The sequence below is a fragment of the Leucopleurus acutus genome (assembly GCF_964270905.1).
Source record: "Leucopleurus acutus genome assembly, chromosome: 13".
Lineage (NCBI taxonomy): Eukaryota > Metazoa > Chordata > Mammalia > Artiodactyla > Delphinidae > Leucopleurus > Leucopleurus acutus.
Genome location: NC_139155.1, coordinates 72,378,957 through 72,500,110, shown reverse-complemented (window position 1 = coordinate 72,500,110; position 121,154 = coordinate 72,378,957). Strand labels below are relative to the sequence as shown.

Below are 121,154 nucleotides of genomic sequence, written 5' to 3'. Positions count from 1 at the left end.
CTAGAAAATGCAAATTAATCTATAGTAATAAAAGCAGCTTAGTGGCTGTCTGGAGCCGGAGATGAACTTTTGGGGTGATGGAAACATTCTGTATCTTGATTGCGGTGTTGTTACACTTTTTCTTTGCAAGGGCATATGGGCTATTTATACATCTTCTTTGAAGAAATGTCTATTCATATCCTTTGCCCACGTTTAAATTGGGTTATTTGTCTTTTACTGAGTTGTAAGGGCTCTTTACATATTTTGAATGTAAATCTCTTATTAGTTATACGATTTTCAAATATTTCTCTCATTCGGTGGGTTGTCTTTTCACTTTCTCCATGGTATCATTTGCAGCATAAAGGCATTTAACTTGGATATGGTCCAATATATCTGTTTTGTGATTTTTCTTGTGTCCCTTATGCTTTTTGATGTCATGTCTATGAAAGCACTGCCTAATTCCAAGTCATAAAGACTTATTCCTATGAGTCTTAGAGTTTTATCTAAGAGTTGTGTAGTTTGAAATCTTGCACTTAAAAGTATTCAAAACCTTTTAAGCATCTCTATGTTGGATCTGGCTTTCGGTTTGTATGGAGTTGAGTAACCAACTGTCAAGGTTTGCTTGGAGCCCAGCACTTTCCAGGACATGGAACTTTCAGTGCTATAACTCAAGTCCTGAACAAACCAGGGTGAGTTGGATCCATTACCAATAGACCTCCAACTTGCCAACCCTGATATAAATTATTATCCCTACTCTCTAGGGCTTAAAATAGATACTGAATCTCCTCACTTGAATGAAAGATGTTTGTTTTCAGTTTACCAATCATTTATTGAGTGCTCAAAATGCAAAGCCCTGGGGTTGAGTGTAGCTAGGAATATAAAATTCCAATTTCAGTGTCCATAAATAAATTTTATTGTTCCAGGCCCTTGGGGTACATCAACAAACCTTTATGGAGCTTAAATGCTAAAGAGAGTGGGGGAGACATTCTATTGGAAGGGGGATGGGAGAGCCATTAAACAAGATGAAGAGGATTTTGAAGGCAGGGATTTGGTTTTATTAATCTTTGATTCCCCAGAACTGTAGAAGTCACTCACTAATGCTTGTTGAATGAATGAATGAGTAGCTTTCTCCTACTCAACGTACATTTTTTTGTGTGTGATTCATTTCACAAGACCTCAGCTCTGTGGGACTTCCCTGGTGATCCAGTGGGTAAGACTCTGTGCTTCCAATGCTGGGGGCCTGGATTCCATCCCTGGTCAGGGAAGTAGATCCCGCATGCATGCCGCAACTAAGAGTCCGCATGCCACAACTAAGAAGGCTGTATGCTGCAACTAAGACCCGGTGCAGCCAACATAAATAAATATGTAAAATAAAATAAAAGACCTCAGCTCTGTGATGACAATGTCACTTCTAACTTGTTCTCTGTCATATGCCCGGTGAGTCTTACAGTGCCTGGCACACAGTAGGTGCTCAATAAACAATGCTTCAATGCATGAGTACGTATACAATGTTTTCATTCTCTGCATTTGTTATAGCAGCCTGGGTTGCAAGAATATTATACCAGTAACAACCTTAATGAATCCCTACAAATAAACATTTAGAGGGGCTTCGTCAAGCAAAGAGTGCTCATTGGTACCTAGACAGCCATTTCACAGGCTGGTGTGCCCCACAGGCATCTCAGTAAAACACCACCAGCCACAGACAGCCTGTAAATTCCGCTAACCAGAAGGGCTCTCCCCGCCCCCTCTCCCCGCGCAGCTAGCCCTGCCCTTCACCTCCTCCTCTCCGCCCACTCTCGCCGCGGTCTCCTGGCGGCGGCGGCTTTGTCTCTTGGGCTGGCCCCTGGCGACTCCCTCCCCGGAACAGCTGCCACCGAGGGAGGAAGCCGCGCGGTCCAGAGCCCTAGTGCTGAAGCCCCCGAGCCCTCGTCATCCACCACCACCATGTAAGGGCCATGAAAAGGGCTCGTCCTGGCGCAGCGCGGACATGGAGGAGGACTTATTCCAGCTAAGGCAGCTGCCGTGAGTATCCTGGGGGCGAGTGAGACGCAGACAGGTTTTCCTTTAAAAAAGGAAAACCTGCAGAGGGGCGTCTCAGCGTGGCTTCCTGAATTTAAAGGGAACTGTTTCAGAGGAGAGAATTAGGCCTGGAGGAGACAAGCCATTTTCCTACCCCATCAGCTCAGTATCTGTATCTCTGACTCAGTTCGATTTTTCAGATCCGTCGGAATCTTATGGGGACCTACCCATGTTATGTTTTCCCTTATAATGGCTCTCAATCCTAAAGGCATTTTGAGGTTTGTGTTTTAAGAAAGCATTAGCTGCTGTTTTGAAATGCGGACTGAATTGATGAGTCCATGCAATGACATCGGTCCTTTCCAGTCCTTCTCCTATGCTGTGAAATTCCTAATTTTCCCGCAAGGTCTTTTAGAAGGGAATCATACTGATGTTGCAAACTGGTTTCTAAAAAGCAGGGATTCCTTCCTAGAGAGGAGGCTTCTGCAGTCTTGTTGTTTATGAAGTGTGTGAATGAGAGGGCTGTGCATCGTTGCTGAAACCTCTTGCCTTCTGAATGAACGGCTTTTGTAACAGCTAGCTAGAGTGAGACTCACTGTCGGCTCTCCTTGGGAACTCAGGAATACACTGCTTAGAGGACTGGAATTTTTCAGGGATGCCAAATTTGCTCTGAAAATCTTGGGGGAATACAATCAAGCGTGGCAAGTATAGGGAGCTTGTAAAGGGGCTTCCAAATGTCTCCTACCACAAGCTGATGGTGATTTGTTAAGCAAATTCCAAGAGTATGAGATGGGGCATTAAAAAGAACATTAATGGGGGTTTTGTTTTAATTTTTAGAAGGACTAGCCATTTGGATGGTAAAACTAGACACCATTTGGAATTGTTGGAAAGGATACATTGTTGTTAGTATGTGTGTATTTTCTTGACTTAAATGTTTTTTTCTGTCTAAGCCACTGAGGAATTCTCCCAAGTGAATTTTAGCGTGACTGATACAGCTCTCTGAAGCTATAAGTACTGAAGGGTATTGTGGTGTCTGCTTCTCAATCAGTATAAAATTAATTTTCATTAATATTTTTAATTAATTAAATTTTTACTTTTAAGCTTTTATTAATTGATCCTCAAATAGCATATCTTATGTAACACAGCATTATTTCACAAATGCTAAAGGACACTCAGTTATAATATCCAAAGCTGATGTGTGAATGCATAAAAATGTACATATCTGAGTGCAGATATCTCAAGGAAAACATACCACGTTCATTGAAAATAAATATCATGTTTAATATTATCATATTATCTATGATAATAATATTATCATATTATCTCTAAATAAAAAATAATTCAGAAACTAAAATATGAAATTTGGTACTCAGAATAAGAATACATATTGGAACTGCAGTTTTACTGGGATAAATTTTCAAATGCTGTCAGAGCATGTGAACTTTGCAAATTACTCAAAGATTCATGTATATTTAATCTAATATATAGACATGACACTAGAATGACAATTCCTTCCTTAATTTAAAAAAGTAAAATTAATAAGAATTTTTTACTTCAGCTTTAAATTAATTTAGTTTTTATACTAATATATAATATAATGTACTAATATAATATATAGATAGGGAAAATAAAGTTCAGAAAGAAGCACAAAAATAAAAGTAAGTCTCTCTCTTCCCAAACCCCAGTGTTAAGTTTCTTGATTATTTTTCTGATTTTTATACACATAAATACATATAATATCTATTAGAGAAGCCAAATTGTGTGCTGGTTAAGAGCACTGACTCTTGAGAAGACAGACTTGGCTTCAAATCCTGACTGTGCCACTTCCTGGCTGTGTGACTTCGAGCAAGTGACTTAACCTTTCTGAGACTCAGTTTCCTTAGCCATAAAATGGGAATCATAATAGTACTTGATTCAGAGGGTTATGGGGAAGCTCAAATGAGATAATGTGTGCTAATGCCTGGCAGATACAAAGAAGTCACACATATTAACTATTATTATTATGACATCTGAAAAAGAATTTATAAAAACAAAATCTGTAGACTCCTTATGCTGGACTCCCCCAAAATGTAATCTGCAAACCCCAAAGTACATTTGAACGATGTCAAAATTAGCCCTGAAATATGTTAACCTCCATTTATAAAAAAGAATAGAAGAAAAGGAGCAGCCATGTGAATCTGAGTGGGTTACACATCACGACATAGGTGTTTTTTAAACCACACCCTATATATATTATTCACAGATTGCTGGCAACAGACTGCCTGAGAGCAATATGGATTTTTAAAAAATCAGAGTGCCTTGTAGAGGGGTGGGCAAGAGTGGACCTTGGAACAGGCTCAGTCCCACAGGAGGCCAAGTGTTAATAGATTATAAGCTGCTAAGTAGTTAACAGGGTCAGGGGAGGGGGAAGAGGGATGAGGGTGTCTAAGAAATAGTCCTTTCCTGCAGTTAGAGGCACCTTCACACAGCTCTAGGATGGGTCATTTGAGACCACAAACAACCTCTGCCTTTCACCTGCTGTCCACTCAGGCACAGGAGATTCAGAAAGCTGAGATTTTATATCTAGTTCTGCCTTACTGTGCGATCTTATGCAAGTCAGATTTTCCTGGGTCTCTCCTTTCTAGGATGATTTCTTGAAAGCAAGTTATGCAGACTACATTGATTGATTGATTGATTGACTCATTCGTTCATTCAGTGATTTTCCTGGGTACCATCCTAGGTCAAGGGATTCTACAACCAAATAAGATACATGGTCTTTGCCCTCAAGGAGCTCACAGTCTAGAGCTTCAATGTCCAATACAGTAGCCACTAGCCACATGTGGCTATTTAAATTTAACTTATGTAATTAGTATGTGAAATAATTTTCATATATAATACACAATATAAAATTTGACTTATAAGTAACGTAGGTGATGTTTGAAAAATCCGTTCCTTGGTTGCCTTAGCCACATTTCAAGTGCTCAGTAGCTACATGTGGCCAGTGGCTGCTGTAGTTGCGTTGTGACAGCATGGGTCCAAAACATTTCCGGAACTGCAGAAGGTTCTATTGGACGGCACTGGTTCGATGGGAGAAGCGGATGTAGAACACACAATTGCACAATAATTATGAGAATTGTTTTAAGGGCTACAAAGGACAAGTGCATGATGCAACAAGAGTAGTTCTAGATAGTGGAGGGGAGAATCAGAGAAGGCTTCCTGGAGGAAGTGACCTTGGAGCTGAACCCCCAGACATGTGTAGGAGTCAGCCAGAAAAAGAGCTAGGATGGAGCATTTCAAATAGAGGGAATTGTGTGTGGGAAAAGCTCGCAATCAGGCCAGTGGAGCTTCACGAGCAAGTGGCGTGAGGGAAGGATGCAGAGGATGGCAGGGACCCGGCCACACAGGGCCCTGGAATGAGGACAAGACATTGGAACTTCATCCTGTGTTTGCTCAATCCACTCTCTCTCCTTTCTTACCAACCCCGTCTTTCAAGACTGAGCTTAAGTCCATCACCTCCATGAATCTCCTGGGCTTCAGCAGCAGCAGGGGTAAAAGTGTGGACTCTTGAGTCAGGCAGATCTGGTTTCAAACCCTGGCTCTGCCACTTAGCATCTGGGTGGCCTTGGACTAATGACTTCATCTCCCCAAGGTTGGGTGCTCATCGGTAAAGTTGGGATAATGGCGGTATCTGCATGGCAGGGCTGTTGTGAGAATGAGGGACGTCACCACTGGGAAGCTCCCAGTACAGTGGCTGGCTCTACGTAAGGGCTCAACCAGTTGTGCTGGTGTTTTTTGTCTTCCTGACTCTGGACTTGTTTCCCTTATCCTCCAGCTTATTCAGGTAGCAGAGTACCTAGAAGCCATGGTCTCCTTTTCAGAATACTAAGGAATGTCCTAATGCTAGCTCATGGAAGCACATGTCCAAACTTGAACTCCTGATCTCTCCTGCACTCTGCTCCTCTTTCAGCCTCACCCATACCAGTTGATGGTAACTCTGTCCATCCCATTTGGAGTCAATTTTGACCCCTCTTTCCCTCTCATATTTCACTTCAATCCATCGGGAGATTCTACTGGTCCTGCCTTTGAGCTACATCTAAACTCCTACCACTTCTCTCCACCTCTACTGCTAGTCCTTGGTTCAAGCCTCCATCACCTCTCACCTGGGTTGATTCCAGTGGTCATCTTTCTGGTCCTCCTGTTCCTGCCCTTGTCTCCCTACAGCCCATTCTCAACACAGCACCAGAGGGATTCTTTAAAAGTCAGGTCACATCCCTCCTCTGTTCAAAACCCTCCAGGGCTCTTCTCCTCTCCCACCCCCTCATGCAGCCATTCTGTCTCCTTGTTTTGCCTCAAACACACCATGTAGGCTTCTGCCCCAGGACCCACTGTTCTGTCTACCTAGAAAGCTCTTCTGCAGAGTATCTGCTTCACCTTTGTCAAGTCTCAAATGCCACCATCTCACCAAAGCCTACCCTGACCACCTCCTTAAAATTTGCAGCCCTCTCTCACAGCCATTAGGATGGCAACTACCAAAAGTAAATAAAAATAGCAGGTGTTGGTGAGGATGTGGGGAAATTGGAATTCTTACACACTGACTGTTGGCGAGAGTCACAAATGGTGCAGCCTCCATGGAAAACAGTAGGGTGGTTCCTCAAAAAATTAAAAATAGAATTACCATATGACCCAGCAATTCCACTTCTGGGTATATACCCACAAAGGAATTGAAAGCAGAGTACTGAGGAGATATCTGTACAGCCAATGTCATAGCAGCAGCATTTGCAATAGCCAAAAGGTGGAAGCAGCCCAAGTGTCCCTTCATGGATGAGTGGATAAACAAATGTGGTCTATCCATACAGTGGAATATTGTTTAGTCTGAAAAAGGAAGGAAATGCTGACACGTGCTACAACATGGATAAACCTTGAGGACATTATGCTAAGTGAAATAAGCCAGACACCGAAGGACAGCTGGTGTATGATTCCACTATATGAGGTTCCTAAAGTAATCAAATTCATGGAGACATAAAGTCGACTGGCAGTTGCCAGAGGCTGGCGAAGTGGAGTAGGGGGATCTGCGTAGTGGGTACAGAGTTTCAGTTTTACAAGAGGAAAAGAGTTCTGTGGATGGACAGTGGTAATTGTTGTGCAACATTGTGAATATAGTTAATACCACTGAACTGTACTCTTTAAAAACATGGTTAAAATGATAAATTTTATCTTATGTGTATTTTACCATAATTGAAAAAAACTGCAGCCCGTTTCCCCCATCTTCCAGACCGTGTTCAGCTTTTTCTTTTTTTATAGCGCTTATCACCTACTAACGCACCATGTAATTTGCTTACTTATTGTTTAGTGTCTGTCTTTACTTACTAGTGTGAAAGCTTCACACACGGCGGGGGTCTAATGTATCCCAAGAAGGTGGGGCATTGCCTAGATTCCATCTGATACTGGATTTCAGTATAGACCAGGCCGAAGGATTAAATAAAAACTGTATGAGGGCTTCCCTGGTGGCGCAGTGGTTGAGAGTCCGCCTGCCGATGCAGGCGACGCGGGTTCGTGCCCCGGTCCGGGAGGATCCCACATGCCGCAGAGCGGCTGGGCCCGTGAGCCATGGCCACTGAGCCTGTGCGTCCGGAGCCTGTGCTCTGCAACGGGAGAGGCCACAACAGTGAGAGGCCCGCGTACCGCAAAAACAACAACAACAACAAAAACTATATGAATGAAAAAATCAGAAAAATCTGTCCATCAGCTTAATCATTCTCCTTAACAGTGGGGGCCACCATTATTAAGTTTTAGCAGCTAAAGCACTGAGTCCGCATGGAAAGATCACACATAACCTTGTTTCATCCTATTTGCCATTCTGCCTCCCCATCCCCTACCATTAAATCAGGGAGGTTGAGAGAATGCAGTTTGACTTACTGATTACATGACTACGTTCTTGAAGTTGTCCCAGGCAAGTTCTTTGTGCCCATAAGGATTCATTCTTGGTTCTAGGGAAGGAACTGGAAGCAGGTTTTGTTTCCTCTAAATGAGGAGACTGCTGCACAGAGACAGGACCAGAGTAGGCGGCTAAGGCACACGTGGGGCTTCATGTTGGCTCCCATCCCCCTGAGGCTCATCGGGGCAAAAGGAAAGGATTCCTGGCCAAGGAGGAGAGATGGGAGTTTCATTGTCACCCACCTCAGGCAAAAAGTAGGGAGTTATTGTAATAGCCTAGGAATCCTCAAGGTTAACCCACCACAGGCTTTTAAAAACTCAAGCTCCATACAGCTCAGTAACAAAAAACCAAACAACCCAATCCAAAAATGGGCAGAAGACCTAAACAGACATTCCTCCAAAGAAGACATACAGATGGCCAATAGGCACATGAAAAGATGCTCAGCATTGCTCATTAGTAGAGAAATGCAAATCAAAACTATGATGAGGGGACTTCCCTGGCAGTCCAGTGGTTAAGACTCCGAGCTTCCAATACAGGGGGCATGGGTTCGATCCCTGGTCGGGGAACTAAGATCCGACATGCTGAGCAGCAAAATAAATAAATAAATGAAAATAAAGATAATACTAAGTTTCTTAAAGCAAAACAAAACAAAACAACTACAGTGAGGTATTCACACGGTCAGAATGGCCATCATCAAAAAGTCTACAAATAACAAATGCTGGAGAGGGTGTGGAGAAAAGGGAACCCTCCTACATTGTTGGTAGGACTATACATTGGTGCAGCCACTCTGGAGAACAGTATGGAGGTTCCTTAAAAAACTAAAAATAGAGTTACCGTATGATCCTGCAATCCCACTCCTGGGCATATACACAGAGAAAACCATAATTCGAAAAGATACATGCACCCCAATGTTCATAGCAGCACTATTTACAATAGCCAAGACATGGAAATAACTTAAGTGTCCATCGATAGATGAATGGATAAAGAAGATGTGGTGTATATATACAAATTGGAATATTACTCGGGCATTAAAAAGGAATGAAATAATGCCATTTGCAGCAACGTGGATGGACCTAGAGATTATCATACTAAGCAAAGTAAGTCAGAAGGAGAAAGACAAATACCATATGATATCACTTAGATGTGGAATCTAAAATATGATAGAAATGAACTTATTTGCAAAACAAAAACAGACTCAGACATAGAAAACAAACTTACGGTTACCAAAGGGGAAAGGGAGTGGGGGAGGCATAAATTAGGAGTTTGGCATTAGCAGATACACACTACTGTATATGAAATAGATAAACAAGGTCCTACTGTATAGCACAGGGAACTATATTCAATGTCCTGTAATGAACCGTAATGGAAAAAATATGAAAAAGAATATGTATATATATGTATAACTGAATCACTTTGCTGTACACCAGAAACTAACACAACATTGTAAATCAACTATACTTCAATTTAAAAAAAAAAAAAAACAACTCTCGGGCTCAAAGCTGCTCACACCCCATCATTTCAAACACATGCCAGCCAGCTTCACCTCTAGGGAATATGTGTTTCAGTGACTTAAGTGGAACAGTCTGGAGGCCAAAGAAAGAAAATCTCCTTGCAAAGAGGCCATTGCTTCGGTGGTCTTAGGCCTTAGAGAGGGTTGTTCAAGGGCCTACTGACCCTGACAGTGGCTTTACAGCCCAGCCAAGCTCTTCTCTGGGCTGTCTAAAAGAATAACAGATCTGAATGTGAATCATTATGTGATCTTGGGCAATTCATTTAACTTCCCTGAGACATAAGAGGGTGCCTGGGCCACCTTCAAGGGCATTTTTGGCTTTTTAAGAAAATATTTATTTATTTTATTTTATTTTGGCTGCGCCTCATCTTAGTTGCAGCACACGGGATCTTCGTTGAGGCATGCGGGCTTCTTAGTTGTGGCATGCATGCAGGATCTAGTTCCCCGACCAGGGATCAAACCCAGGCCCCCTGCCTTGGGAGCGTGGAGTCTTACCCACTGGACCACCAGGGAAGTCCCCATTTTTGGCTTTAAAAGACTGTGATCCTAAGCTCTCTAGGTGGATGTGCCTGGTACCATCTGGCTTATGGTGATTATTCTGGTGTCATTATTAAGAGCATCTCTTTCTTTAACAGGGGGTTTTAACCTCAACGCTATTCACATTTTAGACCAGATGACACTTTGTCATGAGGGGCTGTCCTAGACATTATAGGGTGTTTAGCAGCATCCCTGGCCTCTACCCACAGGATGTCACAACCACCAACTGCCCCTCCAAGTTGTGACAATCAAAACTGTCTCCAGACATTGCCGGTGTCTCCTGGGAGACTGAATGACTGCCCCATTGAGAACCACTGCTTGTTGAATGAAGGAGTGGATAAATAAGTTGCCTGGAAAGTTGTCCCCCAGGCTTTCAGTTCCCCCAGTTAGAAGTTACCCATCCCCCCACTGAGGCCACATCACAGAATGATTAAGTGTGTGGCCTCTCTGCTCAAGTAGACCTGGATTTGAATTCTGACTTTCCTACTGACTTGGAAGGTAACCTTGGGCAAGTTACTTTTCTTCTCCGGGCCTCAGTTTCATCATCTGTAAAGTGGGGATAGTAATAGCGTCCACCTCACAGGGCATAAGGCTCATAAAATACTTAGTGGAGCTCCCAGCATGTAGTGAGGGCTTAACAAATTTTAACTATTATTTATTTGTGTTCATTGCCTTTTGTCTAGAATATAAGCCATTGGTCCATTATCCAGGGAACAAGCTCAGTGCTATTCAGGTCAATGGGGGGTGGCAGGAAAATACAGAAAAATAAAATCCACAGAGAACAATATTTTCCATTAATTATAGACTTCTAGACATTCAGGAACGGAAAGGACCTTAAAAGTCATCACTCCAACCCCTTATACCTCATATTCTCAATTCCACGCAAGAGGGGATCCAAGTGGTGGCTTCTAAACATCTGTGGCCACCATCAACATCTCATTAAAATTCAGATTCATGGGTCCTGCTCTGCAGAGATGCAAAAGCTTTAGGTCTGGAGAATGGCCAGGAATCGGCATTGTAATTGGTTCCCTAGGGGGTACTCTTGGCCTCAGAGGAGCATCTGCTACTGGTTAAGATCATGGGTTCTGGAGCTACTCAGGCCAGGAACCTAGGATACTATATACACTCTAGGGGACTTGGACCAGAGCCTCAGTTTACTTGTCTATAAACTGGGGATATTAATAACCCTCCCTCCTAGGGTTGCTGAAGAGATTATATAAGATATACATATGCTAGGGACTTCCCTGGCGGTCCAGTGGTTATGACTCCATGCTTCCAATGGAGGTGGTGTGGGTTTGATCCCTGGTCGGGGGACTGAGGTCCCATATGCCATGCAGCGGCAGCCAAAAAATAAACAACAACAATGTGACTAAACCAGCCAAGATGACTAAATATAATGCCACAAAAACTCAAAAAAAAAGATATATATGCTATCTATATATTTACTGTATATAATTATATATAGCATGTAGGCTTGCCCTCGGCATGCTGAGTGCTATGTATTAAACATCATTACTCCTGAGTCCATACACGTGGACACCTGCCTTTCCTAGACTTTTCATGGAGGGGAGCCCACTACCATCTAAAGCAGCCTTTTTCATCTCTGGACTTCTCTACCCGAGAAGCCTCCTTATATTTTGTTGAAATCTGTTTCCCTCTTTATATCCAGCAGTTCAAGCTCTATCCTCAGGGTCCAACTTGCACAAGCACCTTCTTTCACATGCCAGAAGTTCACATATTGGAAGACAGAGGTTCAGCCCCTGAGAAGACTCTAACCAAATCAGACAGATCAGCGAGTCCCCAGGTCTTATCCTGAAGGAGACAAAGCAAGTCCATTTGTCAGTGACCCTGGCAGTTTCTCTGCTCCAGGCCCACAGCCTCTAACCCCATTTGTCAGTAGGTTTCAGATTCCAAAGAAGTCCCAGTGTGATGTAGCTGAGTACCTGGGACGGAGCTAAGGGGCGCTGGTCATCAGTTTTGTTTTGTTTTGTTTTGTTTTTTTGCGGTACGCGGGCCTCTCACTGCTGTGGCCTCTCCCGTTGCGGAGCACAGGCTCTGGACGCACAGGCTCAGTGGCCATGGCTCACGGGCCCAGCAGCTACACGGCACGTGGGATCCTCCCGGACCGGGGCACGAACCCGTGTCCCCTGCATTGGCAGGCGGACTCTCAACCACTGCGCCACCAGGGAAGCCCTGGTCATCAGTTTTGTTGACTGAGTTCCCCAAATCTGAGGACACTTGTTCTAACTCGGCCCTTTGCTGTTTAGCTTTGCAGATGGGCCTCCCTGTGTGGCTGTTTTCCTCTACTGATTGGAAGAATGGGGGGGTCAGGGTGGGGAGGTGAATAATAAAAGCTTCAGCACCCCACTGCCCACCCACCCACCCTGCTGTACCCCCTGGTCCGAGCCACCATCGCTTCTCACTCAGCTGACCACACAGTCTCCCTGCTTTCTCTCCCCATCTTTGTGTGTTAATCAGGCTTTTTATTTTCTATGTTCTGATGTTTTGACATCTTAGGGCCTCAAAGGTCCTGGAGGGCACCAGGGTTAATTAGTAAATAACTCACCCGCCAGTGTACTTTTCATGTGCAAACCAAGCAATCCAGACCCATTAATCCACCTGCCCTAATCACGCCACAGCCAAATCCCAGACAACCGGAGACAGTCCCTACGCTCAGAGCCTGGAGAAATTACTCAGACGAGCCAGTCCTCAGCCTGGTGACCCTGCGTCACCTTTTCCTTCCTATGGAAACCACAATAAAGACTCTTGCCCACATTTTCCCCTCACTCTTGCCTCGTTATTGACCCTGGTGCTTTCCCATTTGGCTTCCCAGGTGTGGTGTACCCCCTCTTCTTGGAATCTGTGAGTATAACAGAGTCTAATCTTTTCAAAGGCAGTTGTCTCCTGATCTGTTTGCCTTGCCACGCCTAAATAATAATAAAACCTGTATTTTAGGGACTTCCCTGGCAGTGCAGTGGTTAAGACTGTGCCCTTCCAATTCAGGGGGCACGGGTTCGATCACTGGTCAGGGAACTAAGATCCCACATACTGCGGGGCCAATAAATAAATAAAAGTGTGACACACAAAAACATTTTTTTAAACCTATATTTTAAAACAGTCTCCCCAATCTATTCCTCTTCTTGTAGAAAAATGTGCCTGAATGATCTTCCCTAAATCAACTCTGATCATCTTCCACTGTGTCACCCCTACTTGAAACCTTTCAGTGGCATCCCATTGGTCTTAGGATAGCATGAAAAATCCTCCCTGTGGTCTCCAGAGCTCTCTATAATTCAGCCTGTTTCTCTGACCTCTACTCCTTGGTCCTACCTCTGGGCCTTTGCACTGGCTGTTCTCTCTCCTCCCCCCCGTCTGTGTGGGACTCTCCTGGTTCTCAGACCTCAGGGAAGTCTAACCTGACTACTCTTCCCTCCAATCATTCTCTATCCTGACTACTCTTCCCTCCAATCATTCTCTATTCCCTGTCTGTTTCCCTCTCAAGATTCATTGATTTGCAGATGTATAATGATTTCTTGTTACTAGTACATTAACCGTCTTCCCAGCTAGGGCATCTACTTCAGGAGGGCAGGTGTATTTTATCTCCTATTGTATCCCAGCCTTCAGCACATAGTCAGCACTCAATAAACTTATTAAAATACTGAAGAATGATGGGGCCAAGCTCTTTGAGATGTTCTGTTAACTCCTTTAGTCTCCATGGCAACCCCGTGAGATAGGAATTACCATTTCCCTTCTCCCAGCAGGAAACTGAGACCCAGAGAAGTAAAGTAACCTAACCTCATAGCTACTGAATGCGGTGGGCAGGAGATTCACACCCAAATCAGTCTGTCTGCAGAGTGGGGCTCTTCTTTCTATGACAATCCCCCTCTCTTCAGACAGTAAATGCTACCCTGTAATAGTCACACTTAGGTACAAGCTTCCTTTTCAGTCTGATAGATTCACGAACTCAGTGGATAAGTATCCAGAAGCTGAGATGAAAAGAAATCAAGCCTTTACCCTAATCAAGTCTCAGACCCTAACTGAAGGTACGGAGGTGAATTACATCATGGTACAAGCGAGGTCTTTGGGTTCACAGCCATTTCCTCCAGCTCTTATCTTCTTTCAATAGCAAAATTATGTAAAACAAATGTTCCCTGCTATTTTGGTAAACGATATGCTATATATACACAACAAATGCCAAGAAATTAGCCAGCTTGTTTTGAAGCCCTCCTATATTTAACATATGCCACTGCTATTTTCTTTTTCTGTCTTATTACTTTTTTTTTTTCCCTTGGGAAATCTTGGCTCCTGTAGCTGATAACTGCTTTCAGGAACCCAGCCGATTCAAAATGTAGTCTGGCTTTCGGACTATAATTTCATGTCAGAGGTCTCTCTTTACATTCGTCTTAAAACAAGTTGTAGTAAATAAAGGGCCCTGGCTTCTAGTGAACTGCCAGAGAAGGAAGGTGAACACATCCTGGTTTAAAACTCCAGGGAGCTAAGCCATTTTCTCAAAGTCGAATTTCACAAAGGTCAGTGTACTCCACGCTCAAAGCAGAAAGGTGACTTGAACCAAGCTGGGTTGGAGGAAAGCCAATATTGACACCATGCCCCTCAGTTTCCCGTTCATCAATCTCGGTTAATCTTCACGGCCGTCCTGCAAGCCTGTCCTCATCCCATTTCACAGCCGAACGAGTCTGTAACATGCTTGGCTGATGTTACAAGACCAACAAGAGCTCTGTGAATAGTCGCTATTGCGATTTATATTGATTATTTAACTAATAGATGTGCAGGTTAAAAAATTTACATATTGCAGCGGGATCCAAAATGAAAAGTTAAAAAAAAAAATTTCTTTTCCTTAAAACTCCCCATTCCCATCCAATCCTCCTTCCCAGAAGCAACCAGTCTTAGGCTTCTTAAGTATCCTTCCAGAATGTTCGACTGTAGAAGCAAAAATATTCTTGAGCCCACTTGAACATGCACACAGATTCACTAGGGACCTGGTTAAAATGCAGATGCTGATTCAGTAGATCTGGGTCAGGGCCCGAGACTCAGCATTTCTGCCACGTCCCTAGGGGAGGCTGGGGCCTCTGGTTCGAGACCACACTTAAGTCTTAGTACCGAGGACCTAGATCACGGGACCATAGTCTAGCACATTTAATAAGGAGCCCCAGCGGGGATTCCCTGGTGGTCCAGTGATTAGGACTCAGCTCTCTCACTGCCGGAAGCCTAGGTTTGATACCCGGCTGAGGAACTAAGATCCGCAAGCTGCATGGTGCAGCCCCCCCCCAAAAAAAAATGAGCCCCAGCAATCTTTTCCTGTTGGTTCTTGCAACCAACGTGTGTGTGTGTTTAGTGTGTGTGTGTTTAGTGTGTTAAAATATACATAATAAAATTTACCATTTCAACAATTTAACTTGTACAGTTAGCGGTATGAATTACGTTCACAATGTTGTGTTACCTTTCCCGCCATCCATCTCCAGAATTTTCTTATCTTTTGCAACTGAAACTCTGTACCCATTAACCGCTAACTCCCCATTCCCCACCGCACCACCCCCCATCACCTGGTGACCACTGTTGTACTTTCTCTCTCTGTGAATTTGACTATTCTAGGCCCTCTCAGATAGGTGGACTCGTACAGTAATTGTCCTTTCGTGCTGGGCTTATTTCACTTAGCACTATGTCTTCAAAGTACATCCATGTTGTAGCACGGGTCAGAATTTCCATCCTTTTTAAGACTGAATAATATTCCATTGTATGGATAGACCACACTTTGTTTCTCCATTCATCCACTGATGACCACTTAAGTTGTTTCCACCTTCGGCTAATGTGGTACAGATCAATATAAATAAATTTTTTTTTTAACATTTTCTTTAGTGGATGTGCCATCGTCTATCTAATTACTCCTTTCCTGAAGATTGTTTCTGGTTTGGTGTCACCGCAGCAAAGCTGCAGGGAGTGTGCTAGCACCAGAAGAGACTACAGCAGAGTGGCTGGGAGCAGGGACACTGAAATCCAGTGGCTTTGCCAAAGCCTAGACACTTACTGTGTGACCTTGGGCGAGCTCCCAGCCCCTCTGTGCTTGAGTGTCCTCATCTGTAAAAAGGGGACCATGAAAGTGGGAATAAATAAGATAATCGATGCACAGTGCAAACACTAGACTTGACACGCGCAAGCCAGCAATCCATATCTGCCGTTATTTGTAGGGTAAATCGTTGCCTACTGTGCCCGTCCCCACAATGAACTGCCTGCAGAACGCATTCTGGGTGGGAGCTCAAAGCACTGAAAAATTTGAAAGATAACGCGGATTACCTTCCCAAAATGTTGCAGTGGTCGCTGTTAGTCACAGAAGGAAGCACAGAGTCTTGGATGGTCCTGGAGGAGAGGGTGTGATGAGAGGGAGAGTGTCAGGCCACATAGCTATCTCCTTCTGTGACGTTACCTGCAGAGTCAAGGGCGAGCCATGCGCCTTCCCCTCACCCCTGAAAAGGCATTGATAATGCCCATAAATGTTCATTTCCTTACTGCGCTTAATAATTCTCTACATTTCTATCTTCTACAAATACCTTGGGGGACTGTTTATGTTTTTGATTTGGGAGGTTGCTTCCTGGGGACAGGGTGTCCTACTCCTTTGTCGTTCCCTCCCTGGAACCCACTTCGCACCACCCCTTGGTGGCTTGCAGAGTTGAAATGTCACCCCCCGCCCCCGCTAGCCTCTCACTGCATCAGGTTCGTTTTATTTGCAGCTTTTCTCACAATGTGCAGGAATATCTATGTAGTAATATATACATCCACATGTATTATATTTAAATACATATTTATTTATATTTACAAATATATTTAGAAACATTAATTTATATATTGATCTATAAATGTATAAATATTATATATAAATTTATAACTATATACAAATATATATTTATATACGTATGTAATTATTTACATATAAAAATTACAAAATACATGTGGATATATACATAAAATTTTTTATTGAGGTATCGTTGATTTACAATATTATGTTGGTTTCAGGTGTACAACATAGTGATTGACAACTTTTAAAGGTTAGACTCCATTTATATTATTATAAAATATTGGCTGTATTCCCTGTGCTGTATAATATATCCTTGTTGCTTATCTATTTTATACATAGTAGTTTATATCTCAATCCCATACCCCTGTCTTGTCCCTACCCCCTTCCCTCTCCCCACTGGTAACCACTTGTTTGTTCTCTATATCCACAGGTCTGTTTCTTTTTTGTTACATTCACTAGTTTGTTTCATCTTTTAGATGCCACATATAAGTGATAACATACAGTATTTGTCTTTCTCTGTCAGACTTATTTCACTAAGAAGTAATAATATCCATGGCAGTGCTAAGGGTTGAGGGTTTGGGGCTTTTGGGGGGAGGGGGAATGGCAAAATACACATAAGATAAAATTTACCATTTTAACCATTTTTAAGAGGACAGTTCTGTGGCATTAAGTGCTTCACATTGTTGTGCAACCATCCATCTCCGGAAAGTTTTCACCTTCCCAAACTGAAACTGTACCTATTAAACACTAAGTCCCCATTCCTTCCTCTCCCAACCCCTGAAACCACCATTCTACTTTCTGTCTCTGAATTTGACTCCTCTAAGTATCTTATGTAAGTGGAATCATGCAGTATTTGTCTTTTGGGGACTGGCATATTTCACTTATTAGCATGTCTTCAAGGTTCATCCATATTATAGCATGTGTCAGAATTTCCTTCCTTTTTTGTTCCTGTTTTTTGTTTGTTTTTTGGCTGTGCAGCTTGTGGGATCTCAGTTCCCTCACCAGGGATTGAACCTGGGCCCTTGACCGTGAAAGCACGGAGACCTAACCACTGGACCACCGGGGAATTCCCCTTTCCCTTCCTTTTTGAAACTGAATAATATTCCATTTTATGTATAGACTGTATTTCGCTTATCCACTCATCCACTGATGGACACCTGGGTTGTTTTCACCTTTGGGCTGTCGTGAATAGTGCTGCTGGGAACATGGACGTACATTCACAGTGTCGTACAACCTTCACCTCTATCTAATTCCGGAACATTTTCATCACCGCAAAAGGAAATTCTGTACCCATTAGGCAGTCACTCCCCATCCCTCTTTCCCCAGCCCCTGGCAACCACTGATCTGTTTTCTGTCTCTATGAAGTTGCTTCACATAAATGGAATCATACATGTGTGACTCTCTGTGTCTGGCTTCTTTCACTCAGCATCGTGTTTCAAGGTTCATCTGTGTTGTAGCTTGTGACAGCGATCTGAGGACTTTTTACAGTAGTTATGCTGGAGGCTGCTCACAGAAGCTCTAGTGAGCAGATTGTGAAATATTCAGAACATCTCAGAGCCTGTTATTTAACCATTGAGAGCTTAAAATTGGTCACAGTGGGAGTATTTACCCCACAGATATTGGCAAATGCTACACATCAGTATGGTTTGGGGGCTTTGAGACTCAGTTTGTAGGCACTGGCTTCAGAGCATCCCCATAATCCCCATCAGCATCCCTCCAGAGCTACCCCCAAATAAATTTTGGGGTGGCCAAAAAGTTCGTTCGGATTCCCCCATGTTCTGCAAAGAACCCGAACGAACTTTTTGGCCAACACAATACATACTGTGAATAAAATGGTGCTCTTGCTGTAAAAGTGTTGCTTAAATGAAGCCCCAGATTCCAACTTCATGCCGGATATCTAAGCCTAAGGCAGTCTGTCTCCTGGCCTTTGTTCCCAGGTGACACCTGCCTTCCAGCTGCAAAGGAAGCCCCAGCTCTGGACTGCGGGGATGTTTGTCTGAGTCCTGTACCACAGGGGTTCTGGGCCTCTCGGGTGGGGTGAGGAGCGTAAGCTGCAGGCACCCAGCTCAGCCAACAGAGTAGGAGCCTCCGCCCCTCGGCACGGCACTCGGGGTGGGGAAGGTGGGGGGGGGGCAGAATTGTTCGCCTGCCTCTAATGCGCTAATTCGGTCTCTGGATCAGCCAGAGCAGCACCACCTGGGAACGTGTTGGAAATGCAAAATCTCAGTCTCCAGCCTCGACTTTCTGAGTCACACCCTCTTGGAGTGGGGCCCCGACTTCTGTGTTGTGACCAGCTCCGCAGGGATTTCGAAGTTCCATCCAGCTCAAGAGCCCCTGCACGAATGTGACGACCTGAAGAGCTGTCAGCCAGGCTGGAATCGAGCTGTGCCTTTCTGTTCCTGCGCCAGGTCACGTCGTTATCCACTCTCTGGCAAGCCCACCCACACAGGGCAGCTGGGTTCGGGCTTCACATTCATTCCCCAGACACAGGTGAATGCTCGCGAGAGGCGCTGATGCTTAGTGATTAGGACCCAGGGCTCTAATACCAAAGACATCTAGGCTGAAGCCTCAGTTCTTTCAAGCTGTGTGACCTCAGGCAAGTGTCTTAACCTCTCTGAGCATTTGTTTTCTCATCTGTACAATGGGGATAATAACATTAACTCACTCATAGGTTGATCATCAGGGTAACTAACAGGAGATAATGTAAAAGGCATAGCTCTTAGCATTTAGTAAGTGCTCAATAAATAGCTGTATGGTTGGAGGGCTATTATTTGTAGCAGATACCCTTGGTGCCTGTCCAGATTCCCTTTACCAGATTGATCATCCCCCAGCTGCTGCCAATCATGGGTGCTCACAGCTCACAGCTGCAGTCACCTCTGGAGGGTGTCCCTTGACTGAGGGGAGCCACTTCACCTGGGGATACCTGGGAAGTTATGCCTTCCATCCCTGGGGTGGCATGACCAGTGATTGACTGATTCGAGCCAAGCCCCCAGACCTCTGGGTGGGACAATCTCCACGGTACAATTCACACTCCAGAGCTCCCTGTGGATCACATTTCATACAATGGAACATTATCCAGCCTTTAAAAGGATGGAAATTCTGACACATGTAACAACATGAATGAACCTTGAAGATGTTAAGTGAAATAAGCCAATCACGAAAAGACAACTACTGTGTGATTCCACTTATGTGGGGTCCCTAGAGTAGTCAAATTCATAGAGGCAAAAAGTAGAATCGTTCTTGCCAGGGGCTGGTGGGGAAAGGGGATTGGAAGTTAGTGTTTAGTGGGTACGGAGTTTCAGTTTGGGAAGATGAAAAAGTTCTGGAAATGGACAGTGGTGACGGTTGCACGATATGTAAATGTATTTAATGCCACAGAACTCTACACTTAAACAGGGTTACAATGTTGAATTTAATGTTACGTGTATTTTACCACAGGTGAAAAAAAGAGAATCCCAGTTTAGGCTCTGCTTCTAAGGAATTCGACCTATGACAAAACTATTACACCTAATTTATAGCAAGGTAAACTGAGGCTCAGAGTGACTATAGGTATATCTTATGCTGTGGGGATGGAAAAGGTCACCACGTCTCAGGGTTATTGTGAGGGTGAAGTCCAATAACGATGCCTGTAAAGAGTACTGATCAAGGAAGAGTATTAACGATGAAAACGTGAGAGAGAGAGACTGGAAAAGAGACATGGTGGCTTCAACTGACTTATGGTCAAATGTTGGCAATTTCATATGGTTCAGCCTACTAGTAGTGTCTAGTCTTTAAGCTGGACAGCAGAATCAAAGACATTTCTGTCATTGTTATCTATTCAATCTTATATTCTTTAAATATTTCAAAATAAAAGATTTTGGATGGGGGGAATGGAGTAAATGGGGAGTAATGGAAGGGTTTGAATGGTATCCTGTCTTTGGCCAGAAACGCAAGGTTTTGATCAGACAGACCTGGGGGTGAACCCTGGCTCCATGCCTTTTTAGCTCTGTGACCAGGGGTAAGTCCTGTGACTTCTGGGGCCTCAGTTTTCTTATCTGTAAAATGGTGATAATAATACCAACCTAATAGAGCTGTCGTGCAGAGCAAGTGCATGGAAAGCAACACCTAGAACGAGGCACAGGTGCTGCTAGACGGTGGTGGGCGTGGTGGAGAGTGCAGTGGTGGTAGTGGATGGGATGGAGCGTTTGCTCCAAGCTTCAATCCCAGCCGATCCGCCTGCAAACCCTGTGCTCTACGCTCTGCCGCGTATTTCCAACACAAGATGAGATTAACAGCTGGAGCTTTCCAGGCCCAGCCTTGCCATCAAATGGAGTTTCAGGTATTTACAAAACTGCCGTGATTTCATCTGTCTTTTCTCCAAATTCACAAGCAGGGAATGTTCCCCAGCCTTCTGGAATCTGAAGATTTACCCTTTCTATGCCAGAGTACCAGTTATTCTTGGTGAAATGTATGGAATAATGCAATAATTAATTGATGATGATGTTGATAGCAATACTTTTTACTTAGAAATGTCTCCATTTTTACCTTTTAAAAACGTTGCCCAGATTTGCCCTCCAGTCCCTCATCAGCCCTCTGCCCTTCATGCCCATGTCATCGCAGACTCCGTTTTTCAAAGCTCTGGGAGAAATGGGCATTACTCATTCCATATGACTCTCTCCTGGGAGGGTAGGGACTCATCTCTCCTGTTGCTGCTGTCACCCTGAAACTCACCACAGGGCTGGCAGAGAGCAGGAGATTTGTGTTTGGGGGTGAGGAAGTTGGAGGAGACATGTATTTTTGCCTCTGAGTCCCAGATTAAGAAGTTGCTGCTCAGAGAAGTCAAGGCGTTTCCCACAGTAACAAGAAGCAGCACAGTGTGAAGGAATGTATTGTGTAGAGAGTGGAGTCCACGGGGTCTCGAACTCAAATGCCTACAGAGCCAGACAAAGGGGACAAAGTGCCAAGTGAGTGGAACACAGAGCAAGTGTGAAGATAAGTGGCAGGAGACTGTCAGGGCTGGTGGTTATTTGGAGAGGACAAGACTGTGGTCACCTGTGCATCGTGTGTCCCATCTACAGGGGATACACTGCCCTGGTCTAGCCACGTTGGTCCCTTATTAGAATGTGTGCCCCAGGTGGCCAGATATTCTACTTTTGAAAGAGATGTCGGGAATCTGGATTTTTATGTGAATTCTCCTAATTTTAAAACATTGGCATCCAATTTAAATTTAAAAAAAAAATACTGTATGGGCAACTTTTGGTGGGCATAATGTTACCCTTAGGTGACCAAATTGTTACGTCCATTAGATATAGAGGAATGTAAATTCTGAAACACATGTACTTCCAACCAGTTTTTAGGTCTAGCGCAAGGATATCCTCATTCACATAACTTACCATGTGAACAGGGCTCCCCCTGGAGTTGTGCAGTGCCCAACCCATCCAACTGTACTAGGCAGCCCTTAAAGTTGTCACCCTCCCCACAGTCCAACTCAACAGAAATGCCCACCCCCACCTCTCCTCCACCCATTCAACTCTCTAGACCATGAGAGAAAGCTTGTCACCTGTCTTGGACACAACAGCTATACTGCAAGGCCGTTGAGGAGGAGTTCTAGCCATCATGACCAGATTTGCTCTGTCCTCTAGGGTGGTGAAATTCCGTCGCACAGGCGAGAGTGCAAGGTCAGAGGACGACACGGCTTCGGGAGAGCATGAGGTCCAGATTGAAGGGGTCCGTGCAGGCCTAGAGGCCGTCGAGCTGGATGATGGGGCAGCTGTGCCTAAGGAGTTTGCCAATCCCACTGACGGTGAGGGGACCCTGAATTTGGAGCGTTGGCCCAGTCCACAGTCAGGGGCTCTGAGGTACCAGGGTTGCCTCTCCAGGTGGTATGCTCAGAGGGATCTTGTGAAGGGGCAGGTAGGAGGGCCTGGAGGCCAGGGGTGACACTGGAAGTGTGGGGCTGGACCTACATGGCTTTCTTCAGCAGGCAAGGTTATATCATAATCCCTGACAGTCAACAACATTGACTAACACTTCGCTGAGGATGATGATGATGGTGATAGAGATGATAATGATGATGAGGATGAGATGGTGATGATGATGGTGATGGTGACGATGATGATGATGCTAGAGATGATGATGGTGCTGATGATAATGTAATGATGATGGTGGCAATGGTGATTGTGAAACTGACAGTAGTGATTAGAGCAGCAGACACAGGCTGAGGATTTACTCTGTGCCAGGCACTGTTCTAAGCACTTTACACATATTACCCATTTAATCTTCACAACAGTTCCAATTGGAAGTATTACGATTATCTTTCCCATTTTCCAGGAGAGGACACGGAAGTACAGAAGGTTAAGTGTCTTGCCCAGGGTCACACAGCTAGAACTTAGCCAAGCTGGATTTACACCCAGGAAATCTGGCCTCAGAGCCCACATTCCTACCCATGACCCTGTGCTCCCTCTGAATACAGATGGTCAAACAAGAGACTTGAAGCGGTGCTAGGGGACCTGGTCTCCCCTCACCACCTGACGATGCTGATGGATGAAAACATTCTATGCATTCCTGAAAGGGATTCCCAACAAGAGAGAGGATTAATGGCTTGAGCCCAAGGCCTGTTGTTGGCAGATCTAAGGAGGCAATGCCTGGGGAGGAAGGGGAGGCAGAGGTTAGAAGCAGTGGCTTCAGGCTCGGGCTGATCTGGGCTCAGTTCCCAGATCGCAGTGTGCCAGCTACGTTAACAGTGGGCAAGATCGTGTCCTCCTCTGTAAAATGGGGCTAAGACTGAGCCTTAACTAGTAGTTGTGACAGGGAGTAAATGAGATAATGTACATCAAGGTCTTAGGGCAGTGCCTGGCCCACAGGGAGCACTCCATAAAGACACCATTATATTATTACTATTACTGTTCTTATTATTGATGATGTGATAGAACTTACTCTGCTTTCTCCTCAGTATTTTTACTGAAGGAAACCAGACCCTGCTGGGGTGATAAACACCAGCTCATACTTCTAGAGAAAATTATGATTGCTATAAGGGGCCCATGATTGAAATTCTAATAAGATGACAACTCCCAGCAGAGGCTGATGAGATCCTCAGAGGCCCCACAGGAAGGCCACCCAGTATGCTCCTTTAGTATTTTTATTTTTTTATTATTTTTTTATTTTATTTATTTTTTTTTTGCGGTACGCGGGCCTCTCACTGCTGTGGCCTCTCCCGTTGCGGAGCGCAGGCTCAGCGGCCATGGCTCACGGGCCCAGCCGCTCCGCAGCACGTGGGATCCTCCCGGACCGGGGCACAAACCCACGTCCCCTGCATCGGCAAGCGAACTCCCAACCACTGCGCCACCAGGGAAGCCCAGTATTTTTATTTTTTAGTTAACTTTTTATTTTGGACTTTTTTTTTTTTTGGCCTTGCTGTGCAGCATGCGAACCTTGGTTCTCCGACCAGGGATTGAACCTGTGCCCCCTGCATTGGGAGCGCAGAGTCTTAACCACTGGACTGTCAGGGAAGTCCTTGGATTATTTTAAATTTACAGAAAATTTGCAAAGATAGCACAGAGAGTTCTCGTATACTCTTTTTGTCTTTCTCAAAATCTTTTTTGTCTGTTTGTTATTTTTTCATATACTCTTCATGCAGCTTCCCCTAAAGTTAACATCTTACTTAACCATGGCACACTTGTCAAAACTAAGAAATTAACACCGGTGCAATACTATCCAGGAAACTCCAGACTTCATTCAGATTTCACCAGTTTTCCCAGCAGTGCTGTTACAGGAACCAATCCAGCACACCACATTGCATTTAGTCTTTTCGTCTTTCTCAAAACATTTATGAGTTTCTAAATTATATCCTTATTTTTTTCTGAGTATACAAATAATATGTGTTTATTTAGGAAGCATTCAGACATGATCGAAATGTACACAAAAGTGAATGCTGACAGATAACCCTGTCGACAGTCTGTGGACACTTAATCTTGCTTCCCGTGGTCCATCTTGCTTTGTTTTCTTAAAATTAGCAATATATACTGTATGCATCTTTCTATATCTGCCCATTTTTAAACAGATGGGTTGTATTTCATAATGTAGATATATAAACATTTAAATATAATATATAAAATAATTTAACCAATTCCCTGTTGATAGACATTCTGGGTTGTCCAGTTTTTCCTTTTGTAGAAACAGTGTTGCGTTGGACTTTGCAGCAAGATATACCTTCATGCTTGCTGGAAGGTTTTTCTAGGATAAGTTCTAGAAGCAGCACGCACTGCCTTTAAAGAGCTTGGCCAGGGACCCCCCCGCCCCCCACCCAGGCCCCACACACTAGGACAACTGCAAGAGGCACTGACTCCTTCCTCCACCTCCCCCTTCTCCTTCCCAGATACTTTCATGGTGGAAGATGCGGTGGAAGCCATTGGTTTTGGAAAATTTCAATGGAAGCTCTCTGTTCTCACCGGCTTGGCTTGGGCAAGTATCTCTGGGGACAGTGACCTCACCTTCAGTTTCCAAGGAACACCTGTGCTGCTCAACTGGCTTTCCATGGTCTACATGGAAGGACACAGCTCCTTCCACATAGAGCCTTTGCTTGAATCAGCAGAGTTTGGGTTGAGTGACCCTGGGTGATAATGAAGGTCTGGGGGTTGGGGGCTGCGGAGGTTAGGTGTGGTTGACAGTTGCCCTCAAGGAGAAGTTGAAGCTTCTGGTTAATTAAGTGGTTCTCAACCCTTTGAGGCTCAGGGCTTCTATTAAGATTCTGATGTCATCTGTGAGGCTCACCCTAGAAAAACATGCACAGATCAAAATGTGCCTTTGTTTTAAGGGGCTCATGAGCCCTCGTCAAACTCCCTTAATCTACCTAAAGCAAATAATGCATCTGGACCGTTAATACAATTGAAATTGATTTTTGTGACTAGTGCAAGACTGAGATTTAACTACATAGTTTTCCAAACAGTCTTCAATTTCCCCACATCATTTTTCCCACTAATTTGCAGAGCCGCCTTTATCCTCCACCACATTCCCACGGCTACATGGGTTTGCTTCTTGACTCTCATTTCTGTGCCATTGCTCTGTCTGTTTAATCCAGTAAAGGTACCACTATATTTAATTACCAGGGCTTCCCAGTATGTTTTAATAATGTTAAAAGGTCACTCATTAACTATACTGACAATTCTACATGAACGATGACCAAAGAGAAACTAGTTTTTAATTGAGCTATAAGAGAAAAAGGTCATTGTCTCTCTACCTCTATAAAAATGTTTTTCTGATTTTCGAAATATGATATCTTACCACGTCATTCGGGGAGTGCCCCTAAGTTTTTCCAAACACGGGAGAACACACACACACAAAGAATGTTGAATGTCTAGTTGTCAATTCCTGCATGGCACCACACTGTTTTAACTACTGGAGCTTTCAGTGTTGTTTTGTGTTTTTTTTTAACATCTTTATTGGGGTATAACTGCTTTACAATGGTGTGTTAGTTTCTGCTTTACAACAAAGTGAATCAGTTATACATATACATATGTTCCCATATCTCTTCCCTCTTGCATCTCCCTCCCTCCCACCCTCCCTATCCCACCCTTCCAGGCGGTGCTTTGTTTCAGTGTGTTTTTAAAATTTAATTTATCTATTGTATTTTTGACCGCTCTGCAGCGGCATGCGGGATCGGCATGCAGGATCTTACTTCCCCGCCCTGGTCAAACCCGCGCCCCCTGCGTTGGGAGGGTGGAGTCTTAACCACTGGACCTCCAGGGAAGTCCCAACTTTCAGTGTGTTTTGATGTGTGATAGGGCACTCAGCAGAAAGTAGAAGAGGGATTTTTGTACACACTCGCTTGGGGTCGTGGACTTGGGGAAGGGCCAGCCGTCCCCTGCCCGGGCAGCATCCTGGCCTCATGATGTTTGCTTGCTCCCTGCAGATGGCCGACGCCATGGAGATGATGATCCTCAGCATCCTTGCGCCGCAGCTGCACTGCGAGTGGCGGCTGCCCAGCTGGCAGGTGGCGTTGCTGACCTCGGTAGGCAGCCCAGCAGCTCTTTCCTGTTGTGCACATTTCTGGTCCCCCCGGGGGGAGGGGTGGTTTCTGTAGGATGTCCCCCTCTTCCTTCTGCTGCCAAGGACTCAACAGAAAAGACTTAAACCCTGAATGGAAACACCATTACCTCAGATTCCTCCTGCCTTCTCCATCTCATGTATCCTGGCAGCTTTGCAGCCAACTCTAACCTCTCCTGGGGGTTCCAGCTACCTGGGGGCCCCAGATATCCTGTTCAATTGCCAGGAAGCTGGAATGCGCCTGATCGTATCACTTAAACCTTATAAGCCTCACTCTTCCAAAAAGATGCCAGTTCCTCCCACATGAGGGTAACTTGAGGATTGGAAACAACATAGTACATGTTCAATAAATTGTAGGAGCTGCTACTCCCTGGAACTCAGGCTTGGAGGAGCATGAGTCAGACGCTTAATTTTTGTCAGAGATAGTTCAACGGCAATCTTCTAAAAGGGAGGGGAATGGCCAGGCTGGATAAGAGGATAAAAATAATGATACCCACAAAAGCTAATGTTTATTGAGCATTTACAGTGCAAATGGCTTTATATACACTGTATACAATATATGTGCAATATACATTGTGCTTTTTAATCCTCACAGTGCTATGAGGTAGGTACTATTATGAGCTGAGGAAGATGAGTGCAGAGAGGTTAAGTCACTCACAAAAGCTCACACAGCCTAGCTAGTGGCAGAGTCATTGCTGACTAGGAATGCCTCCCAGAATGCTGTTTTTCTATGGACAACTGTTCTAGAATGGCCTGAGTGCCTTTGGCCTTTGGCAACAAGGCAATAAGGAACTTCATAAGCGCATACATCTGGATTTTTGTGGTTTAGTTACCTTGAGATGTGTGACCTTGAATGAGACACTTTCGGCTCTATTTCATCATCTGCAAAATAGGGGTGATAACGCCTGTTTGACTTCGGATGGTCAACAAAATCCCTAGAGTGCCTAGCCCATGGTAGAGGTCGGGTAGATGATACTTCTTTCTTATATTCCTCATTCTCACTAATACCTCCTGAGGAATAATCACAGGTCTGTGTTTTTGTGATGCGAGGCCTTTTTGATCCCTTGTCATTGGTTCCTAACAGCCACCATTTATCAACGAGCACTTATATGCCAGCATCTGTGCTAGGGGTTTTCCATGCTTTACCTCTTTATCCCTCTCAACCTATGAAAGAGGTGCTGTTATTACTCCTCCCATTTCTACAGATAAGGACACTAAGTCTCAGACAGGTGCGATGACTTGCCCAAACTCACACAGCCTATCAGAGGCAGAGGCAGGATTGAAATCAAGGCCAGGCAGACTCAGAGCCCCTGCCCCCAGCTTACTGCCCTGGATCACTTTCCTATGGTATCAGGTTTGGACTCATGGGCTAGTAAAGCAGTGAAGTTCCATGGCCAAGTTTTCTTCAGAAAAGTTAGGGCACTGCAGGAGCTGCTTCAGCTGCATAAAGTACATAAGAAGGATGAGACTGACCATCGTTGCTGTCACAGGCAATACTGTGTGAGATTACCGTAATTACTGTGATATATAACCAGTACTCTGCGGTGCCTAGGTCTCCCCTGGGAGAGTGAGAATGGGGGAAAACGGGTGTTTACAGGGATGCTTGACTCTTTCGGGATGTAAGGATATCATTTAGCACGTGACTAAGGCCACACTTTACCCCAAGACAGTAATCATCAAACACTTTTGCTCTCGCTAATCTAGAAAAGAATTGTGTAAAAACTATGCAGCCCCCAGGAGTCTCACAAGTTTTTAAATTGACGTTAAAACTTTAAAATTATAGTTGCAGCTTATATAATTTCTGGAGTATTGAAATATTAAAAGTTCAAATTAAATTTTCATATCACATTTTTTATTTTTTAAAAATTTATTTATTTATTTATCTATCTATTTATTTTTGGCTGCGTCAGGTCTCCGTTGCTGCGCGTGGGCTTCTTCTAGTTGCGGCGAGCGGGGGCTGCTCATTGTTGTGGTGTGTGGGCTTCTCATTGCGGTGGCTTCTCTTGTTGCGGAGCATGGCTCTAGGCGCGCGGGTTTCAGTAGTTGTGGCTCACGGGCTCTAGAGCGCAGGCTCGGTAGCGCATGAGCTTAGCTGTTTGGCGTCATGTGGGATCTTCCCAGACCAGGGCTCAAACCCATGTCCCCTACACTGGCAGGCAGATTCTTAACCACTGCGCCACCAGGGGAGTCCCATATCACTCTTTTTAATGTGTCCAATGGAATTGAAATATTTATCTGCTACCCACCATCACCTGTGTAAAAATAACATGAATAAGCTCTTCAGAAGAATTTGGAAATTTTGCATTGTTTTCTTTTCTTCTTGAACTGGTATTTTCATTCCATTTCTCCATATAATTTTATCTTAATGTAATGTTTTATTATGCTTGAAAGTACTTCATTTGTCACCCTATCATAGTTTTTGTGACATTTTAAGTTATTGTTTTTAATTTTCTGAGATCATAAGGTTCTGAGTATTAACATTTTTCTCCTGCAGTAAGTTATCATGATAATTTTTAGTAATAAACAACAGATCAAAACAAGATAGAATTAATTTTGATAAATAATTGCTAAACATAAGTCACCTTATCAGGAACACACCTCTTCATGAGGGCTACGGAGTGTTTCCCAATTATGTCATGCATTCTTGAATCATTACTTATTGCTAAAATGCGACAGGGTTCAGCCACTAGGCTACTCCTACTTTTCATATTTATTGAATGGATACGAATATGAAAGGCTTTGTTCACATATAAAAACTTTGGGGGGAGGAAACTGAAGGAGTTTTGTAATAACTCAATAAACTAATGCCACTTGATGTTTTTCAACAACTTCCAAGTATCGTGCTGAAGAGCACACAGCAGTCGTTTATGAAAAATTATTTTTAGTGATCTAATTTGCTGACAGCTTGATTAGGCTCTCCTGCATTTTGGTTAAAAATAATAAAATGGGGCTTCCCTGGTGGCACAGTGGTTGAGAGTCCGCCTGCCGATGCAGGGGACGCGGGTTCGTGCCCCGGTCCGGGAAGATCCCACATGCCGCGGAGCGGCTGGGCCCGTGAGCCATAGCCGCTGAGCCTGCGCGTCCAGAGCCTGTGCTCCACAACGGGAGAGGCCACAGCAGTGACAGGCCAGCGTACCGCAAAAAAAAATAAATAAATAAAATAAAAAATAATAATAATAAAATGGAATTGGAATCAAGATGACTTGCGAAAGGATTTGTAACTGTGTCATTGGTGTCCTTTTGGAGGCATCCTGGAGGGTTTAACCTCAAAGCAATGTGCTGTGAGGTGCATTGGGAGGATGCGGTAGGGAGAAGTGGGGGAGGGGTGGTTGAGAAAGGGAGGAGGGAACTGGTGAGACCCCTAACCTGTTCTCAGGAAAGAATCTCTATGGAAGTTGAGGACCTGGAAATGAATTCCTTTAAAACTATCCAAATCTGCTTCTCCCTTAGAACACCTCTGTGTAGCCGGTTTGGAGCCCTCTGCTCTAGACCATGCCTGGAGGAATGCTTTTGGGTTCAGACCACACTAAGCAGTGCCATTCCCGTCTCTGGGCCTCGGTGGCCTTATATGTAAACTGGGGATAATAACAGTACCCACTCCTTAGGGCTGCTGTGAGAATTAGGTAAGACATATGTAAAAAGCATTCAGTGTGGTGTCTGACACTTGGTGAGTGTTCTGGAAAGGATAGAACAGTGAAGAGAGCTCTAGTCGGCCTGTTTGGGTTTAAGACCTATCTCTACCCTCTCCTCCCTGGGATAAGAGCAGGTTTCTTAAAACTTCTAAACCTCAAGCTACCCATCTATAAAATGGGTATGAGCATTTATAACTCATCTGCTCTGATCAAGGGTTAACAACGGAACAAGGACTTTGCCCAGCACACAGTGAGCACTCCATGGTTGCTGTCTCTTGCTAATGGCTTACAACTCCCATCCTCACCTCCTGTCTCCTGTTTTCATATCCTCCAAACTCTACCTTGCAACCTTTAACATTTTTTTAGCCATAAGACATTTCTTGGGTTTGATGAGAAATTGGTAAAATACTAGCTCTGCAGCCATGCAGCCTGATTCCAGCCCAGGCTGCATCACCACTTGTGTGACCCAGGCCATGTGACCTCCCCTCTCTGAGTCTCTGTTTCCTCATCTGTGAAATGGGGATAATAATAGCACCCGCCCCATAGGATTGTTGTGAGGCTTAAACAGTAACATGAAGCATGTAGACTAGTATTTGCATCTCAACACGTTCTCAGTAAAGCTTGCTTCATTCTTATTACAGGAGTGTGATGTCACACTTTCAATTTGGTGTTCCTTTTCTCCACGATGCTCTGTGTCATTATCTAACAGAAACTGTCTTTGCCCACACAGGTGGTCTTTGTCGGCATGATGTCCAGTTCTACCCTCTGGGGAAACATCTCAGACCAGTATGGCAGGAAAACAGTAAGGCAACTTCTCCTAAGCTCGTGTCCTCTGGGTTATCTTTGTGATGGCATTGACAAAGTACCAAAACTTATGCTGACTGAGCATTTGGTGGGGGTCTAATTAATTCAGGGATACACTGAAGGGCAAAGAGAAGATGTTGCTCTGAGGCTGTGGACTCTTGAAATCACATATCCCTAGTGGGACCCAAGGATGTGCATTTCAGAACGTAGAAGATGCTGGTGGTGCCCACCCCCATCCCCTTGGCGCTCAATCTGTCTGTGCCACAGTTTCCTCATCTGTCAATGGTATAATAATAGTCTTCCCCATAGGGCTGTTACGGGGAGTAAATGACCCTTGTGACAGAAAGCTTTTGACACAGAGGAAATGTTTCTTCAATTTCCATTATCCTTCCTATTTGCCAAGCTCACGGTGCCAATAAATGGCAAGGCCAGTGTTAAAATGCAGGTGCATCTGGCTCTAGAGTTCACATCCATCACCTTGACTTTGGCTGCTGGGAGACATCACTGAACGATTCCCTGGAATTCAGTTGATTAGTTGAACATTCATCCACCCCAGATAGATGAAGCCTGGAGGGGGCTGTCTGCAGAGGGTTCCTCCAGATCTCCTGAGCAGCTTGCTAAATACCACACCCAACATAAAGCTGGCGTGACCGGAGAGAGAGCGAGAAAGCGCCGCCAGATTGAAGAGCCTCCTTCTCCCCAGCATGGAATTCTGGCCCAACCTCGTGGAGGATGGATCCGGCTCTAATAATAAAGCTTCCCCAGAACTCCTCCAGGACCAGCAGGCGAGCCAGACAGCTGGCGAGTCTTGGCAAGCTCGGAGAACCTCCTCTTAGCTCCCTGATCTTCCTTGGCTCAGCAGGGAGGTTTCTGTGAGGGCGTCTGCTGCGTGACTTTGCAGGAGGATCACATATGGGGTTAGGACTCGGTGGAACGCTTTTTTTTTTTTGCGGTACGCGGGCCTCTCACCGTTGTGGCCTCTCCCGTTGCGGAGCACAGGCTCTGGACGCACAGGCTCAGCGGCCATGGCTGACGGGCCCAGCTGCTCCGCGGCATGCGGGATCTTCCCGGACCGGGGCACGAACCCGCGTCCCCTGCATCGGCAGGCGGACTCTCAACCACTGCGCCACTAGGGAAGCCCCGAGAATGCTTTGATTCCTACAGAAGTTTATACAGCCTGGGGGCTTGTGGCAGCCGCAGAAAGGAAGGGCAACTGTGGGTGTGTGGCCTTGCACAGATGGAGATAAATGCATCCGGGTTCATAACGTAGCGCCCCCTGTCGAGCGAGGTAACCTTGAGACAGCTGCTTTACCTCTCTGAGCCTCAGTTTTCCCATCGGCAAGATAGGGTTGACAACAGTAGGAGCTCAAAGGATTGCTGGGAGGATTAAATAAGAAAATGTAGGGCTTCCCTGGTGGCGCAGTGGTTGAGAGTCCGCCTGCCGATGCAGGGGACGCGGGTTCATGCCCCGGTCTGGGAAGATCCCACATGCCACGGAGCGGCTGGGCCCGTGGGCCATGGCCGCTGAGCCTGTGCTTCCGGAGCCTGTGCTCCGCAGCGGGAGAGGCCACAATGGTGAGAGGCCCGCGTACCGAAAAAAAAAAAAGAAAATGTATATAATACACTTAGAACAGTATTTACAGATGCATGGTTAGCCCGTGATTAATGGTAACTACTTTTGGTTGGGACTCGAAAAAGAAAGATTTAGACTGTGATCAGATCATCCTCTAGTTCAAAGGCTACAGGACCACGTTATCTCTAAGGAGGAAAAGGAGGTGGCTGGCAGGCACTGGGCCTCTCTTTTCAATATTTTGAAGATCCTCGGGTTTCCCTGCCTGTGACTATTTTCCTTGTGCTTGAGAAAGATTGGAGAGTACCAGGAGACTTGAGCCAGACAGTCCTGCAGGAGACTGAGCAATGCTCATGGCGATGAGATCAGCATGCTCCTCTGGGGTTGCAGGCCTGGCATCCAAGTGGCAGCAAGATGAAAGCCTTTCCAGGCTCCAGGTGGCAAACAGGTGGGCCATGAGCCAAATGTGGCCCCCAGATGTGTATGATTTATCCCATGCAGTGCTTTATGGGATTTTGAATCAGTTGCCTCCGTTTCAAAAATCACATATTTTTGCATAAAAGTAAAAAGAGGTGTGGGTTTTTGGAAAGCTGCGTTATCCGGCAGCTTGGGATCCACACTCTGTGATGTTAGCTTTCGTCTGGAGCTGAGGCTGGCAAGGCAGGGCAAGTTCTCTTTCATTCACCCAGGCCCACCTGTCCTCGCTGCATTTACACCTGCATCATGTGTGTATGTTCTCTGCCAGGGGTAATGGGGAGCCGTCAAAGGTCCTGGAGGAGGGGAGTGGCTCATTCAAAGTACAGCTTCGGGCATTAGACATCCCGGCTCCAGTTTTGACTCTGCTGATCCTGAACGAATCACTCAGCTCCGTCGGCCCTCAACGTGCTGATTCATAAAGTGGTCATGAAAATAACGTCTTTCCACAGGCCACTGTGAGGATCCAGTGTAATGATGGGGCTGCGATTTAAGAAATGCAAATGGAAGTTCCATGAAGTCAGAGACTCTGGCTGTCATGTGGCCTCCCCTAGCCCAGGACAAAGCCAAGTGCTTAGCAAGCAGTAGGCTGTCAATGTGTGCAGAGTGAATGGATGAATGAATGAATAATGTATATTAGGACCTCAACTGCCAGGCACACAACAGGTGCTCAATACATGTATAGTGAACAAATGAGTGAATGAATGAATGATACATTTCAGTACCTCTAGTGCTGGGCACACAGCAGGTGTTCGATGCCTGTGTATTGAATAATATATATCAGTATCTCTAAGTGTCTGGTATACTGCAGTCACTCAATACATGCTGATTGTTGAATGAATAACTGAATCAGCAAATTAATGAATGTATAATATCTATCCATCTATCTCTAGAGCCTGGTATACAGAGGATGCTTAATAAATATGGAAGGAAGAAAGGAAGGGAGGGAAGGAGGAAGGGAGGGAGGGGTAACAATCTAAAAGGCAGAACAGATGTTAGGTAGAATGACAACTGTAGGTCATGAGAAGCCCAAAGGACATTTCTGCAGAGTCCCCAAGCAGTGCTTAGATGGGGCTTGTTGGCACTGCCGGTGCCTTTGCAATAGCTATAACAGTACTTCCAAACGGTTGCTGAGTCCTCATTTTCTGGGCAGCTGGAAAGCCCTGGCATAGGCGGGCAAATGCAGAGCCAGCTATACCCTGCTATGACCTGACAGGACAGATCAGCCTGCTTGTCTTTGCTGCCTGGTATCGGGGCACCCGGTGACCTCACTGGGATAGCACAGTTGCCGGGCAGCCCCGTGAGAGAGGCTTGGCTGCCATGTGCCAGTCTGGGTGCCCTCCTCTCTCCCCTCTCCTCTTCTCCTGCTGTTTTCCTTCTGTTCTTTTATTTTCTCTGCTGCTAATGATGTCTTGTTACTGATTCAAGACTCGTTGGGTTCCAAGAAAGAAAATCCCTATTAAGTTAGCTTAAGCCAAAAGAAAGGAACCAAGTATATGTGTGGCAGGTACCAATATCATAGCCCTGGGTTTAGGGGAACAGAAAGGTTGCTTTATTATTTATTAATTATTATTGTTATTCATGATTACAATAGATCCAGGTTTTCCTGGGCTTGAATAATTCCTGCTCCACCTGTTCTCTTATATACTTAATATCTCTCTTTATATCAACATTTTTTAAAATCCTCAAATGCATGTTTTTTGAAAAGGAAACTTGATAGAGAGTCTTAAATGGGAAATCAATAGCAACTGCACTAAATAGGAAGTATCTGCAAAAATAAATACAAAGAAAACAATGTTATAAAATTCTAGCTGGGGGACTTCCCTGGTGGCGCAGTGGTTAAGAATCTGCCTGCCAATGCAGGGGACACGGGTTCAAGCTCTGGTCCGGGAAGATCCCACATGGTGTGGAGCAACTAAGCCCCTGAGCCACAACTACTGAGCCTGCGCTCTAGAGCCCGCGAGCCACAACTACTGAGCCCTTGTACCACAACTATTGAAACCCACGCGCCTAGAGCCCGTGCTCCGCAATAAGAAGCCCACACGCCACAACGAAGAGTAGCCCCTGCTCGCGTCAACTAGAGAAAGCCCATGCGCAGCAACGAAGACCCAACACAGCCCAAAATAAATAAATTAATTAATTAATTGAAAAAAAATTCTAGCTGGTATGGTTGCCCCACTGCCCTCTCTGTTAAAGTGAGAGATTAGCAGATGTTTAAAAAGGTGTTAAAGACAGACCAGCTGGGTTAAGAATCCACCTGCCAATGCAGGGAACACGGGTTCAAGCTCTGGTCCGGGAAGATCCCACATGCCATTAGAACAGCTAAGCCCATGAGCCACAACTACTGAAGCCTGTGTGAATAGAGCCCTTGCTCCGCACAAGAGAAGCCACCGCAGTGAGAAGCCCGCGCACCACAGCGAAGAGTAGCCCCTGCTCGCCGCAACTGGAGAAAGCCGGCGGGCAGCAACGAAGACCCAATGTAGCCAAAAGTAAATAAATAAATTTAGAAAAGAAAGGCAGACCAGCACCACATGGATACTTCCTCTTGGGCGTAATCAGACAAGTGAAGGTTCAAATGAAAAGGAGATCGCCTGCTTGCAAGGTGATGCAAAGTTATTTAAAACATTCTCTCTTCCACCTAAAATTGTTTTCCAAAAGACCTGAAATCATCTGGTAGATCTCCAAATTCCCTCTCTAGTCCCTTTTAATTCATTTTCATTTTAAAGCTAAAATTAGTATGTCTTACACTTTCTCCCTGAAGCATGGGGGTATGGGGAGCTGGCAGAAGGGTGAACTCAATCCTACAGATTTAGGAAGAGTGCTGCAGAGGGAGGTCTGCTCAGACCTCATGTGGCGGGTCTAAAATTCATGTTAAATTTGCATTCTACTCCATAATACATTTGATGTTGGTTGTGTTATAAAAACTCTATTTTAAATTACATTCACCCTTAATTTTTTCTCAGTCTCTAAGGGTAATTGACTCTCCAGGAATATGTACCAGGTTTGTCCTGCAGTACTGTGTTCCTAGGTGGTTTTCAACCCCATCAAATACAATGTCTTTTTGTTTTTGGCTGCACCACGCGACTTGCGGGATCTTAGTTCCCTGACCAGGGATCGAATGTGGGGCATGGCAGTGAAAGCACTGGGTCCTAACCACTGGACTGCCAGGGAATTCCCTACAGTGTCCCCTTTATTTAAAAAAATTATAAAATTTTTAATAGTGCCCCTAATAATCCAGAAATAATTTCAAAGATAAAATAACCTAGCTGCTTACACAGTTTTAAAAAAGAAGTCAGGGACTTCCCTGGTGGTCCAGTGGTTGGGACTTCATGCTTGCACTGCCAGAGGCCGGGGTTCAATCCTTGGCCAGAGAACTAAGATCTCACAAGCCTCGTGGTGCGGCCAAAAAAAATTAAATTAAAAAATAAAAATAATTAAAAAATCAGTTATAATGCTCTAACTATGACACAAGGGAGAACATTTTTAAAGGAGGTAATTAATAAATTTACTTTCAGTATGCAAATATTCACACACAACTCTGCCTAGATCCTAAAAGGAAGTAGTTACTATTTGCCCCAATTATAAATAAGTTTGGATTTAATGGAATCTTGTCAATGCTTTTTCTTTATATCTGACGTTTTGAAATAAGATTCAGATCAATCTATTCATAGATACACATAGAAGCCCCATAAATGCAGACAGATGCCGAAGTGTTCCCTCAGTCACTCAACTATCACACGCAGCGTTGCCATTGGCAACACGATTTTCGGAAATGATTAACCATTTTGTAAAATTCTGGATAAAACAAAGTGTATCCTCCTTTGATTTACCTAGAAGTTGCATTCCTGAAAAATCACGTGACCCACCTTCCAAAATCCTGTTTCTATGTAAACTAGAGTGAAGATCTAGGCGCTGATAACCATACACAGTTTTCAACTGCACGATGGTCGGGTGGGAAGTTTGATTCGAGCTGGTGCGGGACACAGGATAAGTCTTTATTAGGTCTCACGCGCTGTGAGACATCTAACATCTCTGGGATGTATCTGTTAAATGCCAATCATTGGGACAACCAAGAATGACCCACAGTTTTCCCCCACACCCCCTCAGGGTGGATGCCACCCATGCAGAGAACCCCAAGCATCCCCTTGGCTGTGTGGCTCACCCTTTACCATGACCCTGTTGGTGACTTTGAACATGTGCAGGGGACATGTGACCTGGAGATGCTGAGAAACCCTGTGTCTTCCTTCTCCGCAGGGGCTGAAGATCAGTGTGCTCTGGACCCTGTACTATGGCATCCTCAGTGCTTTCGCACCCGTGTACAGCTGGATCCTGGTGCTCCGGGGCCTGGTGGGCTTCGGGATCGGAGGGGTCCCCCAGTCGTAAGTAAAGACCCAGCTCTGGCCACCCAGCCAGGCAGCCAGCCAACTATGTTCATGGCCTCAGAGGGGTGCAAAGATGGTACATACGCTAGGGCTTCTGGTATCCAGGGGCTCTGGATGGAGCCAGAGAATGGTGTCATTGTCAGTATTATAATGATTACCAACAGCAAAAGCAACACGGTAGCTGGAAGGTCGTAGATGTGAAATGATAATAAAGATAATAGAGGTAGCATTGATTGGACGTTTCTCTTTGACACAGCACAGCAGCACCAGAAGATGTTGCGGGGGCGTGTTGAATTAGTGCAGTCTCCACTTTACAGCTGAGAAAACTGAGTCTCAGCGGGTGAAATCATTTGCCCAAGTCACACAGGCTGCAGGTGGAACTAAGAACCTGAGTCTGTCCGCCTGTAACATCTGTGCCCTTAACTACACTGCGTGCTGCCTCTTACCCTCTTCTAACCTAACCAGGAGGCAGGGGATGGTGCTAATTATCTGTAAGTTATGTGTTATTTTGTTGTTGCTGTTGTTAAGATGCTGAGAGTAGTCGGACGTGTAGGAAGAGGTCACTGTCTCCTGGGAGACTGGGGAATCCTGAAGCAGAGGTTGGCAGGTGGTGGCAGGTGGACCGAATCTGACCTGATTACTGGGTCTCTAAATAAAGTTTTATTGGAACACAGCCGCACCATACATTTATGTATTATCTACGCCTGTTTTCATGCTACAGCAACAGAGTTGAGTTGTCTCAGTAGAGACTGTATGGCCTGCAAACCTGACATATTTACTATTCAGCCCTTCATAGAAAGAGTGTGTTTAGGAATTCTCTGGCGGCCCAGTGGTTAGGACTCTGCGCTTTCACTGCCGAGGGCCTGGGTTCCATCCCTAGTTGGGGAACTAAGATCCTGAAAGCGGCAGTGTGGCAAAAAAAAAAAAAAAAAAAGTGTGTTGACCCCACTCTCAAGGATGATGATTAATAGCCAATATTTAGTGTTTATTAAGGAGCAGGTGCTGTTCTAAACAGTTTGCCCAGATTGTCTCATTTAATCCCCCAAATTTCCCTATGAGGTAGATTCCATTATTAACCCCATTTTACAGATACAGAAACTGAGGCACAGAGAGGTAAAGTAACTTGCCCCAGGTGACACAGCTACAAGAGGCAGAGGTGGAATCTGAACCCACTCCCTCTAACTGCAGAGCCTGGGCTCTAACCATTGCATTTTACTGCCTTGCTATGAAGGATTAAAAGGATTTGGAAAGACCCAGAGGAGACTGGGGAAGATGTAGGATATCTCATAGGAAGGGAATTTCATGAAAAGAGGAAGCCGTAGCTGAGTCTGAGGAAGGCTAATGGTCCAGTTCAGGTAGCTTGTTAGGCTGAGATACATGAGAATTGAAAACTGAGATGGGACAAATAGACCGGGGCAAGCTTCTTAAAGGTCTTGAATCCCAGACCAAAGGGATTGTCTATAGACAGTGGGAGCCACTGAAAGTTCTTGAGCAGGAGAGGTACTTTAAAAGTATTAATCTGGCAGTGGTGGGTTGGACAGGTTGGAGATAAGGAACCCTACTGCAATAATTGAGGAAAATTTTGCACAAGGACCAGGTGGTTTCTTTCTAGTTTATTCATTCATTCAACCAATATTTCTTGAGCTTCTGCTATGACGTGGGCCAGTGCTACGTCCTGGGCGTACAGCAGTGAGCCAAACAGGCATGGTTCCTGTTACAGGCTGGCGTCCTGGGAAACAGACTGAGATAGAGATTTGTGTGCAAGAGGGGGCCAGGATCAACACCTGTAAGGGAGTGAGAAAAACGGGCACGGGCAGAGGGAGAAGCTGAGTGGCAATGCGATTGTAACAGCTGATGGGGGCCTCAGCCAATCCTGTAGGGGTTCGGAAACTGGGATGGCTTTTTAGGGTTGTTCCAAATTGAGGCATGGGGGCTGGGCCTTTGTACCCACACATCAGCCACCTTGGATGTGGGCTGTCCGCAAGGAGGGAACATGACCTTGGGGAAGTCAGCTATTTTTGGCCAAGGCAATTCCTGCAAGGGCCTCAATTCTGAGCTCTTAGCAGGCAGTACTCCTGGTCATTCCAGAGGGACCGTATGCCTCAGCCCTGAAGGGGGAATCCAGGCGCTGCATCACAGCGTCCACTACAGTCCCTTCCCTGGACCCTTTGGATGTGTTCGCATCGTATGATAAGTTCACCCCGTCTGGGAACAGCTCCTCCAGGATTCTGGCTGGTCTTTTCCCTGAAAAAACTTATAAAAGGATGGCTAGTGAGACAACCTACAGTCCCTGCTCTGGCTGCTGGCCTCATGACTACAACCGATGTGTATTATTCTCTGCCCTCTGCCACCTATTCTAGATTCTCCTCACCTTTGGCTAGTACCTCTGCTGATCTAGATGAGGCCCCTTGTTACCACACCCTTCTCAGGTCATTGCTGCTGCCCGTCCATTTAACACCAAGACTGGGCAGGGGGATTACCAAGCGATGTCCCGTGTATCACCTAGGTACCCAAGTAGGTAACAGTAATCCTACCACCTCCTGATGCTTAGAATCAATTCCTGGGACAGAATGATGACTCTCTTTCATGGCTACTCATTTCTTGACACAAGGAACCCAAAGTCACTAGGTGATAGCTATTGCTTAAAGTTATTGGATTCTTGCTGCGTACCCTGGTGGAAGCATATTCTCTCTGGGAACCAGGACCTCCAGACCCACAGAGCCTAGAAGATGCAGAATGGAGGAAGCACAGATCCCCCCAAGTGGGTCACCGGGAATGATGGCATTGAAGTCTACTTCGACTCTTAGATTTCCAGAACCATGTCTTCTTTCTACACAGCACCATGTAATAATCATTGATTTAAGGGTATATTGTGTCCTAGAAGATAGTGCCCCGTCCTCACAGGGTATCATCTCCAAGCTGACACCTCCACGGCACCTACAAAAGGCTGCTCCGTCACTCAGGCCAGCAGCTCCAGGGTGGCATGTTATGTGAAAGGACCAGTGGATTCCATGGTCATATACCCACTGCTGCATCTCCTTTGTTATACATCGGCTCCCTTGGTCCCATGCACTAGGGGATCCTGTGTCAATGGGTCAAATACTTGGAAAGCCCTCAGATAGTAATGCTGCCTGAGACCCTGTAGGCAGGAAAGGCAAACCAATACCCAGAATATGTGCCATTTCCGGTCAAGATGAATCACTGCTTCTTCCCAAATGGAAGATGTCCAATGTAAAAAGCTCGCCACCAAGTGACATGGGATGGTTCCACCCTGAGGGCTCCATGTTGGTCTCTGTTGCTGGCAGACTGGCTTTTTGGCAGCAGAAACGGCAGGATTGGCTCTGGTGGGTGAAGATTGGGGTGGTGCACCACTGCAGCCCCTGCCCTCCGAGGGTCAACAGCTCAGTGATTGACTTCTTGAGCCTCTGGAGGGTCACGGTTTGGGGAGGCTGGGAGAGGTGATCTCAAAGGAGAACGCTAATACTGAAGCAGGGTGCTTGGATCATGGGCTCCAAAACCAGGCTCCCCTGGCCCTGTCACATAATAGCTGTGCATCCTTAGGCAAGTCATTAAGCCTTTCTACACCTCAGTTTTCTCATCTCTAAAATGGGGATAATAGCAGACCTACCCCATGGGTCACTTAGAATGTTAAATGGCAACACATGTGAAGCAGCTCGTCTGCTGAAGGCTTTGGTAAGAGGCTGAGGCATCAGTGAGATGGACGATGGACTCGGTGTATAATTATGGAAACAACAAATGTAGAGGAAAGGAGATGTGAGAACATGGACTTAACACAGGGACAAATCCAGACTGTCTGCCACTTAGAGGCTCTCAGTTCAACTCCGTCCTTCCCTCCCTTTTTCATTATTGATCTTCCAGGGCTGTGCTCAGTAGGCATTTGACATGGACTCCTGGATCTGGGATGAGCTTAGAAACCACTGGAGCTTAAAGCAGAGGCCATTAAGCCCAGTCCATTAATCTGGGCTGGCAGGGGCTTGTGGCCAATGTGCTCCACTTCTGGCCCGACTCCACGAATTCCTGTAGTTATAGCCACTGTCCCATTCATTCATGAGCCATTCATTGACTAGGGGACCATTTTCCCCTCATGCTGGAAGGAATGAGATCACAGAGGTACACATTAAATTCCTTTCCCAGGGATGCTCGGGGAGATGGCAACAGAACAGCCTCCAAACAGCCCCCTGGATTTTCTTTCCATATGACGAAAGGGAAAGGAACCAGGGATTCAGAATGTCCACAGTGATTCTTTTTCAAGATGGTGCCATGAGAAACGCTCTTTTCTACGTCCTCTTCTTCCGCATTTTCTGGAAGTGACATAAAAGGTATAAGAAATAAATCTTGAAGAGTGCTGGAAAGCAAGAAAAAGGTGCTATCAGCAGAACAGAAATTTTGAGGAACCTCTGGAAGACTGTAAGCAGATGGGATTCCAATGACAGAATAACTGAGGAGAGAAAAAAAAAAATCCCCTAAAACAGTGAAGGGAAGAGATCTTCAGGCAGAGAGTACAGGACACCAGGGAAATAAAATTAAGGACACAGAGCAGCTGGAAGGGCCTTTACCCCCTTACCTGATGTCGTGAGGGTTCTGAGCTTGCCTACCTGCTCCCTTCCCCCACACCCCAAATGTCTTGCCTCCCCATTTAGCTGTTCATTTACTTAATGCTGCTATAGCCCTTCTGTCTGTTTATTGAGCTATTACTGCATTCCAGGCACATGACCATTTTAAACCCACAAAACCTTAAGACGTAGATATGATTACCTCCATTTTACAGGTAAGAAAACTGAGGCTTTAAAGCAGTAACGTGTAAGATCACACGGTTAGTAAAAGGAGGGCAAATAAAAACCACGAACAAAATTACAGAAGAGGGACTTCCCTGGTGGTCCAGTGGTTAAGACCCAGCACTTCCATTGCAGGGGGCACGGGTTTGATCCCTGGTTGGGGAACTAAGATCCCACATGCCGGGTGGCGAGGCCCCCCCAAAAAAAAAATTACAGAAGAAATATTTAGCCACCCAAGAGACTCACTGGTTCCCCAGCACTTTCACGCCAGCTATTTACATAAAAATAATCATGTCTTAATTATGCAAAGCTCTTATCTAATTATAAAAATGGCTCCCCTAAGTTCATTATTTGGAAACATTTAGTCGAAGATATTTTTTGTGTAATTAAATGTAACTAAGAGTTTCCATTCATTCAGAAGGACTTTACCCAGTTGCCACCTCACAAAACCAAGTGAATAAGATTTTGCTATATAATTGTTACAAGCTCAACAATCACAAGTCCTTATAATGTACTCAAATTTTTAGTATAAATACAAATTATATTATTAAAACTTTTTAATTGAAAAATTGTTTCTCTTTCAGTTTTATTGAGATGGAATTGACATTCAGCACTGTATAAGTTTAAGGTGTACAGTGTAATGACATATATCTTGCAAATGATTAACACAGTAAGTTTAGCTAACATCCACCAATTCATATAGAAATTACATTGTTAATAAGGAACCCATCCCTCTGCCCTAATTTTTGCCTTTCTAACTCCTCCTCTCCCTTTATTTCTTCTTTCTTTTCTCTCTTCCCTCAGAGTAGGTGTTCACATTGGTCCTTGGTGGTAACACTAACAGTAGTAGTTATGGTGATAATAATAATGTCAGTGGAGTGCTTGCCAGGTGCAGGGCCCATGCTAAGCTCTCTCTTCACACTACCTCTTCTTGTCCATTGGACAGCCCTACTATCCCCATTTTACAGCTGAGAAAACTAAGGCTCAGAGATCCTGAGGGATTTGCTTAAGGTCAGATGGTTTTTAAGTGGAATGTAGAGTTACCTTTTGCTTTGTAACAAACCACCGCAACACTTATGGCTTAAAATGGTAACAATTTATTTAATTCACGATACTGCAGTTTGGCCATTTGCTTGTTCTGGTCTCTGCAGGGCTTTTACTCTTGTGTCTTTTGTCTGCTGGTGAGTTGGATGGGGACTGGCTAGGCTACTATCGCCACAGCTGACTCACCTCTGCTCCACAAGCCTCTCACCTGCCTTCCCCTTTGGTAACCATAAGTTTTTTTTCTATGTCTCTGAGTCTGTTTTTGTTTCGTATATAAGTTCATTTGCACCTTTTTCTTTGTTGTTTTTTTTTTTTGCGGTATGCGGGCGTCTCACTGTTGTGGCCTCTCCCGTTGCGGAGCACAGGCTCCGGACGCGCAGGCTCAGCAGCCATGGCTCACGGGCCCAGCCGCTCCGCGGCACGTGGGATCCTCCAGGATCGGGGCACGAACCTGTGTCCCCTGTGTCGGCAGGCGGACTCTCAACCACTGCGCCACCAGGGAAGCCCTGCACCTTTTTTAAAATGCCACATATAAGCGATATCATATGGTATTTGTCTTTCTCTGTCTGACTCATTTCACTTAGTATGGTAATCTCTAGGTCCATCCATGCTGCTGTAGATGGCATTGTTTCATTCTTTTTTATGACTGAATAATATTCTATTGTATAAATATATCACATCTTCTTTATCCATTCCTCTGTCAGTGGACATTTAGGTTGCTTCCATGTCTTGGCTATTGTAAATAGTGCTGCAGTGAACACTGGGGTGCATGTATCTTTTTGGATTATGGTTTTCTCTGGGTATATGCCCAGGAGTGTGATTGAAGGATCATAGGGTACCTCTATTTTTAGTTTGTTAAGGAATCTCCATGCTGTTCTCCATAGTGGCTGTACCAATTTACATTCCCACAAGAAGGAAGAGACTTTAATCCAAGCAAAAGAGTTAAATGTAACTTTATCATTACAAACAGTACATTTTTGTTTTAGAAAATGCAAATAGGCACCGAAAAATAATAATCACCTCTAATTGCACATACTGCCTCACAAAAAATATACAAGACACAGGTTGGCACCAGGGCAGATGGTTTATTATTTCCAGTAGAGGGTGCTGTGTATTTCAGCAGAAATGCCACTTACCTTTGAGATGGAAGCCTGCCCTACCTGGCATCCTACGAGTGAGTGTTTTAGCCGCTCTTAAAGATGAATACCCCAGGTAGCCGCCCACCTGTTCTGCCTTGAGACCTGTCTCAGAAGTTGCTTCAGATTGGTGTCTAGAATAAGCTGGTTCACAAATCTGTCCTTGGCGCTGCTGTCTCCCCCAAAGACCAAGCAGAAATGCCAGATGGAGATCACAGGTCATTTCCTTCCCAGGCATGTGATCCAAATGGCAAATCTCTAACTGCCAAGTGCTGTAAATGCAGTTATTTGCAGTGGGGAGTTGTTTGTGCCCGTATCAGCTGTTTCTTGGCATTGCTAATTTCATTGCTTATTCTTCAGCTCTTCAATGTGATTGTAATAATCCCCATACTTTTTGGGTGAAGCGACTCTTTCTCATCATGAACTGCTATAAATAATGGCCAAACATGGGGCACAACAATTACAGGAAAAGATGTTCCTTGTGGCATAGGTTGCAAAAACAAGAAGTTGAAAATGACCTAAGTATTAATTAATAGGTCACGGCTATTAAAAAATAATCTGGTAGCTCTACATAGATTACTATGGAAAGATTTCCAGACTGTCTTATCAGGAGCAGATCCTGACACAGAAATTCAAAAGCAAGGAGTTTCCTCTGGGAGACACTGCAACACATCCTCCAAATTGTCCCGTTCGAGCGACGAGGCAACTGTCATTTGTTAAGAGCTGCTCCTGGGAAGTTTAACTTCCTAGGCACTTCTGGTCTGCCACATGGGTTGGCAAGGCAAGCTTTAATGACCAGAGAAAGCGCTCAGGGAAGAGGTGCGAGTGCTGGCAGTTGGAAGGTGGACTGGCATAGCCAGAGGTGGTGAGAATCGGGGCATTTGTATGGGTGGAGCACTGGCAGTATGCTGCATGTGTGAGCAGAAGGGAAGGAAGGAAGGGAGGGAGGGAGGGAGAGAGGGAGAGAGGGGGAGGGGAGGGGGAGGGAGGGAGGGGGAGGGGAGGGAGGGAGGGGGAGGGAGGGAGGGAGAGAAGGAGGGAGGGGGAGGGGAGGGAGGGAGGGAGGGAGAAAGGGAAGGAGGGAGGGAGGGAGGGGGAGGGGAGGGAGGGAGGGAGGGAGAAAGGGAAGGAGGGAGGGAGGGAGGGAGAGAGGGAGGAGGGAGGGGGAGGGGGAGGGAGGGAGGGAGAGAAGGGGAAGGAGGGAGAGAGGGAGGAGGGAGGGGGAGGGAGGGGAGAGGGAGGGAGGGAGGGAGGAGGGAGAGAGGGGGAGGGGAGGGGAGGGAGGGGGAGGGGAGGGAGAGGGAGGGAGGCAGGGGGAGGGAGAGAAGGAGGGGGGAGGGGAGGGAGGGAGGGAGAGAGGGAAGAAGGGAGGGAGGGAGAGAGGGGGGAAGGAGGGAGGGGGGAGGGAGGGGGAGGGAAGGAGGGGGAAGGAGGGAGAGAGGGGAAGGGAAGGGAAAAAAAGATACTCTGTTGTTTAAATTTATTATTACTGTTATTATTATATAATTAATTCCAGCATATATTCCCCATACTGTACATTTCATACCTGTGACCCATTTATTTTGCAGCTCAAGTTTGTGCCTCTTCACGTCCTTCACCTAATTCTCTGCTCGCCTCCCCTCCCCACGGCCCCAGGAACCACCTGTCTATTCTCTGTACTGTATCTGTGACTCTGTTTCTGTCTTGTTATGTTTGTTCATTTGTTTTGGTGTTTAGATTCCACATGTGAGTGGAATCATACAGCGTTTGTCTTTCTCTGTCTGACTTATTTCTCTTAGCATAACACCCTCTAGGTTCATCCATGTTGTCACAAATGGCAAGATTTCATTCTTTTTTGTGGTTGATATTCTATTGTGTATATATATATATTGATATAAATGCCACATCTTCTTTATCCATTTATCTGTTGATGGACGCTTAGGTTGCTTCTACATCTTGGCTACTGTAAATAATGCTGCAATGAACATAGGGGTGTACATGCCTTTTCGAATTAGTGTTTTCATTTTCTTCAGATGAATACCCAGGAGTGGAATTGCTGGCATATGGTAGTTCTATTTTTAATTTTTTGAGGCACCTCCATACTGTTTTCCGTAGTGGCTGCACCAATTTACATTCCTACCAACAGTGCACGAGGGTTCTCTTTTCCTTCATCCTTGCCAACGCTTATTCCTTGTCTTTTTGATGATGGCCATTCTGACAGGTGTGAGGTGATAGCTCACTGTGGTTTTGATTTGCATTTCCCTGATGATTTGTGATGCTGAACATCTTTTCATGCACCTGTTGCCATCTGTTATGTCTTCTTTGGAAAAATGTCTATTCAGTTTTAAATTTATATATTCATTTACATAGAAAAGGGGCTGGAAGGTTGCAAAGCAAACTGCTATTAGTCATGGCTTTGGGGAAGGGGAATGGAAGCAGGGGTAAGGAGGAAGAGGAAAATTCATCATACACTCTGTCTTCTTGCATATTGCTAACTTATTTACAATGAGAATGTATTCATGTACTAATTCTGTGCCTAAAAAAGAAAAAAAGACTGCATGTTGTAAGTTCATTATAAAAACAAATCCTTGACATCTAAGGACAGGATTAGCTTTGCCCTTAGAATATGCTACACATTTTTTTCATGGTTAGTAATTTGATTTTAATTTGGTGGGGAAAATGTAAACATGCTTCCTATTTTATTATCAGTATTGATGTTTTTAAAATAATATAAGCACACCATTTGGAGAATAGAATAAAATTTCCGAGTCATTCACGGTAATCACTGTAATCTTTTACAACCACTGCAATTGGTCTCCATTCTCAGAGCTGAGTGAATGAAATTCCTCATGGTTTTTGTTGGAGAGGCACTTGTAGGACTATACACTGGAACAACTTTTTAGGAAGCACTTTGATGATATATATCAAAAGCCTTAAAATGTGTACCCTTTGACTCAAATTCTTTTACAGGAATATACCCTAAGGAAACCACATGCAAACAAAGATTTAAGACGAAGGATGCTTATTGAAGTATTGTTTATAATTGTGAAACCACCTAAATAGGGAAGCGAGTGATGGGCTGCATAATATAGACAGACCTAGGTTAAAATTTTGGCTCTTCTACTGACCAACTTACTAGCTACGTGATCCTGGTCAAATAACAACTTATCTGACACAGATATAAAGATGAAAATAAGGATTAAAGATAGACACACACAATGGGAATTATAATTACCTACCCCATTGACTTGCAGCATTTATTGAGTGAGATAATTCATGTAAAATATCTAGAAGAATGTTTGGGCACATAGTAGATCCTCAATAAAAGGTAGCTATTATTAAGGAAAATATGGTTCATGAATATGATAGAATGTATGTGTGTAAGAGGATTTAAAATGGCATGGAAATACTATTTATAAAGTCAATAAAAATGGGTTCAAAATTCTTGAATATGATCTCAGATAGGGGTTCAAACAGAGAGAAAGAGAGAGATGAAGAAAAGAGAGAGAGAAAGAGAGAGACAGAACACCAAAACAGAGAGAGAGGATTTACTAAAACGCACTGCGAAGTAAGACTAAATGACATTGACTTTTTCTCCATGCTTTTCTCTACATAGAGTATAGCTGAACTACTAAAGCCCTAGCTATCCCTCTGAGGCTCCTGAGAATTCTTCCTTCTCTGGACAGAGGCATCTTTTATCATAACCCTAAGAAAGACTTTTACCAGTGATAGAACTATTTCTAGATCTTAATGGTATTGCTGAGGCCAGCATTTAAAAAGATAGATGCTTTGCAGGGAAAGGTGTCATGGGTTGGGTTTCATAGAAGTAGACAGACTGAGGCAGAGATTTTTGTACAGGTAATTTATTCAGGGAATGCTCTCAGGAGGATTCTGTAAAAGAGTGAAAGAGGCAAGAAAGGTGAAGGGAAGAAATTAAGCAAGGATGTGGTTTCAGGTGACATCTAGACTCAGCTTGATCCCATAGGGAGCTGGAGTATTCATTGTCTCATAGGGTCTGTCCCATCTTGAGGCAGGGAATGAGCCTTTTGTACCCAACACTAGTCTTCAGCCTGCCCTGGAGAGAAAGGGCATAACTCCCAGATATCTCTGCGGTGAGGCCACTCCAATTACTCAAAAGCAGTCCTAAGAGAGGGTTGCAGGTATGAGCTGTTAGAAGCAGCATCAGATAGATGGGCCCCATGATCTCGTGAAGGGATCCCAGGAGATCGAGATACACCATCTGCCTCAAAAGGGTTAATGGAAATAAGCCTCCCTCTACCCCTCCTCCCTTATGAGGAGCCAGGAGAGTAAGTAAGACGAGGTCATCTAGTAGCTCGGTTGTCTGGCTTAGGTGGGAGATGAGGGGAAAGAGAAGGGCTTATCTTCCTAGCACAATGGAAGGGAGCATGGGGAGTAGTTTAGAAGTTTCCTTTTCTTCCCAGCATGCCCATTAGCTGAGCAAGTGAAAGGGAGGGGAGGAGGATGTGGAGGTAGATGGAGGAGGCAGCCAATATGGTTGCGACATTGGTTACATTGAGTAAACAAGTGAATTGATGGAGTAGATGGGAAATATTTTGAGGATAATGAGACACGGAATTCTCAATGTTGGAAAAGAAAATTGCATGGAAGAAGAAGAAGAAATTGGAAATTTAAAGGTTAGAAAGAATCCTGAAGTGTTGGACTGGTACTGAAAGTATCAGTATGAACTCATTGTTTTTAAAAATACATATACACAGGTATTGAAATAGATATAGATGTATGGTGTGCATGTGGGAAGAGAGAGAGAGCGAGAAATAGAGACGCCCAGAGAAAGGATGGATGAATAGATGATAGATAGATAGATAGATAGATAGATGGATGATAGATCTCTTAGCTGTGTCCACTGGGAGGGCCTAGAAGCAATGGGAACCCCCATAGCAATGAGCACACTGAACACTCAGATCTTGGTTTCTAAACACCATCTTCTGCCAAAAGGAACCAGGACTTCTTAGAAAAATGTCTGACCCCATGGTTGGGGCAAAGAAAGTACTCGATGAGCCTGGACATCTTTTTGTACAAGAAAGTAAGAAAGAGCTCAAGGAATGATGGAGACGTGTCAAAAAGACATAGGAATCATCTTGAAAGGGCTTCCGCTGACCAGATCTAGGACAGTCTGAGCATCAAAATAATAAAGACAGTAATGGATTACAACCCATTGAATAAAACAGGAATCCTCAAGTCCATACTGATGAAATGAATGGATAGGTGGGTAGGTAGATAGATATATGGATGGATAGATAAATGAGACAGGAGAAAAGAAAGCTCTTCCTTACAGTGGAATGTCAACCAATAAATGTAGAAGGAGTTATGGAAATAATAAATACAGTTTGTCATCATAGTGGTGGTTGATTCAGGCAGAAATAGTCAAAAGATGGAATGCTAAAGCTGGTGAGTAGAGGTTCTTTGGGGAGGAGGATTTTGACATAATCTCTGAATGTTCCCCCATAAAGTACTTCTTAATCACAAATGGAAAATTGATAACTTTAGGATGGAAATATCTATCAGAAAACTTGACCTGGTGATGAAAGTTAATATCACCAATGATGGGACTGCTTGACGTCATGTCCCCAGTGTGAGGCACTGGGAAGAGTTCAGCATCATTTCTGTGAGGTTCTTGCCAAGAAGACATGGGCTGAGTCTAGTCACAGGGAGACATCAGATGGACCCGGGATGAGGGGCATCCTGCCGTATGAAAGGCCCCTACTCCAAGACTATTCAGGACTTGAGTGATAGGGAAAATCTAAGGAACGGTTCTAGATTGAAGCTGCCCATCATCCCACCACTCTTTTTTCACCTACATTTACTGGGTTTTGGGGAATGCTCAATGATAGTAGGTATTAAATTTGAGAATCATATGGGGTGGCGGGGGGAAGTTGGTTAAAAATGCTGATGCCAGGACCCCACCCCTGAGAGTCTGTTTCTGAAGGTCTGGTCTGGACCCTGCCTATTTAGCCATCATCCCCAGAAATCCTGATGTAAGTGGTCCACAGACCACCCTTGGAGGAAAGTTGGCCGAGAAATTCAGAAGACCATAGCAATCTTCCCACTCAGTCCCGACCTTAACGCCCTTTCTGTCTTTTGCATTCCCAGGGTGACGCTGTATGCTGAGTTCCTTCCCATGAAAGCCAGAGCTAAGTGTATTTTGCTGATTGAGGTAAGGAGGATGGTCTGGGATTCTGGATATTACTCGGTCTCTGAGCAGGAGATTCTCAGGTTTCTTGAGCCATAGGACAAGGAAAGGGAGTTTAAGAAAAATATAACAGATCCATTATGCAAGGATTTAAATGGATCATGTATGTTGATTTCAACATGGTTGTTTTGCAATATGGATAAATTCTTCCATTGACAAGAAATTCAATCTACGACCCCTGAAAAAAAATGGTAGCAGGCAGGTAGTATGTCCTTCCTGAACTAGAAATGACTTTTATCTGAAAGTTGGTGCTGAACATTGTAGCTTGAGTGGACCAAACTCCTGCCCCCCTCACCAGATTGACTCGTGTCTTGTGTGAGATCGCTATTCATGGCCACGTCTGTGGCCAGTAGGCTGCCTTAAAACTCTCTTGGACCATCCAGTCCCTCTCAAGCCCTCCCTCTGCCAGGGTCCTGTGACCCATTTTCCAACCATGATCTGGAAGATCTCAGGGCAAATACATAGCTGCCCAACAGCCCTCCTCCATGCAGTGGCAGTATTATTTGTCCCTGGTGGACACTTAGGTCCACAGTCACGACTATCCCTAATCACCATGATTACATGACAGTATTGTTCACACTGACCCACAGCCCAACTTAACCATCCTGACTGTGTCTACCCCTGACCGATCAGGGTGGTAGTCAGCTGGTCCACACTGGTGTGGATGAACCAGTTTAATATTGAAATGCATCTGCCAGATGATCCTGAACCCTGACTGGCCCTCACTGCCTGACACGCTGTCCTTTCTAAGGACTCCCTAGAGCTCCCCATGATGCAGCAACTGAAGTCTGGTGAGGGTTGGGGGAGGTGTGTGACCAGGGTTCATTCTGATTGGCCAATACTGTATGGTGTACACTCTGATTGGTCAGTTTATAAATTGTTAGCCATTTTGACTGTCCCTCTGGTTGTCAGCAATTGAAATGGACTGTGGTTACTTTAAGCGAAAGGGGATTTAGGAAGGCTCTTGGGGGCTCCCAGATGGAGAAGATGAAGGACGATGTTTTGGAATGGACAATGGTTGTAGACTGAAAGTTGCAGTAGGAAACAACATACTCACATTAGGATAATTTGAAGAGGGTTTTTCTTTTTTTTTTTAATTTAATTTAATTTTTTATACAGCAGGTTCTTATTAGTTATCTATTTTATACATATTAGTGTATATATGTCAATCCCAATCTCCCAATTCATCCCCCCACCACCACCTCCGATATCCCCGCTTGGTGTCCGTACGTTTGTTCTCTATATCTGTGTCTCTATTTCTGCCTTGCAAAGTGGTTCATCTGTAGCATTTTTCTAGATTTCACATGTATGCGTTAATATATGATATTTGTTTTTCTCTTTCTGACTTACTTCGCTCTGTATGACAGTCTCTAGGTCCATCCACGTCTCTACAAATGACCCAACTTTATTCCTTTTTATGGCTGAGTAATATTCCATTGTATATATGTGACACATCTTCTTTATCCATTCGTCTGTCAATGGGCATTTTGGTTGCTTCCATGACCTGGCTATTGTAAATAGTGCTGCAATGAACATTGGGGTGCATGTGTCTTTTTGAATTATGGTTTTTTCTGGGTATATGCCCAGTAGTGGGATTGCTGGGTCATATGGTAATTCTATGTTTAGTTTTTTAAGGAACCTCCATACTGTCCTCCATAGTGGCTGTATCAATTTACATTCCCACCAACAATCAAGAGAGTTCCCTTTTCTCCACACCCTCTCCAGCATTTGTTGTTTGTACCTTTTCTGATGATGCCCATTCTAACCAGTGTGAGGTGATACCTCATTGTACTTTGGATTTGCATTTCTCTAATAATTAGTGATGTTGAGCAGCTTTTCATGTGCCTCTTGGCCATCTGTATGTCTTCTTTGGAGAAATGTCTATTTAGGTCTTCTGCCCATTTTCTGATTGGGTTGTTTGTTTTTTTAATATTGAGCTGCATGAGCTGTTTATATATTTTGGAGATTAATCCTTTGTCCGTTGATTTGTTTGCAAATATATTTTGGAGATTAATCCTTTGTCCGTTGATTTGTTTGCAAATATTTTCTCCCATTCTGAGGGTTGTCTTTTCGTCTTGTTTATAGTTTCCTTTGCGGTTTATAGTTTGCTTTTGCTTAAAAGCAAAAGCTTTTAAGTTTCATGAGGTCCCATTTGTTTATTTTTGTTTTTATTTCCATTATTCTAGGAGGTGGGTCAAAAAAGATCTTGCTGTGATTTATGTCAAAGAGTGCTCTTCCTATGTTTTCCTCTAAGAGTTTTATAGTGTCCAATCTTACATTTAGGTGTTTAATCCATTTTGAGTTTATTTGTGTGTATCGTGTTAGGGAGTGTTCTAATTTCATTCTTTTACATGTAGCTGTCCAGTTTTCCCAGCACCACTTACTGAAGAGACTGTCTTTTCTCCATTGTATATCCTTGCCTCCTTTGTCAGAGATTAGTTAACCATAGGTGCGTGGCTTTATCTCAGGTTTTTCTATACTGTTCCGTTGATCTATATTTCTGTTTTTGTGCCAGTACCATATTGTCTTGATGACTGTAGCTTTGTAGTATAGTCTGAAGTCAGGGAGTCTGATTCCTCCAGCTCCATTTTTTTCCCTCAATATTGCTTTGGCTGAAGAGGGTTTCATAAAGGGACTATTTATAAGGTCCCTGAAGGGGCAAAGGGAGAGAGTAATTAGCAGCCCAGAGAGAGACAGAGAGAGAGAGAGAAAGAGAGAGTTGTATGGCAAAGGTTCTTGGAAAGGAGCTGTGACCTTCAACTAAGGGATGCAGCCAGCGCATGACCACCCTGCAGAGAAGGAGCCAGAGGAATAAGTACCCGAATCCCTCTTTCCTCCCCATCTTCTGTGTGGCTCCCCATTGGCTGCACCCAATGTGAAGCCAGAGGACAGGGGGACTGTGGATGCAGTCCATACAAAGGGCAAGGTGGAAAAGGATGGAATGTGATTCAGAGAAACAGACAGAAGATATTCAGCCCCACAGGGGAGAGACCATTCTGATAAAGGATACCGGGGCACTGTTGGGCAAGGGAGATGGTTGTGAGTAGACAAAAACCAATGTGTCCACTGCTCTACTGGCCTCACACAATATTGATCATATTGATCTCCTTAACCAGAGCTGCCACATTGCACACTCCAGTGGGCACCATGCAAATATCATACAGTGTGGATGGTACCCTCAGGAGATAGGCAACATGGAGGCCCTGGCCCAACCATATGAACCACAGGAGAAGTGATGGCCATTCTGACTTTCCTGACCCCCAAGGACCCCCTTACCAACATGGATAACGTTGTCTACAATGATCCTGAAATTGCTCACTGTGTTGACCAATGCTGCCCCATTACTGACCCCCATTCTCCCATGCCAGGTGTTCTGGGCCATCGGGACAGTGTTCGAGGTTGTCCTGGCTGTGTTTGTGATGCCCAGCCTGGGCTGGCGTTGGCTGCTCATCCTCTCGGCTGTCCCACTCCTCCTCTTTGCTGTTCTGTGTTTTGTAGGTATCCTTTAAGACATCTCAGCCTTTGTTACTTGGTCTCCTGCCGTTCATTATATTTTGGTGGGGAGGGTGTGGAGGAGGGTACCAAAGCCACTTTTAAGATTATTTCTTTGAATCAGGAAATGAGACAAAGGTACAGGGCCTGGGGTGGGCCCAGTATGGGGTGTTGGGTTTCCTCCAGGCAGACACTGCTGGGATATTCTTGAGGGAGATATCAAGGGGATGGGGGATACCTTGCTCCCTCTCCCTGCACTACAAGAGCTACACTTAAGGTGAGTGTATTTGGAATAGTTGCGATTCTTAAGTTGCAAGTGACAAAACCCAGTTCAAACTGGCTTGAGTGAAAGAGACATATGAGAGAATATTAAATATCTGGCTTCAGGCATGGCTGGGTCCAAGGGCTCACATGATCCCGCCGTCTCATCTCTGCATAAACTACCCCGCACACACGGCAAGATCAGACCACACGTTTATCATTTCATGTGAAGACCACATCCATGAAATGCTTTACAGCCAGTGGGCCCCAAAATAAGCCTGTAGGGAGGGAGGTCTCATCTATGATAAATAACATAATAATTACTGGTAATGACAATAGGTGTTAATAATTATTAGCGTAACAGTGTAGCAGGCCCTATGCCAGGCTCTTTATATGCGTTATCATAGTTATTCCTCCCAATAACCACAGGAGGTAGGACTATGATGAACCCCTATATTAGTTAGGATGATACCAGCTGCTGTAACAAATAAAGCCGACACATTCAGTAACTTAACACAATAGGAGTTTATGTCTCATTCACAGAACAGTCCAGAATGGGTGCTTCCATTTGACAGGTGTGATTCTGGGCCCAGGGTTCCTTCCAGCTTGTAGCTCTGCCACTGTCTGGGGCTTTGGAATCTTCTACATGTAGACTGAAGAAGGGCAAATAGAGATGTATACTTAAATAACTTGGCCGGGAATATTCTGCTCTCGTGCCATTGGTGAAAGCATGTCACATGGCCATGCCTAGATGCAAGAGGTGCTGGGAAATGTAGTTTCTGGCTGGGCAGCCATATCCAAGGACAACTCTATGCTATGGAAAGGGAAGCATGAATTTTACTGGATGCTAGCAATCTCTGCTATATTCTCATTTTACTGATGAGGAAACTGAGGCCCAGAAAGGTTGATTGACTTGTCAGAAGACACACAGCAAATAAACAACAGAACTCATTTGAACCAAATCTTCTGACTCCAAGTCTCACACTCTCTCATTTCACAGATTGCTGTTGCTTTGTTTTATGGAGAGATCTCTATCTAGTCACTTGGGGTTGGGACTTTAGTAGGCCTAAAGGTCTTTGTGATTTCTTTCTGTCTCTTAGACTGAGTTTGCAAGACGATGCTAAACACAGGTGAGGTGTAGTTTCTTGAGAGATAGGGATAATGATGATGATGGTGAGAGTGGCGGACTGTTTTTCTTTTTTGGTGGCAGTCTTAATTTAGTTCAGCTGTCACCTGCAACTCAGCAGCACCAAATTACAGTAATAGCAACGGCAACAGGAACAGATATATTAACCCATTCCGGGCACTGTGCTAAGCACTTTGTTTGGATTATCCCATTTAATCCTCTCAACAACCCTAAGAGGGAGGATCTATTATTATCCCCATTTTATGGATGAGGAAATGGAGGCACAGAGAGGTCAAGTTATTGCTCAAGGTCACAGAGCCATTATAATCAATGGCAGTGCCAGGATTTGAAGCCAGGCTTCTGGCCCCAGAGCCTCCGGCCTTAAGGACTCCACACACACATGAGAGTGTATGGCTGTGACCGAGCATTCTGTTCTGCCCTAACTGGCCACGTCTCGGTCTCCTGTCCTCATAGTGGCTGCCAGAGAGCGCAAGGTATGATGTGCTGTCCGGAAACCAGGAAAAGGCCATCGCCACCTTAAAGAGGATAGCCACAGAAAACGGAGCCCCCATGCCTCTGGGGAAACTCATCATCTCCAGACAGGTCAGTGCCTGGCGGACTGACTGTGCATGTTGCTGCACGTGCCGGGAGCATGTATATGTGAGTGGGTGAGGGGTGCAGTGGGCAGGATCTGCAAAGGGAATTTGGCAACTTCAGCCTGTGTACTTTCACTGCCAAGTCCTAAAAGCACCACCTGGAGAAGTGATTAGATAAATGTAATAGAATGTCCCATAATGGGTCCCGTAACTACTGCTTCAGTTTCATCTTTCAGCACCCATGAAGTCTGATTAGCAAATGTGAATGATTGGCAAAGGCTTGACAGTAAAATCACATTAGAAAGTGCCACGATAGACTTAGATCCAAGACACCAAACCGCCCCTGTGTAGACATCCTTAATGGGTGGTGCATCACTCCACAGGCAACACCATCAGGGAATCCACCACACTACAAACTGATGAGCACTTACTGCAGGTGCAACTGGGGAGAAGGGAGCCAGATGAAGGGCTGCAGTCCCTGCCCTCAAGAATCAAGCCTGTGGCTTAGAGAAACATCACAAATACCCTTAAGCAAACAACAGACCCTACGAGGAAATTATTATTATTATTTATACATTTATTTATTTATTTTTGGCTGCATTGGGTCTTTGTTGCTGCAGCGGGCTTTCTCTAGTTGTGGTGAGCGGAGGCTACTCTTCGTTGTGATGCGCGGGCTTCTCATTGCGGTGGCTTCTCTTGCTGCGGAGCACAGGCTCTAGGCCTGCAGGCTTCCGTAGTTGTGGCACACGGGCTCAGTAGCTGTGGCGCACAGGCTTAGTTGCTCCGCGGCATGTGGGATCTTCCCAGACCAGGGCTTGAACCCATGTCTCCTGCCTTGGCAGGAGGATTCTTAACCACTGCGCCACTGGGGAAGCCCTATTTTTTAAAAATAATATCATTTTTCTGACTGTTTCTATATTAGGCAAAAAGAACTGAATGGAATTTCACCAGATTGAGAGGAAGTGCTAGGCAGGGTCTGACAACATAGAAACCAGGAGACATACCCCAAATTTGCTTTGGGAAGCACAGGGTTGGGGTAGGGGGCATCCCAGAGAGTCTGGGGTGCAGGAGGCTCATTTAGTTGCCTTTGGGGAGGGACTGCATTCTCCCCCGTCCCTCCTGTGGGAAGATGCTCTGGGTGGAGAAAGCATACAGTGATTTCAAATGTGTGTTGCAAAGTGACAGCGGCAAGGCTGGATGCTCCAGTTGTGGGCTTCTCTTTGGAAAGGAGCTGCTGCCGCAGGGGCCTCTCTGTGTTCCAGGGTGCCCGGCAGCGGGGCCTGTTTTTGTTTTTTTGGTTTTTTTTATGGAGGTCACTGGGGCAGGTGCGTAGCTGATGCAGCCAGGAGCAGCCAGGCCCAGAGAGAGAGTTCTCTCAGGTCCAGGAAGGCTCCAAGAAGGTGGTGAATCCCCCATCACTAAAAAGAGAAGAGAAGGATTTTCCAGAAAGCAGACCAATTCTCCAAAAGCCAATTTTTCTTGCCAGTGTATCAGTTTACCAAAAACGTGTTTTAAGGATTATTCTTTTTGAATATATTTAGTAAATAGGGAGAGATTTTTCCTATGTATATACTAATACATATATTAACACATAAGAATATATTTTTCCTGTGTTTATATTAATGCATATAATATATTCCTCAATAACTATATTAATGAATTCATTCTTACGTATATTAGTGAATGAATCTATTCTAAAATATAGTCAATAAATACAAACATGCGCAAATATATTCAATAAGCATATTAATGAGTATCGTCTTTTTATTCCAGAATATATTACAAAATATTTTTATTCACAAAGACAATATTCATGGGTAGATTAAACCACCTATAACCCATAATCTTTTTTTAAAAAGCTTTTAGCATGTTTAAATAAGTGAGCACTTCTCAAACTGCTAAGAATAATATGTTCATTAAATAAATCTAAGAAGATAATCTGTAGAATATAGATTCTATGAATATATTTTTTAAATTATTTTTCTTGTTGATGCTTTAAAAAATTTTTTTATTGGAGTATAATGGATTTACAACGTTGTGTTAGTTTCAGGTGTACAGCAAACTGACTCAGTTATACATATACATATATACACTCTTTTTTAGATTCTTTTCCCATATAGGCCATTACGGAGTATTGAGTAGAGTTCCCTGTGCTATATAGTAGGTCCTTATTAGTTATCTGTTTTATATATAGTAGTGTGTATGTGTCAATCCCAATCTCCCGATTTATCCCTCCCCCCACCAGAATATATGTTTTAAAATAGAACATTGTAAAGCAGAGATCTGATAAATTAGTAAATTATATAAAATTGGCAAGTGAGTCATTTAGCTAATTGGTCTTTTGGCAAGTTGGCTCTTGGTGAATTGATTTTCAGCACATTAATTTCTGTTACCTTGACCTAGAGCTGGCTTTGGGTGGGGAGGGTGTGAAATGGCGGGAGGCATCTTGGACTGGGTGTTTGCTCCCTGGTCCATGGGATCGCCCAAGAGGCCTCAGAGGGGCCGAGCCTGAGGGGCCTGCTTCCCAGCTCCAGGATTCCAGGCTGGGGTGGGGTGTGGACTGTCTCCACCTCTGGACATCAGTGAGTCCTGGCTGAAGGCCTCCCTGGGCTGGGGGGCGCTGAGTACCGTGGATCTGAGTCCCGGGTTCTCGGGACCTGAGTGTCCTGCCCACCAGAAACCTCCCTCCCAGCCTCGGGTGTCCGCTGGTCTCAGGCTACCAACCTGTGCCCGCACATCCACAGGGGAGGAGAGCAAATGGTGTTCTTTGTCTTGAAACAGGAAGACCGAGGCAAAATGAGGGACCTCTTCACACCCCATTTTAGATGGACAACCCTGCTGCTGTGGTTTATATGGTAAGAGCTGTTTGCTGATTCTCGGGTCCCCCTCCTCTGCGCCCTGTTTTGGGTTTTCACTTGGAGGACAGAGAACTCTTCCATCTTGAGCAGCATTTGCAAAACTGAGCATCACTTTCCTCACTTCTGTGTCCTCCTGTTATTATTATTTTCTTAGCCTTTTAAAAATTATTTTCTGGGCTTCCCTGGTGGCGCAGTGGTTGAGAGTCCGCCTGCCGATGCAGGGGACACGGGTTCGTGCCCCGGTCCGGGAAGATCCCACATGCCGCGGAGCGGCTGGGCTTGTGAGCCATGGCCGCCGAGCCTGCGCGTCCGGAGCCTGTGCTCCGCAACGGGAGAGGCCACAACAGTGAGAGGCCCACGTACCACCAAAAAAAAAAAAAAAAAAAAAAAAATTATTTTCTATACTATTATTTTCTTAGCCTTTTTAAAAATTTGACTCACTTTTTCTCAGATAAATGTCTTTTAAAGGGAAACTCTGTATACCTGCTTTAAGGAAAAATTTTAATTGCAGGCCATAGACAGAAGTCGCTTTGATTAATTAATTAATTCTTATTGAAGTATAGTTGATTTACAATGTTGTGTTAATTTCTGCTGTACAGCAAAGTGACTCAGTTATACATATATATACATTCTTTTTCATATTCTTTTCCATTATGGTTTATCCCAGGACATTGAATATAGTTCCCTGTATTACACAGTAGGACCTGGTTGTCCATTGATTCTATATGTCATAATTTGCATCTACTAACCCCAAACTCGAAGTCCATCCCTCCCCCAGAACTCACTTTTAAAGATAAAAAAGTGGCCCTCCCTAGCCTCGGGTTCTGTGTTCATGGATTCAACCAAACCACAGATGGAAAAAAAAAAAAAAAATTCCAGGAAGTTCTAAAAAGCAAAACTTGAATTTGCTGTGCACCAGCGACTATTCACATAGCACTTACACTGTATAGGTATTATAAGTAATCTAGAGATGATTTAAACTATATGGCAGGATTGTGTAGGTTATATGCAAATACTATGCCATTTTATATGAGGGACTTGAGCGTCCATGGATTTTGGTATCCACAGGGGGTGCTGGAACCCATCCCCCACGGATACCGAGAAGTGACCGTACAGTAAAAAGCTAGATTGCGACTTGCCTGGGGGCGCAGTGGTTAAGAATCGCCTGCCAGTGCAGGGGACATGGGTTCAATCCCTGATCCAGGAAGATCCCACATGCTGCAGAGCAACTAAGCCCGTGAGCCACAACTACTGAGCCCGCGTGCCACAACTACTGAAGCCCACGCGCCTAGAGCCCGTGCTCCGCAACAAGAGAAGCTACCGCAATGAGAAGCCCACGCAACGCAAGGAAGAGTAGCTCCCGCTCGCCGCAACTAGAGAAAGCCCGCGCACAGCAACGAAGACCCAACGCAGCCAAAAAAAAAAAAAGTAGCTAGACTGATGGTTTGCCAGGGGACAGAACCACTGTATTTAAGAGCCAGACAGAGGGACCTCGGGACAGTGGCAGTGGACGTGGCCTGAGGGAGCGGCCGGCTGCCGCCTCGCCCGCCGCGGGGTCTATGGCCTCAGCAGCCGTGTCCGGTGCGGTGCGGACCCTCAGTCGTGGCCTGCTGCCGCCCGAGGCCGACGCCGCCGGCGATGCGGAGCGCGAGGCGCGGCAGCGCAGGCGCAACCGGGACATCTACGCGGGGCTGGACCGCGAGCTGCGCGCCGTGCGGCGCGTCGTCAGGATCCTGCTGCTGGGCCCCGCGAGAGCGGCAAGTCCACCTTCCTCAAGCGGATGCGCATCGTCCACGGCCGCGAGTTCGACCAGAGTGCGCTTCTGGAGTTCCGCGACGCCATCTTCAACAACATCCTCAAGGGCTCAAGGCTTCTGGTTGATGCATGAGACAGGCTTGGTGTTCCTTGGCAGTATTCTGAAAATGAGAAGCAGGGGATGTACCTTATGGCCTTTGAGAACAAAGCGGGGCTGCCCGTGGAGTTGGCCACCTTTCAGCTGTTATGTACCTGCTCTGACCGCGCTCTGCAGGGATTCTGGCATCAGGGAGGCTTTCAGCCGGAGGGAGTTTCAGCTGGGTGAATCAGTGAAGTACTTCCTGGATAACTTGGATCGGATTGGCCAGCTGAATTACTTTCCCTAGCAAGCAGGACATCCTGCTGGCGAGGAAAGCCACCAAGGGCAAAGTGGAGCATTGCTTCGTCATAGAAAAAGTCCCTTTCAAGATGGTGGATGTGGGTGGCCAGAGGTCTCAGCGCCAGAAGTGGTTCCAGTGCTTTGATGGGATCACCTTGATCCTGTTCATGGTCTCATCCAGTGAGTACGACCGGTCCTCACGGAGGACAGGCGCACCAACCGCCTGGTGGAGCCCATGAACATCTTTGAGACCATCGTTAACAACAAGCTCTTCTTCGACGTCTCCATCGTCCTGCCTCTCAACAAGATGGACCTCCTGGTGGAGAAAGTGAAGACCATCGGCATCAAGAAGCACTTCCCAGGGCTTCCCTGGTGGTGCAGTGGTTAAGAATCCGTCTGCCAATGCAGGGGACACGGGTTTGAGCCCTGGTCCGGGAAGATCCCACATGCGGCAGAGCAACTAAGCCTGAGTGCCGCAACGTGAGCCTGCGCTCTAGAGCCCGGGATCCACAACTGCTGAGCCCGCATGCCACAACTACTGAAGCCCCCGCGCCTAAAGCCTGTGCTCTGCAACAAGAGACGCCACCTGGATGATGAAGCCCGTGCACCGCAACAAAGAGTAGCGCCCGCTCGCCGCAACTAGCGAAAGCCCGCGCACAGCAACCGAAGACGCAATGCAGCCAAAAATAAATAAATAAATTTATATTAAAAAAAAGAAAGAAGAAGAAGCACTTCTCAGACTTCAAGGGCGACCCCCACAGGCTGGAGGATGTCCAGTGCTACCTGGTCCAGTATTTCAACCAGAAGAGACGGAATCGCAGCCATCCACCTCACCACTGCCATAGACACGGAGAACATCTGCTTTGTGTTTCACGCTGTGAAGGACACCATCCTGCAAGAGAACCTGAAAGAATATTATGTTGCAGTGAAAGAGGATGCCCCTCACTCTTGTGGTCCTTGAGCAGCCTGGCTGGCCACAGGCCAGATCTCCCCGGTGTCCCGGAGCGGGTTTCCCGAATCTGTGCCCTCAACACCTGGCTCAGGGATGCTGTGAGGCCCGCCACGCCGCTGCGCTCTAGGCCAAAGGATGTGACACTTTGATGTTAGCTACTGAATCCTGGGGACTAGTGAAACTACTGAAAACCCCAGCGATCACTTTGGTATTAATGTGTAATGCCTAATAACACAGCTTTCTTTCTTTTTACAGAAACTATTCCTTCTCTGACACAATGTAATTGAGGACTGCGTGTGTGTGTGCACGCATGCTCTGTCTTTAATGACAGAAACACAAAACCCGACGTCTTTGCAGATGGCTTTTGTCTCTAACTCGTGAGTGCTTCGTGAGGAGCATTACCTGGTGGAGGTTTGTAGGAGGTGAAAGGAGGTGAATCTCGGGCTGTCCCCGCCACCTCCCCAGGGGAGCGCGTTGCCTTTTAAGTCTCTTGTGCCAGTTGGTCCCGGCTGTTAGATGAGAGGGTGGGAGTGAGAGCTGGCGGTGTGGACTTGACTTAATGTGCCCACAACCTGCGCTTTCTTCCCGCCCTGTCAGATCACCCCACGACACGAGAGGACACGGGGTGGAAGGTGTGCACACGGACGCTGCCGTGAATGGCCCCCTCCCCTCTGCACAGGGCAGTGCCTGCTGCCTCTGTGCCCACCCTCCCCGCCCCTCGCCCACCCCTCGCCCGCCCCTCGGCAAAGACTTAAACCAACTGGCCTTGCAGATGAGTTGTCTCCGAGAGACACCTGCAGTCCGCTGCAGGGAGCCTTTTCTTTTTTGGAGGAAGCAGAGAGCTCCTATCCGCTCAGGGGCTTTCAAGAGCTGGCGGCATTGCCAGCAGAGCCTTCGTTAACACCGCCCGGCTCCACGCTGCCTTCCGGTGGCCGGCCGAGAATCGAGGATCTCATCAAGGTCTCTCGCTTCTACTAACATACACACGTCGCAGGAAAACTGTCGGACGTGATCTCCTCTGAGTGAAACTGCAGAGGCTGTGAATGTTGACGCGAGCTGGTCAATCTTGCACTCAGTTAACTTGACCGGTTACTCTGTCCAGGTGTCTTTCACTGTGTTTAAAAATACATTGCATTCCAAACTGGTCCCTGCTGTGTATTACTCTACTCAAGAGTGCCTGGCATGTTGAGGACTCTGCCTAGCATTTAAAAGAGAAAAAAGCTTCCTCTGTCAGTGGCACCAGAATGTTCCTGTGGTTTAGTAACCGTCCCTGGGCCCCATCCCCAGGCCACACTGTTCCCAGTCCTGTGTCCCTGGTGAGTGACTCGCTCGCCTTCACCCAGCAGATAAACAGGGATCTTGTGGCGGATGCTGACCCAGAAGGAAAGGGAGGAAAAAAACTGCTTCTGAGTCAGCCTTGTTATCACAGGGTTTTAATGAGGAGACAACATGAAATCCCGTCTCTCTGGGCGCTCAGAGCTTCCGGTGGGTGTTTGCTGGGGGTTCGGCTCTTTTTTTTGGCTGGAGAAAAGCTGCTGGTTTTGTACTGCTTCCTCTGGCTCTTCATGAACTGAAAGGATGTGCCGCGGGATCGGGGCCGATGACCGAGGTTTAAAGGAAAAAGAACATTCTCAATGGGCTGCGTCAGGGCGGCCCGAGACCCCGCTGTCACTGCTCAGAGGACCCTGTCCCGGGGCGCGAGCGCTCCTCGCCCGCCGGGCTCCAGGTCTCACACGTGTGTTGGGACCCACGCGCTTCCTCACCAGCCTGGAAACACTCCCCGTGGCCCTGGCGGAGGAGGCGGCGGCGGCCCTCGCGGTCGGCGTAGCCGGTGGAGGTGCCTGAGGCTTGCTGGAGAGTTGGAGTCGGCACGGTCGGCAAGCGCCGTTTGTCCTTTAAACCTTCTGACGCGGTTGCTGGTTTGCTTTCAGAGGCGGAAGCGAGTTGGTATAGACAGGGAAGCCGAGCGGACTGGGAAGCAGCGGGGACAGCCCGAGGGGGGTGGGCCCTGCTCCGCCAAGAACGGACCCGCTCTCCCCGCTGTGGCCGGGCTCCCCTCTCTTCACGGCTCCCAGCCCTCAATTCCGTGATTCGTTGGCATCCGAGAAGAAGATGCCTCTTTGCAAGGTCACCTGAAACCATTTACAGCCTTTCTACACAAAGATTATAGTCACTTTTCTCTCCAAAACCTTAGGCTTTTCTATTTTATTTTAATTTCACTGTTACCCTCGATTCTTGTCTTTTTTTAAATTGAGATGTTAGAGAAGCAGGAGATAGTTGTGCCTCATCTAAATTATTACAAAAGTGTAACAATAAACTTCCTCAAACTAAGATATTTTCCTCACATAAGGACACGTAAGAACACATGTACGTTTTTTACTGAAATATTTTTTTAACCCTTCAGTTTGTAGAGAAATTGTTTCAGAGATATTGCATTGCAGCTTTGTAATTTATAGAGATCTCTAGACTCCTTATTCTTGCAATATTTTTACTTCTTTGATAAAAATGAGTCAGTTTATTTTAACTCCAAGATCAGGAAATAATCTTGAAACAAGATTACTAGTTATGACTGACTAACTTGGGCATCCTGGGAACAGACACTAACTTGCTATTGTGAGTAAAGGCACCATTAGGATGAGAGCAGTCGGGGTGAATTGCTCACCGCTTACACATTGCACAGCATTTTAGCATTGGCAGGAGGGGCTGGTTTGATGATCTGACCACCTTCAGTTTCTGGATGTTTATTAAGATAAATCCTTAGTTTTCCTTTGCTTAATAGAAAATATCAACTCAGCATTTGAAGCCAACATTAATTTTTCAGTCCCCAAAATTCAGAGCAGTTGGATAACTCAAACCCTAATGTTCCTTGAAGGTTCATTACTTGTCAATCACAGTTTTTACTTCCACATGGGACACAGGAGCGCTGTCACCAACACTGCTGTGTGGATGCCTCTGGAACACGACTTCAGGACAAGGAACAGCGGCAAATACATGTAAAGACACGTGTGTGTGTGTGAGGGAGGGATCCTGCTGCCCTGAGACCTGGGAGCCCGAGGAGAGGACCTGGTGATGGACGTGGACATGTCCAGAGACCGGAGGCTGGAGGAAGCCCAAGGGAAGGGAGGGGTGGGAACTCTTTCTCTGCAACCCCGTGGGGTGACTTTCCCCATCACAAAACGAAGAAACCACTGACGCAAAGTGTGAACGATTCCCAGTCGACAGAGCTCATGGAGCTCAGGATTCTCATGTAGAAAAGGCACATCTGTATTGTCCAGTGGCCGCTGCCCGGGTAGGCGTTGTGTGCGTCCACGTGTGGGCCCCTAAACTGCCCACAGTGGGGAAGGCAGAAGCGCACCTCCACCCCAGAGAAACGTGCACTCGTCATTATCCACGTGGCTGAGGGCCAAGCTCTTTGGGTTCCAGTCTCCCCATTTGTAAAAGTTGGACTAGATCATGATGCTCAGCTCTGGCGCTGCGGTCTGGTCACCTGAGGGGCTTGGCAAAGCCCTGGGCTGAGCCACTCCGAGGCCGTGCAGTACAGGCATCACACGGATGCCCTCTTGGTTTCCTGGGTGGTTGCTGTGCCGCCGGGCTTAGGAACCATGAAGCAGAGGACCATGGAGGACTCCCACCAGGCTGCTGGAGTTGTGGTCCACAACGTAATGGCCCCCGAATCCTCCCATCACTGTGACCTGCGACCTGCCTCAGGAAGAAAGTGACGCTGGGTTTTCTGTTGTGGTTTAAGTGAAGAGCAGCAAGTTCCCACTAAGCTTTCGACTGTGTGTCGGGTTGTCCTTCCGGGCCTTTTGACGCCACCTTCTCCGTAAGGTACATCAGATGCGCTCAGCAACCCCATTCTTCAGTGATGCCTGGAGATTTAGGGAGCTGTGTTTGAAGAAGAAGACAAGCCCTTTTAAAGTCCTTCTGGCAGCCCTAGGCAGAGGTGGGCCTTGTGTGTGGGATTCTGCATTTCGTGGACTCGGCGTTCCGGGCGCAGGCCCTGGTGCCAAGGTTGGTGCTGGGCCTGCAGCTGGGAGGGCTGAGAGCTCAGCCCCCCCGAGCAGGGGCTGCTTTTACTGACTGCATTTGTGAAGCACCTCCTGGGCCTTGAAGAGGGTGGTGGCGAGTCCCCAGAGGAAGGAGCTGCTTGGTTAAGGCGGCTCAGAGGCCGGCACTTGCTGTGTTAACGGCCCTTAACGGCAGGTGGCACATGGTACGCGCTGAGTTCAGGGAAGTGGCGAGACTTGCTGTGGGTGGAGTGGAGCCCGTGGGACGTGGAAGGGCCACTCCGCCTCCTCGGTCCTGCTGTCGGTGTCTGGTTCCTACCTTCTGCTGGAGGAGGACTTCAGGTCACGCAAGGCCCGGCTGCTCGTGTGGGCCCTTGCTCTCCTGCCAGGCCTTGCCCTCCAGAACCCGCTAGAACTTCGAGGCTGGGTGTCCACTCGTGCTCAAGATGGCATATCGAAATAGGTGGTTTTGGTTTCCACACCATGTTGGCATCTCTTCAGGTGAAAACTACTTTAAAGCACAACAGGTTGCTACCTGCCCGAAGCACCCCCAGTGCCTGCCTCTTGCTGGATAACATGGGATGCTTCTTACCCAGAGCAGCTCCTCGGTGTGGACCGCACACCTGCAGGGGTTCTGCTGACCCTGACGGTGGTTGTGAGCCCCTAGGAGAGTGGAGCGCTGCTCAACGTGGGAACTTCCTACGCGAGGCTCCCACCCCAGGTCACAGCAGGAAGGAGCGCGATGTTGCCGGGCCCGAGTGAGTTCTCAGACATCCTGGCAGGATGGATGTTCCTGGGAATTGGCATCTGAGTATAGCAAGGGGTAGGAAATGGGGTGGAACTCAGAAATAGACCATGAGATTCCTGCCCCAAAACACAGTACTCGTAGGCAGCAGGGCCCTCCCCGGAAGCGAGCAATTAGGGTGTGGAGTAGATGAGAAGAGGAGGGAACTGCTGTTGTATCCCATCCTGACCTGTGGTGACTCCCTCGTCCTCCTCAAATCCAGCAATGACCTTGGCACGTCACTGTGAGGTTCTTATTACAGGGACCCGAAGACTTTGCATCTGTTGCCGTAAACGCGGCCCTGTGGCTCGCTTCACAGAGAAGCGCACACCTGGCTCCCCCTGGAAATTGGGTTCTCCGCTTCTGATCTGGTTATGAAGGTAGTGTTTTTATTCTGGTGGTTTTCTTTTGTGTGTGTGTGTGTGTAACACAAACCACAGTGAAACACTAGAGCAGCTACTGGGTGTTCCTGGACCAGCCCGAGTTTCCTCCTGGGCGGGCGAGTGGCCGGCACTCTGATTGCACAGCCCGCAGAGGGTAGACAGGGCTGAGCCGCACGGGGTCACAGTCGTCCTGGTCAGTCTGTTCCAGGCTTGTCACTCAGGCGCCTTTTTATTAACACTGAATTCACTTTATTTTGTGCTTTCCGAAGCTGATTAATTCCCCCAAATGAACATAACCCCAGCTATTCACAGCCAAGGTGGAGGTTTCCCACGGGACCGAATTTCCCGGCAGGTCGCAGAGCCAGACCGCTCTGGTGACCGGGGAGGCGTGGATCGCGCATCCCACCTGGTGAGGCTGACCCGGAGTCCGGCCGAGGGAAGTCCAACGTAGAGGCAGCTGAGAGCATGACCCTTGTGAGTCGTGGGAAACAGGCCCTCAGCTCTGGGTTCTGGTGCTTCCTGGAGCTGGTCCAGGGGCTCAGCTTTTCAGCCGACTTCAGAATTTCTCCAGTCGGGAAGGAACTGAGAATGGGGTTCCGGGAGGCCCCATTTTGTGATGCGCAGCGCCCACCCTGAGTGGTGACAGGCCCGGTGAGCCGCCGTGGCAGCCTGGGTGCTTTAAGGCATCTCACGGAGCCGCCACATGTCCCTGGGCCCCACCCCCTCCGTTCAGTGGCCGGGCCCCCGGGGAAGCCTCCCGAAGCCTCGGGGTAACGCTGGAGGTCTCCCCACCACCGCCTGTCAAGCTGCCCTCAAAAAAGATCGGTGCCCACGGTGGGCAGAGAGCACTGTCACCTAGGAGACTCTGGAACTCAGGTCACAAACGTGGAACCAGCCTTGATCTGACAGTCGGGCTAACAAAGCCAGTTCTCTGTGGCTTCCCTCCTCACCCAAGCTTTCTGGATGAGCCCGGGCACCTTTTCCAGGTTCACCTGCAAACAGGTGGCCAGAGCTCTCGCTGCGGAGTCTGTGGAAGCCGGGGACGAGGCCCGTCCCAGGAGGGCTCACGGGCAGCCTGTGAAACTTTCTCCCCATCATCTTCACTGTTAGATTCTCTAACAAGCCTGTTTATCGAGAAATTTAAAATAGATCTCTATTGAGTCTGCCCATCTCTAGGATCTTAAAGCATTAGCTTTTGACCTGTTATGCAAATGGCAAAACATTCCAAGTGTCTTTTCCTTCACTCCAATCGAACCTGCTAAAATTGGCAAGCACGTTATTCTCTGTTGACACCACTGCAGCCAGGAAGTTCAGTGCAGTGTGCTCGGCCCCCTCCTCTCTGCCACGTCCTCCGCTGTGCTGTGCTGTGTCCCCTGTAGCACGTGGGGGACCCCGCAGAGGGGGCAGGGCTGCAGGGGCGATCGGAGGAGGCGGCGGCTGCAGAAACGGCGCTCTGAGCTCTTCCGGGGTCTCTACACTCAGAAAGGAAATTCAAGGGCAACAGCCGAGTGCTGGGTCACTGGCACCGCCCCTGGGGTGTCGCTGCAGCTCCACACCCGCCCCTATAATGGCACCGACAGTGGGAAACAGGCCTCGGTTTACGGATGCTGTGTTCCAGGTTAAGAGATACATGATGCAGTGTAAAAAGTGTATTGTATAGCTACGGGGGTTAGTTTAAATGTATTTTGTATATACGACTTTTATAAATCTGTTAAGATTTGCCTTAAATTACAAAACAAAACAAAAAAAGACAGAGAGGGGAGGTGTTAGGGACTCGTTAGCCCGTAAATAAGACTGAGATACAATTAAAGAATTGAAAGGAAACTTAAAGGAATCTCTTCTTTTCACAAAAAGATTGAATACTTTTGCTGTATCCATCCCTCTCCATTCATATTGCCTCGGGTACCACCAGCAGCACAGGGCCAATATCTTGGGAACCACTGATTTGGTCAACATGGGCATTCTGAGAACTTTCAGTTCTTGATCCACTTTTTCTTAAATAACAACCTTGGCATTGGCTGGAGGGCATTTGTAGTGAGTAATTAACTTATAGTCCGCAGCTAGTCAAATTTCAGCCCTTCTTTCAATTCTTTCTACCATTAATGCTGTAATTTCAACAGCATTAACAGTGCACAAAATTACCCCGGTTGAGGCTATGTGTCCTGTTTTCAACCGTTCTCACTTTTCCTATTCACCTTTGAGCAGAGGTGCTAATTAGCAGGGGAGTGACCTCAAAGAGGTCAACTGCAGGGAAGAGGAGGGGAAAGCTTTGATAATACAAAGCACCGGGGCTCCAGCTCTGCCCCCCGCATTCCTGAGAGCTGAATCAACTCACCACGCCTTTATTAAACACCTGCTGTGTGCCCAGTACAAGCATGGAGCTGGCAGGATATTTTAAAAGGTGGGGAAACAGAATTGAGAGTATCTATCTTTGAGTGCATGTGATTCTGTTGGGCTGACACTACTTAAATACTAAGCAATTAATGAGAGACTAATTTTAGAACACTATAGAAATCACATTTGCGAGCACATGTTGTAACTCAAGGAAAGTAATCATCGGCTTCTGATTATGACTGAGCTCCCACATAACTGTACCACAGGATGAGAATATTCCGGCCCTACAGACTTGAGTATTCTGGTTCCAAGGACAGTCGGGAATTAGTTAACTGCGTCATTCTGATCTGAAATGCTCAAGAAGTCTGCAGACTCCGCATTTGACTGGGCACACAGCAGGTGTTTAATAAATGCTTGGTGAGTTGATGTAGCTCTCAGGAATGCGGGGCGGGGGGCAAAGCTGGAGCCCAGTTCTGCATACAGTTTTCCCCCTGCTATTCAAAAGTAGAGCGTTCCAATGAAAGCTTTCCTAAGCTGAAGTGGCGTAAAGAGAAGTAATTACCTGAGGACATGTCTTGCTAATAAAAGAAATAAAATAAATGGAGGTAAAGCACAGATGCTCATAGACACAGTTCAAAGCTAATGGCAGCTTGAATCTGAAAAAGAATGTATATATAGGTATAACTGAATCACTTTTCTGTACAGCGGAAATTAACACAACATTGTAAATCAGTTATACTTCAATAAAATAAATTGAAAAAAAAAAGCTAATGGCAGCTTGATGCTGAGGTGCTGAGTGTAGTTCCCGGGAAAGGGGCTTGGTGGCGCTACTCTCGCTGCTTGGGGCAGGTGCTGCCTCTATAAAATAAGCGTTGGATGCTATTTTCGCTTTTCCCTTTTTTCGTAAAAGTGAAAATCCTCTTCGGATTTCTTCTGGCGAGCAAAACCAGGTACTAATGTAGGTCTTTCGTAAAAGCGAAGTGCAGTAAAGCAAACTTTTGAAAAAGTAGGGGCTACCTGTATTATTAAATATATCTCCCTCCTCCTCCCTATTCAACTCAACCCAGAAGCCCTGACATCTGTTGGCATCTGTCAAAATGACTGTTTTCTACCAAATTTTGGTTCCCCCATTTTTTCCCCCTCCTTTTGCCAGTTGACTGAACAGCCTTGGAGGCAGCTTTATCTGTGATAGAATTCAGTTCTTGATCTTTCAAAGGACACAGGATCACTTCCCTTTATCGCATCATTATGCTTCGTACCCACCATCTTCCTGCTCAAGCAGCCCAGGAAAGCCCCGCAAAGGCCCAGTGTGGCCTGAGCCCAAAGCCTAGTCTCTGCTGCTAGAGCTGCAAGTCCTTCCAGAGGGGTTAGGGAATGGGGACCTGCATTTCTCCCATCATTTCCTTACCTTTCTTGCTTCCTTCCTGGCAGGTTTTCCAATGCATTCTCTTACTATGGATTAGTTCTGCTCACCACTGAGCTCTTCCAGGCAGGAGATGTCTGCAGCAGTGAGTATCAACAGCTCTTTCGCAGTTAACACCGTCCCCTCCCGCCCCCTCCCCACTTCCAACATACGAGGTCATACACACACACCCCCAGCCCAGGTCCTGCCCTCACAGGGCCTGGCCTTGCACAAACTCCAGGGAGAAAGTTTTTGCAAAATCTGAGCATGAAAGAGCTGGGTTGTGGTTTCCAAGGCGCTCTGTAGAAACCTGGACCTTCTTGTCACGGTAGACCTGACATTAGAGCAGAATCACATCTTATGTCCCCTAAAGAGGTCCATGAAGTACAGCCCTGAGTTTTATGGCTGTGACCCTGTGTAGCCATCCTCTGCGTGTGCATCAAGTCTGAGCATCAGGTTGGAGCTTGATCCTGGCCACACGACAGAATCACCTGGGGGAGCTTTTCCACAAAGGCAGTGCCATTTAAACAATGCCCAGGCCAATTTAATCAGCGGCTTTGGGGGGAGGGCCCAGGCATGAGTGGGTTTGAAAAGCTCCCTAGGTGATTCTGTTGTAGAGCTGGAGGTGGAAAGCACTGGACAAAAGGAATGAATAAAGAGCAAAGTCTCTACACAGATATCTGGACTTCAAACCAATCTGTCTTTAAGGGAATATTAGATTCCTAGCATTGAACCCGGGATGGGGGATAAAGGGATCAAGTTCTTGCCTGTTTGTGGGATTTGTCCAATTATCTTTTTCATATGAAGCCCCTATAATCTGAGTTAATAGTTTTGTTTATTGGTATAAGGATTTAATAATACAGCGGAATCATATCTCGCTGGGAGGTGTGGGAGAGCCTTAACCGCCCTGAGAAGCAGTTCAGTTATAAATTCTGGGTTTGGTATTGATGGAGCCTAAATCCTTTGCCTCTGTGGCCGAATACAAGTTCGTGTGCCTGACACACAGTGAGGCCAAACAAACTGAAACCATCGTAGTTTGGAGCAGAGAAAGGTTTATGGCAGGGCTGAGCAAGGAGGACGGGTGACTTGTGCTCAAAAACCCTGAACTCTCCGATGGCTTGGTGGGGGGAGAAGTTTTTAGAGGCAGAATTTGGTGGGGGGGGGACGGCCGCAGGGTATGTGACTTTCTTCAGATTCGTTGGTGGTGAGGGAACAGGGTGATGTTCCAGGAATCTTGTGCTCAGCCTGAAGTTACCATCCTCAACCTGGGTGAGGGCCTTAGTTCCTGCAGAAGAATTCAAAGATATTGTTATGTATATTCCTTGAGGAGGAACCAGGACTCTGCCCCAAGTCTGCACTATTGTTTCTTGACAGCTCTTCCCCTTTCTCTGCATCCCCTCCCTTCCCTGATTAGCAACTGTTTGAACCTGCCCTTTGGAACTCAGGGAAGGTCTAGGAGGCTTGAATGAAGCCTATTTCCTACAAGCAAGAAACGGGGAGCATGGAAAGGATTCGTACCCAGGATTTGCCCCACAGCCTCCTGCTTGGTTTCACCGTAACAGTGGACCTGCTTAACCAAAGCAGAGGATCCATTGGGATGTTATAGAGGAAGGGTTGGCAGAGTTTTTCTATAAACAGCCAGATAGTAAATATTTTAGGCTCTGTGGGCCAAACGGCTCTGCCATTGTAGCAGAAAAGCAGCTATGGATAATATGTAAACAAGCAAGGCTTGCTTGTGTTGCAAGGAAACCTTTTTTTTTATTTTGGCCACGCAGCACAGCTTGTGGGATCTTAGTTCCTCAGCCAGGGATCGAACCCGGGCCCTCGGCAGTGAGAGCGCGAAGTCCTAACCACTGGACCTCCAGGGACTTCCCACCGAGGAAATCTTTTTTACGACCACAAATTTGAATTTCATGTCATTTTTATGTCATGAAATGTTATTCTTCTTTTGATTTTAAAAATCATTAAAAAATGTAAAAACCATTCTTAGCCTGCTGGCCAGGCAGAAACAGGCAGGGGACCAGATTTGGCCTGCAGGCGGTCGTTTGCCACCCCGTGTTAAAAGCTCACTCTTGGGCTTCCCTGGTGGCGCAGTGGTTGAGAGTCCGCCTGCCGATGCAGGGGATACGGCTTCGTGCCCCGGTCCGGGAAGATCCCACGTGCCGCGGAGCGGCTGGGCCCGTGAGTGATGGCCGCTGAGCCTGCGCGTCCGGAGCCTGTGCCCCGCAACGGGAGAGGCCGCAACAGTGAGAGGCCCGCGTACCACAAAAAAAAAAAAAAAAAAAGCCTCACTGTTACACCTGGGTGGGAAAGTGATAGGGAAGGAGCAGTGGATTGTGTTATGAGAGGAACTCTGAACTTAGGGCCCCCAGATCTTTTATACCAGATAATAAGCCTGCCAGCTCTTTGTTCTGCAGAAAGATGCTCTATCTTCAAAGGCCATAAGGAAACCTGCCCTTTGCACCAAAGGGAGATCCTCTCTATCTTTCAAGGCTGTTTGCTAAACTAAAATCCTTGAAAAGATAGTCCAGAACAAAGGCAGTCAGTGCCTCTGCTTATAAAACAGGCAGAGAACATGAGAGACCCATGGGGAATTGTCTGCTAACACCAGTAAGAGGTTACAGTTGGTTCAAAGGAGAATTCAAAACACACATGTATATAGGCAATCAGAAAAGCTGAAATGGACTTACACTTAGAGGCAAAAATTGGCAGTGTGCGTAAGGCAATAATCGCATCACCACCAGACACCGCTTGCATTTTTATGCACAAGAATCATTTGCACTGGTATTCTATAATGCGAAGTTGTGAAAGAGCTTAAAGATCATGAAAGCTGAGATAACCTATAAGGGTTCACAAGACAGGACATTTTGCCCATTTCAAAGTCTTTGACTCTGTTTCCTAACAAATGATTTGGGGGAAAAAAGATAAAGCAAGGTAAGGGATGTCAGAAGTGTGGAGCAGAGTAAGTGGCCGTGGGCGAGTCAGAGTTTTAAGTGGGGTGGTCAGGATGGCTTCAGTTAGAAGGTGAGATTTAAAGAAAGACTCGAAAGGGGTGAGGAAATTAGTCATGGGGATATATAAAGTGCAATGGAGGACGAGAGCAGCCAGTGCAAAGGTCCTGAGGCAGGAACATGCCTTGTGTATTGAAGGGACAGCAAGGAGACCAGTGTGGCTGGAGTAGTATGAGCAGAGCGAGGGAGAGAGAAGGTGCGATTGAGGAAGTAATGGGGGCCAGATAATATAGGTGGGGGTCGTTGGGGCCACCCTAGAGTCTGTCTGCCACAAAAGCACCTCGTATGTGCCAGTTCTGGGCTAAGCACATTCATATGCACAACCTGCTTTCAGTGTCTCAACCGCCTTGCCCCAGGGTTTATTAGCCCCAGGATTATGAGGAACCTGGGGCTTAAAGAGATGAAGCTCTAACACTGCTGGTTGGGATTCACACCTGAGTCTGTCTGAGTCCTGAGCCCATGCTCCTTCCCTGGCATCCCAACCAAATCATACCCAGGGAAGGTGTGGAGAGCAGGAGGCTGCACCCCAAGACTGCGCATGCCTCTTGCTCTTTCTCTCTCTCTCTCCACCTTCCAGTCTCCAGCCGGAAGAAGGCGGTAGAGGCAAAATGCAGCCTGGCCTGTGAGTACCTGAGTGAGGAGGATTACATGGACCTGCTGTGGACCACCCTGTCTGAGTTCCCAGGTGAGGGACCTGTGCCACGTGGGCTGGGGCAGGGCCTCCTGGGAATGCGGCTTTACCTGGGGCCGCCTGGAAGCAAATCCCATTTCTTTTTTTTTTTGCGGTACGCGGGCCTCTCACTGTCGTGGCCTCTCCCGTTGCGGAGCACAGGCTCCGGACGCGCAGGCTCAGCAGCCATGGCTCACGGGCCCAGCCGCTCTGCGGCATGTGGGATCTTCCCGGACGGGGACACGAACCCGTGTCCCCTGCAGTGGCAGGCGGACTCTCATCCACTGCGCCACCAGGGAAGCCCGCAAATCCCACTTCTAAGGGAAGCTGGGGATTTGTTTTCAACCCTTAGCTACAAGTTGGCAAGAACTGTGAAGAGGCTGACATTTTACTCTATTTGAAGGCTAACAAGTTAAGCTGCCCAGCTTCACACACACACACACACACACACACACACACACACACACACACACACACACACTGGCAGAAGACACAAGACCCCTGGGTCAGAGACAAAAGACCATTACTCACGGCACAGCAGGCAGCCTGAGTAGTATGTTAGCGCTGGCTCCTCTTGCCCTCAAGTCCCCTGGGGATGATGAGGATGGGTCCAGGTGAATCTTACACGTGCAATGGATTTGCAACACAGCTCGGGCATCTCACACTTCAGGAACCCAAATCTTTTATAATGGGCTGCCGGAAACCTGCTCAGCCTTTGCCTTGGAGAGAGACATCATCTTTACTACATTGGGCAGTAAACAGACCTTCCCCTTGCTCTAGAAGGAGGCAGTATCTCTGTCTTCCAAGACTGTTGGCTCTACAAACAACCTTGAAGTGCTAGCCTGGAACCAAAGGGCAGCTAGGGCCTCCGCTCACAAGCTGTGCAGAAATACAAGAGACCCGTGGAGAATTGTTCCCCAGCACCAGTCACACTGGAAAGGATTGGTGGGGTATTAAAAATCCAAACCTGTACATAGAGCAAAGGTGATCTATCTTTTTCCTTTAAAAAATAGTATTATTACAACAATAATAATATCTGGTATTTACTGATTGCTTACTGTATATATATCAGGCACTATGCTAAATAGTTTACGGATATGGTCTCATTTCATCTTGTGAAGTAGTATCATTCCCATTTCGCATCTGAAGAAACTGAGGATTGGAGAGGTGTAGCAAAAATGGTTCCTGCCAATTGTAGCTGCCAATTTCTGCATCTCTGTGCCTGAGGGCTATCTCAGAAGGAATTGAAAGCCTCAGTGTCTAGAAGCAAGAAAGGTGGCTGCAGGTGCCAGGGAGTTAACACCTGGGAACAGCCTTCAACCAGTGTATAAATACCCCAATTTCCTCACCTATCAGGTAGAATTCTAAGGCGCGCGTTCCACACTGACTCCCAGAGCCCTCCAGTGGAATCCAGTAGCAATTTCCCATGGTGGTAACTTGCTTGATATGCACCCTTATTAGTTGCGTCCCTTCCCCGTTTCACTTCTCCACTCTCCTACTGGTGCTTCCTTGGATGACCTCCCAAGTAAACACCTTGCACTCGGACCCTTGTCCTGGGGTCTGCTTCTGGGAAAACCCAACTAAGACACTGTGTCCTACAGCTGGCAGAGCTAAGACCTGTGTTCCCACCCCCAGAGCCCAGAGTCCACTCCTATACTACATTGTCTATCTTTCCCACATAGCTTAGCAGGTAACATTAAAGCCTCTGGAGTTAAACCCAGCATTGCCAGCTGCCGTTTTCGGGACTTCAGGCGTTTACCATTTCTATGATTTTACCTTTGTGAAACTCAGATTCTTCCTCCCTATTATTACATGTATTGTTTTGTTGTTTTGTTCACTGATACATCCCAAGCTTCTAGAACAGCTCCTGACACACAGTAGGTACTTAATGTATTGATTGAATAAAAGTGGGAAATGGGCTATTAGCATGCTTTGTAGAGGTTTTATTTTTTAACTGAAGTCTAATTGATTTACAATATTGTGTTAGTTTCAAGTATACAGCAAAGTGATTTGGTTATTCATATATATGTGTGTGTATGTCTATATTCTTTTCTTTATTCTCTTCCATTATAGTTTAGAGGTTTGTTTTGATGATTGAACAAGATAATAGATGTAAAAGTGCTTGGTCCAGATTTTATTATTATATTATTATTATTATCAAGCAATATGCTATACCACCTCTACTGAGGTAGAGAATGTTATTTTTATTTAGTCCTACTTCTCCAATGAAGAAATTGATGTTCAGGGAATTCCCTGGTAGTCCAGTGGTTAGGACTGCATGCTTCCACTGCAGGGGTCATGGGTTTGATTCCTGGTTGGGGAACTAAGATCTCACATGCTGCCGGGCATGGCCAAAAAAAAAAAAGGAAGATTGATGTTCAGAGAAGGCAAGGGACTAACCTAAGACCACATGACAAGCTAGAGGCAAGATGAGGCCTTAGAACCTACGTGTTTCTGACGCCCTGCCCAGGTGTCTGCTGCCTGGTTTCAGTGAATGCCACTATTCAGGCTCCCCTTGGTGCCTGTATTAGTTATCCATTGCTGTGTAACAAATTATTCCAAAATTTAGTGGCTTAACACAACACATATTTATTACAGTTTCTGTGAGTCAGGAACCTGGGCTTCCCTGGGTCCTCTGCTTCAGTGTATTTCACAAGGCTGCAATGGAGGTGTTGGCCCAGGGTCTGTGGTCTCATCTGAAAGCTCAGCTGAGGCAGAGTCTGCTTCATGCTCACTCCCCCGGTTGTTCCCCGCTGCCTGTTGGCCAGAGACCACCTTCAGTTTCTTGCCAGGTGGCCTTCTCCATCAAGGCAAGTTCATGAGAAGAGCCAGGGAGAGGGCAAATGCCAGCAAGACAGACGTCAGTCTTGCATAAGCTTATCTCAGAAGTGACCTCCCTAGTGACATATGGATACATGTCTTTAAGACTGGCATAAATTGATTTTAAAAAGCTGTAATCCTAATCACTAAGATTCACGGATATACTTTGCAGTAGACATATAACTCAATACATTTTTTCTTTTTTTAATAAATTTATTTATTTAATTTTTGGCTGTGTTGGGTCTTTGTTGCTGCACACGGGCTTTCTCTAGTTGTGGCGAGCGGGGGCTACTCTTTGTTGCGGTGTGCGTGCTTCTCATTGCAGTGGCTTCTCTTGTTGCGGAGCACGGGCTCTAGGTGCGTGGGCTTCAGTAGTTGCAGCGCACGGGCTCAGTAGTTGTGGCCAGCAGGCTCTAGAGCACAGGCTCAGTAGTTGCGGCGTGCCGGCTTAGTTGCTCCGCGGCATGTGGGATCTTCCCGGAGCAGGGCTCGAACCTGTGTCGCCTGCATTGGTGGGCGGATTCTTAACCACTGCACCACCAGGGAAGTCCCTCAAGGCATTTTAAGCAGTTTGTCAGCATCTAGTTACATTAATGACATTTATGGAAAGTATAATTTTAAGTGATTGCTTTTACGCTATTGTAAGTCTTTTTGTCATAAATATTGATATAAAAACTTTTTTTTTTTTTGGCCATGCCACGTGGCTTATGGGATCTTTGTTCGCCAACCAGGGATCATCAAACCCGGACCCTCAGCAGTGAAAGCACAGAATTCTAACTGGACTGCCAGGGAATTCCCGATATAAAATTTTTTGACTCAAACAAAGAAGTGACATCCCATCACTTCTGCCATATTCTAGTCATTAGAAGCGAGTCATGAGGTCCAGCCCACTCGCAAGAGGAGGGGATTACACAGCGTGCGGCACCAGGAGGTGGGGTTATTGGGGCTCACGTCAGATGCTGCCTCCCATGGCTCCCCTGCTCCCTTGCAGGTGTCCTTGTGACCCTCTGGATTATCGACCGCCTGGGCCGCAAGAAGACCATGGCCCTGTGCTTCGTCATCTTCTCCCTCTGCAGCCTCCTGCTGTTTATTTGTGTTGGAAGGTGGGTCACGAACTCAGCTCTCTGGCCAGCAGGCTTACTTCTCAGCTCGCGGTCAGGTCTTTGTGCCTGCAGACTGTGGATTACACCCCCTGGGGTACCTGAAGGATCCCCCCCAGCCCCTCACAAAGCCTGAGGCTCTTGGCTGCTTCATAACTGGACAACAGATTGGGCTCAAAGTTGGGGCCTCTGATGGGAGTGAGGGTAGGAGGGCACTTTGGTCCAAATTTTGCTCCGACACCGTTACCTGTAGACTTTTGACATCATCTCCCAGTAAGATCATGCATATAGCTGTTTAATTCATATATGGGTTAACAGTGTTCATTTGTTCCATGGCAATATCTCAAGGTCTTGTTTTATAATCCCCTTCTGGCATTTCTCCATTTTTTCCATCTATCAAGAGCCTCAAAATATGGAACTGGCCTGTGTTGATCTCCAAGAGGCCCCAGACCGAACCACAGATGAGAGGTCTGTGAAAGGTCTGGAGATGTCGCTTAGATCTGGAAATGTTGATATTCAAAGACATTCTGGGAACAATGGAACAGAGGGCTGGAGATCACGATTATCCTCATAATACTGAAGAGAAGTTGCCTTTCCCTGGTTCAGCTGGTTCCTGGCTCAATTCCTGCCCCCACTAGGTCCTATCTAGACTGCATTATTTACATCACTTCACCCCAGCCGTGCCCCACCCTGGGCACCACCATCTCAGCCTGGAACCTTGGAGAATGATGAACTTATAAAAGCAGGTCTTCCGAGAGACCACTGGGATGCGTGTGTCTGCGTGCTGCCTGATGGTGTGTTGGGTGAGGTGGGCTTTGCCAGTGTCTAGGGTGTCAATTCTACCTGGGCAGATAAAACTTGGCTGAAAGAAACCGTCAGAAAAAATACTTGCTCATCTGCTTTTTTTTTCTCTTCCTAGAAATATGCTCACTCTGTTACTCTTCATTGCAAGAGCGTTTATTTCTGGAGGCTTCCAAGCAGCCTATGTTTACACACCTGAGGTAGGAGGGATGCCTGGGAGCAGCCGGGGTGGGAAGGGGGCGGGTGTTTTCTCCAGAAACACCCAGCCTGGGCTCCTCTGAGTGAAATTTGTCCTTGAGTCTGAGAGGCGGCTGTGAAGGCCTTCATTATTTCAGGCTTTCGTTCAGTCATTGTTTTCTGCTTATAAAAACTTATGGTCAGTGTACAAGTTCCAAATGTTACAGAACTGTATAAAACCCCCAAACTAAAGGGCCTCACCTTCTGCCTTCCTAGAGACCACCTTCTTGAATGGTTCAGTGTATATTCTTCCAGATTTTTTCCTAATTTATGTTAGTGCATGTATCAAATTGGGTAACTGAGCAACTGAGATGAGTTTAATAAAGGACGGATTACAGTGGTGTAGGATAGGGCTTAGGGAAACCAAAAAGTGATGGAGCAGCGCCCAGAGCTCACAATGAGGTGGAGGTGGCTGGGGACACAGCTACCACCCAAGGCCTGTGGGGTGAGGAGATGGGGTGTTACAGGGTCCCAGGAGGGAGCTGTGCAGAGAAAAGCTGCGACCTTTAGTTGAGGGACACATGTGCCCTTAGGCAACCTAGACCGGAAGGAGCAGGAGAATAAATACCCTGGCCTCTCTCTCCCACCTCCCGCCCATCTCCCACTGTGGCTTCCCATTGGCAGAACCCAACCGTAAGGCAGAGAGCCTAGGAGCCCTTGGTGGTCCACAGTGGCCAGCCCCCAGGGCAGAGAATGAGGTGGGGAGGGGTAGAGAGAGGTTCTGGAGGGGAAGATGGAAGACAAGGAACACAGGACATATGGACCTTCTTTGTTCGTTTTAATAGCTGCTGTACTATACTGTTCTGTACTGTACTATATGGTAATCTATATACTATATTATTAGGTACATTCCTTTACTATACTATATAATATATATGCTATATATCTATATTCTATACTGTACTTTGTTATAGAATATATATACTTTATATTATATAATATACTTTATTATACTATATCATATATATTACATACTATACTATATTATATAGTATAGTATGGGCAAATCATAATTTTGTAACAATTCTACCAATGGATATTTGAATCATTTTCCAACTTTTCACTATTATAGTGTGGAGGTAAATAGCTTTACCTATCCTTGTGCACATGTGTGGTTTCTTTAGAATAAATAAGATGTGGAATTTCTGAATTAAAGCCTATAATAAACATTACAAACATTGAGAAAGATTGAAAACAAAAAATCAACCTCTAAAATGTTGCCTGAACTTGCGCTCCATGCAACAGCGCCTCAGAGTGTCCATTTTCCCACACTCGGGGATTATGGGTTACTTGTTTCGTATTTATTTTATCTCATCTTATTTTAGATGGGGTCAAAGGGAGGGAGAGGGTAGTATGTACCAGGTGCTGTGCCAGGGGAAGAAGCCATCTAGATTGTCCCTCAGGTCTGCACAGCACTCCAGAGCCCTCACTTTGAGTCATCATTCTGAGCCCTGCTCCCTTCACCCCACCTTCCAGGCCCAGCTCCAATGCTGCCTCCTCCGGGAAGCCCTCCAGGATCCACCCCCCCAACTTCATTTTGCCCTCAGTGTCTGTGTGCCTCTTTGGTATTTTTTTAGTCATGCCACCTTGCTTGTCCCCCAGGGAGACTCCGACTAAGGCTCCCTATGGGCAGGGCCTGGGTCTCCTACTCTGTGACTCTCATCTGGCCTAGTGTACCCTCAACAAAGGCTTGTGGATTGATTGCTGCAGCCTCCCAGAAGAGTACCAGGAGAAGGCTGCCTGCCCTGCAGGGACTGGGAGGCCCAAGTTCTACAAGGGCAAATACCAGGGCTCAGCAAACTACGACCCGCGGGCCATATCCAACCTGCTGCCTGTGTTTGGATAGCCCAAAAGCTAAGAATGGTTTTTATATTTTTAAACGGTTGAAAGCAAAATCAAAAGGATATTTCTTGACATATGAAAATTATATGAAATTTAAATGTCAGTGTTCATTAATAAAGCTTTACTGGAACACGCCTCAGCCCTTCACGTGGTGCTGTCGTTGTCTACAACTGCTTTTGTGTTACAGGGGCAGAGCTGAGTAGTTGCCGGAGACCAGATGGTCCACAGAGCCCAAATTATTTACTCTGTGGCCCTTTAAGACAAAATTTGCTGACTCCTGGCTTAAAGTAATCCAGCTGGCTATTCCTAACAATGAAGAATTGGTTCAATAAATGAGGATTGATCCTAATGATAGAATCCTGTGCAGCCAGTAAAAATTATGCTACTGGCGAAGACCAAATATGGACATGGGAAATGTCTGCAGTCTTTTTCTAAGAGGAAAAATTCTTCAAAGCAGCATATACAGAAATATCTAGTGGATGACATTATACCACCGCTAGGATTTGGTTATTTAGGAGGGGAAGGAGGTGAGAGAATATGATTGAAACTAACACAGGTCCTCTAGGTTTGGTCCTAGACGACTGATTACACCATTCTACTTTAGTCTGTGCTTGAAATTCTCCATGATAGAAAGAAAGAAAAAATAGGAATTTAGTATTTATTCATTTATTCATTTGGATATAACCACCCAGGGCAGGGAGGACCCCCTTCCTAGGTTCCCACCCCCAGCTTGGCGTCTTGCCCTCCTCATCGGTTGAGTTTCCTGTCCCCTTCGGGGTGAGACTCCCCACCCTGCCCTCCCACCCCTTCTTGGTATCACCAACCCCTGAGGGATTGACCCTAATTCAGGCCCACCTGCCCCCGGGGGCAGGGTGTGGGGCGGTGGTTGGGATTCCCATCATTCCCGAGCCAGAGAGGAGGGAGGGGCCTGCATTTTCTCAGTGCGGCCACTTTGGCGGCTGTGTTTCAGGTCTACCCCACGGCGACCCGAGCTCTGGGCCTGGGCACCTGCAGCGGCATGGCAAGGGTGGGTGCGCTCATCACCCCGTTCATTGCTCAGGTAGGTGTCACCCCAAATACAGAGGGGGTGGGCGTGACAAAAGCCATTGCGTGGCAGGCTGTTACTGGACCCTGAGCCTTTGCCCTGCCCTTGGTGTGCATTACCTGATCTCATCCTAGCAGCCCATCCTACGAAGAAGTATTGCTTGCAGATGAGAAAACTGAGGCTCAGAAGGGTCAAGGGACTTGTCCAAGGTCGCACAGCTGTGAAGTAGAGGAGCTGGGAATCAAACTCAGGTCTTTCCGATGATTTGGCCGAAAACAATTTGGATGAGAATAAACAGGCCGCCATGCCTTAGTGGGAAACAAATGTCCCAGGCCCTGGTTTCTGAGTTGGTTGATTTGGTGTCGTTGCAGAATTTTGCAGCTCTTTGTGTCTTGAAGCATTTCTTTCCTTTTGGGGGGAGCTTGTTTGGGAATCGTTTTGCTTTTTTAATATCCAGTTCGTTTTTTCCTGTTTTTATCACTTTTTAAAAATTGAGGTAAAAGTCACCTCACATAAAATTAGCCATTTTAATTCAGGGAACTCCCTGGTGGTGAATGATTTGGGGAATTCCTTGGCTGTCCAGTGGTTAGGACTCCGCGCTTCCAATACTGGGGCCCAGGTTCAAACGCTGCTCGGGGAACTAAGATCCTGCAAGCTGCGCAGCGCGGCCAAATAAATAAATACAATTTTAAAAATAAAGTGAACAATTCCGTGGCATGTAGCACATTCACAATGATGGGCAACCACCATCTCTTATCGAGTTCCAAAACATTTTCCTCTCCCCAAAATAAACCTCCGTATCCATTCAGCAGTCACTCCCCAGCTCCCCCTCCTCCAGCCCCTGGGAACCACTGGTCTGCGTTCTGTCTGGATGAATTTTACCTCTTCTGGGTATTTTGTGTAAATAGAATTCCAACACGTGTTTTAGCCAAGTCATTCCGTCCCGGTACCGTTGTGTTTGGCCATTGTACGTCACTATTAACTAGCACTGGTTGACAGCTTGCCATGTGCCTGCATGGTGTCAAGTGAGGCATCTTCTCATTGGGAGATGGCTACTGCTCTTCTGCCCGTTCGGCAGATGAGGAAATGAGGTTTAGCTCTGCTGCGTGACGTGCCCTGGGACGTAAAGCTAGGAAGTCAGCAGACATGCTGCTTTGGGAGAGACTTAAATAGACTCTTGAGCCTGATGGGGTCTGGGTTCAAATATCAGCCCCATCCTTAGTCTTTGTATGAACTTGGGTATGCTGCTTAATCCTCTTTGAGCCTCAGTTTTTCCCTCTGTAAAATGGGGGTGGAGGACATACCTGATAAAACTGTCCAGTGATAAAGAGGGCTTACCAGAGGGCCTGGCGTTCTCAATATTATCTGTGTGGTTGGTGGTGCCTGTGCATCAGAAGGGATGCTCTCACCGGCGTGCATCTCCCTCCCCCCAGGTGATGCTGGAATCGTCCGTGTACCTGACGCTGGCGGTTTACAGCGGCTGCTGCCTCCTGGCTGCCCTGGCCTCCTGCTTTTTGCCCATTGAGACCAAAGGCCGTGGACTGCAGGAGTCCAGCCATCGGGAGTGGGGCCAGGAGATGGTCGGCCGAGGGACGCACGGCACAGGTGTCGCTAGGTCGAACTCGGGCTCTCAGGAGTAGTGACCGATGGGGGGCTGAGCTGGTTTTTGAGGCTGTGGAGAGCGGGGAGCTGCTGGAGCCCGGCTGGGGCACCGATCGTCACTGCCCACGTCAAGAACTCACCCAAGGGTGCCACCTGGACCGACGAGGTTTTGTGTCTTGACTGTTTTCTCATATTTATCAAGATCCATCCGGGGCTGGGGAGGCATTTGCTCTGGGGGGTTCTCCGTATATGTGTGTGGGGGGTTGTTAATAACCTGTGGACCTGCATGGGAAAACTGCCACCTCAGCAGTGCCTGGTGACGCCGGTAGCCAGCTGGACACCATCCAGAGTCAGCCGGTCACCGCCTCGGTGAACAACAACCGGAAGCTCTTTGTAGATACACTCCAGGCCGGGACCCCTGTGAGACCTGCCACTCACCCGCTGGACCTGTTCTTAGGTTTCTCCTGCATCCTCGGCCCCAGGCTTTCTTCTTTGAAATTGCAGGTGACCTGGGTGTGGCCTGAGCAGCTTTTTCTCGGGTCTGAGAAATGCTCCCAGGGAAGGGGCCCCTCGCTTTGCCTTCCCAGGGCTGAGTAGCGGAGACTCTGGCCGATGGACATGCATTTGAACTTGAGCCACGTGCCTCCACCTGGCCCCCTCTTGGAGTTGCTGTCCCTGGCTCCAGGGGATCCAAATGTGGCCACGAGGACAGCTGGGCTTGCACTAGATGACAGCCTCAGAAAACTTTTACCCCCAGGAATTGGGGATGGAGGCAAAAGGGAGGTGAGAACCAAGCCCACGACCAAAGCAGGGGCCTCCCCTTCGGAAGCAGCAGAAGTCGCGCCAGGGGGCTTCTTTTCTGGCCCCCTCATTGGTCAGGCTGATTGGTGACTCTTGGGGCAAGAAAACAGTTAAGTCAGGTTTCAGTGCTTTGGAGTTTGAGCGCGGTGGGTGGCCAAACGGACCGAGAAACAGAAAGATGCTCCCCCCAGCCACCTGCTCCCGTGCGGGCCAGGGGACCAGGAATCCTTCCTCCCTGGATTCTCTGCCACCCCTGCTGTCAAGGGGTGGCTTGGTCTTTCCATAGAGGCAGCTCCTGGGGTTCCAGCAATGGACCCCACGGCATGGATACCATGGGTAGGGAGGAACGGGCGGGCCCAGATGTGTGAAACATGTACATTTTCAAAGAAAGAGAAGGGAGGTCAACTGGATTTGGGGGTTGGCCTCCAGAGGAAGGGCTGATGGCTGTGTCTCAGCAGACAACATCCACCTCCAGGATTTGGTTTCCACGAGCCTTTTCCCCGCCGTGAAGGCAGGAACTTAGGGAAGGAGAGACGGAGATGCCAGATCCCATCAAAGGCCAGAGAAGACTGACCGTCTGCTTGGAGATACCTGCTTGAAGTGAACATTCCGGGGAAGCCAAATGTGTACGTTCACCTTTATTAAAACATGTTGGTGATGGACGTTGCAAGGGTTGAAGTTTGTTCGTTTGTCACAACGTCCTAGTGATGGTTCAGCTTAACGGTGTTGCCCACTTTATCCATGTAGGGTAAGCTCAGTGCTTTCATTTGCTTTAATATGACAGTCTTTCCAGCAAGGGGGAAAAGGTGCACAGTTGGCGGCCAACTTTGAGTCTGTTGGAAGCAACACTTGCTTCTAATGGTGTGGAGGTCGCAGTGGGTGACTTCTTCAGGCCCAGGTCCTAGATCGACTGCAAATCCTCCCACATCCCTGAATATATGTACTGCAGCCCTCTAAGCCCAGGCAGTCAGAGGGGGCAGCGTGGCAGAGCTTCCTTTCTCTGGCACCCACATCTCCCTGGACCATGAGTGGCTAAAGCTTTAATTCTTTCTGGTCTGCTGAGCTCTCCTGGGTAACTAAGAGCCTATGCTTGTCTGTTTTGCCTTCCAGCTGGCCAGACACTGCCGGATGAGCAAGTCCACTTGCTTCACCCTCAAATAACCTGGAGGATCTGGGGGCTGCCGTGGGGAAGGAGGGCTTGGTGCGCGGAGATGTTTTCCAGGGGCTGGAGTAAAGAGGCTTGTAGTTGTGGGTTTTCTCTTGTTGAGAAAATGAAAGGTGAAAACTCTTGGCCTTGTAAACTGCCTGCCCTTGTATAAAATCGATATTATTGAATGCTACAAGAGCTGCCACAGAAGTTGCCCAAACCTCTGAAATGCGTGAGACCTTTAGCTGAAGACCTTTGTATCTAATTTTGAACTGTCCAGAAGCTCCCCTTTTCAGTACTGGAAATGTCACCTGTTTCTCTCAGTGTTAGGAAAGATTTTAGAAAATGGCAAAAGATGCTCAGTGTAGCTAGGGTTATATGGTTTCTTTCTTTCCCTTCAAGTATGCTCAGGAATACATAAATGGGATGCGCTGGCAGTTAGATAAGAGTATCTTAGAGATGGGCTTTGAAATGAATATGGATGTGCATTATTTTTAAATAATGTTAAGCAACAGAGAGGCTTGAAGGATAAGATCATCCCTTGGTTACTATAGTAAACATCAAAGGACTGGGATAACCTTGAGCTGCAAGCAACAGTAAAACCTACCAATAGTAGTTTAACCCATTAGAATATTAATTGTTCACTTGACGACAAGCCCAGAGTCAGAGAGTTCCAGGGAAGGTTCAGCAGCTCAACAATGTCATCAAGGACCCAGCTTCTTTTTGCCTTTCCTCTCTACCGTCCTCTGCATGTTGCCCGTTGACCCTATGTGTGAAACCTCATGGTCACAAAATAGCTGTCAAAGTGCCAGGCATCAAGTTTTTTTCCAAGATGTTAGAATGGGGAAGGAGCAGTCACAGAAGGTTTTCTTTCTAAAGGGTCTGTTGTTTTTGGTTGGAAAGGGAAATCCCGCAGCAGATTTACCATTGCTTTGCACTGGTCAAACCTGGGTCGCATGCCCATCCCAGCATGAGCCCTCCCCTAGGGCTGGGGAAGGAACGGCCTACGATCTCCCACAGGATCAAGAGATACCCACAGCCTCTTGAACACAAAATTGAGATTCTGGTAGAAGGAAGACAATAGTGGTGGGATGGGAGATAGTGGAGAGAAACCTTGACAGAGTTCTCATCAAGGCTGTTTTAGTTGCAAGGAATAGAAATTGTACTCAGATTAATTCAAATCAAGCAGTACAGCTTTAATATAAGGCTGGGAACAGTAGTTAATTTCCTGGGGACTATAAATGCGGGAAACGGAAGTGTAAGGAACACCAGGAAGAGGGGAAGGTTGTGGCAGAGTGTGGGACATAGGGGGCGGCTACGACTCAGCTCCAGTTGATTTTGTTGTACCATAGAATCGCCTGATTTTCAAGACAAGAATCTGGATTCTTATGTGAAATCTCCAAATTTTAGTATGTTAGATCAATTTTTTTTTTAATTTTATTATGTTGGATTGTTTAAATTTTTGAATGTGTGGCTCCAATAAAATTCATCTGTAGGCCAGGTTTGGTTGACGGGCGACCAGTTTGCAGCCTCTGAAAGGTTAGAAAGATCGCTGAAATAAAGGGAACGGGGACCTGGAGAGCCACCAGGCCCTGAGGCAGCCCTCTCTCTGGGTCCGTGGCCCTGGTTTCTGTCCCTCTCTGCAGGCTGGCTTGCTCCGGACCCCTCACGGCTGCTGCATATGCCTGACTGACTATGCATACAGCTCGGGCTCACCAGGGCTCGGCTCTGCAAACACATCTGACTCAGCTGTTCAGTGTCCCACTTCTAAAGTCTCAGGAGAGAAAGCTGATTGGCCCAGTTCAGTGTTGGTTCCAATCCTGGTCCAATCAGTTGGGTCAGGGAGAGGTGGGATCAAGAGGCATGAACATGGCAGCTTTGGCCGTGACAACTACTGGTGGCACAGACAATTAATGGTATGCCTAGAACCCACAGCAGCACATAGGTAGACTTTGGAGTCTGTTCATTATAACTGTATTTTGGGTCATGGCATGGCATGTGGTCAGTATACATGGAGTATCCACCACGTATCGGCATGGTATTTAACACAGAGGTTGCGAAAAAGAATTGAGACGTGGTCCTTGTCTTCATGCACTCACAGCGTAGTGGGGGGAACGTAGATGGGTGGGACACAGATTGATATGGGCGCTAATGGAGGGATGCAGAGTATTGTGGGAGGCACACAGGATGCCAATCCCAAAGCTCTAGAACATTCTGAAGCACCTTCCAGCTCTTCAAAGATTCAGTGGTTACAGCCGGATTTAGTCACCGTTGGTACTTTACTATATTCTGATTCCTTGACATTGGAACATCTGGATACATCACGTGTAATCATTCTAAATTAATCAAGAGTATTTTGATGATGAACCACTTCAAGTACCCCTACCCCCACCATGCCAGAGAACAGAGCGCTTCCCAGATTCATCAGTAAGAACACAGTTCCACCCGCAATAGCATCAAAAAGGATAAAACGCTTAGGAATGAATTTAACAAAAGGAGTGCAAGACTTTTGCAAACTACAAAACATTACTGAAAGAAATCAGAGATCTGAATACCTGGAGAGACATTCCATGACCATGGATCAGAAGACTTAAAATTGTTAAGGTGTCAATCAGTACTCCCAAAATTAACCTTATAAATTCAACACAATCCCTGTCGAATTCCCAGCTGGCTTTTTGGGGCAGAAATCGGCAAGCTGATCGTAAAATGCATATGGAACTAAAAGGACCCAGAGTAGCCCAAAAATATCTTGAAAAAGAAGAGTAAAGTTGGAGGACTCACACTTCCTGATTTTAAAACTTAACTACAAAGCTACAAGTAACCAAGACAGTGTGGTCCTTGTACAGCAGAAACTAACACAACATTGTAAAGTAATTATACTCTAATAAAGATGTATTAAAAATTAAGAAAGACAGTGTGGTCCTGGCATAAGGGTAGATATACAGATGAATAGAATAGAAAGGAGAGTCTAAAAATAAACCCATACATTTATGGTCAATTGATTTTTCACCAAAGTTCCAAAACAATTCAATGAGAAAAGGTAAACTTTTATAAACTCAGCAAGTGGCCGAGCATTCATTGTAAATATGGTTGTAGATCACCACCGGGGAAGGAGCAGGAATGTTAAGTGAAGAAGAATGAAGACATCAAGGCAAATGTCCTACAGCGCCATGTGGATTGCAGACTTTCCCTATGTTCCTTCTATTCTGAATTTTGGGATGGAATCAAGAGGAAACCACATTGCAAAGAGGTCTTTACTATTTAAAAAAAGGAGGGTCACTTTGGGTCTGAATAGAGACTTTCCTGGCCATGTTTGTTTTTTTTTTTTTTTGCGATAGACGGGCCTCTCACTGTTGTGGCCTCTCCTGTTGCGGAGCACAGGCTCCGGATGCGCAGGCTCAGCGGCCATGGCTCACGGGCCCAGCCGCTCCGCGGCATGTGGGATCTTCCCGGACCGGGGCACGAAACCACGTCCCCTGCATCGGCAGGCGGACTCTCAACCACTGCGCCACCAGGGAAGCCCTGGCCATGTATTTTTGTGAGTTCACTGTGTTCTGGGCCCTGTAGTGTTCCTGCTGACAATGAACCTCGAGCGGTAAGGGTCACTTTCCCTGGGGAATTTTAGGATAGGCAATCACTTTAGTCAAAAATGGTGTTCCACTCCAAGCACCAGGAAGTGTCCCTGACTCCAATCTGGTGAGAGTCCCCTGATCTTGGCCCAAATGTGGCTGTGAGGAGGAGAGACCTGGTTCCTTTACAGTGTGTTTGCAGTAGTTGGGGAGGAGGCCAACCAATTCCTTCGTAACTATGTATTTCCCCCCAACCTGGGATTCAGTGTTTCACGGTGGTTGAAAGTGAGCCACTGGAACCACATAATTTCTGGCCCTGAATCTCCATTCTACCCCTTCCCAGCTGCTGGCCTTGTATTGCCTCTCTGTGCCTTGGTCTTCTCACCTACGAAATGGGAATAATAGATACTTCCTGGGGGGGGTGGGGGTAGGTTGTAAGGAATAAATGCATAATGTTTGTAAGAGTTGAGCACCAGTAGCCCGTTAGAATGCAAAAAATTATAACTAATAAAAATAATAATTGTTATTATTATTAGGGCAGGAATTCTGAGATCTTGGCTCTCATACCCTGCTTAGCTTAGGGCCAGCCAAAATCTTCATGGCATATGCTCCATGAAGAGCCCATCAGGTGAAATGACATGGATATAGATGGCACGGGCCCATCAAGACCCCCTCACAGCACATAGGGTGTCACTGGTCCCAGATGCATGAGGAATACTAGGCTCTGGTTTTTACCAAAGCCCCGGAGAGATAAAAATTCACCTCAGAGGCTGAGGCAGGTAATTAGGGATAAAGATGCTAAGGTGCCATCTGGGCTCCTTCAAAGCTCTCAGAAACATCTGGAAGCCTGTTTGCTCTCCCAGAGTGTACTAGCCAGAAGGTAAGGGACACGTTCAATCTGCTTGGTGAATTTAGTTATCTATAAAGGGGTTCCTTTGGGGACGACCCCCAAGGGGTCCTCCTCAAGGGTTACATAGTGCCCATGGGGCCGCTAGTGGGCAGCTGAAGCCTTTAGGAGTGCTGGATGTGGAACAGGCATCCCATGTTGCTAGTTCAATGGCTCTCCTCTTCTGTCTTCTCTATACCCCAGTTCTATGTATAAACTCCTGCAGTGAAATCTGATACCAGTTACGTCAAGTGCATTCTGTGGCCTTAGGGAACCAAGGTGGCAACAGCCTCCGTCACCCAGATCTCCCTCACTCGGGGCTCCCTCACACTCTCCCTCGCTCAGAGCTCCTTCGCCACTTGGATATTCTGAGTTTTCCTTCCTCTGAGGACTCATGGGATAACAGGACTGTCCTTCAGGAATTGACCCCGTGGTTTCCTCTCACCTTGTGCTTCTTGCAAAGAGGAGTCAGGTGGAGTGGGGGGTTAACGATGGGTGCGATGATTAGTTGGCTGAGGGGAGCAGGGAGTTTTTGTGGGGGAGGCGGAGGTCACTGGCATCTTCAGAGGTGGGATGGTGGCATCCTGAGCAAATTCCTTTCTTCCAGGATTTTCCCAAAGATCTTGGCCACCTCCAGGGCACAGCCCCAGTGGATGGTGAGCCCATAGCCTCCGTGGCCATAGTTGTGGATGACCTGGGAGAGGCAAGAGAGAAGGTCCCTAGAAGATTCAGGAGCTTCCTGAAGTATCCTAGGTAAGCCTGGTGGTACCAGAGCTCCTCTTGGTACCATCCCTGGTGGGATGTGGGAACCCCTGGAAGGGTAGTCAAGGGGAGTGTTTGGGGAGTTGGAGGTCAACACCCTAGACTCCTCTTCTGTTTAGGAGGCAGACCTGCTTTAAGCAGTCAACACAGAAACAGTAGAATCACCTGGAACCTGAGGTCTGTGATTCCCCCACCACGTCAAATCATTTGAAGTTCCCTAAATCACTTTCCTTGTTCCCATCCTGCTCTAGACAGGATGTTAATAGGTAGACTCTTCTACCCACCAAAGAAAAGAAGGGGTGCTGTATGGATGGACCCTGGAGAGAGGCAAGACGCTAGGGGGGTTTTTCAAAGCTAAAACCATCAGCAGGGAGTTCAACTCTATCTGTGACCCTCCCCCCAACCCCACTGCCATACACACACACACACACATACACACGTACACGCACATGCACACATACACGCACACACACACACACACACACACATGACCTCTCTACAGACAGACACACAACCCTCTCATGACACATATACAAAACTCTTCTATACACCCCACCTCCAAAGGATCAGAATAAAGGAGGAAGGGTGACCTAGATTCCTTCAGCCCAGGACAACCCCTGCCTTTTCAATAAGGCCAGTTCCTACCCCATGAGACAGGACACAAGAGGGGAACCCAGAGAGATGATGGAGCAGCCACAACGTGGACATCTGGGAAATGGCTCTGGACTCAGATTCAAACCACATCCCAGCCTTGCCCCTCACCACTGGTCTGATGTAGGCAAGTTGACTTCCACTTCTGGGAACCCCAGTTTGCTCATCTGAAGCATGGGGTGAACAGTCCCTATCCCAAAGAGCTGTAGGGGAGATTCAGTTAGGTCATTCATGTCGTGGACACAAAGCAGATGCTCAATAAAGTCCCCTTTTCCTTCTATTCGACCACAGGCTCTAGCAAATCGAGGCACTGCCCTCTATGTAAACTTGAGCAGGCCCTTTACCATCACTGAGCCTCAGTTTCCCCATTTATAGAGGAGGGAATATTAGCCACCACTGCCCCCACCTCAGGTCAGCATGACTGTTCCCCCGAAAATGCCAGAGACTTCTTAGGAGTTGGGGGATGGCATTGCTTTCCTTGCCGGGAGAGCATACCTCTGTGTTTGAAGATCCAACATGAAGCTGTTCTCTTTCTAGTCGAACCTGGGGGCGTACTGGCCGGAAGCCAGTGCATTCACTAACAATTTTTGCATCCTGGAAAGAAAATTGTTGGTAGTTCATCTCTGGATTTTACTTTTTTCTGATGCCATTTTTAGGTGATAGAGAGTTAACTTTTGGAACTTCATTACCGTCACCGCCACCAGCACTATCATAGTCACTTCTGTTAATTACCACTAAGATCATCACCACCTTTATCGGCCACCAACATCATTACTGTACTACTACCATCTCACCACCAGTTCTATCAACTATCCCATCTTTATCGGTCACCGTCCCCACCAGCCACCACCATAATATCGCCTCATCACCATCATTATCACCACTCTCAGCGTTTTCATCACCATCAACACCAACCACTACTTCCATCCTGTCTTCATGACCATCACTATTGTTATCACCACTAGCAGGCAGTTGTGAAGACTGAGATTTCTGCAACAAATACATCTGCTCCTTGTGAAGACAGACTAAGGTGTTTAAGGGATGTCACCTCAAGAGAGAGCAACTCTTAGCCATGACCAGATAGGTTTCATCAACCCACAGCAGGACTTCCCTGTACATTGTCCAATTCTGGGATAATCCAGAGCCCCGTGTTGGAATTATTTTGCCCAGTTATCCCAGTCATGATATCTTCCCATCTTCAAGTGTCCTTTTGGTCATCAAGCTGCTAGGATCCTGGTCTAGGGCACTGATATCTCTCCCCACCTTACCTTCAGTGTGGGCTCCAGTCTGCAGCAGCCTTCCCAAATGGTGTTGTGGTCCTGGATATTGTTTGTCTCACTCCAGTTCCCCAGCTGGAAGATGCCTCCAAGAGTCACTGCCTGGATCCTTGGTAAAAGTGGGCAGGGTCAAGGATGAAGGAAAACAAAGCCTTTGAGATAACGGGGGGAGGGTCATTGCCATGCTCACCCTTACCACCATGTTTGCCTAAATCAACTTCAACATTATCATCCCACAGGTGTCAAAAACAAACTTATGGTTACCAAAGGGGAAACATAGCGGGGAGTGGTAAGTCAGGAGCTTGGGATGAACACACACACACTACTATATATAAGATAGATAACTAACAAGGACCTACTGTGTAGCACAGGGATGTGTAACCTATTGTGTAGCAATAGGTTATTGCAGACTACTCAATAGTCTGCAATAACCTATATAAGAAAAGTATCTAAAAAAGAATGAACATGTATATGTATAAATGAATCACTTTGCTGTATACCTGAAACTAACACAATATTGTAAATCAACTATACTCCAAAAAAATTAAAATATTAAATAAACTTAAAAAACATTATAATCTGTGCTCATAATACCGTCAAAAGGAATAAAATACCTAGGAATAAACCTATGTAAGGAGGTAAAAGACCTGTATTCAGAAAACTATAAGACACTGATGAAAGAAATCAAAGATGACACAAACAGATGGACAGATATACCATGTTCTTGGATTGCAAGAATCAATATTGTGAAAATGACTATACTACCCAAAGCAATCTACAGATTCAATGCAATCCCTATCAAATTAACAATGGCATTTTTTACAGAACTAGAACAAAAAAATCTTAAAATTTGTATGGAGACACAAAAGACCCCGAATTGCCAAAGCAATCTTGAGGGAAAATAATGGAGCTGGAGGAATCAGACTCCCTGACTTCAGACTATACTACAAAGCTACAGTCATCAAGAAAATATGGTACTGGCACAAAAACAGAAGTATAGATCAATGGAGCAGGATAGAAAGCAGACATAAAGCCATGCACCTATGGTCAACTAATCTCTGACAAAGGAGGCAAGGATATACGATGGAGAAAAGACAGTCTCTTCAGTAAGTGGTGCTGGGAAAACTGGAGAGCTACATGTAAAAGAATGAAATTAGAACACTCCCTAACACCATACACAAAAATAAACTCAAAATGGATTAAACACCTAAATGTAAGACTGGACACTGTAAAACTCTTAGAGGAAAACATAGGAAGAACACTCTTTGACATAAATCACAGCAAGATCTTTTTTGACCCACCTCCTAGAATAATGGAAATAAAAACAAAAATAAACAAATGGGACCTCATGAAACTTAAAAGCTTTTGCTTTTAAGCAAAAGCAAACTATAAACCGCAAAGGAAACTATAAACAAGACGAAAAGACAACCCTCAGAACGGGAGAAAATATTTGCAAACAAATCAACGGACAAAGGATTAATCTCCAAAATATATAAACAGCTCATGCAGCTCAATATTAAAAAAAACAAACAACCCAATCAGAGAATGGGCAGAACACCTAAATAGACATTTCTCCAAAGAAGACATACAGATAGCCAAGAGGCACATGAAAAGCTGCTCAACATCACTAATTATTAGAGAAATGCAAATCCAAAGTACAATGAGGTATCACCTCACACTGGTTAGAATGGGCATCATCAGAAAAGGTACAAACAACAAATGCTGGAGAGGGTGTGGAGAAAAGGGAACCCTCTTGACTGTTGGTGGGAATGTAGATTGATACAGCCACTATGGAGAACAGTATGGAGGTTCCTTAAAAAACTAAACATAGAATTACCATATGACCCAGCAATCCCACTACTGGGCATATACCCAGAGAAAACCATAATTCAAAAAGACACATGCACCCCAATGTTCATTGCAGCACTATTTACAATAGCCAGGTCATGGAAGCAACCAAAATGTCCATCGACAGACGAATGGATAAAGAAGATGTGTCACATATATACAATGGAATATTACTCAGCCATAAAAAGGAATAAAGTTGGGTCATTTGTAGAGACGTGGATGGACCTAGAGACTGTCATACAGAGTGACGTAAGTCAGAAAGAGAAAAACAAATATCATATATTAACGCATACATGTGAAATCTAGAAAAATGCTACAGATAAACCGGTTTGCAAGGCAGAAATAGAGACACAGATGTAGAGAACAAACGTACGGACACCAAGGGGGGAAAGCGGGGGTGGTGGTGGGGGGATGAACTGGGAGATTGGGATTGACATATATATACTAATATGTATAAAATAGATAACTAAGAAGAACCTGCTGTATAAAAAAAATAAAATTCAAAGAAAAATCACTGCAACTGCCATTGTCATTACCATCAAACACCACCACCTCCACCATCACCATTAACATCACTGTCATCATTGTTATCCCTTCTAATGTACAGCATAGTAATGATAGTTAACAATACTGTATTATATACTTGAAAGTTGCTAAGAGAGTAGATCTTTAATGTTCTCACCACACCCACAAAAAAACTATAGTTATGTGAGTTGATGGATGCATTAACTAACCTTATTGTGATAATCATTTCACAATATATACATATATTAAATCATCATGTTGTACATTTTAAATGTACACAATGTTATATGTCAATTATATCTCAATAAATCTGGGAAAAACATTGTCATCTCCATCAACAACATCATCTTCACTACTGCCTTCTTTGCTACCATTAATATATCATGATCAATCCCATTCACCATTTCCACCACCACCATTAGCATTGCCATTGATACTATCATCTCTGCCACACCACTAACATCGCCATTGAGGCAGTCAGCACAGTCACAACATTAACATGGCCTTTGAGACTGTCCTCTCTGCCATATTATTAAAAGTCATCATTGATAAGTGTCATCTTCATCAGCACCAACTGCCACCCCGAACTCCCACTCACCACCACCATCAACACTGATCTCCTCTGCTGTAACAATACTATCTCCACTACCACCATTCCTCTATCCACATTATGATCATCATCAACCCCATCACCACCACCATTACTGCCATTCACAACACTGCTGGTGTCACTGCCATCACATCCACTACCTTTGTCTCCAGCATCACCACTACTGTCATCCCAGATTATGTTCAAGATAGAAGCCAGGAGCCCAGGGGAATTCCCTGGTGGTCCAGTGGTTAGGACTCTGCACTTTCACTACCGAGGAGCTGGGTTCGATCCCTGGTCGGGGATCCCATAAGCTGCGCGATGTGGCAGTTAAGGCTGAGTCCTGCCTTCCCAGAGGTTTAATGGCTCAACCTCACTTAAAAGCATTGGAGGAAAAAACCTGAAAAGACTTAAGAAAGAGCCCTGGAGCAGGCAGCGGGGGCATAAAAAGAGCAGGAAGGTGCTCCCTCTTCTGCCCTACAATATCAGATTTTTACCCTGGGATGATGTACGGGGACTTATAGATGCCTCTCTCTGGGTCATGGGTGATAATGAAGTGCTTCATCCATGGGGCATCCACCTGTTGATTGAAGACAGAGAAGTCTCATCAGAAGAGTTAAATCAGTGGGCTCCCATCGCCTGCTCCCCTCTATGACCAGATGTTCTGACAACAGTGGCAAAGTCATTCCTTAGCCCTCAATGACCCCTCTGTCCCAAGTCTGCGCCAGACTGCTTGCTTTTGTGGGAAGAGCTGCCCTGATTGAGAGCCACCCCAGTCCCTGAAGCATCACACATTCTCATCCACAGAAAAGCCCAACACGTGTAAATGCACGTATACATTAGCCCACCTCGGGAACACACATACCTATGAATGCACTCCAGTACTCACAGGGGCACACACATGCACACATACCCACAAATAGGCATGCCTCAGACACATGCACACACACACAGTGAGAGGTGGTGTGGAACGATGCTTACACACCTGGGCTCTTAAACCAGGTTACCTGTTCTAATCCCAGTTCCATCACTTACTGTCATGTGAACTTATGCATGTTACTTAACTCCGTGCCTCGGTTTCCCCATCTGTAAGATGGTGATGGTGATGTGATAGAACCCATCTCAAAGGGTTGCAGCGAGGATGAAATTAATTAACACAATGAAGTACTTGGGTCTGTGCCTGGCACTTAGTAGGCATTCCATAAATGTTTGCTCTTTTTATTATGGCGGGCATAGGCAGCTTCCACATATAGACAGACAGACACACACACACACATGCACACGCACACACACACACACACACACACACACACACACACACACACACACGCTTTGCTATTAAGAAGAACCCTGCCCAAGAAAGAGTATGTTTGGGAGGGTCGTGTTGGTTCTTCTTGTTTCTTTAACATGCAAATTCCCTGAACACTGGGGGGTTCCTCTGACAGATGTCCCCCGATTCAGCCTCTATCTTTGGAAGCTCATCCCTCACCTTCAGACTCACCTTAATGGTCTGCCCCCGGCCTGGCTGCAGCAGGGGATCTGGTTGCAAAGCCCCAGCCCACACCCCAGTGCAGTTGATAATCACATCAGCGTCTCCTCTTGCCACCTGGTAGCAACCAACAGGGCAGGTGGGATGGAAGGGGATGAGGACCTTAGTATCCCTTGCATCCTCCCAGCCTGCAACTCTCTGCTCCCTGTGGAACAGCCAGGAGGGGACTCAGTGAGGAACCCATGGACCTGCCTCCAAATTCCGCTCTGCCGTTTACCTACTGTGTGACCTCAGAAATGTCCCATCACCTCAAGTTTCAGATCAGATTCCTTAGCTATAACATGGGGCCGGTAACATCTGTTCATAGTGTGCTGTGAGGCTCCAGTATGACTCTGCCTAGAAAAGTGTTTGGAAAAGAATACTACGGAAGGGGGAAACCTTCTTGGAACCTTCTAGAAGAAGTCAGAAAGGACACAGAGATAATCTTCTCCCTCCTTCTGACTCCTTTTTATTTCATTCTCTTGTCTTCTGCTCTGCCAAGACATCTGAGGAAGGCACATTGGAAGCCCCAGCTCCGTGCATTGTATGGGAAGCCCCACAGCTCAAGGATGTAGCACATGGGCACCCAAACTCCCAGCCCAGCCCCAGTGACCCCCTCACAGGTCAGTCCTGGGTCGCACTGCTATTTTTCATGAACCAGTGTTTGCCACACTGGGCTGTGAGCCCCTTGGGATTGAGAACTGTGTCTAAGTCAAGTATGTATTCCAAGTGCCCCTCAGGGCTTGACCTAGAGCAGATGCTCGTACACGTTAGTGGCTGCAAGTACAAGAGTCTTCCATGTGCCAAGCGCTATTCTGGGTACTGAGATTGAGTGAGGTCATACAGCAAATCTCCTGGTACCTAGCCGGTACCTGCTGATGGTAGCCGCTACTGTCATTATTATTGATAGTGGCGTCACTCTGGAGGTAAGTCAGTGGAGGGCCTTGACTTTGTAGGAACAGCATCTCAGATGTTGGTAAGAAGCAACCAAGCATCTGGAACTTGGGCGTGTGGTACAGCTGATATTGAGAAGAGGCAGCCAGCTCTCTGGCCCTAAAACTCACTGAGGCTCAGATATAGATATAGCCCCCAATGGCCACCATGATCCCACTGCCCCTTTGCTTCTGACACCAACATCAAGGCAGAATGCCTGAGTCCTTCTGGGATTAAAAATAGACCTAGAATCTGGGACAGACCTCAAAGGGATGCTAGGAGCCTGAGAAGGGACCCCCCAACCCTGCAACAGGAAGCAAAGGCCTCCCCTCTTCTCCTCTCTCCCACATCCAGCCCCTTCCAGCCCGGCAGCTCACCTCCTCAAAAGACTCCACCTTCCTTAGGAGGAATTTCACGCCTCTCTCAGTTAACCTGGGATGATCAAACACATAAAAAAAAATCCAGTATTCAGTTCTCTGTCCCATCCCTGCAAGAGGATGGCGTGGGGGACATTTCCCAAAGAACCTTTTGTGGGTGTTAGTCCCACAGGATGCTCCTTGAGAATATGGCTGTGTAGTCCAGTTCATGAGCACCTTGATGGACTAGTGGTCCATGAAATGTCCCTTGGGAAACCTGAGATGGTCCAAGCCCCACGTTGGGCAGATGGAGATGGGAGAAGGGCCTTGCTGAAAGTCATACAGTGAGTCTATGATGGGATTAGGACTCAGACCCAGGCCTCTTACTACCACCACCCTGCTTTGTATTATCAAAGGGAATGAGATGCAGGGTGGAGGAGAGGCAGGGCTGGGACAAAGCCCAGTTGCTTCTTTATCTGAAGCGGAGCATGAGGAAGGAGGTGGGCTGGGGACACCCACCCCCTCCCTAAATTTCACAGAGAAAAAAATGTATGTCACTATTAGAAATATAGTAGAAACATTAAAAGAATCGGAAGTAAACCACATGCGAGCTAAAGCATAACATCAGGATTATTTTATCCACATGGTTTCCTCAAGATGGAAAAACTGGGAGCATTCTTTCCTGGAATGGGCTGGATAAGAGTCATAAGTGTCCCAAGGTTAAGAGACATAACCATGTTTTAATACAGTGGTTTCCAAACCTGGCTGATAGTTACAATCACTCAGGGAACTTCTTACAATACAAATTTCTGAGCCCCACTCCAGAGAATCTGATTCAGTAGATACAAAGTGAGGTCCTGAAATCTATATTTTTAAAAACCTCCCCAAGTCATTCGATAAAAGCCACCATCCATTCCAGTTTTTTTTAAATCTTAATAAAATAATAATATATAGGAAATATATGGAATCTTCCTTAATATGCATATATGTGAATATGAGTGCAAATTGTATCTTTCAAGCTAATGTTCGCTAATTTAGAACACTACAAGGTTCCTATCAACATAAGGAACAAGACAGGGACATCCTCTATCATCTGTATTAGTTAGTGTTATTCTAGAGGTACAGCAATTAGACAAGAAAAAAAATGAGTATAAAAATAAAAACTGGACTCCCCTGGTGGCGCAATGGTTAAGTATCCTCCTGCCAATGCAGGGGACACGGGTTCGAGCCCTGGTCCGGGAAGATCCCACATGCTACAGAACAACTAAGCCCGTGTGCCACAACTACTGAGCCTGCACTCTAGAGCCCGTGAGCCACAACTACTGAGCCTGCGTGCCACAGGTACTGAAGCCTATGTGCCTAGAGCCCGTGCTCTGCAATAAGAGAAGCCGCCACAATGAGAAGCCTGTGCAACGCAATGAAGAGTAGCCCCTGCTCACCGCAGCTAGAGAAAGCCCACGCGCAGCCACGAAGACCCAATGCAGCCAATAAATAAATTAATTAATTAAAATTTTAAAAATTAAAAAAAAACCAACTTATGTTTTGTAGATGATGTAAATATATCTGGAAAACTTAAGAGAATCTATTTAAAGCTATTACACAGCCATCACAGATTTTAGTAAGGCTGATAATAAATACTGTATCACATATAAAAAGCTTCCCAGGTGGTTCCAACAAGGTGTGGAAGCCACTGTCTTAGTGCACAGAGGCGGTCAGGAACAAGGATAGCTCCCACCAAACCTAAAGGTTTTCATCAACATTTGGGGTTGGTCAATATAAAGACAAATCCCACGAACAGTCATCCACTACAGCCCTGGTCCCTGGGAGGTGCTTTCCTCAAAGTGAAGCTGAAAATCTCACCTTTCGGTCAGCCACTGCAGATACTTCCTTCCCTCCAGAATCAGGCTTGTGTTGAACCAGCCATAGCTAGAGTCACAGGAGGCGAAAGGTGGGAATAAAGGATCAGAATCACAGCTCTATTTGAAGGCTGTCATATGGAGGTGGGAGCTGTCACATTCTTTGGGCCCCCAAAGGGTGGAGCAAGGACCACTGGGTGACATTCAAGGAGGAAGTGGTTTTCAGCTCGAAGCAAGGGAAAATTTTCTATCAGACGAAGCCATTCCTGACATTGGGGTGTGCAAGTGGAGATTACTGTGCATCTGTAGAGAGGGTTTAGGCATGGGGTGAGGTGAAGAGAGGACCAGAGAGGCATCAGGCTATAGTGAAAAGAATAGAGGGGTTTGGACTGGGTTGGAATCCCATTCTGGTCACTTAGCTGTGTGACCTGGGGAAGTGACTTGGCCTCTCTGAAGCTCAGTTTCCTCATCTACAAAATAGGATAGTGTTATGGAACTTCGGGGCTTGAGATCTATGATTCCGTATCCCCTACCTCCCTAGTCTAAGGTGCAGTTTGGGTGGGGGGGCTCTCTGAAAGAGCTGGACAGAGCACTGGGAGACCAGAGTATGGGGCTCTAGACCAGGGATGGAACAGGAAATTTGATGCCTCCATCTTTTGGACAAGTCTATCTGAACTGTGGGGCCTCAGCTCCTTCACCCATGGCAGTAACCTTACCTGTAATCGGGAAACATGTCCAGCTCTCTCGGAGTCAGCTTCCGAAATCCCAGAACGACATCCTTCCAGTAAGGGTCCTTTAGAAGGAGAGAAGGCGGCACAGGGATGGATGGACATCAATAAGAATGATAATAACAAAAACTTATATAATGTTTTCTGTGTGGAAGACGCTGTTCCAAGCATTTTACTCATACCAATCCAATCTTTACAACAACCCATTGAGGTAGATACTATTTTTAGTTCCATTTTGCACATGGGCCCATTGAGGCTCAGAGAGGTTAAGTAACTTGTCTAAGGTCACACAGCTAATAAATGGTGGAGCTGAGATTCAAACCCACACAGTTTGGCTTCAGAGTCCATGTTCTTAACCATGATGCTATATGAAGGGTAAGAATAAGGCTAAGGATGAGTGATAGGGTAAGGGTCATAAATAGGGGAGAAAAAAAGGGGCGACAGTGAAGGTCACCAAAGGATGAGAGTGGGAGGTAGCAGAGTGGAGGGTCAGACAACCTGGAGGGAGATTTTGGCCTCACCACTGACCACTTTGAATTCTCTGAGACTCAGTTTTCTTATCTGTATAATGGAGCTAATAATCACTCTTGGAAGGTAACAGATAATGAAAGTAACGCCCTTAGCACAGTGCTAGACATTGAATAAGCCTGGGAGAACTGGCGTGGGATTCTGGGCACCCAGCCAGACCACCCTCTCCAAACAACCTGAGAACATTCCCCCATGGCTTTGCCTTTCATTCGAGCTGGGTTCAAATTCGAGCTTTGCCACTTAAAGCTTTGTGAGCTCAAGTAAGTTACCCCAATTCTTGGAGCCTCTAGTTTCTCATCTGCAAAATGAGGACCATGATAGCACTTAACTTCCTGGTTATGATGAAAATTTAATGAGTCATTAGTTATAAAGTGGTTAGGACAGGGCCTGGCACATAGTAAGTACTTTAGAAGTCTGTGCCAGGGTGAGTGTTTTAGTCCATCTTGATGGAAAGTCCTGGAACCTCCAGGGGAGCAGGAAACCTTTTGGCTTCAGCGTCAAGTGCCTCCCACTCCAGGATGTGTCTGTATTTCACCCATACCCCTCAAGAAGGGCTAGTTTCCCTGGTTCATCAGAAGATTCTTTGGTCTCTGCCAATTTAATAACAAAGTTGAAAATGAAAATGATTTTGAAAGCAAAGATAGAAATTAAAGTAAACCTGTTTTGAACACAGGAGACTTTGCCTAAGAGGCTCAAAGTACCACCACCCCCCACCCCCTGGTCTCTGATCAAGGCTCTGCCCTATGGTTTATGGTCAGGGACTCCTCACTCACCGGAACGGCTTCACGGAAGAGGTTGTAGCCTGAGACTGGGGCCAGGCCCATGTCTGCAGCGTTGGGAGAACCGATGTGGCTCAGGAGATAGTTGAAGGTCTGCTGGTTCCAGCGGCTAGAAGGATCCCCCAGATCTCAGTCACCTAATGAAAGCTCCAAGGGTTGGCTTGCATGGGGCTGTGATCAGGTTAGTGGGATGTGTCCAGATCTAGAAATCCACCACGTTCACTCTGCAGTGCCCCAAATGCTACGGGTCTTCCCCCTCCCCAGACTTTCTAATATTTTCCTATTAATAGGATAGAGGAGAGGGGTAACAAAGGATGCTCCATCAACATAGAGAACAGTCTTGTTGTTGCCAGGGGGGAGGGGGTTGGTTGGGGGAGGGATGGAGTGGAAGGTTGGGGGATAGCAGATGTAAGCTATTGTATACAGAATGGATAAACAGCAAGGTCCTACTGTATAGCACAGAGAACTGTATTCAATATCCTATGATAAACCATAATGGAAAAGAATATAAATAAAGAATGTATATATATGTATAACTGAATCACTTCGCTGTACAGCAGAAATTAACATTGTAAATCAACTATACTTCAAATAAAAAAAAAAAGGATGCTCCATCGTAACTATTTGGAGCCTACCTCTGGCTTGGGATCACGTAGCTGCGAGTTTAAATGAAAGCTTTGACTGCTTTGGGGACTGTGAACCCCGTGGTTCAGGCTCACTCTGGGCACCCCCCACCGTAAATGCCAGTGGCAGGCATCACTTACTCTTCTGAATACTTTCTCTCCCCTCCCTGGGCATACAGCTCAACAACATTTCCTAGACTCCCTTGCAGATAGGTGTGACCATGTGGCTGCGTTCTTGCCAACTGACCCTAACGTCTCCTCCCAGGTGGTCCTCATGCTGTGCTCCTTCTACAGGCACTGGCCCGTGGCAACATCAGAAGCCACAAGGAGGATGGCAGAGCCATGAGATGGAAGGAGCCCGGGCCCCTGAATTGCCACCTACTGATCAGGAATACTGGTTTTGGAATTTATGGGCATGAGAATGAAACTTCTGTTTGAGCCATTACTCATTTGAGGGTTCCTTTGTTGAAGCAGCTGGTGGTTTCTAAACTGACAATGACCTCTGCCACTTTGCTAAACTTGAACATCCATCCACCCACTTAGAGGCATTCCTGATGGACAGATGCATTGAGCATCCCAGCCACCCAGTTTAGGTGAGGGATGGAGACAAAGTCTCCATCTGTCTGGCACACATGGCTTCTCAGCCTTTTGGCCACGATCAAGTATAGCATCTCTCTGGCCCACAGCAGGGACAATATTTATGCGTATTGTCTTTATAGCATGTCAGGCCAGAGCCTCCACAAAAGCTTGTAATTGGTGACGGAAACCCTGAGAGGGAACATCCTCTCTGCAGACTCAGCCCCTCTGGCCCCAGGCCACCCTCTGGGACCCTCACTCACGCCTCCTGTGGGTTGCTGGGCTCGGAGAGGTAGGGCTGCCAGAGGCCAGCAGCCACATCAGTGTTGGTGAGCGGGGTGAAGCGTTCTGCGTAGACCTTCACGTCCAGCGACTGCAGGACCGAGTGGTAGCGCTCATGGATGCAGAGGGCGGTGGACAGCCCGATGACGCCCGCTCCGATCACTACCACGCGCATCGTGCCAGCCTGCGGGGGGAAGTCAGGGTTGAGGCATGCCACCAGCACCATTGCTACCATCCACTGACGGCTTAGAAGATGCCGGACACCGCCCAGCCCTTTTTATACTTGATTCCCTCAGTGGCCCTTATATATGGGAAAATTGAGGCACAGAGAGGCAAAGCAACTTGCCTAAGGTCACACAGCCAGTAAGTGATGCAGCTTTCTCTGGGGACTCTCCTCGAATACCCTGTCCCCAGGCTGGGGAAAAAAAAAGGGCCCAGCAGCGTGCCTGGCCAGCTGTAGTCTGGTTAGTCTAATGGTTAGGACAATGGGCTTCAAATCTCAGCTCTCAGCTCTGCTCCCTGCTGGCCATGACTTTGGCCAAGATGCTTCTCAAGCCTCAAATTCTTCTTCTGGAAAATGAGAAAAATAACTCATGCCCCGGAGAGTAGATGGGAGTTTTCTGCAAGATGGCAAACGTAAAAAGCTTAACACAGTGTCTAGTGCAGAAGAAGTGACTTCCTGACATTGCGGAGCACCTACTGTGTGTCAGCCCCTGCACTAAGCGCTTCTCAAGCGTCATTTCGTCTAAGTCTCTCACATTCTTAGAAAGTAGGGGCTGGTGTTATTGGCCCCATTCTACAGATGAGGAAACGAAGGCTCAAAGAGGTGGAGTAACTAACCTGAAGTCACACAGCCAGTAAATGGTGCTGCCAGGATTTAATTTTAATTCAGGTAAACTTGATACACACTGCACACCTAGTGTGCGCTAAGCTGGCCGCTAGTGGATGCAGCTGTGAGCCAGTCAGATGCAATGTCTGGCCTCAGAGCTCAGATCTTCGGCACATCCCCTCCAGGCCTGCCTTGGGGTGCTTGGCTGGCTGGGTCCTCAGAAGTTTAGAAGACCTACCAGCTTTTGACCTTGAAGCTGCTTGGGACTGCACAGCAGGGAAATATTGTGCAGGCTCCTGCTAAGGCAGAACAAGGGGACTTTTTGTGCCCGGAAGGGCCAAATTCAACTTTCCCTCCTCTCTGCTCACAGCTCTCCTCCCACAGACCTCGCCTCCTGGCAACTGCGGCCCATGGCCCTGAACGGCAGGACATTCTCAATATGTCCTAGTTTTGTAAAGGGGAAAATGGCTCCAGCCCACAAGAACTGGACTCTGTTGGGGTTTCAGCAGCCAAGTTGGAGATAAAACCAAAAAGCGGAAAAGCCTCGTTCCTCTGGGTGATTCTGCTTCCAGGCTCGAGCCTGGGCTTAGTTGCAGGGGGACCCTCTCAGAGACCCCTCGCCTCCTCCCCCATCCTTTGCCTCAGGAGATGCAATCTCCTCAGCTGTGAAATAGGGTTAACCCCATCTCATGGGGTCAGCGTGAAGGTTAAATGACTAGCCTGGTCAAAGTTCCTGGTACAGGGCCTGGCCTCAGTCTGTGGTGGCCTCCTTCTGTCCCCTAGCACCTTGAAAATAACAATGGGAAAAACACTGGCTGTGGAGAGGAGGGGAGAGGAAGGAGGGAGAGTCAGACCTGGCTTCACTGCCAGCTTGCTGTGTGACCTTGGCCAAGTTACTTCCCTTCTCTGGGCTTTCTGTCTCTGCATATCCTCTGGAAATTTGATCACTTTTTTTTTTTTTTTTGTGGTACGCGGGCCTCTCACTGTTGTGGCCTCTCCCGTTGCAGAGCACAGGCTCCGGAAGCGCAGGCTCAGCGGCCATGGCTCACGGGCCCAGCCACTCCGCGGCATGTGGGATCTTCCCGGACCGGGGCATGAACCCGTGTCTCCTGCATCGGCAGGCGGACTCTCAACCACTGCGCCACCAGGGAAGCCCTTGACCACTTTTGACATTGACAGTAAGAAGGCAGGAATAGAGGGTTTTCCTGTATTTTCCAAATTCCCCATAATGAACCCAGGAGGCGGTGTGGCTTGGAGAGGTGGCAGTAACAGCCCAGGCTGGGGGTTAGACAGCCTGGCTCTGGCACACACCAGCTGTGTGACCCTGGGTAAGTCACTTCACTTGACTGAGCAAGAGGTTTCTGAGCAGGGAGAAAGAGACTTCGGACCGAAGCCATCACATGGCACGTCTCCAATAACAAGGCTGTGGCAAAGCCTCTGGTTAGAAATGGTGGCACATGCCCAAGAGAAGATCATGACGGGGGAACCCAGAGCAACTTCTAGAACCAACTGGCCAAGACAAAGAGGGACAGGTAGCAGCATAGGGCTCAGTTTCTCCAATGTCTAAAATTCTAAAGATAAGCAAGATGGCATCGTGCAGAAGGGGAAACTGAGGTTCACAGAAGGGGAGCCACTCAGTCAAAGTCACATGTTTGTGATCAAAAAACCTGTAGAGTCTTGGGGTTTAAAAGTCTCTGTGAAAGAAAAGACCTGGCAGTGGGGAGATTACAATAGCAGCTGCTAGCTTTTCGACTTCTAGTATGATGTGAGTAACACAATGATGTGTTACTCGTTGTGCTAAGAACTTGGCATGTGGGACTTCCCTGGTGGCACAGTGGTTAGGAGTCTGTCTGCCAATGCAGGGGACATGGGTTTGAGCCCTGGTTCGGGAAGATCCCACATGCCGCGGAGCAACTAAGCCCGTGAGCCACAAGTACTGAGCCCGTGTGCCACAACTACTGAAGCCCTCGCGCCTAGAGCCAGCCCGTGCTCCGCAACAAGAGAAGCCACCACAATGGGAAGCCCGTGCACCACAACAAAGAGTAACCCCCGCCTGCCGCAACTAGAGAAAGCCCGCACGCAGCAATGAAGACCCAACGCAGCCAAGAATAAATAAATAAAAAGAAATTGACATGCATTATCTACTTTAATCTTCTAACAACCCTCAGGGTTGTCCTTATGCCCATTTTACAGATGAGGCAACTGAGGCTTAGGCACCAGCTGGTGAGAAGCAGAGCCCAGGCCGGCTGACTCTCAAGGCTGTGTGCTTACACCCCGTGCTAATCCCACAATTTGAAAAACCATCAAGTCAAGCAGGTGAAGAAAAACAGTCAAGGCTTCCGAGTCCTGCGTTGAAAAAAAACACAAAATACAACGAGTGCAGGAATTTTATTGTGTTGGTGGTAGGCATAGAACTGAAAAGGGAAAATGTGTGTCCTAAGTCAATTATCTTAGTTAAGTAAATGAATCAGATTTGATACTGATTGTAGCAACCATGTGTGTGTGCATGCATTTAAGTGGAATATAAATGCATAAGGTTCTTATCAGAATTGGCAGTCAGACTGTAGGATCTGACAGACCCAGCCTCGGGTAAAATCATTCATGCATGTGGGTAATGAACTCCTGGACTCGTCTGCACACAGCTCTGTTATCATTCAACCATTTTCTTGCTGTTGCTGACGTTTTTATTAGTGTTGCTGTCTTCTGCTTTATGCCATTACTTCAAACAAGCGTGCTTGGAGTGTGCATTCAGGAAGATGCAAACAGCTGGGGTTATTACGTGTGCTTGTGTGTGTGTAATTGTAACGTCTATGTATTTGTGGAGTGGGAAGGGAATTTTGGCCGCCTGCCACTTGCCCGACACATATAGATGCAGTACAGACATCCTCTTACTTTATCCTCTCGACTGCTCTAAGAAATTCTAGGGACGCAGGACTGAGGTTCAGGGAGAGGAAGTTGCTCCCCCGAAGTCACACAACCAGTGTGGGACAGCGTTCGGATCTGGACCCAGTTCTATCTGAGCTTTTCCGTGCTGCGCCATAGAGCTCTTTAGGCGGCCGGCAAGAAATTGGCGGCCGGCAAGAAATTGGCAGCTCACACCTTCCGCTTACTTTTCAGTCTTGTATTTGTTTGCTTATAACTTCCCCTAGAGCGAACCTTGAAGCAGCTCATGCCTTTGATGGCTACATGTGCAAAAAATAGGAAAGACTTGCTTTTTTTAAAAAAATGAACAAGTCACGGGTGAGGTATTTGAATGAATGTAATCAGCTCCGTGTGGCTAACCCCTATGAAGCTTCAGAGTCTATCTTTAAAATGGGACAGATTCTGTAAACGCTGGAAAACCAGGCTACCAGCTCCCAGCCCCCCAAACGGTAACAAAGACCATTTATTGAGTACTTGCTATGTGCCAGTTCTGTGCTAAGCCCCTATAGTCCTCACCTCTTTTCATACTCAGATTAACCCTGGAAGAGGTGAGTTATGACCCTTATCTTCCAGACGAGGAAACTGAGGCTTGGAGAAGTGAAGGCACTTACCTGTGGTCCCTGTAAGGTGGTCACTTGCGTCAGGCTCTAACGTGGACCTTCTCTGTCGACCCTGGGAGGACACTCAGATCTGCTGCGCCACCACCCCTGCCCCCACTCACCTGGCGTGCCAAATTTCTGGAGAAAAGAGGCAGCTGCTACGGGTGCAGGGTCCTATCTCCTAAAGGGAGGCTCCTGAGGCTGGGGCGTCCTGTCCTCAGCTGGGACTGGAGCTCAGGGTCAAAGTCTGAAGTTACGGACAGGGCACAGCAAGGGGTGGGGCTGGGCACCACGCTGCTCTCAGGGGCTGGACCTGGGCCAGGCTGGGAGACCTCACCTCCCCTCGCTCCGGTCCCTGAAAAGTTGCCTGACTTTTCTGGCTGATCCTAAGTCCCCGTGGACAGGCCTTTGGGGGGGGAGGGAGGATGGATGGGGGTTCTTGGAGGGCTGATGGGCACAAGGAGGTTTGTCTCCCGGGCCAGCTGGAGACGATCCTTTCTTCCCTCTTCCTGCTGCCACCCTGGGGGAGGGGAGTCTGCTCAGTGGGGGTGGTCAGCCTGGCAGCCCCTGAGGTGAGGCCAGAGGTATAGGACAGGGGCTCCTAGGGCCAGCCAGCCAGCCTAATGCCATTCTGGGATCCTGGGTGGATGAGGCCAAGGAGAGATTCAAGGCGATGCCTGTTTGGGCTGTAAAGATGTGTCGCTCTTTGCTCCTGTATCCCAGAGACACAAATGGCTGGACTCCAGGTCCCTCCTCTGCCAGAGCTAGACCTGGAGCAGTGATTATTAGAGCTCAGAGAGCATCAGGCTTCTCACCGTATGGATGGGGAGACTGAGGCCAGAGAGAGGGACCAACCAGCCCCGGGTGAAGCATCCTTTGGGGCAGCTTTGAAGGTCCAGCCTGTAACCCCTTACCTTCGGCATTACTAAATAAAAACGTGCAGATGACATAAGAAAATTCTTGCAAAATACTAGTGCATACTCTTTTCTCTTATAATAAAAAAGATGGGGTGAACTCCACCTTTTACTTATATGCTTCCATTTCATTTGAATTTTTTTTTTACAATAGTCATGTGTCACTTTTTTTTTTTTTTTTAATTTATTTATTTATTTTTGGCTGCGTTGGGTCCTCGTTTCTGTGTGAGGGCTTTCTCCAGTTACGGCGAGCGGGGGCCACTCTTCATCGCGGTGCGCAGGCCTCTCACTGTCGCGGCCTCTCCCGTTACGGAGCACAGGCTCCAGACGCGCAGGCTCAGTAGTTGTGGCTCACGGGCCTAGTTGCTCCGCGGCACGTGGGATCTTCCCAGACCAGGGCTTGAACCCATGTCCCCTGCATTGGCAGGCAGATTCCCAACCACTGCGCCACCAGGGAAGCCCAGTCATGTGTCACTTTTATATCCCACAACCTTAGGGAAATTCCTTGTGCCTCTAATTCATTATGGGAACATTTAAAAGTTTTTAACAAAAGTTAGCCAGATAACTTTATTCCCATTCCCATTCTAGCAATGATTTGTCTTTTGTGAATTTCAGTGTGCCAGTTCTCAATACCTTACCTGGATTATCTCATTCAATCTGGCAGCAGCCCTAATAGTAGGTGCCGTTATTATTGACTCTCTCTTCATAGTTGAAATTTTAAAACTTGCTCCCAGTATCCACTATAGCTAAAAATATGTCCATCCTATAACCCAGCAACCCTACTTTTATGTACGTACCCAAGAGAAGTAAAGACATCCGCCAACCAAAAGGCTTGTACAAGAACATTCATAGTCCCAAAGTGGAAATAACCACAATGTCTATCAGAATGCATAAACAAACTGTGTTTTCAGTTTCCAGTTCATGCCATGGAATATTATACAGCAAAGCAAAAATTAAATACTGCTACATACAATAACTGGGTGAATCTCACAATCACTACACTGAGTGGAAAAGCCAGGCAGGGAAGAGCGCATACTGTGTGCTTCTATAGATGTGAAATCCAAGGAAAGGTGAAACTAATTGATGGTGATAAAGGATAGGGGAAGAATGATTACCTCTGGGGCACAAGGACATTATGTCCCTTAATCTGAGTGGTGGTAACAGGAGTGTATGCCTATGTGAAAAGTCATGAAGCTGCGTATTTAAGATTAAGATGAATGGATTGACAAAATTAGAAAGAAAGAGTGGTGGGGGGAGAAGGGAGAAAGGAGAAGGAAAGAAAGAAGAAGGGAAGGAAGGAAGGGAGGGAGGGAGGAAGGGGGGAGGGGGAGGGAAGGAGAGAGAGAAAGAGAAAATGAGAGAACTTGCCCATAATAATATGGCTCACAAGCCCAAAATTGAAGCCAGGTTAGGGTTCCCAGATCTAGCAAATAAAAATACAGGACACCCTGTGTTATATCTGGCAAGCCTCACCCAGGCAGTCTGTGTCCAGAGGTGGAACACTCAGCCACCATCCTGGAGAGCTTTACTGAGAGTTGAGAAGGGTTCCAGGCACCCAGGACTCCCACACCCCAGAGCCGGAGGTCGGCCTTGGCTTCAGAGAGTCCTGTGCTGTGCGCAAAAAGCAAATTCAGTACAGTATTTAATATTGGAAAATGAAGTGGAGTGACACCCATTGTTTCCATGATCCAATCTATAGAAAGTAAAGTTTCACAGAATATTCTTGGCTCTTGGAATGAATAGAAGATATCCCCTAGGAGGCATGTGAGATTTTTATCTTTATCAGAAGGGAGCATGAGTTTCGTTTTGTTTTGAAAAAAGGAGGACTTCCCTGGTGGTCCAGTGGTTAAGACTCTGTGCTTCCACTGCAGGGAGCACAGGTTTGATTCCTGGTCCGGGAAGATCCCACATGCCACGCAGCGTGGCCAAACAAACAAGAAAATGTTGAGAAACACTGAGCTGGTTGAATCTGCCCATTTTACAGTTGGGTAAAGTGAGGCCCAAAGAGCGGCGGGGGTGTGCACATAGTCCCACAGAGGTGTAGGGCTTACTCAGTCTGTTGATCACAGGGACAGTGAGAAACTACTCTGAAGTCCAAAGTTCACTGATCATACTGATAGGAGGTTCCAGAAGGCCCCCAAAGGACCTTTGGAAGCAATTTCTGTTTATTTGGCTGGAGCTGTTGGAGTTGAAGATTCTTCTGACCCACTGGCTGGTTGATAATGACATGGCCTTCTAGCAGCTCTGAAATACACTCAGGCCAGGACAAAAGGATCCTTGGCTGGGAGAATTCTCTGCAGGAGGCAGAACTCTGTGGAGGGCTAGGTGATGTTAGAGAATAACCAGTTAACCCCACACACCCACACGTACATTCTCAGATGAAATTAGCTTTATTAGAACTTTTCTAAGTATTAACATCATCATAACCTTTGTAAATGTATAAAATACAGAAGGTAGAGAGAAGAAAGTACTAATCACCTGCTACCAACCCCTGCACCAAGAAACAGGGGCCATTAACATTTTGGGTGAATGTCTCCAAACGTTAACATAAACACACCTGGGTGACAAAAATGGGCTCATGTTATACATGCTGTTTTGACTTCCCTTCTGTTCTGTTACCGATATGGCGTGTCCTGAACACCTTTCCATACAACTGTAGAACAACGGTATCCATTTCACACAGGTTACCATTGTATGCGGATATAACAATTTTTTAAAAAATTCTTGGATGTAACAATTTTTAAAGTCGGTCCCTATGGGGACTGTCCTTGTCATTTTTTGATATTACAAATATCCTAGATGCGTTTCTTGGCACACCTGTCTATTTCCCTGGGGTCAAGTCCTAAAAATGGAATCATTTTGCCAAAGAGTTTGCACGTTTAAAATATTGATCCATTTTGCCAGACAGCCCTCCAAGAGGACTCTATTAACTGACAAGTTTAAGGAGGCACGCACCCTCAGGTGCCCACCCTGTACTTGCACCATCCTGAGAGTGAGAGCCTCCTTAAATTTTACACACATTCCCCACTTGCCTCAGCCTAGTTCCAGCCCTGCTAATAAGACTGCAAGTCTTTTCATACATTGATGGACCTTTAGATTTATTTCTTTATAAAGGCCCCTTTTTGGCCCATTTTCCTCTTGAAGTATGTTGGCTATTTCTCTTATTAATTTGTAAGAACTCCCTTTATATTTATGGGTATTATCCTTTTGTTGCAAAGATTTCCCCCAATTTGTCTGACATTCAAAGGTTTTAGAACTTTTGGGGCAGCAACATGGATGGGCTTAGAGATTATCTTACTAATCGAAGTAAGTCAGAAAGAGAGAAACAAATACCATATGCTATCACTTATATGTGGAATCTAAAATACGACACAAATTAACATATCTACGAAACAGAAACAGACTCACAGACATAGAGAACAGATTTGTGGTTGCCAAGGGGGAGAGGGGTGGGGGAGGGAAGGATAGGGAATTTGGGGTTAGCAGATGCAAGTATTATATAGAGAATGGATAACTAACAAGGTCCTACTGTTTAGCACAGGAAACAATATTCAATATTCTGTGATAAACCATAATGGAAAAGAATATTTAAAAAAAAGAATGTATATATATGTATAACTGAATCACTTCGCTGTACAGCAGAAATTTACACAACCTTGTAAATCAACTATACTTCAATTAAATAAAAACCTTTTTGGAGTCAAATCTATTCATCTTTTTGTTTTTCCCTTTTATGGTTTCTGCCATTAATGTTATAGTTAGAAACCTTGCATCCCCTCCCCTCTCTGTCCCATTTTATAAATTACTCATGCAGACTTTGTAGAACTTTTGAGGGTTTTTTTTAACACTGAAATATTTGATTCATATGGAATTAATTTTGGAGAAAGAAGGGGGTTAAGGATCCAGCTTGACTTACTAGATAATGGCACCAAAACTGTTAGTTGACTCACTCATATTTTCTTTACTGATACTTCCCTGCTTTTATTATTCACTAAACTTTCCTGTGTGTTTGGGTCTATTCCTGGACTCTCCATTGATCTGTGGCTTTCTAAACCAGTGCTCATGCTGTTTTAATTTCTGCAGCTTTGTCACATGTTTTAATATCTGGTAGGACAGATCCCTTCTTTCTATTCTTCCTTTTTGGTGACTAGTGATTAAGACCAGGGACTGTGGAGTCAGGCAGGCAGACTCAGCTGGTACCCCAACCTTGCCCTCTCTACCTGTGTGGTCTTGGGCTGGTACTAAAGGAAACCAGAGAACAATCAGGAAGGCACATGGCAAGAGGTCCAAGAGCACATGTTAGTGTCAAACACACATGAGGTCAACCTGAGCTCCATTCCTCATGGTCCCCAGAATCTCAGACAAGTCTCTTCTTGAAGCTTTATATGTAGAATTTGTGGTAGGGGGTGGGGGGAGGGAAGCTAATAACAGTTTCTTGCTATTGGAAAAATTAAATAACGAGGGACTTTGCCCTATTGTGGAATTAAGATGAAATAGTGATTGAAGATGACACGATGCACAGTATATGTTCAATAAATGTGTTATAAAACAAAATTCAACTGAGTAAAATGTTAAAGCTCTAGTTGGCTTTAGTCAACGATTTATGAATTGGGCAGTATCCAATCTAACAGATAGAAAAGGGTTCCCAGGAGCTATACAAAATGAAAGACTTGTATAAATAGAAGGGAGCAGGAACAAGGAAGTTATACTGGGCAGAAAAGCAGATTGGATATTGCAAGGTTACTTTCCTTTAGGGGATGGCAGGGATCTACCAGGCAGATAACCTAATTAGTGCTGATCAGGTGATTCCTGGCTGGCTGATTTAAGATTCCATTTCCGGGAAAAACAAAACTGTAATTAAGACGCAGCTGGGTGATGTGGGGCTTAGCGTAAATGACTCCATTTGGGGCTTGTTGTCTCGTCTTTAACAATTTTCATTTCGTTCAGTTATCTCTTATCAAGATCCCTTACACCCAAAAACATCAGTTTGGGATTTTCATGGGAATTGCATTGCATTTAACTTAGAGTGATTGATAATTCTACTATAAAGTCTTCCCCTGCAAAAAAAAAAAAAAAAAAAGAAAGAAAGAAAGAAAGAAAAATCCTCTCCATCTCTCCATATATGTCTTCTTTTCGTTCTTTGGTAGAGTTTTATAACTCTTCATAGTTTTCTTCCAAAACTGGGATGCTACTGTCATATAGTGATTGGTAACCTACTTTATTTCCCCAAACTTAATATTTCATGAAACTGTTTCTCCAGTAGTGCATTATATTGTAACATATTTTTATATGGCTGCTATATTAGTTACCTGTGGCTGTATTAGTTATCTATGGCTGCATAACACATTATCTCAAAATCTACCAGCTTAAAACAGTAGTCATTTATTATCTCACATGTCTTCTGTGGGTCTGGAATCTGGGGGCAGCTTAGCCGGGTGCTTCTGGCTCAGGGTCTCTTGTAAGGTTGCAATCAGGATGTCGGCTGTGTCTGCAGTGTCATCTGAAAGCTTGATCGGGGCTGTAAGATTTACTTGCAAGGTGGTTCACTCACGTAGCTGGTAGATTGGTGCTGGCTGTTGGCAGGAGGCCTCAGTTCCTCACCATGAGGACCTCTCTCCATAGGGCTGCTTGAGCATCCTCAGGACATAGTGGCTGGCTTGATCATCCAGAGTGAGTGATCCAAGAGAGAGCAAGAGAGAAGCCACGGTGTCTTGTATGACCTAGCCTCAGAAGCCAGAAGCTGCCACATCTGCAACATCCTAGTGCTTACACAGGTCTATTCATTGTGAAAAGGTCTCCAAAATGGCATGAATACCAGGAGATGGGGATCATTGAGGGCCAACTAGGAGGGCCATCATATGCACATAGCCAAATTTATTTAACCAGTGACCTCTCATGGGACATTTAATCACTCCAAATTACAGGCTGAGATTCCAAGGCCCAGCAAGGGTCAGTGTGTTGCCTGTGGTCACACAGCAAGTTAGAGGCAGAGTCAGGCTAGCCCAAGTCCTGTGAGTACACCCACTGGAGAGGGGAGGGGAGGCCTGGAGGGAGGCAGAGACTCCCCAGCTCCCAGGGAGAACCCAAGTTAAATCAAGGGGTGAGTAGAGGAAAGGAGGCTTTCACCAACTCCACACAGGAGCAAGGAACTCGCAGCTGCCTGGCTGTTGGTACCTATCAACCCACCCAGAGAGATGCCTTATCAGGAGCCCTGGACCCCAGCAACTGCCCAGACCCGCCCTGGACACTGTGGGCCAAGTGGCCAAAGCTTTGAGTCCCAAACACCATTCCCTGCACATGGGGGCACATCCAAAGTTTCACCTTCCAGGCTAGAAAGGCCAACTACCTACACATGGGCCCCGGGGGGCTGGTCAGCTGGGGTTCAAATCCTAGCTATGCTCTGGGCCTCAGTTTCTAGAACCAAGGAAATGATAATATTAGGTGTATTCATTTCGTAGGGCTACTGTAACAGAGCACCACAAACCCGGTGGCTTAAACAACAGAAACTTGTTGCCTCACAGTTCTGGAGGTCAGATGTCAGAAACCAAGCTATTGGCAGGGCTGGTTCGCTCTGGGCTGTGGGAATCTGTTCTGTGCTTCTCTCCTGGCTTCTTGTGATCTACTGACCATCTTGGGTGTTCCTTGGCTTGTGGCCACAGATTTCCCTGTGTCTCTATCTCTGTGTTAAATTTCTCCTTTACATAAGGACACAGTCATCTTGGATTAGGGCCCACCCTAATGATTTCACCTTAACTTGATCATCTGCACAGACTCTATTTTGAAATAAGGTCATAGTCACAGGTCCTGGGGGTTAGGACGTCAGCGTCTTCGGGGCGGACACAATTCAACCCATGACATTAGGTAACGCCGATGAGCAGGACAGCACAATGTGCTTTTCATGTACATTATTGTATTCAAGCCTCAAAACCAACCCATGAGGTAAGTGGTCCCATTCTTATCCCCATTTTACAGAGCAAGAAAGTGAGCCTCAGAAAAAGGAAGCACCTGACAGCTCCAAAGTCAGGAGGCCAGTTTGAACCAGGCAGATCCCAGGACCACCACACCTCCCTGGTGGGGTTGTCATGGTGATTCCTCTGCTCAAATGTCACCTTGTCCAGAGGCTTCCCTGACCACTTGCCTAAAGACCCCCCTCCACCACCCTCTCCCCCAGACTGATTTTTACTACTTGACATCATATTTCATTTATTTGACACTGATCTGTGCGTGTCATGTTCTAAGAACTTTACTGACAGGGATTCATTTTAAAATGACCTATTTAAATATTCATATATGAATATATTAGGATATGTTATAGTAAATATATTTACTTTTTTGTTTGGCTACATCTCCCACCTGATTGGACACCACCCAATTATATTCATATATTTATTTAAATATTCATATAGTATATGAATATGTTATATTTAAATATTCATGTTTATATGCATATATTAGCATACGTTGTAGTAAATCTATTTACTTATTAGTTGTTTGGCTATATCTCCCACTTGATTGGACATCGCCCAAGGACAGTGACTCTGTGGTGTTCCCTGATGGACCCCAAATCCTAGACTGGTGCTCAACAGAGCGCAGGCACTCCATAAATTCTCGTTGAATGTACTGAGTGAATGTGAAAATGATACAATGTCCAAGAATTGCCTGGAACATATTGGATTATGACATCATAATAATTTTTTATAGTTGTTAAATAATAAAAATTTAACTGAGTAAATTTTAAAGATCTAATTGGCTTTGTTGAATGATTCAAGAATTGGTAGCATCCCATCTAGCAAGCAGAAAGGAGCTCCAAGGAGCTGTACAAAATGCAAGGCTTTTATAGCAGAAGGGGGAAAAGAATGGATTGTTTCAGGCTTAGGTAACCTACTTATGGAGGACAGAAGGGGGCTACATGGCAGATTACCTCATTAGTGCTGACCAGAAAATTCCAGACTGACCAGTTAAGACTACATTCCTCGGGTTGGTTGTAACTGTAATTAGGTTAGGTATTAAGTCTTGGTTTGCTGATGTGGGGTTTAGCACAAGTGACTCCATTTTGAGCCTGTTGTTTCTTTTTTAACACAGTATACGTGTAGGTTGGTTTTATATTCATTTTCTATGGCTGCTGCAACCAATTACCAGAAACTCAGCGGCATAAAACCACAGGAATTAATTTTCTTATAGTTCTAGAGGTCAGAAGTCTAAAATCAAGGTGATGGCAGGTCTGCATTCTTTCGAGATGATGAGGTAGGAATTCACTCCTTTGCCTTTTTCTGCTTCTAGAGACCTCCTGCATCCCTTGGCTCACGGCCTTCCTCCCATCACTCCAACCTCTTTCTTGTGTCATCACGTCTCCTACTTCTCACTCTGCTCCTTCTGCCTCCCTCTTATAAAGACCCTTGGGTTTACATCAGGCCCATGTGGATAACCCAGGATAATCTCCCCACCTCAACACCCTTAATTTAATCACATCTGCAAAGTCACACATGCCAGGCATTGGAATATGGACATCTTTGGGGAACCATTATTCAGTCTACCAGAACTTTGCTACCTCTGAACTGCAAATTAGTTGCTCTAAAAAGGGAACTATCAGGAGAGTTCTCTTCCCTTCTCCCCTCCTAGGCTATCCTGGAAGAACCTCTGTCTTTGAGTTCTAAAGTAGAAGAACATCTGTCCCAATACCAGCTTCACCACTCCCTAGCTATGTGACCTTGGGTGTGTGACTAAACCACTCTGTGCATCCACTTCCTCAGCCATGAAATGAGAACCACAACAATGTGACAAGAAATAAATAAAAAGGCTTAAGCCAGGAACAAGCAGAGGGGCAGCAGGAGCATAGATAAGGGGTACCTACCTTCCAGCCTCAGGTCAGGGAAGGCTTCCTGGAGGAGGTAGCCCTGGAGGTAGACTGGGGGACATTCACATGTTAATAAACCCCTGTCCCCAACACACTGGCAAATCACTTAGCCTACAGCCTAGCAGACAGCAAATAACTCCATAACTTGCAGTTTTTAGTCCTTGCAAAACTGAGCTGAGACTACAAGGTCAAAGATAATTAAATAAATCATGATGAAAAAATAATTATGATACCGAATGGAAAGGGCTCTACTGGATGCAAGAAAACTTTGGAGCTGCCTCTTTCAGTGGGTTCCCCTCCTCCACTCCTGAAGCCTAGACCAGGGGTCTCTCACTTCTCTTTTCCCTGCCCCACCCCCTTACAGGCCACAAGTCAGGCCCACAGGCCTTTTCACAGAAGGGTTTTCACAAAAGGGTTTAGAATGACCAAAATTTTAAATAAAGACAGGGTCAAATAAAGACAGGATCAGTAAAAATGCCTTGCTGTGCCCTGCTGGAGCCTGTGGCGCTAGGAAGATCAGTAATATGGTACTGATCCCTTTTCTTTTTTTGGCCACGCTGCTGCATGGCTCGCAGGATCTTAGTTTCCCAATCAGGGATTGAACCCGTGCCCCCTGCAGTGGAAGCACAGAGTCCCAGCCACTGGACCACCAGGGAATTCACCCAACCCCATTTAAAATGTTGACATTTCCTTCATCGAAGACTTTTTTTGCATAAATTTTGATTCTTTAAAAAATAGTCTTTCTCTTGGTTACTGAGGTTTCTTCTTGTTGTTGTTTTCGTTGCCCCCTTATATTTTGTGCCCTCATCTTGGTCCCAGCCCAGCTCCTGAGGTTTTTCTTAGAAACCATGTGACAAGTCAGAGAGATAGTTGTGACAATGTTGAGTGACACATGCTGTGTGTCTGGGAGTAGGTGGGGGGAGAGCTATGAAATCCTCGGAAGGACGCTGAGTCCAGTCTGGGGGGCAGGGAGAGATTTTTGGAGGTGGTGTCTGGCAAGAGATAGTGTGGGAAGGAAGAGGACCCCTCAGCTGTAAGAGGAAGTGAGAAGGGGTGGGATGGTCTCTGGACCAGTGGGGGGTGGGTAGAAAGCTAAGCTGGGCCAGGGTAGAAGGATTAGGGTTTAGTGCCTTCTTGGTGGCAGGATCAGATCTTTTTTTTTTTAAATTGAAGTATAGTTGATTTACAATGTTGTATTAATTTCTGCTGTACAGCAAAGCGATTCAGTTATACATATATATATATATATATATTCTTTTTTTAAAAAAATATTCTTTTCCATTATGGTTTATCATAGGATATTGGGATTTTTGGCCACGCTATGCGGCATGCAGGATCTTAGTTCCCCAACCAGAGATTGAACCCATGCCCCCTGCAATGGAAGCACAGAGTTTTAACCACTGGACCGCCAGGGAAGTCCCTATCATAGGATATTGAATAAAGTTCCCTGTGCTATACAGTAGGACCTTGTTGTTTATCCATTCCATATATAAAAGCTTACATCTGCTAACCCCAACCTCCCACTCCAGCCCTCCCCCAACTCCCTCCCCCTTGGCAACCACCAGTCTGTTCTCTATGTCCGTGATTCTGTTTCTGGTTTGCAGATAGGTTCATTTGTGTCATATTTTAGATTCCACACATAAGTGATATCATATGGTATTTGTCTTCCTCTTTCTGACTTACTTCACTTAGTATGATAATCTCTAGTTGCATCCATGTTGCTGCAAATGGCATTATTTCATTATTTTTCATGGCTGAGTAGTATTCCAGTGTATATATGTACCACATCTTTGTTTTTTTTAATTTATTCTATATTATTTTTATTTACATGTATTACATAATTACATTTTTTAAAAACATCTTTATTGGGGTATAATTGCTTTACAATGGTGTGTTAGTTTCTGCTTTATAACAAAGTGAATCAGTTATACATATACATATGTTCTCATATCTCTTCCCTCTTGCCTCTCCCTCCCTCCCACCCTCCCTATCCTACCCCTCCAGGCGGTCACAAAGCACGGAGCTGATCTCCCTGTGCTATGCGGCTGCTTCCCACTAGCTATCTACCTTACATTTGGTAGTGTATATATGTCCATGCCTCTCTCTCGCTTTGTCACAGCTCACCCTTCCCCCTCCCCACATCCTCAAGTCCGTTCTCTAGTAGGTCTGTGTCTTTATTCCTGTCTTACCCCTAGGTTCTTCATGACATTTTTTTTCTTAAATTCCATATACATGTGTTAGCATACAGTATTTGTCTTTCTCTTTCTGACTTACTTCACTCTGTATGACAGACTCTAGGTCTACCACATCTTCTTTATCCACTCATCTGTCGATGGACATTTAGGTTGTTTCCATGTCTTGGCTATTATGAATTGTGCTGCTATGAACATAAGGGTGCATGTATCTTTTTGAATTAGAGTTTTGTCTGGATATATGCCCAGAAGTGGAATTGCTAGATCATATGGTAATTCTATTTTTAGTTTTCTGAGGAACCTCCATACTGTTTTG

At 46.2% G+C, this 121,154-nt stretch overlaps 2 protein-coding genes and 1 pseudogene across 5 annotated transcripts; 2 read left to right on the top strand and 1 right to left on the bottom strand.

The window, feature by feature from the left end:
* Positions 1-1,877: 1,877 nt before the first annotated feature.
* SVOP (SV2 related protein) lies at positions 1,878-84,322 on the top strand (the record flags this gene model as incomplete). The annotated part of the gene is made up of 16 exons (XM_082852946.1): positions 1,878-2,001; positions 22,383-22,543; positions 25,115-25,200; positions 26,648-26,746; positions 31,144-31,215; positions 37,516-37,640; positions 50,728-50,791; positions 54,196-54,321; positions 56,181-56,309; positions 59,084-59,157; positions 71,186-71,262; positions 74,745-74,852; positions 78,649-78,760; positions 79,677-79,758; positions 82,608-82,697; positions 84,116-84,322. Exons 1-16 carry the CDS (start codon positions 1,967-1,969, stop codon positions 84,320-84,322), a joined length of 1,647 nt encoding a protein of 548 aa, XP_082709072.1. The 5' UTR covers positions 1,878-1,966.
* LOC309970614 (guanine nucleotide-binding protein subunit alpha-12-like) lies at positions 60,720-62,255 on the top strand (annotated as a pseudogene). The gene is made up of 2 exons: positions 60,720-61,674; positions 62,034-62,255. The product of its transcript is annotated as a guanine nucleotide-binding protein subunit alpha-12-like (transcript).
* Positions 84,323-87,445: 3,123 nt separating the features above from the next.
* DAO (D-amino acid oxidase) lies at positions 87,446-109,084 on the bottom strand. 3 transcript variants are annotated; one of them, XM_082853591.1, is made up of 11 exons: positions 109,001-109,084; positions 104,510-104,712; positions 103,042-103,156; positions 101,729-101,805; positions 101,017-101,082; positions 99,178-99,232; positions 97,841-97,945; positions 96,837-96,919; positions 93,369-93,486; positions 92,596-92,694; positions 87,446-91,381 (listed from the first exon to the last, which is right to left on the bottom strand). In XM_082853591.1, the coding sequence occupies exons 2-11, from the start codon at positions 104,701-104,703 to the stop codon at positions 91,250-91,252; spliced, it is 1,044 nt and encodes a 347-aa protein (XP_082709717.1). In that variant the 5' UTR covers positions 104,704-104,712; positions 109,001-109,084; the 3' UTR covers positions 87,446-91,249. The 3 variants fall into 3 exon arrangements, with proteins under 3 accessions (XP_082709717.1, XP_082709716.1, XP_082709718.1); XM_082853590.1 differs by lacking the exon at positions 109,001-109,084 and adding an exon at positions 108,891-108,988; XM_082853592.1 differs by lacking the exons at positions 97,841-97,945; positions 109,001-109,084 and adding an exon at positions 108,891-108,988.
* Positions 109,085-121,154: the final 12,070 nt, after the last annotated feature.

Coding starts and splice junctions, on each gene's coding strand:
- DAO (XM_082853591.1), bottom strand. CDS start 104,703: ATGCGCGTGGTAGTGATCGGAGCGGGCGTCATCGGGCTGTCCACCGCC. Junction 97,946..99,177: donor AGGTGGAGTCTTTTGAGGAG/GTGAGCTGCCGG, acceptor GGTTGCTACCAG/GTGGCAAGAGGAGACGCTGA. Junction 92,695..93,368: donor GACTGGAGCCCACACTGAAG/GTAAGGTGGGGA, acceptor TTTTCTTTCCAG/GATGCAAAAATTGTTAGTGA.